The sequence below is a fragment of the Cervus canadensis genome, chromosome 26 (assembly GCF_019320065.1).
Source record: "Cervus canadensis isolate Bull #8, Minnesota chromosome 26, ASM1932006v1, whole genome shotgun sequence".
Classification (NCBI taxonomy): domain Eukaryota; kingdom Metazoa; phylum Chordata; class Mammalia; order Artiodactyla; family Cervidae; genus Cervus; species Cervus canadensis.
The window spans coordinates 21,985,560-22,118,571 of record NC_057411.1 but is presented as its reverse complement, the minus strand read 5'-3'; the positions used below and the strand labels follow the sequence as shown (position 1 = coordinate 22,118,571).

The following is a 133,012-nucleotide window of genomic DNA, read 5'->3' as shown; positions in this document are numbered from 1 at the left end:
CATTATTTCTGCTCAGAAAGTAATCATTTAAATATTCTGAGCCTTTGAAATGTTATTCGATATCTTTTGATAAAAGACCTATGTCACGTATATATTCAAATCTAAAATCCTAGAAATCAAACTTTGGGGTAGCGTGAGACTTATTTACTTATTAAATAGAGCATATTTAGAGTTATTTTATTGCCATATTATTGACCCAGTAACACACATACATGTATATATAATGTGTACTTGTTTATATTTATGTGTTTAATATTTACCAACAATGTGACACCAAGGATCTATTTTTTGTATTAACTTTAAGGATGTCCAGAAAGAGTAAGAGCGTTCAAGTATTTCCAACTGAATTTTACTTCCCCATCTCTACTCACCAAAGAATACTAGAGCCCTGGATATCTATGAAAGCACTATAACATCTCTGCAGTCAAATAATACACAAGTTCTTACACTCGGAAAAGAAAAAAAGTGATTAAGTCTATGATGGCTGTAAAGAGTCTTTAATATTCCAAGCATTTTTATAGCATTTAATTGTTTGAATTATCCATATAATTAATTTTGACAGATTAAAAAAAGATTTTCAATAACATCCCTAAGTATATAATCAATCTGATTTCGGTGTTGACCATCTGGTGATGTCCATGTGTAGAGTCTTCTCTTGTGTTGTTGGAAGAGGGTGTTTGCAATTACCGGTGTGTTCTCTTGGCAAAACTCTATTAGTCTTTGCCCTGCTTCATTCCGTACTCCAAGGACAAATTTGCCTGTTACTTCAGGTGTTTCTTGACTTCCTACTTTTACATTCCAGTTCCCTATAATGAAAAGGACATCTTTTTTGGGGTGTTAGTTCTAAAAGGTCTTGTAGGTCTTCATAGAACCATTCAACTTCAGCTTCTTCAGTGTTACTGGTTGGGGCATAGGCTTGGATTACTGTGATATTGAATGATTTGCCTTGGAAACGAACAGAGATCATTCTGTCATTCTTGAGATTGCATCCAAGTACTGCATTTCAGACTCTTTTGTTGACCATGATGGCTACTTCATTTCGTCTAAGGGATTCTTGCCCACAGTAGTAGATATAATTGTCATCTGAGTTAAATTCACCCATTCCAGTCAATTTTAGTTTGCTGATTCTTAGAATGCCTACGTTCACTCTTACCATTTCCTGTTTGACCACTTCCAATTTGCCTTGATTCGTGGACCTAACAACCAGGTTCCTATGCAACATTGCTCTTTTAGAGCATCGAACCTTGCTTCTATCACCAGTCACATCCACAACTGGGTATTGTTTTTGCTTTGGCTCCATTCCTTCATTCTTTCTGGAGTTATTTCTCCACTGATTTCCAGTAGCATATTGGGCACCTACCGACCTGGGTTATTATATTAAAAAGCAGAGACATTACTTTGCCAACAAAGGTACATCTAGTCAAGGCTATGGTTTTTCCAGTGGTCATGTATGGATGTGAGAGTTGGACTGTGAAGAAAGCTGAGCACCGAAAAATTGATGCTTTTGAACTATGGTGTTGGAGAAGACTCTTGAGAGTCCGTTAGACTGCAAGGAGATCCAACCAGTCCATCCTAAAGGAGATCAGTCCTGGGTGTTCATTGGAAGGACTGATGCTGAAGCTGAAACTCCAATACTTTGGCCACCTCATGTGAAGAGTTGACTCATTGGAAAAGACCCTAATACTGGGAGGGATTGGGGGCAGGAGGAGAAGGGGACGACAGAGGATGAGATGGCTGGATGGCATCACCGACTCGATGGACATGAGTTTGAGTAAACTCCGGGAGTTGGTGATGGACAGGGAGGCCTGGCATCCTGAGATTCATGCGGTCGCAAAGAGTAGGACGCCCTGAGCGACTAAACTGAACTGAACTGATGTATAGAAAGAAGACACTAGGTGGCGCTAGGGGTAAAGACTTTGTCTGCCAACGGAAGAGATTCAAGAACTGTAGGTTTGATCCCTGGACCAGGAAGATCCCCTGGAGTAGGAAATAACTAGCTCCAGTATTCTTGCCTAGAAAAATTCCATGGATAGAGGAACCTGGCAGGCTACAGTCCAAGAGGTTTCAAAGAGTCAGTCACGACTGAGCATAAACACACAAAATACACTAAGTCTACATGTTATATACATATAGAGTCAATGTGAATGTGCAAAGTAATGCATAAAGAGGCTGAAAACTCGTCATGAGGTCTGAGGCTCTAACAGAAAGGAACATGATGAGAGAACTTAGTAAAATTTGAACATTTTCACAATCAACCACATTTGTGTGCTGTTTTTGAGTTCATGTATATATACTACAGATAAATAACTGGAATCTCTGCAGTTCAGATCAGTTCAGTTCACTCAGTAGTGTCTGACTCTTTGCACTCCCATGGACTGCAGCACAACAGGCCTCCCTGTCCATTGCCAACATCTGGAGCTTACTCAAACTCATGTCCATTGAGTCAGTGATGCCATCCAATTGTCTCGTCCTCTGTCATCCCCTTCTCCTCCCGCCTTCAATCTTTCCCAGCATTAGGGCCTTTTCCAGTGAGTCCATTCTTTGCATCAGGTATTAGATACTTCGCCAAAGTATTAGAGTTTCAACTTCAGCATCACCCCTTCCAATGAATATTCAGGACTGATTTCCTTTAGGATGGACTGGTTTGATCTCCTTGCAGTTCAAGGGATTCTCAAGAGTATTCGTCAACACCACAGTTCAAAGGGCAACAGGACTCAGTATTTCTTTTGATTCAAAAGTCTCATTCTCAGAACTTTCTATATGCTGTTCCACTAGTTTTTATACTTTAATGTTCTGTATTCTCCATCAATAATGACTGCACTTCGATGTGGGAGAATAGCCTCCCTTCTTCATCTCCTTCACAGATCCAAGGAAATAGGTCATCTAAGTCAGCCATTAAAAAACCTAAGCCCAAACTTCTGGTCTTCTGTTTCTCAACAGAAGTTAAACTGATTAGTGTTCTCACCATTGTTCCATCTCATCATCGCACTTGTAGCCCTTGGTTGCTTGAAGCCAAGATTCCAGCATCTACCTCACTCAAGCCCTCCTTCTTGTCCATAGGGCGTTTTTTTAATATCTGGCATTCAGGGCCATGAAGATCACAGACTGAAACCATTTCCTGATACTGTTAAAGACTTGCTTCTTCTTAACACTAACACTCCAGACCAAACCTAGAGAAGGATGGAGTGGCAAGGGGAAAGATTTCTTTCTCATAGACCTGCACTTGATGTGGCTTCCTGCTACTATCATGTTCCTAATACCACCGTCAGCAAACAAGATCAAAGTTCTGTATTTTCAAACTATATATTCTTCATTCCTATTTCTGAACTGTCAAAATACTATTATTTTGGGAGAAATAATTATTTTGGGAGAAAAAATTATTATTTTCTCCCTTACCTCCAGTCATTACTAAGACTATGAAACATCCAACAAATTCTAGTTGGTAGACCACTACATCTAAAATACCTCATGAGGAAAGAAACTCTCAAATGCATTCTGCATTCTGGGCTTCCCAGGTGGTGAAAGGTTGCTGCTGAATGGTAAGATGCCGGGATTCTTGGCCTCCGGAGGAGACGAATTCAATCCAGGGCCAGACACGAGGCTGGGTCGCTCAGAGCTTTTGTGTAATAAAGTTTTATTAAAGTATAAAGGAGATAGAGAAAGCTTCTGACATAGGCATCAGAAGGGGGCAAAAGAGTACCCCCCTCCTAGTCTTTAGCTGTATGTTATATAGTCACTCACAGTCTGTTAATGAAAAGAAAGGAATGTCATAAAATTTAGAATGGCACCAGATAATTCATCCCCGGCCATAAAATGATTGACTTGAATTTTGTAGAAGGGCAGAATACCAACAAATAGTTTCATTTACATAGATTAGGGGAACAATACCTGAGTAAGTAGGTTGGGCCATTTGGCAGAACCAACTTGAAGATAGAGTCTGAGACAACATTTCCATAAGAAAAAGAAATGTATTGGTTAACTCAAGGTTTGAGAGTAGTTAGCTTCAGGTGAAACCAGGTGTCATGGCAACACAGCATTTTAAGAGAAACCTTTTAAATTTGTATAGAGAAGAAAAATATTGCTGGCTTTTTCCTCCTGCCGCTTAAGAGAGATAAAAATGTCTGGCACTTGCAGCCTCTTTCCTCTGGCCTTCCTGCCTGTTACCCTCTCAGTGGCACAGTGGTAAAATAATCTGACAGCCAATGCAGAAGATGCAGGAGGCAAGGGTTTGAATTCTGGGTCCAGAAGATTCACTGGAGAAGGAAATGGCAACCCACTCCAGTATTCTTGCTTGGAAAATTCCATGGACAGAAGAATCTGGTGGGTTACAGTCCATGGGGTTGCAAAGAGTCAGACATGCCTGAGAATGCAATCCTTGATTTTTTATGGCATAATGTATTAAGAATTATGTAATGTACTTTTAATAATATATAACAATTTTAGATATGTCTACCTAAACATACATTTAGATATATCTAGATATATAATATATTTAGATATATTGTGTTCTTAAGAAATTTTTCAAATGACTATATATTCAATCCTTAGCTATAAAGAAAATGCTATGAAGTTATCAAGAATTCACCATGATCAGCCTATGAAGCCCTTGGAATGAGTAGTCTTCTGGATTAAGTTTATCAGGCATCACAAAGGAGCCAAACACCTTCGGCCAGCCTTGCATGACCTCACCTGGTACCAGCACCATTGTTTGGATGTCATTGGTTTCCTGTTAGCATGTGTGGCAACTATTATATTTCTGGTCACTAAATGTTGCCTGTTTTGTTGCTGGAAGTTTGGTAAAACCGCAAAGAAGAAAGAGAGTAGTCTTGTTTTTGTTTTCATTTTTTTTTTTAACAATTGAGCGGGGAAACCTTGATAGAGTCCATCAACCACTGTTTTGAATAGATCCTTTTCTTACTCTCCTGGGTTCTTATTCATTCCTTAACTTATCAAGTCAAAGATCAAAGGCTTAACTCAAATATGTGACACATGATTTACAATTAAGATTTAAAATAATGTATTTATAAAGAGAGGATAAACAAATGCATGGAAGTTGTAATCATTAAAGACACTGTTTTACTTTATTCACTGTTTTCAGCTCAATGATTTGAGAGGCCATTTGAGGCTTTGGGAACATAGTGATTAACTCTATTTTCAGTACTAATCATATTGCATATTTCCTAAATATCTAACATGATTTTGGGTCCAGTAGGTAATCATTATTTCTTATTCTCTAAAGGAACTAACTACACAAGGAGTTGTGCAGAGCACTCTAGTCAGAGCTTCCCTTCGAATCAGGAAGATCAGGAAACTGTTAGGGTTTCTGGGTTTGTTTATTGGCTTAGTCGTGTCTAACTCTTTGCGACCCCATGGACTGTAGCCTGCCAAGTTCATGGAATTCTCCAGGCAAGATTACTGGAGTGGCTTGCCATTCCCTACTCAAGGGGATCATCTCTACCCAGGGATCAAACTTGGGTCTCCTGCATTGCAGGCAGATTCTTTACCATCTGAGCCACCAGATGCCATAAAGCATATTTTACACTATCAATTTCTTTTAATGACACATCAGACTTTGTCCCTCTTGTAATACAAAACATTAATTTTTGTCTTTGATTTAAAGATTGCCTTTCATTTAGATACCATAATGATAGTACTTAATTTGTATTACAAAACATGTTTTCTGAGAACTAGTTGACTCTTATGTTAGCATGGTTGATGCCATGATGAAGCAAAAGTAAATGATTGGAATTTAATAACTACTCTTTTAAAATAGCTTAATTAAAAAAATCTGCTCTACATTAATTTTGCTTACAATAAACACACTCAGAAATAAGCAAATTTCTTAGAGCCACACTGCAGATTCTTTGGAGGAAAACGCATTTCTCTGAAATACTATTTGCCATGGGAATAATTTCTCCATCTAATCAGAAACTCCATCTAATCAGAAATGATTTTTACATTTCTTCCTTTTCTTTAATCCCATCACTTCCCCTTGGTCTTCTCATAAACTCCACTGTGATCCTTATACCAGGCACAAGTACTTGGCTTCTTATTAACTAATGTCATCCTGACATCTGCAGTAAATATGAAGAGACATGTTAAATTTTAATAAAAAGATATATCTTAAAAAAAAAAAAAAAAACTAAGTCCTCCTTTTCTTACCATACAAGGGCAATTTTAGGGAGTTCTGACAATGATTTTGTTTGGAAATTCCACCAAATTCTCCATTTAAAAGAAAAAAATCTTTCATTTCCAAAAAGACTATCTTCAGTATGCTAGCCAATAATTTGCTAATGAGGTAAAAAATTATTCAATATAATATATATTAACAAAGTGTTATTCTCTCAGTCATGTCCAACTCTTTGCAACCCCATGGACTGTGGCCTGCCAAGCCCCTCTGTCCATGAGGTCTCCAGGCAAGAATACTGAGAGTGGATTGCCATTCCCTTCTCCAATATTAACCAGTCAGTAATAATTTACTATGAACTTTGATGTTTATAACTCAGGCAAGATAGACCTTAAAATTACTTTCATAGAGCAAATATAACTCTATCAAAAATATAATTATTTTAGAAAAAATATAAAACTATCTTAGGACAAATGTAAGTCTTTTGAGCATTTGTCTTTTTTTTTTTTTTTAAGCAGGAGTAGTGGCACAAGTAAGTACAAGATAAATATACATTTTTCATTAGATGGGACATTAACTATAAAGAAATCTAGCAGAAAAAATTAATTTTGTGAAATGTGAAATACTTAAATAATTATTATACTTTTAGATATAAAATAAAAAAAAAATGAAAGAACTAATGCCTTTTGTCTTAAAATCTAAATTCATGTAATCAAAGCATAATCAAACCATACTGTTAAATGCTTTATTCTAGCAATAAAATAATGTCTTTTGGTGTAATAATCTTTGCTATTCAGTTAGTAAGTCATGTCTGACTCTGTGACCCCATGGACTGCAGCATGCCAGGCTTCCCTATCCTCCCCTATTTCCAAGAGTTTGCTCAAATTCATGTCCACTGAGTCAGTGATGCTATCTAAATACCTCATCCTTTCTTCCCTCTTTGCCTTTTGCCTTCAATCTTTCCCAGAATCAGGGTCTTTTTAAATGAGTCAGTTCTTTGCATCAGATGGCCAGAGTATTGGAGTTTCAGCTTCAGCATCAGTCCTTCCAATGAATATTCAGAACTGATTTCCTTTAGGATGGACTGGTTGGATCTCCTTGCAGTCCAAGGGGCTCTCAAGTGTCTTCTCCAACACCACAGTTCAAAAACAATTCTTCGGTGCTCAGCTCTGTTTATAGTCTAATTCTCACATCCATCTATACATGACTACTGGAAAAACCAAAGCTTTGTCTATACAGACCTTTGTTGGCAAACTAATCTATACATAATCTGATAATAATTTTAGGTATGCAAAGCTAAACCTTTGTAACATGTTATATTTTTCCACTTGAAGTTATAATAAGAAGAACTTTTTTCTGGAGTTTGATGACCTCTGGCTTTCCTAATCAGTTTAAAACAGTATTTCTAAAAATATCTTATTTTTATAAACAGTGCTGCGATGAACATTGGGGTACACGTGTCTCTTTCAGATCCGGTTTCCTCAGTGTGTATGCCCAGGAGTGGGATTGCTGGGTCATATGGTAGTTCTATTTCCAGTTTTTTAAGAAATCTCCACACTGTTCTCCATAGTGGCTGTACTAGTTTGCATTCCCACCAACAGTGTAAGAGGGTTCCCTTTTCTCCACACCTTCTCCAGCATTTATTGCTTGTAGACTTTTGGATAGCAGCCATCCCTGACTGGCATGTAATGGTACCTCATTGTGGTTTTGATTTGCATTTCTCTAATAATGAGTGATGTTGAGCATCTTTCATGTGTTTGTTAGTCATCTGTATGTCTTCTTTGGAGAAATGTCTGTTTAGTCTTTGGCCCATTTTTTGACTGGGTCATTTATTTTCTGGAATTGAGCTGCAGGAGTTGCTTGTATATTTTTGAGATTAATTCTTTGTCTATTGCTTCATTTGCTATTATTTTCTCCCATTCTGAAGGCTGTCTTTTCACCCTTGCTTGTAGTTTCCTTCATTGTGCATAGCTTTTAAGTTTAATTAGGTCCCATTTGTTTATTTTTGCTTTATTTTCCAATAATCGGGGGGTGGGTCATAGAGGATCCTGCTGTGATTCATGTCGGAGAGTGTTTTGCCTATGTTCTCCTCTAGGAGTTTTATAGTTTCTGGTCTTACATTTAGATCTTTAATCCATTTTGAGTTTATTTTTGTGTATGGTGTTAGAAAATGTTCTAGTTTCATTCTTTTACAAGTGGTTGACCAGTTTTCCCAGCACCACTTGTTAAAGAGATTGTCTTTTTTCCATTGTATATTCTTGCCTCCTTTGTCAAAGATAAGGTGTCCGTAGGTATGTGGACAAAACTATGAATACTTATAATTTATATGTGGCTATGTTAGGAAATTCTGCTCAGTTTTTTTTTTTTTTTTTTCTGTATCATGACTTATTTGAAAATAATAACAGGTAGGTACAAGCATTTTCATACATGTGTACATACACATATGTGTGAACACAAATTCAAGTTCTATATGTTATAAATAAAAAGTGACTCATATGGCTTCATGATTTTGTTTTTGAACTTGCTTCCCTTTTATGTGAAGGAAATATTTGCTTCTGTAATGTTCTACCTACTTTACCAAAAATAATGATTTCACCTTCAGATTCAGATCTACCATACTCCTTAAAGTTATGGGAACATTAACTGTGGTATTTTGAATAGCAATACAGTTGGGACTTAGAAGAGTCTGCTGCCTATGGAGTAGAAAATCATCAGTTCTGCAATGCACATTGAATACCTACTGACTTTTTGCTTCTCAGTTTCGTTTCCTCCACAGTTCTTTGATTCTGAGTCTCATCCCAATTTTGCCATGGTTCTAGATGCTGGATGTAAATGTGGCCAGAGATGTGGAGATCTTAATGCTTCACTCTCAAGTCCTCCATAATTATTCCCAGAGATGATCTTTTTATATCCTCAGATGTAATCCCCTCATATATGATGTCAGTAGTCAGTATGACACCTTGCAATGCAGGCGTCTACCTTTCACCCCTAAAGCAATTGTCAGATGGTAAATTATAACACTTCCATGGAGGGAATCTTACTCACATCTTAGATCTTTTGCCTTGATTCAGTTCAGTTCAGTTCAGTTCAGTCGCTCAGTTGTGTTCGACTCTTTGCAACCCCATGAATCGCAGCACGCCAGGCCTCCTGGTCCATCACCAACTCCCAGAGTTTACTCAAACTCATGCCCATCGAGTCGGTGATGCCATCCAGCCATCTCATCCTCTGTCGTCCCCTTCTCCTCCTGCCCCCAATCCCTCCCAGCATCAGGGTCTTTTCCAATGAGTTGGCTCTTCATGTAATGTGGCCAAAGTATTGGAGTTTCAGCTTCAGCATCAGTCCATCCAAGGAACACCCAGGACTGATCTCCTTTAGGATGGATTGGCTGGAACTCTTTGCAGTCCCTTGGACTGCAGTCCCTCTCAAGAGTCTTCTCCAACACCACAGTTCAAAAGCATCAATTTTTCAGCACTCAGCTTTCTTCACAGTCCAACTCTCACTTACTCGATAACAAATAAATTCAACAAATTTGTATTCAAAATAAGCAAAAACAATTTTTTTTTGTCTTCTTCACATTACTTCTAGGGAAAAAAAATATTCACGACACTTGCTAAAGATTGTAAGGCTCACTTTATTCAAGACCATCATGATAAATGTAGTTATTATTACAGTAAGTCAGAGAGATTGGATTCAACTGAGTACATGACTGAGGGACTTCACTTTACTAGACACTCAGAAATTCATATATGGGAGAATAGTATCTGTCAATGTTTGTTACAAAGAAATGGCTTCATGACCCGATTATGCTCATTTCAGAATTATAAACGCAAACTTGATCATGGACACACCCATCATTTCTGTGTCCATACAATAATTTTATATGAAGTGATATTCATTTTTTTTTCTTCTTACTGGAAAATATGATGCAATCTGACCTGCTATTCCATGTTCTTCCTATGAGCATTTCTTAGGACATCCCTCTAGGTTGGGATGCCAGTTCAAAATGATTTTAATTCCCAGGTGAACTGGCATTAATCTCTGTAGACACCAAGCACCATAATCGTACAAAAAGATAAGTGGGAGTCAATACAGTTCAAGTGTTAAGCTGATTTACTTTTAGTTCTTACAATGAATCTACCAGGGTCATGAAATTATCTTAGGTTGGTAAGAATAAGTGAGGAAATTCAAAATTTTGATAGCTTCTTATCAGGTACATTCTAGCTTTCCCCATCAACTCATACTGTGTAGTGTATATTCCAGAAAAATAAAATAGAAAAAGAAAATTTGTAACTGTATGAATATTGTTCACTGTATACAGTTTTTCCCAGAGGATATGGGAATGAAGCTTCAGGATTCTGGAGTTCAAGATGTTCAAAACATTCAACTAGTTTTAAAATTTAGGTGAACATACAAAAAAACCAAAGATAAAAACCCAGGTATGTGAAAGGGTTACCTATCTACTAAGATAGGTATCTACTTAGATACCTATCTAAGATAACCTTACCTCTGCAGTCACTCAACCATTAACTATTCATTAGATTAATACATTTTTCATGTATTACAAACTCAAAGTAACTGATATATTTCTAGGCCAATATTTCTGTATAATTGATTAATTATACAATGAATATTACATTCTCAATGGTCATTTTCTCTTTTTCCATCTTCATATTATTCGGTTTGTATCTTTCATGATATTTGTGACATTTTTACTCCAATTTATGGCCTTTTAATATGTTATTTCTTTACTAACTGATGATCTTCACCCTCCAGGAAAGATTCAGGTGATACGGCTTCATACACAAAATGTGTCAGTTCAGAACTCACTTTGTTTCTCATGGAGAATGAAGAAATGCCTGATGGTTCATTTGAAGAGCTGAATAAGAGATAGTTTTCCAAAGATTGTAAAGATCTTCCACATTAAATACGGATGTGCCACATAAATAATTTGCATTGTTCACATGTGTCTCTATCTGGTCTCTATAGCACTCAGCCAGCTGCCAGAGAAAGAAGCAGGCTATACATTTGCTGTTGTTCAGGCACTCAGTCATGTCTGACTATTTGAGACCTCATGGACTGCAGCACGCCAGGCTTCCCTGTCCTTCACTATCTCTTGAAGTTTGCTCAAACTCATGTCCATTGATTCGGTGATGCCATCCAACCATCTCATCCTCTGTCCTCCCCTTCAGCCCCTACCCTCAATCTTTCCCAGCATCAAGGTCTTTTCCAATGAATTGGCTTTTGGCATCAGGTAGCCAAAGTATTGGAGTTTCAGCTTCAGCTTCAGTCCTTTCCATGAATATTTAGGACTGGTTTTCTTTAGGATTTAGTGGTTTGATCGCTTTGCAGTCCAAGGGACTCTCAAGAGTATTCTCCAACAGCACAGTTCAAAAGCATCAATTCTTTGATGCTCAGCTTTCTTAATGGTCCAACTCTCACATCCATACATGACTACTGGAAAAACCATAGCTTTGACTAGATGGACCTTTATTGGCAAAGTAATGTCTCTGCTTTTTAACACACTGTCTAGGTTTGTCCTAGCTTTTCTTCTAAGGAGCAAGCATTTTTTAATTTCATGGCTGCAGTCACCATCTACAGTGATTTTGGAGCCCAAGAAAAGAAAATCTGCCACTGTTTCCATTATTTCCCCATCTATTTGCCATGAAGTGATGGGACTGGATGCCATGATCTTAGTTTTTTGGATGTTGATTTCCAGTCAGCTTTTTCACTCTCCTCTTTCACTTTCATCAAGAGGCTCCTTAGTTCCTCTTCACTTTCTGCCATAAAGGTGATGTCATCTGCATATCTGAGGTTACTCATATTTCTCACACAAACTTGATTTCAGCTTGTGTTCATCCAGCCTGTTCATCATATTCATCCAACATGATATCCTCTGCATATAAGTTAAAGTAAGCAGGGTGGCAATATATAGCCTTGGAATACTCCTTTCTCAATTTTGAACCAACTCATGTCCATTACATCAAGGCTGTATATTGTCACCCTGCTTATTTAAATTATATGCAGAGTACATCATGAGAAACTCTGGGCTGGAGGAAGCACAAGCTGGAATCAAGATGGCCAGGAGAAATATCAATAACCTCAGATATGCAGATGACACCACCCTTATGGCAGAAAGCAAAGAACTAAAGAGCCTCATGATGAAAGTGAAAGAGGAGAGTGAAAAAGTTGGCTTAAAGCTCAACATTCAGAAAACTAAGGTCATGGCATCCAGTCCCATCACTTCATGGCAGATAGATGGGGAAACAATGGAAACAGTGGCTGACATTATTTTTCTGGGCTCCAAAATCACTGCAGATGGTGATTACAGCCATGAAATTAAAAGACGCTTACTCCTTGGAAGAAAAGTTATGCCCGACCTAGGCAACATATTAAAAAGCAGAGACATTACTTTGTCAACAAAGGTCCGTCTAGTCAAGGCTATGGTTTTTCCAGTGGTCATATATGGATGTGAGAGTTGGACTATAAAGAAAGCTGAGCATCGAAGAATTGATGATTTTGAACTGTGGTGTTGGAAAAGACTCTTGAGAGTCCCTTGAACTGCAAGGGGATCCAGCCAGTCCATCTTAAAGGAGATCAGTCCTGAGTGTTCATCGGAAGGGCTCATGTTGAAGCTGAAACTCCAATACTTTGCATCACAGGAGGGTGGAGGCCTTAACATAACTCCTTCCTATTGGAATAAACTGGAATAATTCCATCTAGTCCTGCTTCAGGACCCAGATACAGCTACTCTCTTTTCCCCTTCTTTCTTTCTTTTCTTTCTTTCTTTTTTTTTTTTAGCAAAATGTCTGCAACAAAACAATTATTTTGTGATGACAAAGCAGTGATTAAAGTGTGGAAGTGAATTGTATTGGTTTGAATCCTGAATCTGATGCTTATCTTGCTGACTGCTTTTTTATTTTCCCTTTCTCAGATTTTCATTGTTAAATGGAATGCATAGCAATAGTAGCTTATATGATTATCTAGAGGGATGATATATTGATTCTTAGATGCATTCCTAGTATACATCGGTGAATGTTTCCTAATATTGTTATTATTTTTCTTGTTAGCCATGTTATAATATAGAGTGTACTCAACATTTCAGTTGCAGGCTTTGGAGTTACAGCTCTTTCTACTTTCGAAACGATTATGGACTAACAGACAAGGAGGAAGGATAAATAAAGATGTACAGCTCACGGATTCTGATTCACAAAAGGGTGGTAGCATTGCACTGTAGCAATAACAAAGGAGGTAACTTCTCTTCTGTAAAAAATGGGTTGCCATTCCCTCCTCTAGGGAATCTTCCCGAATCAGGGATCAACCCAATGTTTCTTATGTTGCCTGCATTGGCAGATGGGTCTCTTTATGGCTAGCGTGATCTGGGAAACCCAAATATTCAATACGTATTAACTTAAAATTTATCTTCATTTTTAAACACCAGCTTTCAGTTAGTTCAGTTCAGTCACTCAGTCGTGTTCAGCTCTGCGACTCCATGGACTGCAGCATCCAAGGCTTCCCTGTCCATCACCAACTCCCAAAGCCTGCTCAAACTCATGTCCACTGAGTCCGTGATGCCATCCAACCATCTCATTCTCTGTCGTCCCTTCTCCTCCTGCGTTCAATCTTTCCCAGCATCTGTTTTAGATTATTGAAAATTAAAATATATATATATATAAGGATATTAGAGAAATGTACTTTTATATAAAACTACCAAGTGAAACATACTTCTTTTAAAAAGTAAGAAACAATTCTTATGGTGTTTACTTACTGTAAAATTTGTGCAAAAATTTAAAAATACCACTTTTAAAACCACATATGGGGACTATGCTATTACAACCAATATATTCTCAAGATGTTTTCTTTCCGAAGTCATTGTGAAACAAAAGGAGGAAAATATATACATCATAGCTATGATATTATTAGTAATCCATGTCTCCTGCATTGCAGACAGTGTCTGAGCCACTAGTGAAGCCCTTAACAGTAATTGGTTCAGTCGCTCAGTCATGTCCGACTTAGCAACCTCACAGACTGCAGCACGCCAAGCTTATCTATCACCAGGTGGTCAATCACCAACTCCCAAAGCTTGCTCAAACTAACGTCCATCGAGTCGGTGACGCCATCCAACCATTTCAGCCTCTGTCCTCCCCTTCTCCTCCTGCCTTCAATCTTTCCCAGCATCAGTGTCTTTTCCAATGAGTCAGTTCTTCGCATCAGGTGGCCAAAGTATTGGAGTTTCAGCATCAGCATCAGTCCTTCCGATGAATATTCAGGGCTGATTTCCTTTATAATGAACTGGTTGGATCTCCTTGCAGTCCAAGGGACTCTCAAGAGTCTTCTGTGACACAAAAGTTGAAAAGCATCAATTCTTCAATGCTCAGCTTTCTCTATTGTCCAACTCTCAGATCCATACATGACTACTGGAAAAACCATAGCTTTGACTAGATGAATTTTGTTGGCAAAGTAATGTCTCTGCTTTTTAACATGCTATTTAAGTTGGTCATAGTTTTTCTTCCAAGGAGCAAGCATCTTTCAATTTCATGGCTGTAGTCACCATCTGCAGTGATTTTGGAACTCAAGAAGAGAAAATCTGTCACCGTTTCCATTGTTTCCCCATGTATTTGCCATGAAGTGATGGGACCAGATGCCATGATCTTTGTTTCTTGAATGTTGAGTTTTAAGCCAACTATTTCACTCTCCTCTTTCACTTTCATCAAGAGGCTCTTTAATTCTTCTTCACTTTCTGCCATTAGGTTGGTGTCATCTATGTAATTGAGGTTATTGATATTTCTCCCAGCAATCTTGATTCCAGCATGTACTTAATCCAGCCCGGCATTTCACATGAAATACTCTACATAGAAGTTAAATAAACAAGATGATAATATACAGCCATGACCTACTCTTTTCCCAGTTTGGAAGTAGTCCATTGTTCCATATCCAGTTCTAACTGTTGCTTGTTGACCAGCATACAAATTTTTCAGGAGGCAAGTCAAGTGGTCAGGTATTCCCATCTCTTTAAGAATTTTCCACACTTTATTGTGATCCACACAATTGAAGGCTTTGGTGTAGTCAGATAGTAATAGTATTAACAAAATTAATTAATTTAACAGTAATAGTTATTACTTTACTGTAATAGTATTAATAAAATAAAATCATGAAGTGATTTGGAAAAAAATGCTTCTGGCTTCAGAAAATTTAGCTTTTATATAGGAATATCCCAACATGTCTCTTCAAATCAATTGCTTTAAAAAAAATTGTTGGAGTGTAGTTGATTTAGAATGCTGTGTTAATTTCAGATGTACAGCAAAGTGAATCAGTTATCACATATACATATATTCACTCTTTTTTAGATTCTTTTCCATATAAGCTATTATAAGAGTACAAGAATATTGAGTAGACTTCCCTTTGCTATACAGTATGTCCTTATTAGTCATTTATTTTATATATAATGGTGGGTATATGTCAATTCCAATCTTCCAATTTATCCCTCCTCACCCTACCATCTGATAACTATAAGTTCGTTTTGTACATCTATGACATCTGTTACTCTACTTCTGTTTTGTAAATAAACTCATTTATATTCTATTTTTAGACCCCACATATAAGCAATGTCATGTGAAATTCATCATTCCCTGTCTGACTTTACTTAGTGTGACAATCTCTAGGTCCCTCCATGCTACTCAAGTTACTTTCTGATTTTACAATTCTTCCAAATAAGGCAAAAACAAGCACCACCTAAAGAACTAAGAATGTACCCTTCATACTTAGCAAGTATTATCTACATATTTGTAATTGGGTAAATAAGAAAATTTTAGATGTTTACTTTTTATCACTAATTGGATTAAAATATTAACACAGAAAATTTGGGAAGTTTTAAATGTAATGAGTATTTGAGATGGATTTTTTTCACAGTGACTTACTAAAAATAAATCAACTTAGAAAGAATTTAAAACATTTGAGGAGTTCACACACCGAAAGAAAGTTGTAAACGTGCAGATGAGTGTTCATAGGGTTCGTGGTTTCCTGCTTTAACTTTGTTCTTATGCATGCATGCTAAGTCACTTCAGTAGGGTCTGACTCTTTTTGACCCCATGGACTGCAGTGTGCTAGGCTTCCCTGTCCTTCACCATCTCCCAGAACTTGCCCAAACTCATGTTCATTGAGTCAGTGATGACCATATTGATGAGTTTATTTAAATATGACACGCTTTGCCCTATCCTCATATTGCATAACTGATTTCACAGTAAGATGTGATATGTGTTATAACTGCTGTGAGGAACCATCATCATGACCTCACTGAGTTTCCCAGAGAACACCTGCCCCACAGTGGGAGAGGTGCCCCGGGGATCTGGTCACCTTTCACGTAGTTCACTTCAAATTTATCAGAACTCCTGGTGAAGCTGTGTTTGCCTGGAACTATTTCAGAATTATTCTATCCAGTAGTCCCAGATCCTTGCCAATTAAAAATAATGTTATTGCTACCTAGAGTAGAATAAGCCCACATTGCTCAATGTACTCTCCTACAAAAAATAATTTTCCAGTGATTGTTTCAGAATTAATTTTCCAGTGATTGTTTCAGAATTATTGTGTCTTGTAGTCCTTCACATTTCCTAATGTAACATTTTTGTTACCTTTTACACTATAATAATTCAACATTGCTCAATGTACTCTATTACCAAAATAATAATAATAATAATAATAATAATAAAGAGGCAAAAATTTTCTGATTATCTAGTCAAAACCATATTCTTACCTTTTAAATTTCTTTTTTGTTTTAAATATATTATTCTTTTCTCTCTGGAAAATAATAACCCTGCCTGTATCCCTGTATACTTTCTGATCCTACTTATTGTCATAAAACTTTTTTGAAGACTTTTTTTAAACAGAAGAAAGAAAAGAGGAATTTTCTCAAACTTTAACCTTGCAGACTACACAATATAGAGTATTCTTCAAAGTATAATTTCACCCTGATGATATCAAACTCAGTATTAAATTTACTGAACTCTCCTATGACTCACATAGTACATCCAGATATTGTGTGTATTTCCAGTTACTGAAGCAGCATTTAAAGTTACCTATCCTCAGTATTTTGGCTCATCATTTTGCTATTTAAACCTGCTTCATCTCTACTGTGGAAGACACATCCTTATCATATTATGGTAATACATCCTTTCTTTAAAAATTTTGGACATAGCAGGGGAAGGAGAGGGTAAGATGAATTGAGAGAGTAGCAAGGAAAGATATGCTTACCATGTGTAAAATGGGCTTCCCAGGTGGCGGTAGTAAAGAATTCACTCACCGGTGCAGGGGATGCAGGAGGCATGGGTTCAATCCCTGGGTTGGGGAGCTCCCCTGAAGTAGGAAATGGCAATTCACTCTGGCATTCTTTTCTGGAAAATCCTATGAACAGAGGAGACTGGTGGACTATAGTCCATGGGGTTGCAAAGAGTTGAATACAACTGAGTGACTGAGCACCAAGATCATGTGTAAAATAGATAGCTAGTGGGAAGTTTCGTATAACACACGGAGCTCAGCCTACTGCTCTGCGAGGACCTGGGGAGTGGGATGAGGGGGGAGGAAGACTAAAGGGAGAGGAAATACATGCATACTTATGGCTGATTCACACTGGTTGTATGGCAGAAATAAACATAACATTGTAAAACAATTATCTTCTGATAAAAAATTATTTATACACCACAGAAAAATTTTTATAAAATCACTGATATAAATTGGTTATTCTCATTCACTGACACCTTTATGAAAATAATTTGAGCTCATGGCAATAAAGTATGCAAAGTATGAAAAATTATAAAACTGAAATAAGATATATTCTCTATCTAGGGATCTTCTCAGTTTAAAATTCATATACTTTTTTTTTTTGAAGGATGATATATGTTTGACATAAAAAATTATTTAAGTGATATAAAGGATTGATTTGATACTTTTAAATATTGTAGTTGTTTTCTTGCTGGTTTAGTCTCTCAGTCATGTCCGACTGTTTGTGACCCCATGGCCTGTCCATGGAATTCTATAGGCAAGAATACTGGAATGGGTTGCCATTCCCTTCTCCAAAGGGTCTTCCCAACCCAGGGATCAAGCCCAGGTGTCCTGCATTGCAGGCAGATTCTTTACCATCTGAGCCACCAGGGAAGCCCTTCCATTTTAATGATAGTTTTCACCTCTCTTCTGTCACCTAATTATTATTTCTTTTTTTTTTTTTTGTGGATGGAATAACTAAGATCTAGTCTGGTATCACCCTTGATAATTATAATATAATATTTTTGTCTATACTTACTATTTTATACCTTAGCTCTTTAAGATTTCTTCACAATGACATGCAAGTTTGTATCCTTAGAAACCTCATTTATTCTCCCAGTCCTCAGATTCTGGTCACCACCATATTACTCCTTATTTTTGGAAGTTTGACTTTTTTAGATTCCACATACAAAGAATATTATACAGTATTTGTGTTTCTCTCTCTTTTCACAAAGATAAACAAAAATGGCAACCTGTAGCTAGACTAACAAAGGAAAGAAGAGGACTCATATAAACAAAATCAAAAATGAAAGAGGAGACATTACAACCAATATAATAGAAATACATAGTGTCATAAGAAACTACTGTATAGAATTATATGCCAACAAATTACACACCAAGAAGAAAAGGAAAAATTCCAAGAAACACACAACCTAACAAACTGAATCAGGAGGAATAGAAAATCTGAACAGCCATAATGAATAAAGAGACTGACTCAGTAATCAAAAATTTGCCAACACAGAAAACCCTAGGATCAGATGCCTTCACTAATGAATTCTATGAAATATTTAGAAATAATTAATGCAAGTCCTTCATAATTCCAAAAAAGTTAAAGAGAAGAGAGGGAACACTTTCAAACTCAATTTACAAGACCAATATTACTTTGACACAAAATAAATGATACTCTAAGTAAAGAAAGCTATAAGCCAATATTCAGAATGAATATAGATGCAAAAATTCTCATCCAAATATCAAGAAGCCAAATTCAAGAACGTGCTAAAAGAATTATATACAACGACCAAGTGGAATTTATCCTTGAGATGCAACATATCCAAATCAATAAATGCTGTGCATTGGTTTCCCTGGTGGCTAAGACAGTAAAGAATCCACCAGCAATGTAGGAGACCCAGATTCAGTCACTGGGATGGGAAGATCCTCTGGAGAAAGAAATGGCTACCCACACCAGTGTTCTTGCCTGGAGAACTCCATAGTCAGAGGAGCCTGGTGGACTGCTATCCATGTAGTAACAAAGAGTCAGACATGACTGAGAAAATATCACTTCTCCATTTAGGTAGTTAGACTTTTGATAGAATGAAAGACAAAATAACATGATCAAATCAATAGTTGTAGAATAACATTTGACAAGATGTTACATTCTTTCCTGATAAAAGTCCTGTACATATTGCATACAGAAGGAGCATACTTCAACATAATAAAGATTGTATATGACAAATCCAAAGTTAACATGCTCAACAGTAAAAATTTGAAGATTTTTTCTCTAAGAACAGGAAAAAGACAAGGATGCTCACTCTCACATTCATTTCAACACTGTACTAGATTTCCTAGCTAGACCAACTAGGCAAGAAAAAGAAAAGGCATCTTGGGTCAGGAAGATCCCCTGGAGTAGCAAATGGCAACCCACTCCAGTATTCTTGCCTGGAAAATCCTATGGACAGAGGAGCTTCACGGTACACAATCTGTGGGATTGCAAACAGTTGGACATAACTGAGTGACTGAGCACCAAGCATATATATATATATATGCCATACAAAAATCAACATACAGAAATGAATTGAATTTCTCTATACTACTAATAAAACATCTGAAAAATCTCATTTATGATTGCATCAAAAGTAAGAATATAATAAAAGTAAATTTAACCAATGAAGTGAAAAATTGGCATGTTATAACTGCAAGACTTTGTTGAAGGAAATAGAGGAAATCACAAATGAGAAAATATCCTGTTTTCATGGATCACAAGAATTAATGTTGCTAAAATATCCACACTAATAAAAGCAAAGCATCACACCTCCCAATTTCAAATTATACTTCAAAGTTGTGGTATTTAAAACAATATGGCATTGGCCTAAATATGGAAACATAGAATAGCAGAAGACTACGCAGGGTCCAGAATTAAAACTTTGCATTTATAGTCAAATAATAACTGACAATGAAGACAAGAACAATCAATGGGGAAATATTCATCTGTTTTTTCTCTTCGGAGAAAACTAGATAAACACAAGCAAAAATAGTAGAGACCCATATTTTACACCTTTCACAAAAATTAATTCAAAATGTATCAAAGACTTAAACATAAGATAGATAACTTAACACTCTTTTTAAAAAAAAAAAGTAGGGAAAAAGCTATTTGACATTTGTCTTGAAAACAATTTTCTTGGATATAACACCAAAATCATAACAAGGGAAACATCAACAGTAGGATTACATCAAACTTTAGAGCTTCTGCACAGCAAAAGAAGCCTTCAACAAGATGAAAACACAACCAACAGAATGGGAGACATGTTTGCAAGTCACATATTGAATGGGAAGTCGATATACAAAATACTGACATATTTTGTCAAATGTCTTAATTCTTTAAAAAGTACTGAAATTTTCTGAGAGCCTACTAATTAATAGAAAAGTTAATGGTTTGAAACAGTGAAATCTTCACAGTCATTGACTTGGATTCAAATCTTGTTTTGCAATGTAATAACAATAGCTACTACTATTATAGTTACAAATTATTATGATTATGCTATTATTCATTTTTCCTTGTCATTCTCTCTTTCCTCCAAACCTCTCCTTCTACTAATACCATTACTTTCCTGAAATGAGAATGGTGAAATTTTTCAAAATATAGAATTAGCACAGAATTTTTGCTAATCTTATTTCAGCCTTTGGACAGTGTGAAAATTACCAGAGATAACCCAAACAATTTGCAATCCAATGAGATATTTAATTTTACTCTTGAAAAAGATGTCAGCTTCATTTTTCCACAAATAAGGAGGAGATAAAATTATCTTCTAGAGATCACAAAATACTTTGTTAAAGATTGTTTGCTTCCTATTTATGTCTTACCTGAATTAAAAGCAGATCATAACAATTTAAAACAGATTATATTCTTGCTTTCACTCATAAGGAATAATACCCTGTAAACTGAAGAGGATTCTTTATAATTTTAAGCTATGAGTGGTTTTCAGATTCAAGTGGTTCAAATTATTTGTTCAAATGGGCATTCAAGAAAACCAGAGAAGAAGATCTGACTCCCCTAAAAAAATTAGTCTGAAGTGAATATTCATCACATGATAATGGAATTTTTAAAATATTACCTAGAGATTATTATGGATTTGTCTTTAAACTTCTTTCTTTTGATATCCTCTAAAATAAATTTGAAAACTCTCATTCTTTTTCTAACTTATTTTATTGACTTAACTCTTTCTTCTCTTCAAAAGTTACATTGCATTTTAATCTTTTTCCCTTTTAAATTTTTTTTTAAATTTTTTTATTGCCCTGTGGTTGATTTGTCAAAGTTCAGCCCAACCTACTAAAAATTGATTGGGAAGGTCAAGGACAGATCATTGGATTGTGAATGTAATGCACTTGGCTTAGGCCCAGATTTTCTTTGAGCAAGAGAGTTAATCATGAAGGTTGCAAATGGCTTCTGTGTTCTTTTCATGCTGCATCTGTGGTTCTTTGACTCTGGAAGGACTGGGAAGGTACTTGTATGGCCTGTGGATTTTAGTCACTGGATTAATTTAGAAGTTATTCTGGAAGAACTCCATCTTCGTGGGCATGAGATAACCATCCTGGTACCCACACCAAGCTTTCTGCTGGATCATATAAAGATTCCCTTTAATGTGGAGATCCTCCAACTTTCAGTAACTAAGAAGCTTTCACAGAAGAGCTTGAATATGGTCTCTATACATTTGCTTTTGAAGTGCCAAAACTTCCATGGTGGGACTTCCAAGAAAAACTAACAAAAGTGATCAGCAGTTTATTAATATCAGACAAAAGAGCATGTGCCAATGCTGTCACAAATAAGGAGTTACTCAGCAGGCTGCGGACAACCAAGTTTGGTATCTGTATTGCTTACCCTTTAAGCTTCTGAGGAGAAATTGTGGCTGAACTCAATATCCCATGTATATACTCACACTGGTTCTCCTATAGGAATGTTATTGAAAGATTGTGTGCTGGCCTTCCTACTTCTTCTTCATAAGTTCCTGGCACCACATCAGGACTGACAGACAGCATGACTTTTATGCAGAAGCTGGAGAATCGGTTTTTATATGCAATGAGTGAAACGATGTATTCATATTATTTATTTCTGGAATGGGATGAGTATTACAGCAAGGTTTTAGGTAAGAGAAATGTGCATGCAATAAAAATACTCATTTCATATGTAAAGTGTAAATATCTGACTATGAAAACTTATAAAAAAGTACTTTTAAGAGAGAACACAAGCTCCTGTTGCTTAAATGTACTGAATGAAAAAATAATTTTATTTCTTCTCTCTTTTATTTGTTTTTTTTTTATGATTGAGTCCTGACAACGTATCAAAAAAGGAATATTCTGTATATTTATACATAAATTTTGCCTGATGCCAGTAAGTTTTTTTTTTTTTTTAAGAATTGGAAAACCCAAATCTGACAGTGTTCTTAATTTCTATAACCTCAGACTTCTCTCTTGTTTACTTCTTGTATGCAGTCAGTTGTTGCTTGTTTGTTTGTTTTTTTGATTAACCTGCTGTTTCTCAGGCTTCCTGTCTGCATAATATCAAGGTTCGGTTGGTTGACTTGGTTGCAGGGTTTGGTGTGTGGTGAGCAAGAAACTATACAATAAATGTAACTTTATTTCACCTGATCTTGTCTTCCAAAGAGGAAAAAAGGGAGATTTTTCTCTAAAGGACTTTTAAACTTGTTATTGTCTTGTTGTTCTATTCATAATTGCATTAGAGGTCAGCTAGTGAGTTTTGACCCTGACAGTTTTTTCTTCGTAACAAGTCTATTTACTTTCTTGGTTTGTTTTTTTTTTCCATGATTGATTTTTTTCTATTTAAAAAGGACCTACTTAATTGTGAAATGGATGACTTCATATTATCTATCTTTGAGGAAGCTGTACCCTACTTACTTTATTTAGTTAGATTTTTTAGATATAATTAACATGTAACATTGTATTAATTTCATGGATCTAGAAAAATTAATCAGTAATCAAACTACAAAAAAAAAAAAAAGGAAAATTTTATTTGAGCCAAAGTGAGGATTATAATCCGGGAGACTATCTTCCATAAAGGCAATCTTCCATTATCTTCTCTGATAAATTTTCTCTACATTAGAAGTCAAAATACAGTTGTGTAAGTTTTGAGACAAGGGGTTATATTAATACATCAAAGGGTTATATATCAAAGTAAGATACTGACAGTTTACATAGGCCAAGAAAGCAAGTAGTGGGTCATTGTGTGCCCCTAAGGAATTAAGGAAGGAATTTTATCTCCTGAGAGTTAACTGGTGGGCACCAGGAGGAAATTGTTTTTGTTGTGTTGGTGACTGAGTAGGCACACCTATGTCTTCTACTGTGTCTATTTAATCTGCAGTGCAGACACGCAATGCACACTAAAGGGTGGGTGGGATGTGACCCAAATGGCAGAGAAAATTTTATGCTAAATTTTTCTTGTCCTGCTTCAAAATAATTTACTTTTGTTTCAGGTGTATAGCACAATTATTTTATTTTATTTTATTTTAATTTTTTTCATTTATTTTTATTAGTTGGAGGCTAATTACTTTACAATGTTGTAGTGGTTTTTGCCATACATTGACATGAATCAGCCAGGGATAGGATGGGGAGGGAGGCGGGAGCGGGGATCCGGATGGGGAACACATGTAAATCCATAGCATAATGATTTTAAATTTGTACATACTGTAAATGAATATCACAAGAACTCTAGTTAACACTCATCACCATGCATAGTTACAAATTTTCTTATTTTGAAGTGAGAACTTTTACAATCTACTCTTTTATCACATTTGGTATACATAATACAGTCTTGTTAGCTATAGTCACCACAATGTATATCACATCCCCAGGACTTATTTTAGAACTATAAGTTGTATCTTTTCACCACTTTGACCTACCCATTGTGCCCACTTTCCAAACCTGGCATCTGGCAACCACCAACCTGTTCTCTGTTTCTATGAGTTCATTTTATTTATTTATTAGATTTCACTTTTTTTTTCTTTTTTCCATTTATTTTTATTAGTTGGAGGCTAATTAGTTTACAATATTGTAGTGGTTTTTGTCATACATTGACATGAATCAGCCATGGATTTACAAGTGATATCAAATAGTGATCATTTTTCTCTGTCTGACTTCACTTATCATGATTTCCTCAAGTTCTACTTATGTTGAGGCAAATCACAGGTCGTCCTTTTTCCTTGTAAAATAATAATATTCCATGGTATATGTATTCATAATTTTCTTATCCACTCACCCACTGAATAAAGTTTAGATTGTTTCCATATTTTGGCTACTGTAAATAATGCTACAAAGCTGAAATGAACATGGGAGTACTGTAGTGCTTTTATTTTTAAGGTTTTGAGGAATCCCCATACTGTTTTCTACAGTTTTGCACCGATTTACATTCCCACCAACAGTGCACAAGGGCTCCCCTTTCTCCATATCCTCTCCAGCGTTTGTTATCTCTTGCCTTTTTATCATAGTCGAACTAACAGCTGTGAGGTGATAGCTCACTGTATTTTTAATTTGCATTTCCTGATGAATATGAATGGTGAGCACTTGTTATGTACTTACCCATTTGAATATCTTCTTTGGAAAAATGTCTGTTCAGGTCTATAGAATATCTATGCTTTTGCTCAATGCCTAATTGAATTGTCATTTTTTGTACTAAATTGTATTAAGTTCCTTAGAGATTTTGGATGACAATCCTGCATGCAATATGTGGTTTGCAAATATTGTCCCTTGTTTCATAGGCTGCTTTCTCATTTTGTTGCTCATTTCTGTTGCTGTGTTAGTCTTTTTAGTTTGAAGTAGTCTCATTTGCTTATTGTTAATTTTATTGTTTATGCTTTTAGTGTGATATTTTAAAAATCCCAGATTCTAGAAACTTTATGGTTTCAGGTCTTATATTCATGTCTCTAATCCATTTCCAGTTAATTTTTTGGAGTAAGACTGGAGTCTAGTTTCATTCTTTTGTATGTGAATATCCATTTTTTTTAAGCAAAAATTATTTAAAACTGCCTTTTTCCACTGAGTATTTTTGACTCCGTTGTGAAATATTAGTTGATCACATGTGTATGGGTTTATTTCTGGGCTCTTGAATCTGCTCTATTGGTCCATGTGTCTGTTTTCAGAGCTATACCTTTTGTTTTGATTACAATATCTTTATAATATTGTTTGAAATGAGAAAGTGTTGTGCCTGTGGGGTGGTCTCTTTTCTGTGGCTATTTGGGGTTTTTTTCAGTTTCACATGAATTTTATTTTATCTTATTTATTTTATTTTTTTTTTTATATTGCTAATTCAAATATGGCTTCTTTTTTTCTTTACATTTATTTTTATTAGTTGGAGGCTAATTGCTTTACAATATTGTAGTGGTTTTTATCATACATTGACATGAATGAATTTAAAATTTTTTTTCTTTATTAGTATTTTTGATAGAAACATCTCTAATACCATATCATTACTACAAATTTAGTTTATTCCTAAAAAATTAATTTTCCATCACGGTTATGATCTCTTGTTTTATAGCTTCTCCCCTTTTCCTTTGTTATTTTTTTAAGTATCTATTTTAAATAAATGCAGAATTTGGGGGGAATTAATGATTTTCTAAATCTAATAGTGGTAATAATTTTACAACTTTATAAATATACCAAACACCACACTGTCATTTATTTAAAAGGAATTGATGGTATTTAAAATGTATCTTAATAAAACTGTCACAAAATGGTGTTAGAGCAACTGTCACAAAAATAACAAGATTATACTCATGGCTGACACCAATAAGGTAGTGAAATGAGATGCACATGAAGCAAGACACTGGATTTTCACTACCTTTGGCATTACCAGAATCAAACACCTAAATTACTGAGATTTGCTGATGATCTCTTATGCAGATAGATATTCCAGGCAGTTCAAAAATCCCTTATATTTTCTAATCAAACTTTGGCACCCATAGAACATCAAGGAAAATATTTTTAAAAAGCCATGTGGTGAGAAACCAGATCACTATGGTTTTCTAATATCAGTGATATTACCTACATATTTCAAAAGGACACCAAAACTCTGGCTAAGGTTCCCTATTACACAGTAATTGAACAGAATTTCAGAAATGAATCTCTGGTTTCAAATTAAGATAATAATTTAATTCAGTTCAATTCAGTCACTCGTTGTGTCCGACTCTTTGCGACCCCATGAACCACAGCATGCCAGGCCTCCCTGTCCATCACCAGTTCCCGGAGTTTAACCAAACCCATGTCCATTGAGTCGGTGATGCCATGCAACCATCTCATCCTCTGTTGTCCCCTTCTCCTCCTGCCCTCAATCTTTCCCACCATCAGGGTCTTTTCAAATGAGTCAGCTCTTCGCATGAGGTGGCCAAAGTATTGCAGTTTCAGCTTCAACATCAGTCCTTCCAGTGAATACCCAGAACTGATCTCCCTCAGGATGGACTGGTTGGATCTCCTTGCAGTCCAAGGGACTCTCAAGAGTCTTCTCCAACACCACAGTTCAAAAGCATCAATTCTTCGGCGCTCAGTTTTCTTTATAGTCCAACTCTCACATCCATACATGACTAGTGGAAAAACCATAGCCTTGACCAGACTACATGCTTCCATGTAATCTAACCTTATTTTGTTGTGCTTAAAGTTTGTTTGTTTGTTTTTAAATCTGAGGCATATACACAAATTACAGCTATCATGATGGAGAATAAGGGACTAGATATTCAAAAATATAACTTTGATTCACAGGATGCTTTGGCATTCTATTTCCTTATAATTAATGGATTTGGAAGATGCCTTGTCTAAGCCTGAAACTGAAAGCTCAGATTCTTGGAATACTTTTAAATAGTGATTCTTCTATTTAATATATAAACAGTTAAAAATCATAATAATGCAGTATAAGATTTATGTATTTCACTCTATACTATTCCCATAAATTATCATTTTTATTGATAATATTCTAGGTTGTAACTGAGTGTTGTTTTTTAAATTGTCAGGGACACCATTTTTTCTTTACCTTTAGTTACATATGATTTTCAATTCAGTCAGTTCAGTTCAGTCTCTCAGTCGTGTCTGACTCTTTGCGACCCCATGGACTGCAGCAAGCCAGGCCTCCTGGCCCATCACTGACTCCTGGAGTTTGCTCAAACTCATGTTCATAGAGTTGGTGATACCATCAAACCATTTCATCCTCTCTTGACCCCTTCTCCTCCTGCCTTCAATCTTGCCCAGCATCAGGGTCTTTTCTAATGAGTCAGTTCTTTGTATTGGAGTTTCAAAGTATTGGAGTTTCAGCTTCAGCATCAGTCTTTCCAATATATATTAAGGACTGATTTCCTTTAGAATGGACTGGTTTGATCTCCTTGAAGTCCAAGGAACTCCTAAGAGTCTTCTCCAACACCATAGTTCAAAAGCATCAATTCTTTGGTGCTCAGCTTTCTTTATAGTTCGAATCTCACATCCATGTGTGACTACTGGAACAACCATAGCTTCGACTAGATGGACAAAGTTGGCGAAGTAATGTCTCTGCTTTTTAATATGCTGTCTAAGTTGGTCATAACTTTTCTTCCAAGGAGCAAGAGTCTCTTTATTTCATGGCTGCAGTCACCATCTGCACTGATTTTGGAGCCTCACTAAAAAGTCTCTCACTGTTTCCATTGTTTCCCCATCTATTTGCCATGAAGTGATGGGACCAGATGCCATGATCTTAGTTTTCTGAATGTTGAGTTTTAAGCAAATCTTCATAATAATTCTTGAATTTCTAACAAAGTTACTTTAAAAATGTTTTATATAAGCAGTGGTCATTTAAATGATCCAGCAGATGTTGACAATCTGATCTCTGGTTCCTCTGCCTTTTCTAAAACCAGCTTGAATATCTGGAAGTTCATGGTTCATGTATTGCTGAAGTCTGATTTGGAGAATTTTGAGCATTACTTTACTAGAGTGTGAGAGGAGTGCAATTGTGTGGTAGTTTGAGCATTCTTTGGCATTGCCTTTCTTTGGGATTGGAATGAAAACTGGCCTTTTCCAGTCTTGTGGTCACTGCTGAGTTTTCCAAATTTGCTGGTGTATTGAGTGCAGCACTTTCACAGCATCATCTTTTAGGATTTGAAATAGCTCTACTGGAATTCCATCACCTCCACTAGCTTTGTTTGTAGTCATGCTTCCTAAGGCCCATGTGACTTCACATTCCAGGATGTCTGGCTCTAGGTGAGTGATCACACCGTCATGATTCTGGGTCATGAACATCTTTTCTGTACAATTCTTCTGTGTATACTTGCCACCTCTTCTTAATATCTTCTGCTTATGTTAGGTCCGTACCATTTCTGCCCTTCAATGAGCCCATCTTTTCATGAAATGTTCCCTTGGCATCTCTAATTTTCTTGAAGAGATCTCTAGTCTTTCCCACTCTATTATTTTCCTCAGTTTATTTTCACTGATTGCTGAGGAAAGCTTTCTTATCTCTCCTTGCTATTCTTTGGAACTCTGAATTCAAATGGTTATATCTTTCCTTTTCTCCTCTGCTTTTTGTGTCTCTTCTTTTCACAGCTATTTGTAAGGCCTCCTCAGACAGCCATTTTGCCTTTTTGCATTTCCTTTTCTTGGGGATGGTCTTGATCCCTGTCTCCTGTACAATGTCATGTACCTCTGTCCATAGTTCATCAGGCACTCTGTCTATCAGATCTAGTCCCTTAAATCTATTTCTCACTTCCACTGTATAATCATAAGGGATTTTATTTAGGTCATACCTGAATGGTCTAGTGGTTTTTCCTTCTTTCTTCAATTTCAGTCTGAATTTGGCAATAAGTAGTTCATGATCTGAGCCACAGTCAGCTCCTGGTCTTGTTTTTGCTGACTGTATAGAGCTTCTCCATCTTTGGCTGCAAAGGATATAATCAATCTGATTTCAGTGTTGGCGATCTGGTGATGTTAATGTGTAGAGTCTTCTCTTGTGTTGTTGGAAGAGGGTGTTTGCTATGACCAGTGTGCTCTCTTCACAATGCTCTATTAGCCTTCGCTCTGCTCCATTCCATACTCCAAGGCCAAATTTGCCTGTTACTCCAGGTGTTTCTTGACTTTCTACTTTTGCATTCCAGTCCCCTATACTGAAAAGGACATCTTTTTTTTGGGTGTTAGTTCTAAAAGTTCTTGTAGGGCTTCACAGAACCGTTCAACTTCAGCTTCTTCAGCATTACTGATCAGGGCATAGACTTGTATTACCATTGTAGTGAATCGTTTGCCTTGGAAACAAACAGGGATCATTCTGTCATTTTTCAGATAGCATTCAAGTACTGCATTTCAGACTCTTTTGTTGACTATGATGGCTAATCCATTTCCTCTACTAGGGCTAATAACCAAGCTTAATAACAGTGCAGAATACAAGATTAACATACAAAAACCAGCTTTGCTTATGGAACACTCTGAATGCAAAATTAAAAAAAAAAAAAAAAAAACTCGGTTTATGAGAACAATAAAGCAAATTAAACACTGAAGAATAAATCTAAATTAAGAAGTAAAATACTTGCCTGCTGAAAATCACAAAGCATTATTGCTTCAAGAAATTAAAAAATACTTAAATGCATGGGAGTCCATAGAGTCAAAGCTATGGCTTTTCCAGTAGTCATGTATGGATATGAGAGTTGGACCATAAAGAAGGCTGAGCACCTTCAGAATCAGAGTCAGGGAAAGTACATTCACATCAGCCACCCATTAACATTTTTATAGAATATTGAGCACCCTCCTAGCTTTCTGTATCCATTTTCTCCCACCTCTCTTCACTTTTCCTGCAGTAACTCGTTGGAAAAAAAAAATATCTGATAAGCCATTTCACTTTATATACTTTTATAAATGTTCCAAATTACTTATAATCAATTCAGAACCTCTGTTTTTTAAACAGAGTATTTCATAAGTTTGTCCTAGTTGATCTTTCTAGCCTGTTATGCCAGCCTTCTCACACTGAAACCCTGCACATATCACCACCCCTTTTTGCCCATCCCAAGAAGCATTTGTTTAAATGTTTGTCTTAAATCCTTCCATTCCTTTTATTCAAGTATTCTCATTGCAACAACTAGTCCAATGACAAGTACTCTCCATTACTTAACTGCACAAACTTTTTAGAGGTTTGTGGAAAGACTTAATTGTTAGAATTACTAATTGATGCTTGCTGTTGTTTAGTCACTAAGTTGTGTCTGACACTTTTGTGATCCCATGGTCTGTAGCCTTCCAGACTCCTCTCTCCATAGCATTTCCCAGGCAAGAATACTGGAGTGGGTTTCTATTTCCTTCTCCAGGGGATCTTCCTGACCCAGAGGTCAAATCCATGTCTGGTGCATTGGCAGACATATTGTTTACCATTGATCCACCTGGGAATCCAATGCTGCTTACCCTGGAATAATCAATTGATGTTTGCCTTAGAGTCAATAAGAATTTATGGATGGCCTCATAGCCTAGAACTATGTAGAATGTGATATCTAATCAAATTAATGATTTATAAGCATGTCATGATTATCTATATCTAATTACAACTTAGAATATTTATATGTATACACACACACACACACACACACACACACATAATTTTAGGTCATCTCCAAACCAGAGCTTTTGTCACTCACTGTGGAACCAATGGGCTCTATGAAGGTATTTATCATGGGATCGCTATGGTGGGAATTCCCCTGTTTGGTGGTCAGTATGTCAGTATAATAATACTGTTCGTGTAAAAGCCAAAGGGGCAGCTGTCAATTTAGACCTGCACAAAATGCCAAGTTCTGATCTCTTTAATGCTTTGAAGGCAGTTATTACAGACCCTTCTTGAGTATAGAATATGTTCTTTTTAAATTAGCATCAGTATTTTAAAGGGAGTTAATTGTTTCATTTAATGAAATTGGTAACTTTTACTTAATCACCTGGACACAGCTAACATCAAATACAATTATCTTATACATCTGAAACTCTGTGAAACCATTTAGATTCACTTACTGTTACTGGTAAATATATTTCAACTTCAAAGAAATATTAAATTTATTTAAAGAAGCTAAGCTGTTATTAAAGAGACACAAACATTTTTATTAATAACACCTTATTTTCTTAAAATGTGATATTAACACCATAAACACCATAATGAATTTAGTTCAGTTCAGTTCGGTTCAGTCAGTCAGTCGTGTCTGACTCTTTGCAACCCCATGGACTGCAGCAAGCCAGGCTTCCCTGTTCATCACCAACTCCTGGAGCTTACAAAAGCTCATGTCCATCAAGTAGGTGATGCCATCCAACCATCTCATCCTCTACTGTCCCCTTCTCTTCCTGCCTTCAATCTTTCCCACCATCAGGGTCTTTTCCAACAAGTCAGTTCTTTGCATCAAGTGGCCAAAGTATTGGAGTTTCAGCTTCAGTATCAGTCCTTCCAATTAGTCAGGACTAATTTCCTATAGGATTGATTAGTTTGATCTTCATTCAGTCCAAGCGACTCTCAAGAGTCTTCTTCAACACCACATTTCAAAAGCATCAGTTCTTTGACACTCAGCTTTCTTGATGGTCCAACTCTCACATCCATACATGACTAATGGAAAAACCATAGCTTTGACTAGACACGACTTTGTCAGAAAAGTAATATCTCTGCTTTTTAATATGCTGTCTAGGTTGGTCATAACTTTTCTTCCTAGGAGTAAGTGTCTGTTAATTTCATGGCTGCAATCACCATCTGCAGTGATTCTTCAGTCGAATAAAACAAATCTGTCACTGTTTCCATTGTTTCCCCATCTATTTGCCATGAAGTGATGGGACTGGATGCCAAGATATTAGTTTTCTGAATGTTAAGTTTTAAGTCAACTTTTCTCTCCCCTCTTTCACTTTCATCAAGAAGCTCTTTAGTTCTTCACTTTCTGCCTTAAGGGTGGTGTCATCTGCATATATGAGGTTGTTGTTATTTCTCCCAGCAGTCTTGATTCCAGCTTGTGCTTCATCCAGCCCAGCATTTTGCATGATGTACTCTGCATATAAGTTAAATAAACAGGGTGACAATATACAGCCTTGATGTACTCCTTTCCCGATTTGGAACCAGTCTGTTGTTCCATGTCCAGTTCTAACTGTTGTTTCTTGAACTACATACAGAGTTCTCAGTAGGCAGGTCAGGTAGTTTGGTCTTCCCATCTCTTGAAGAATTTTCTACAGTTTGTGGTGATACACATAGTCAAAGGCTTTGGTGTAGTCAATAAAGAGAAATATTTGTTTTTCTGCAACTCTCTTGCTTTTTTGATGATCTAATAGATGTGAGCGATTTGATCTCTGGTTCCTCTGCCTTTTCTAAATCCAGCTTGAACATCTGGAAGTTCACGGTTCACACGCTGTTGAAGCCTGGCTTGGAGAATTTTGAGCATTACTTTGCTAGCATGTGAGATGAGTGCAGTTGTGCTCTAGTTTAAACATTCTTTGACATTGCCTTTCTTTGGGATTGGAATGAAAATTGACCTTTTCCAGTTCTGTGGCCTCTGCTTTAGACAATAAAGCAAAAGCATAGAGAAATAGTAAAAAAAAAAAAAAAAAAAAAAAAATCACTTCATTCTCTACAGGTAGCTATGACCAACTCTCAGTAAAGAAGCATTATTTCAGATATTTATTTGCACTAATTTAAAAAAATAAAAAAATAAAAATGGAATCATTTTACTTGTTAATTAAAAACATCCTATTATGGTATATTTTAATTGAAAAATTTGAAAAAAAACGGGTGAAGTAAGGAGAGTGAAACAGTGAGATCCAAATGGAGACATAGAAGACACAGCCAGACACAGCCTCCTGTCACCTGACAAAGATCAATGATTAATCACTATTCATAAATAAAAAAAAATCTCCAGGAGAGCTCTGAAGTCCACTTAAGGAATTTTAGCAACACTGTGGACAAGAACAACAACAAAAGAGCTTGAGAATAACCACTTAGGAATAGAATGAAGACAGTTTCATTTTACTCACATGATTGCCTTTCCAAGTCAGCATTACTCAGCACCAAGAGAGAGCTTCACAGCTATAAAGAGTTTCTCATTAAGAAAGGAAAAGTGAGTTGAGTGACCAGCTTCTAAAATCTTTGGAGGCACAGAGATAGAAGAACCAATTTCAAATTGTAGCTACTAGGAGAGTTAACTAAGGCAGGTTGATAAGGAGTCCAAGCCTAAGACCCCTTTAAGGAGGACGTGAATATTCTTTCTTTTTCACATTCTTTTGCTTTATACAAGACTTCCCTGGTGGCTCAGACAGTAAAGCGTCTGCCTATAATGCGGGAGACCCAGGTTCAATCCCTGGGTAGGGAAGATCTAGAGAAGGAAATGGTAACCTACTCCATTATTCTTGCCTGGAAAATCCCATAGATGGAGAAGCCTGGTAGGCTACAGGCCATGGGGTTGCAAAGACTCGGACACGATTGAGCAACTTCACTTTCACTTTTCTTTGCTTTAGACATGTAGACCTCATAGACAACAGTATGTCTTCTTCAAGGACATGCTTTCTTTGAGCTCAGAATGTACATTATGGGAGAAGGTATAGGTAAAATTTCCACAGCCTTGAGTTCTGGGTTAACACGTTCCTTCTGGCTAATCTTGTGCTGATACCAACCTAGAATGTAAGTTATGGGAAAGGGTCTGGGCAAAATTTTCACAGCTTTGAGGTATTTTATACTATTCTCAGTAGCTAGCAGAAAAGTATATAATGCCTTGCTTAAACTAGGAAGGCAGGTAAACTTCCTACCACCTTCTGATGTCTATGTCAGAGCTTTTTTTGGTCACTATCACTTTAATAACACAAAACTCTAAGTGTCTGAGACTGCCTTTGGTCCCAGACTTAAATCTTCTCCTTCGTAGACCATGAACCCAGCAGAACTCCATAAGCTTTCATCAATCACAACTATAAAACAAGAGTTCTTTTAAAAGTATGGTCAGTTCAGTTCAGTCACTCAGTCATATCCGAATTTGTGACTCCATGGACTATAGCACCACAGGCCTCTCTGTCCATCACCAACTTCTGGAGCTTGCTCAAACTCATGTCCATCGAGTTGGTGATGCCATACAACCATCTTATCCTCTTCATCCTCTTCTCTTCCTGCCTTCAATCTCGCCCAACATCAGGGTCTTTTTGAATAAGTCAATTCTTCGCAACAGGTGGCCAGAGTATTGGAGTTTCAGCTTCAGCATCAATCCTTCCAATGAATATTCAGGACTGATTTCCTTGAGGATGGACTGGTTTAATCTCCTTGTAGACCAAGGGACTCTCAAGAGTCTTCTCCAACACCACAGTTCAAAAGCATCAATTCTTCAGTGCACAGCTTTCTTTATAGTCCAACTCTCACATCCATACATGACTACTGGAAAAACCATAGCTTTGACTAAATGGACCTTTGTCAGCAAAGTAATATCTCTGCTTTTTAATATGCTGTCTAGGTTGGTCATGACTTTTCTTGCAAGGAGCAAGTGTCTTTTGATTTCAAGGCTGCAGTCACCATCTGCAGTGATTCCCAGTTCAGTTCAGTCTCTCAGTCATGTCCGATTCTTTGCGACCCCATGATCCACAGCATGCCAGGCCTTCCTGTCCATCACCAACTCCCAGAGTCCACCCAAACCCATGTCCATTGAGTCAGTGATGCCATGCAACCATCTCATCCTCTGTTGTCCTTTTCTCCTTCTGCCTTCAATCTTTCCCACCATCAGGGTCTTTTCAAATGAGTCAGCTCTTCGCATGAGGTGGCCAAAGTATTGCAGTTTCAGCTTCAACATCAGTCCTTCCAATGAACACCCAGGACTGATCTCCTTTAGGATGGACTGGTTGGATCTCCTTGCAGTCCAAGGGACTCTCAAGAGTCTTCTCCAACACCACAGTTCAAAAGCATCAATTCTTCAGTGCTCAGTTTTCTTTATAGTCCAACTCTCACATCCATACATGACCACTGGAAAAACCACAGCCTTGACTAGACTACATGCTTCCATGTAATCTAACCTTATTTTGTTGTGCTTAAAGTTTGTTCGTTTCTTTTTTAAATATGAGGCATATGTACAAGCTATGCCTGTGCTTCATGATGGAGAATAAGAGACTAGATATTCAAAAATATAACTTTGATTCTCAGAATCCTTTGGTATTCTATTTCCTTATAATTAGTGGATTTGGATGATGCTACCTGACTACTGGAAAAACCATAGCCTTGACTAGATGGACCTTTGTTGGCAAAGTAATGTCTCTGCTTTTTAATATGCTGTCTAGGTAGGTAATAACTTTCCTTCCAAGGAGTAAGTGTCTTTTAATTTCATGGCTGCAATCACCATCTGTAGTGATTTTGGAGCGCAGAAAGATAAAGTCAGACACTTTTTTCCCATCTATTTGCCATGAAGTAATGGGACCAGATGCCATGATCTTAGTTTTCTGAATGTTGTTTTAAGCTCTTTTTCTTTCACTTTCATCAAGACGTTCTTTAGTTCTTCTTTGCTTTCTGCCATAAGCGTGGTGTCATCTGCACATCTGAGGCTATTGATATTTCTCCTGGCAATCTTGATTGAAACTTGTGCTTCATGATATCTGCATATCTGAGGCTATTGATATTTTTCCTGGCAATCTTGATTCCAACCTGTGCTTCAGGACAAAACATGGTCCACTGGAGAAGGCAATGGCAAACCACTTCAATACTCTTGCCTTGAGAACTCCAAGAGCAGTATGAAAAGGCAAAAAGTATGGTACTGGCCAAAAATAGACACATAGACCAATGGATAGGTTTGAAATCTACTGAAACTAACTCTTACTTACAAAATAAACTCTCTTATATAAGGTTAAATAATATTTGACAAAAGAGCCAAGAACACTTGATAAGAAAATGGTAGTCCCTTCAATAAACGGTGCTGAGAAACCTAAACAAGTTTATACAGATGAGAATGACCCCTATTTTACATCATTTATTAAAATTAACTAGAAATGTATCTAAAACATAAACATAAGACCTGAAACCATACAACTTCTAGAAGAAAGCATAGGAGGAAAACCTCCTTCAGAAGGGTCTTGCTAACAACTTCTTGGATGTGACACCAACAATACAAGGAATAAATGCAAAAATCAATAAGTGGGCTACCTCAAACTCAGAAGCTTCTGAACAGTAAAATAAATGGTCTACAAAATGAAAGACAACCTACAAAACTGGAGAAAATATTTGCAATTTAAATACCTGATAAAGTTAATACACAAAATATGTTTTTAAATAACTCATATAACTCGTGTAAAATAAAGTTAAATGAGCGGAGTTACCAAAAAGATTTTTTCCAAAGAAGACTTACAAATAGCCAACAGATATATGAAAGGGGGCTTGACAACATTAAGGATCAGGAAATGCAGATGAGATATCACCTCACACCTGTTAGAATGGCCATCTTCAAAACAAAAGGTATAACAGAGTTGGTGAGCATGTGAAGAAAGGGAGTTGGTGGGAATGTACATTTCTATCACCAATGTAGAAAACAGTAGGGAGGTTACTTCAAAAATTTAAAATAGAACAACTATATATCCATCAATCCCACATTGGGGTACACATCTGAAGGAAATGAAAAAAGAATATGGAAGATACATCTTGCACGCCCATGTTCACTATAGCATTATTCACAACAGCAAATATATGAAAACATCCTACGTGTCTATCAATGAATGAAAAGAAAAAGAGGATATGGTATGTGTATGTAAAGGAATTCAGCAAAGAGAAAGAATGAAATTTTGCCATTTGCATCAACATGGAATTGTGCTAAATGAAATAAGTCAACTAGAAAAAAGGGTTTCTTTCTCATAGACCTGCCCGTCAATGCTGCTTCCTGTCACTATCATGTTCCCAATACAACACTCAACAAAAGATAAATTCAGTATACTCAATCTACATATTCTGCATTTCTATTTCTAAACTATAAAAATACTATTTCCAAGTATAAGTTGCTTTCTCCCAGGCCTCCAATCATTACTGAGATTATGAAACATCCAATGGATTCTAGCTGATAGACTATCATATCTAAAATATCTCAAGAGGAAACAAGCTTTCAAATGCATTCTGCTCTTGGTGATATATTTGTGACATAAGATATTGATCATTATGCAATATAATTTTATAATATATAATAGTACTAGGCATATTGCATCCTTAACAAATTGTTCAAGTTGGTATTTATATATTCAATTTTAGTTATAAAGAAAATGCTATGAAATTATCAAGAATTTACCATGATCAGCCTTTGAAGCCCCTGGACTGAACAGTTTTCTGGATTGAGTTTGTCATGTACCACAAAGGAGCCAAACATGTTTGAACAGTCATCCATGACCTCACCTGGTACCAGTACCACTCTCTGGATGTGACTGTCTTTCTGCTATCATGTGTGGCAACTATTATATTCATGGTCATGATCACTAAATGTTTACTGTTTTGTTGCAGAAGTTTGGTAAAACTGCAAAGAAAAAGAGAGTAGTCTTCTTCTTTTTTTTTGAAGGCTGGGCTAGAACTCTCGATAGGGTCCATCTGAATAAATCCAGCTGCCGATTTGAAAAAATTTCTCTCCTGTTCTGTTCTTTCTCTCCTGGTTCTTGTCCATTCCTCAATAAATCAAGTCAAAGATCAAAGACTCACTCCAAAAATGTGCCACATGATTCAGAATTAAAGTTTAAAGTAATCTATTCTTTAAAAAGAGAAGATATATATGCACATGGAAATTGTTACCATTAAAGACATAATGCTTTACTTTTTTCATTGCTTTAAGTTCAACCAGTTGAGATGCTGCTTGAGGCCTTAGGAATATAATGACTAATTCTATTTCCATAGTGATGAGGTTGAATATTTCATAAATATCTAACAAAATTTTGCATTCAATATGTAATAGCTATTTCATATTTTTTAAAGAAACTAGACAAGAAGTAATGCAGAACACACTCTAGCCAGAGCTTCTTTGCCAGTCAAGAATATCAGAATTCTATTAGGGTTTCTATTCTGTTGTAAAGCACATTTTAAACCATCAATTTCCTTTCACATCACACATTAGACTTTGTCCCCCTTGGGATACAAAACACTATTTTTTTGTCTTTCATTTGAAGATTATCCTCCATTTGAATATTAGTGATGAAAGAAGACTCTCGAGAGTCCCTTGGACTGCAAGGAGATCAAACCAGTCAATCCTAAAGGAAATCAATCCTAAATATTCATTGGAGGGACTGAGGCTGAGGCTGAGGCTGGATCACCCATCTTGAAGATGTTCAAACTGGATTTAGAAAAGGCAGAGGAACCAATGAGAGATCAAATTGTCAACATCAGTTGGATCCTAGGAAAAGGGAGAGAATTCCAGAAAAACATCTACTTCTGCTTCATTGACTATGATAAAGTCTTTGACAGTGTGGATCACAACAAGCTGTGGAAAACAATTCGAGAGATGGGAACACTAGAACATGTTACTTACCTCCTGAGAAACCTTTATGCTGGTCAAGAAGCAACAGTTAGGACCAGACATGGAACAATGGCTGGTTCCAAATTGGGAATGGAATAGGTCAAGGCTGTATGTTGTTATCCTGCTTATTTAACTTATATGTAGAGTACATCATGCAAAATGCCAGGATGGATAAAGCACAAGTAGGAATCAAGATTGTTGGCAGAAATATCAATAACCTCAGATATGCAGATGACACCACCCTTATGGCAGAAAGTGAAGAGGAACTGAAGAGCCTCTTGATGAAAGTGAAAGAAGAGAGTAAAAAAGCTGGCTTAAAATTCGACATTTAAAAAATGAAGATCATGGCATTGGGTCCCGTCACATCATGGAAATAGATGGGAAAACAATGGAAACAGTGAGAGACTTTATTTTCTTGGGCTCCAAAACCAGTGCAGGCGGGGACAGCAGCCATGAAATTGAAAGACCCTTACTCCTTGGAAGTAAAGCTATGACCAATCTAGACAGCATATTAAAAAGCAGAGACATTACTTTAGCAACTAAGGTCCATATAGTCAAAGCTATTTTTTTTCCAGTAGTTATGTATGGGTGCAAGAGTTGGACCATAAAGAAGGCTGAGCATAGAAGAATTGATTCTTTTGAACTGTGGTGTTGAAGAAGACCCTTGAGACTCCCTTGGACTACAAGGATATCAAACCAGTCAATCCTGAAGGAAATCCAATCCTGAATATTCATTGGAGCTGATTGAATCCAAATCTTTGGCCGAAGCTCCAAATCTTTGGCCACCTGATGCATAGAGCTGACTCATTGGAAAAAATCCTGACACTGGGAAAAATTGAAGGCAGAAGAAGGGGAAGACAGAGGGTGAGATGGTTGGATGACATCTTCGACTCAATGGACATGAGTTTGAGAACTCTGGGAGATGGTGAAGGACAGGGAAGCCTGGCATGCTTCCGTCCATGGAGTTGCAAAGAGTTGGACACAACTGAATGACTGAACAGTAATACCCAGTAACTTGGAGTTGCACCTCAAGGAATCTCATGAAGAAAATCTGCCAGCTTGAAACACTTCTCAGGTCCAGAAAGCACCAATGCTAAACCCTCACCATAACAACCAAGAAATTATATGTCTGGAGGCAGAGGAGCACTGTTGCTACATGAGCAAAGAGGGGAGCTGAATCCCCGCTCTTTTTATACTGCATGTGGTAATAAGCTTAAGTTCAGAGAGAAGGCATGTTTTAATTTTAGATGTAGTTTGATTATAAATGAGACGATATGTTACTGAACTAAATCTCTTCTTATTATTGGAAATTTATATAACAATTTTTACTATGTGAGAACAGAAAGAAAAGCCATTGACTCTGCCCTGGGTCAGTGATACCCCTTTAATGGCAGAAGGTAAAGAGGAACTACAGAGCCTCTTGATGAAGGTGGAAGAAGAGAGGAAAAATACTCGCTTGAAACTCAGCATTCAAAAAACTAAGATCATGGCATTCAGTGGCATCACTTCATGGCAAATAGAAGGGGAAAAAGTGGAAACAGTGGCAGATTTATCTTCTTGTCCTCCAACATCATTGCAAATGGTGATTGTAGCTATGAAATTAGAAGATGCTTACTCCTTGGAAGAAAAGAAGCAAACCTAGACAATGTATTATAAAGTAGAGATATCACTTTACTGACAAAGGTCTATATAGTCAAAGTTATGGTTTTTCCAGTAGTCTTGTATGGATGTGAAAGTTGGATTGTAAAGAAGGTCCAGCACTGAAGAACTGATGCTTTCTAATCGTGCTACTGAAGATCAACCAGTCAATCCTAAAGGAAATCAAACCTGAATAACCACTGGAACAACTGATGTTGCAGTTGAATCTCCAATATTTTGGCCACCTGATGAGAAGAGCCAATTCATTGGAAAAGACCATGATGCTGGGAAAGAATGAGGACAAAAGGAGAAGGGGGCGGCAGAGAATGATATGGTTAGAGAGCATCATTGACTCAATGGACATAAATTTGAGCTAACTCTGAGAAATAGTGAAGAATAGAGGAGCCTGACATGCTGCAATCCATGGGGTCACAGAGTCAGACATGGACAATAGCAAAAACATTTACTTAATTTTATCCTACTTTAATTTTACTTACAATAGAAATATTTACAAAGAAGAAGCAAACTGTTTAGAGTTGCACTGCAGATACTTTGGATGGAAAATGCACTTCCCATAAAAGCTATTTTCTATGGGGATGATTTCTCCATCAGAAACTCAAGAAGTTTGTTTACTTTGTTCTTTTCCTTTGTCTCAATATTCCTCCTGATCCTTTCATGAACTGTACTGTGACCACTATACTAAGCTCAAGTACTGGTTTCTTATTAACTAGCATCAGCCTGAAACCTGCAGCAAATATGAAGACATAAGTTGAATTTTAATAAAAATAAAGATGTCTCTAAAAACAGAATATTCCTTTTCTTTCCTTCTTCTCTAACCCTACAGGTGAATTTGGGGGAATCTGGCCATGCTTTTGTTTTGAAATTCCACCAAATCCTTCATTTAAAAAATATTTCTTTATTTCTTTTCTAAAAAGCCTATCTTCAACATACTTGCCAATAATTTGCCCTTGATGTAAAAAAAAATTATTCAGTCTAACTCAGATGATGTGTATTAACCAAGTTCAGTAAATGATTCACCATGGACTTTGATATTTATAACCCAATTAACATGACCTAAAATGACTATGTAAAAACAAATGCAAGTCAATCTAATATAAAAATAGAACAAACATAAAACCATCTTAGGATAAACATAAATGACTTGGGAAAACATCTGTCTGTTTACAGGTATAAGAACAAGGTAACTATAATTTATTATTAGTTGGGGAAATTAACTATAAAGAAATATAGGTTTTAAAAATATATTTTCTCAATTTTATGAAGCTTTGAGTAACTAAATAATTGTAATATTTTAAGGAATAGAGCTTAAAAATATAAGCACTAATGTTACTGCTTAAACATCTAATGCATGTAAATAAAGCAACATTACACCATAATCCTAAATCATGCGTTGCTGCTGTTGCTGCTAATTTGTTTCAGTCGTGTCCGACTCTGTGCGACCCCATAGATAGCAGCCCACCAGGCTCCTCTGTCCACAGGATTGCCTAGGCAAGAATACTGGAGTGGGTTGCCATTTCCTTCTCTGAAAAATCATACATTACCAATATGATAATGTCCTTTCCTATAATAATCTTTAAATCACAGTTTAATCTTTGGTCATTTTATGCCAAACTCAAGATACCTGTTCTGTTTTTTATTAATATAAAATGATGTTAACATAAAGGAATTTAAGTAAACTTAGGATTTCAATATCTTGTTTCTGAATTTTCTGAATTTATTCAAAAGAATTACTCTGATAAGTAAATACATATCCTAAAGCTTTTCTTAAACAAAAATATTTACCTATATGTATCATCTGTACATCATTATGAGGCTTCCCAGGTGTTGCTAGTAGTAAAGAACCTGCTTGCCAATGCAGGAGATATAAAAGTCATGGGTTTGATCCCTGGGTCAGGAAGATTCCCTGGAGGAGAGCATGGCAACCCACTCCAGGATTCTTGCCTGGAGAATCCCATAGACTGTGGAGCCTGGCTGGCTACAGTGCATAGGGTAGCAAAGAGTCAGACATGACTTAAGTGACTTATCACACACATGCATCATTCTATTCATTATATGAGTAATCTGGTAATAATTTTAGGTATGCAAAGGCTAAACCTTTCAACATGTTATATTTTTCCAGTTTAAGGGCTAATAAAAACTATTTTTTTTTTTTGGAGTTTGATGACCTCTGGCTCTCATAGTCAGTTAATATATTTTAAAATACCTTTAAACTACTTAATTCATATATGACTATATTATGAAATCCTGCTCAAGTTTTTATGCATCATGATAATCTAAAATGCTAATAGGTAGATGCAGTACCTTTGTTCATGTGTGTACATTCATATATACAAAATCAAGTTCTATATGTTATAAACAAAAAGTTATTCATGCAGTGATATGCTTTGATTATTAAACTTACTTGCCTTTTATGATAAGGGAAGTATTTGTTTCTAGTATGTTCTACATATTTTAACAAAGATAATAATTTACCTGCAGACTCAGATCTACCATATTGCCTAAATTAAGTATAAACCATGATATTTTAAATGGTAATAGAGTTGGGATTTAGAAGGGCCTGGCATCTTTGGAGCAAAAAACAAGTTCTGCAGTGTACATGAATTGCTACCTACCATTTTGTGCTTTTCAATTTTATTTTCTCCCCAGGTTCTTTGCTTCTGCATCTCATTCCAGCTCTACCATGGTTCTATATATTCTTGCTCTAAACTTTGCCAAATAGGCTGAGATCCTAATTCTCATTGCCAGTTCCTGCCATTCATTTCCCCCCAAATCAGTTCTTCATATATTTAGATGTAATTCCCTCATATATGATATCAACAGTCTATATGACACCATGAAATTCAGACATCTACCTTTCACACTTACTGCAATTGTCAGATGTAAGCCATGATTCTTCATGTAGGGAAACCACTCCAGGTATGTAAGAGCTCTCTGTAATGATGTCAGTCTTACCAGGAATCAACAAGTCTTCCCGTCCATATGGAAAAGATTCATTTCATGTGTGTAATATTTTATATATATAAAAAAAAGGTTATTTCCACAAGCTCTCTATAATGGTTGAGAAATTTTGATATAGAAGCTATAAATACTTCCATTTCCTCACTACTCTAAACAAAATATAAAATCTTTTACTTCAAATTCATAATGGCAAAAAGCAAAGAGAAAGTAAAGAGCCTCTTGATGAAGGTGGAAGAGGAGAGTGGAAGGGCTGACTTAAAACTTAACATTAAAAAAACTAGGACCATGGCATCTGGTCCCACCACTTCTTGGCAAATAGGTGGGGAAAAAGTGGAAACAGTGACAGACTTTATTTTCTTGGGCTCCAAAATCACTGTGGATCATCACTGCAGCAACAAATTAAATGACACTTTCTCCTTGAGTGGAAAGCTATGACAAACCTAGACAGTGTATTAAAAACTGGAGATGGGGGGTGGTTGTAAGATGGCAGAGGAATAGGACAGGGAGATCACTTTCTCCCTCACAAATTCCTCAAAAGATCAGTTGAACACTGAGAAAATTCCACAAAACACCTTCTGAACACTGGCAGACGACACCAGGCACCTAGACAGGCAGCCCATTCTCTTCAGAAGGAGGTAGGACAAAATATAAAAGATAAAAAGAGAGACAAAAGAGTTAGGGACAGAGACCCATTCCATGGAGGAAGTCGTGAAAGAGGAGAAGTTTCCAAACACCAGGAAATCCTCTCACCAGTGGGTCTGTGGGGAGTTTTGGAATCTCAGAGGGCAACATAACCAGGAGGATTAAAAAAAAAAAAAAAAAAAAACCCCACAGAATACGTGCCTAACCACAACTCCCAGCAGAAAAGTAGACCAGACACTCCAGCCTGCCAGCAGTGAGCGGGGGCTGAAGAGGGAGGCACGGGCCGCATGCCTAGGGTAAGGACCGGGTCTGAATGCCCTGAGGACAATCTGGGGGAGCTAACGTGAGATAGCAACCTAAACTGTGGGATAGCCAGAGAGAGAGAGAGAGAAAAAAAAAAGAGAAAGAACTTTCTCACAAAAAGCTCTAAACTAAGGCACTGCCAGGCCTGCTCACAGAACAAAGGACTGAGCAAATACCAAAGGAGAGCTAGCTGGCTGCGGACGGGCCCCTGCCCCCGCCGGAGGCAGAGAGGCAGGCAGGTGGCAGCCAGAGTCGGAAGGCGAGGGCCAATCTTGGTCTCAGACATGGCGCCCTTTACCAAACTACCAGCAGGCTCCCAGTTGCTGACCAAGTCTTCCTGAGATCCTGGATGGTTGACACACACCAGGAGGGCCTCAGTCAGAGATCAGCTCCCCAGAGGAGACACTCGGCACACCTAAGACCATGCTCTCGCGGCGCACCCAGGAAACTGAGCACCTGGGACCTGGGAGGTGATAAGATGCACCACACACCTAGGAGACTGTGCTTGCCAAGCACCTGGTCACCTGAGCTGCCCGGACCTGGGAAGGGCACAAAATGCAGACCCAACTGAGTCTGTGCCATTGTGGAATACCCGAGAACCTGAACCTGAGAGGCCTAGACTTGGGAAGTGCACACAACCCAGGGCCCACTTTAGATAGTTCCCCTGCAGAGCAACCTGGAGCCTGAGCAGTGTAGACTAGGAAAGGTCACACACGCTGTGAGCAGGGGCCAACCCAGTTGTGTCCCAGACACTGTGAACACTCCCCACACACACCAGTGATATTTGTTTGCAGTGTTTCTCGCACCCTCCCCCCCCCAGCACAACTGAACAAGTGAGCCTAAATGAGTGACCACCTTCGCTCCCTTGTGTCAGGGTGGAAATTAGACACTGAAGAGACTTGCAAACAGAGGAAGCCAAAATAAACAAAAAAGAGGGAACCACTTTGGAAGTAACAGGTGCAACAGATTAAAACCCTGTGGTTAGCACCGACTACATTGGAAGGTGCTTATAGATCTTAAAAAGAAGTATAAATTGGAACAAGGAACTATCTGAAACTGAACTGACCCCACACTGCCCTCAACAGCTCCAGAGAAATTCCTAGATTTAATTATTTTCATTTAATTTTTTTTAATTTTTAAGTTCTTTATTACCCCTTTAATTTTAATTTTTATAGCCCATTTCTATAACCCGTTTTTATAACCCACTATTACCTTGCAAAAAAAAAAAAGACCCTATTTTTAAAGCAAATTTCATATATATATTTAATAACTTTTGTGATTTTGCTTTGTTTTTTTAATGTTGTATTTTCCTTTTTTTTTTCTTTTTTCATTTATTTTTATTAGTTGGAGGCTAATTACTTTACAATATTGTAGTGGTTTTTGTCATACATTGACATGAATCAGCCATGGATTTACATGTATTCCCCATCCTGATCCCCCCTCCCACGTCCCTCTCTACCCGATTCCTCTGAGTCTTCCCAGTGCACCAGGCCCGAGCACTTGTCTCATGCATCCAACCTGGGCTGGTGATTTGTTTCACCATAGATAATATACATGTTTCGATGCTGTTCTCTCGAAACATCCCACCCTCACCTTCTCCCACAGAGTCCAAAAGTCTGTTCTGTACATCTGTGTCTCTTTTTCTGTTTTGCATATAGGGTTATCATTACCATCCTTTTAAATTCCATATATATGTGTTAGTATGCTGTAATGTTCTTTATCTTTCTGGCTTACTTCACTCTGCATAATGGGCTCCAGTTTCATCCATCTTATTAGAACTGATTCAAATGTGTTATTTTTAATGGTTGAGTAATATTCCATGGTGTATATGTACCACAGCTTCCTTATCCATTTCTCTGCTGATGGGCATCTAGGTTGCTTCCATGTCCTGGCTATTATAAACAGTGCTGCGATGAACATTGGGGTGCACATGTCTCTTTCAGATCTGGTTTCCTCGGTGTGTATGCCCAGAGTGGGATTGCTGGGTCATATGGCAGTTCTATTTCCAGTTTTTTAAGAAATCTCCACACTGTTCTCCATAGCGGCTGTACTAGTTTGCATTCCCACCAACAGTGTAAGAGGGTTCCCTTTTCTCCACACCCTCTCCAGCATTTATTGTTTGTTGACTTTTGGATAGCAGCCATCCTGACTGGCGTGTAATGGTACCTTATTGTGGTTTTGATTTGCATTTCTCTGATAATGAGTGATTTGAGCATCTTTTCATGTGTTTGTTAGCCATCTGTATGTCTTCTTTGGAGAAATGTCTGTTTAGTTCGTTGGCCCATTTTTTGATTGTGTCTTAATGTTGTATTTTTGAGAGTCTAACCTCTACTCTAGATTTTTAGTCTTTGCTTTTTGGTATTTGTTATCGTTTTGGGCCTTTACCAATCCAGTCTTCAGTACCCACTTTTACTTAGGAGTGTGGTTACTGTCTTGATTGCTCTCTACTCTTTTGACTCCTTTCTCTCCCCCAGGTCACCTCTATCTTCTCTCTCTCCCTTCTCTTTTCTACCTAACTCCATGAATCTCTTTGGGTGTTCCAGGCTGTGGAGAACACTTAGGGAACTGATTACTGGCTAGATTGGTCTCTCTGCTTTTGACTTCCCCTCCTCTCCTCCTGGTCACCTCTATCTCCCTCCTCCCTCTTCTCTTCTCTATGTAACTCTGTGAACCTCTTTGAGTGTCCCTCACTGTGGAGAATCTTTTCACCATTAACCTAGATGTTTTATCATCAGTGTTGTATGGATGGAGAAGTCTTGAGGCTATTGTAAGAATAAAACTAAAAGCCAGAGGCAGGAGGCTTAAATCCAAAACTTGAGAACACCAGAAAACTCCTGACTCCAGGGAACATTAATCAACAAGAGCTCATCCAAAAGCCTCCATACCTACACTGAAACCAAGCTCCACCCAAGAGCCAACAAGTTTCAGAGCAAGACATACCAAGCTACTTCTCCAACAAAGCAGGAACATAACCCTGAGCATTAAACTGTAGGCAGCAGAAGTCACACCAAACCTATAGACACATCAAAGCTCACTACTGGACACTTCATTGCACTCCAGAGAGACAAGATCCAGCTCCACCCATAGAAAACTAATACAAACTACCCTAACCAGGAAACATTGACAAGCCACTCATCCAACCCTACCCACAGGGAGGAATCTCCACAATAAAGAGGAACCACAAGCTTCCAGCATACAGAAAGGTCACCCCAAAGACAGCAATCTAAGCAAGATGAAAAGGCAGAGAAATATTCAGCAGGTAAAGGAATGTGACAAATGCCCACCAAACCAAACAAAAGAGGAGGCGATAGGGAGTCTACCCAAAAAGGAATTCAGAATAATGGTAGTAAAAATGATCCAAAATCTTGAAAATAAAATGGAGTTAAAGGTAAATAGTCTGGAGACAAGGATTGAGAAGATGCAAGAAATGTTTAACAAAGACCTAGAAGAAATAAAAAACAGTTGATCAATAATGAATAATGCAATAACTGAGAATAAAAGCACTCTGGAGGGAACCAACAGTAGAATAACTGAGGCAGAAGATAGGATAAGTGAGGTGGAAGTTAGAATGGTGGAAATAAATTAAGCAAAGAGGAAAAAGGAAAAAGAACTAAAATAAATGAGGACAACCTCAGAGACCTCTGGGACAATGTTAAATGCCCCAACATTCGAATCATAGGAGTCCTGGAAGAAGAAGACAAAAAGAAAGGCCATGAGAAAATACTTGAGGAGATAATAGTTGAAAACTTTCCTAAAATGGGGAAGGAAATAGCCAACCAAGTCCAAGAAACCCAGGGAGTCCCACACCCAGAGAGTCCCAAACCCAGAGAGTCCCAAACAGTTTCACCCAAGATGAAACTCCCCAAGACACATGTTAATCAAATTAACAAGGATCAAACACAAAGTACAAATATTAAAAGCAGCAAGGGAAAAACAATAACACACAAGGGGATTCCCATAAGGATAACAGCTGATCTTTCAATAGAAACTCTTCAGACCAGAAGGGAACGGCAGGACATACTTAAAATGATGAAAGAGAAAAACTTATAACCCAGATTACTGTACCCAACAAGGATCTCATTCAAATATGAAGGAGAAATCAAAAGTTTTATAGACAAGCAAAAGCTGAGAGAATTCAGCACCACTAAACCAGCTCTTCAACAAACGCTGAAGAATCTTCTCTAGACAGGAAACAGAGCAAACGTTATAAACTCAAACACAAAACAACAAAATAAATGGAAGCAATATCATACTTATCAATAATTACCTTAAATGTAAATGGGTTGAATACCCCAAACAAAAGACAAAGACTGGCTGGTGGTATACAAAAACAAGACCCCTATGTATGTTGTCTACAAGAGACACACCTCAAAACAAAGGACACATACAGACCGAAAGTGAAGAGCTGGAAAAAGATATTTCATGTAAATGGAGACCAAAAGTTAGCAGGAGTAGCAATACTCATATCAGATAAAATAGACTTTGAAATAAAGACCATGAAAAAAGACAAAGGACCCTACATAATGAACAAAGAATCAATCCAAGAAGAAGATATAACAATTATAAATATATATGTACCCAACACAGGAGCACCGAATATCTAAGGCAAATGCTAACAAGTATGAAAGGGGAAATTAACAATAACACAATAATAGTGGGAGACTTTAATACACCACTCACACCTATGGATAGATCAACTAAACAGAAAATTAGCAAGGAAACACAAACTTTAAATGATACAATGGATCAGTTAGACTTAACTGATATCTATAGGACATCTCACCCCCAAACAATGAATTTCACCTTTTTCTCAAGTGCACACGGAACCTTCTTCAGGATAGATTACATCGTGGGCCATAAATCTAACCTTGGTAAATTCAAAAAAATTGAAATCATCTCAAGCATCTTTTCTGATCACAATGCAGTAAGATTAGATGTCAACTACAAGAAAAAAAAAACTATAAAAAATGCAAACATATGCAGGTTAATCAACACACATCTGAATGACCAACAAATCACAGAAGAAATAAAAAAGAAATCAAAATATGCATAGAAATGAATGAAAATGAAAACAGAATAACCCAAAACCTATGGGATTCAGTAAAAGCAGTGCTAAGGAGAAGGTTTGCAGCAATAAAAGCTTACCTCAAAAAATAAGAGAAAAATGAAATAAATAACCTAATTCTACACCTAAAGCAACTAGAAAAAAGAAGAAATGAAGAACCCCAGGGTTAGTAGAAGGAAAGAAATAATAAAAACTAGGGCAGAAATAAATGAAAAAGAAGCAAAGGAGACCATAGCCAAAAGCAACAAAACTAAAAGCTGGTTCTTTCAGAAGATAAATAAAATAGACAAACCATTAGCCAGACTCATCAAAAAAAAAAAAGAAAAAAAAAAGGAGAAGAATCAAACCAACAAAATTAGAAATGAAAATGGAGAAATCACAACAGATAACACAGAAATACAAAGGATAATAGGCTACTATCAGCAACTATGTGCCAATAACATGGACAACTTGGAAGAAATGGACAAATTCTTAGAAAAGTATAACTTTCCAAAACTGAGCCAGGAAGAAATAGAAAATAACAGCCCCATCACAAGCACAGAAATCAAAACTATAATTAGAAAACTTCCAACAAACAAAAGCCCAGGACCAGATGGCTTCACAGCTGAATTTTACCAAAAATTTAGAGAAGAACTAACACCTAACTTTCTCAAACTCTTCCAGAAAATTGCAGAGGAAGGTAAACTTCCATACTCATTCTATGAGGCCACTATCACCCTAATACCAAAACCATAAAGATGCCACACAAAAAGAAAACTATACAAAAAGATGCCACACAAAAAGAAAACTACAGGCCAATATCACTGATGAACATAGATGCAAAAATTCTTAACAAAATTCTAGCAAACAGAATCCAGCAACATATTATAAAGATCATACATCATGACCAAGTGCTCTTTATCCCAAGGATATAAGGATTTTTCAGTATTCACAAGCCAATCAATGTGATACACCACATTAACAAATTGAAAGATAAAAATCATTTGATTATCTCAATAGATGCAGAGAAAGTCTTTGACAAAATTCAGTATCCATTTATGATAAAAACCCTTTAGAAAGCAAGCATAGAAGGAACGTACCTCAGCATAATAAAAGCTATATATGATAAACCCACAGCAAACATTATCCTCAATGGTGAAAACTTGAAATAATTTCTCCTAAAACCAGGAACAAGACAAGGGTACCCACTCTAACCACTATTATTCAACATAGTTTTAGAAGTTTCAGCCACAGCAATCAGAGAAGAAAAAGAAATAAAAGGAATCCAGATTGGAAAAGAAGAAGTAAAATGTTCACTGTTTGCAGATGACATGATCCTCTACATAGAAAACCCTAAAGACTCTACCAGAAAACTACTAGAGCTAATCAATGTATATAGTAAATTTTCAGGATATAAAATTAACACACAGAAATCTCTTGCATTCCTGTACACTAACAATCAGAAAACAGAAAGAGAAATTAAGGAAACAATTCCATTCACCTTTGCAATGAAAAGAATAAAATACTTAAGAATAAATCTACCTAATGAGACAAAAGACCTATATATAGAAAACTATAAAACACTGATGAAAGAAATTAAAGATGACACAAATAGATGAACAAATATACCATGTTCATGGATCAGAGGACTCAATATAGTGAAAATGACTATACTATCCAAAGAAATCTATAGATTCAATGCAATCCCTATCAAGCTACCAACAGTATTCTTCAGAGAACTAGAACAAATAATTTCACAATTTGTGTGGAAATACAAAAAACCTCAAATAGCCAAAACAATCATGAGAAAGAAGAATGGAACTGGAGGAATCAACCTGCCTGACTTCAGATTGTACTACAAAGCTACAGTCAAGACAGTATGGTACTGACACAAAGACAGAAATATAGATCAATGGAACAAAATCGAAAGCCCAGAGATAAATGCACACACTTATGGACACCTTATCTTTGACAAAAGAGGCAAGAATATACAATGAAGAAAAGACAACCTCTTTAACAAGTGGTGCTGGGAAAGCTGGTCAAACTTGTAAAAGAATGAAACTAGAACACTTTCTAACACCATACACAAAAATAAATTCAAAATGGATTAAAGTTTTAAATATAAAACCAAAAACTATAAAACTCTAGAGGAAAACAGGTAAAACACTCCCTGACATAAATCACAGCAGGATCCTCTATGACCCACCTCCCAGAGTAATGGAAATAAAAGCAAAAATAAACAAATGAGACCTAATTAAACTTAAAAGCTTTTGCACAATGAAGGAAACTATAAGCAAGGTGAAAAAGCCTTCAGAATTGGAGAAAATAATAGCAAACGAAGCAACTGACAAAGAATTAATCTCAAAAATGCACAAACAACTCCTACAGCTCAGTTCCACAAAAATAAGCAGCCCAATCAAAAACTGGGCCAAAGAACTAAACAGAGATTTCTCCAGAGAAGACACTCAGATGGCTAGCAAACACATGAAAAGATATTCAACATCGCTCATTATCAGAGAAATGCAAATCAAAACCACAATGAGGTACCACCTCACGTTGGTCAGAATGGCTACTATCTAAATGTCTACAAATAATAAATGCTGGAGAGGGTGCAGAGAAAAGAGAACCCTCTTACACTATTGGTGGGAATGCAAAGGAGTGAAGCCACTATGGACAGCAGAGTGGAGATTCCTTAAAAAACTTGTAATAGAACCGCCACATGACCCAGCAATCCCATTGCTGGGCATACACACCAAGGAAACCACAATTGAAAGAGATATGTGTACCCCAATGTTCATTACAGCACTGTTTACAATAGCTAGGACATGGAAGCAACCTAGATGTCCATCTGCAGATGAGTGGGTAAGAAAGCTGTGGTACATATACACAATAGAAAATTCAGTTCAGTTCAGTTCAGTCGCTCAGTCATGTCTGACTCTTTGCAACCCCATGAACCACAGCACGCCAGGCCTCCCTGTCCATCACCAGGTGGGAGGAGAAGGGGACAACAGAGGATGAGATGATTGCATGGCATCACTGACTCAACTGTCATGAGTTTGAGAAAAGTCTGGGAGGTGGTGATGGACAGGGAGGCCTGGCATGCTGCAGTCCATTGGGTTGCAAAGAGTTGGACACAACTGAGCGACTGAACTGAACTGAACTGACTGAAGGCTTTATATTTGTATCCTATGAAGGAATGGTTAGTTGATGGCCAGGTTTGCAATGTGGTGAGAATGAAACTAGAAAGCAAGTAATGTGGTTTGGTTTCATCTGCTCTTGTCATCTAAAGTGTGAAAAAAAAGTTTTTTTTTTTTAAGGACCTTGTTTCTTTATTTTCTAACTCACCTCAGTGTTTTGTTCTTGTTGTTCTATGGTCAACTTTTGAACCCAAACACAAAGTTTTTCTCTATTGTGGCAAGTCCATTTACCCCTTCTATTTTCCTTTTGAATAATTTATTTTTTAAATTATGTTTATGTGTTAAGTAAATTTTGCATAAGAGGTAAATTACGTTTGAAAAGTAGTACTTTTCTTGCATTATTTAGTTAGATAGATTTTTTGAGGTATTCTTAACATGTAATAATGCATTAGTTTCAGATGGTGACAAAAATTTAATCAATAGCCAACCTAGGGGAAAAAAAATGGAAAATTTTATCAGTGCCAATCTGAGGATTATAACCCTGGAGAAAATCTGACAGGAAACTCTGAAGAATGGTCTGCCCATTAGAAGTTAAAGAACTGTCATATAAGTTTTTGAGGGAAAGGGTTATACATGAGCAGGTTATATATCAGAACATTATATTGCCAGTTTATGTAGTCCTAAAAAATGATAAGCTTCCGTAAGCCTCTTATCCTTATTCATCAGAGGGCAAGTGAAAGTGAAAGTCACTCAGTCCTGTCTGACTCTTTGTGATCCCATAGACTATACAATCCATGGAATTCTCCAGGACAGAACACTGGAGTGGGTAGCCTTTTGCTTCTCCAGGGGATCATCCAACACAGGGATCAAACTCAGTTCTCCTGCACTGCAGGCAGATTCTTACCAGCTGAGCCACAAGGGAAGCTGATATGAAGTGAAACTCACTCAGTTGTGTCTTACTCTGCGATCCCATGGCCTATATAGTCCATGTAATTCTCCAGGCAAGAATACCGGAGTGGGTAGCTTTTCCCTTCTCCATGGTATCTTCCAACCCAGAGATCAAACCCAGGTCTCCCTCATTGCAGGCAGATTATTTACCAGCTGAGCCACCAGGGAAGCCCAATCATTGGACAGACAGAATGAAAACTACAGTCACAGAAAACTAACCAAAGTGATCATAAGGACCACATCCTTTTGTAACTCAATGAAACTATGAGCCGTGCCATATAGGGACACCCAAGATGGATGAGTCATGGTGGAGTGTTCTGACAAAACATGGTCCACTGGAGAAGGGAATGGAAAACCACTTTAGTACTCTTGCCTTGGGAACCCCATGAACAGTATGAAAAGGCAAAAAGATATGACACTGAAAGATACAGTCCCCAAGTTGATATGCGCCCAATATGCTACTGGAGAAGAGTAGAGGAATAACTCCAGAAAGAATGAAGAGATGGAGCCAAAGCAAAAACATCGCCCAGCTGTGGATATGACTGGTGATGGAAGTCAACTGTGATGCTAAAAAGAACAATATTACAGTAAGGAACAATATTGCAAGGAACCTGGAATGTTAGGTCCATAAATTAAGGCAAATTGGAAGTGATCAAACAGGAGATGGCAAGATGAACATTGACATTTTTGAAATCTGTGAACTAAATGGACTAGAATAGGAGATTTTGACTCAGAAGACCATTATATATACTATTGCGGGTAACAATCACTTAGAAAAAAATGGAATATCCCTCGTTGTCAGCAAAATAGTCTGAAATGCAATACTTGGGTGCAATCTCAAACATGACAGAATGATCTCTGTTCGTTTCCAAGGAAAACCATTCAATATCACAGTAATCCAAGTCTATGCCCCAACCACTAACGCCAAAGAAGCTGAAGTTGAATAGTTCTGTGAAGACCTACAAGACCTTCTAGAACTAACACCAAATACACACACATACACACACACACACACACACACACACACACACACACATATGTATGTGTATATATACATATCCTTTTCATCATAGGGGGTTGGAATGCAAAGTAGGAAGTCAAGAGATACCTGGAGTAACAGACAAGTTTAGCCTTGGGGTACAAAATTAAGCAGGGCAAAGCCTAGCAGAGTTTTGCAAGAGAACGCACTGGTCATAGCATACACACTCTTCCAACAACACAAGAGGCAATGCTACACATGGACATCACTAGATCGTCAGTACCAAAATCAGATTGATTACATTTTTTTCCTGCAGATGATTGTGAAGCTCTATAGAGTCAGCACAAAGAAGACTGGAAGCTGATTGTGGCTCAGATCACCAACTCCTTATTGCCAAATTCAGACTTAAATTGAAGAAAGGAAGGAAAACCACTACACCATTCAGGTATGACCTAAAACAAATCCTTTACTATTACACAGTGGAAGTGACAAATAGATTCATGGGATTAGATCTGATAAACAGAGTGTCTGGAGAACTTTAGATGGAGGTTCATGAAATTGTACAGGAGACAGTGATCAAGATCATCCCCAAGAAAAGGAAATGCAAAAAAGCAAAATGGTTTTCTGAGGAGACCTTACAAATAGCTGAGAAAAAAAGAGAATTGACAGGCAAAGGAGAAAAGGAAAGATATATCTAACTGAATGCAGAATTCTAAAGAATAGCAAGGAAAGAAAAGAAAGCTTTCCTTCCTAGGTGAACAATGCAAAGAAATAGAGGAAAACAACAGAAGAGGAAAGACTAGAGACCTCTTCAAGAAAATTAGAGATACCAAAGGAATATTTCATGCAAAGATGGGCACAATAAAGGGCACAAATTGTATGGACCTAACAGAAGCAGAAGATATTAAGAAAAAGTGGTAAGAATACACAGAAGAACTGTACAAAAAAAAAAAAAAATCTGAATGACTCAAATAACCTTAATGGTGTGATCACTCACCTAGAGCCAGACAACCTGGAGTGTGAAGTCAAGTGGGCCTTGGGAAGCATCACTATGAACAAAGCTAGTGAAGGTGATAGAATTCCAGTTGAGCTACTTCAAATTCTAAAAGATGATGCTGTTAATGTGCGGCACTCAATATGCCAGCAAATATGGAAAACTTAGCAGTGGTCACCAGACTGGAAAAGGTCAGTTTTCATTCCAATCCCAAAGAAAGGCAATGCCATAGAAAGTACAATCCATCACACAACTGCACTCAGCTCACAAGCTTGCAAAGTATTGCTCAACATTCTCTGAGTGAGGCTTCAATAGTACGCGAAATGAGAGCTTCCTGATGTCCAAGATGAATTTAGAAAACACAGAGGAACCAGAGGTCAAATTGCTCACATCCATTGGATCATAGAAAAGGCAGGACAGTTCCCAAAAAACATCTGCTTTACTGACTACCCCAAAGCCTTTGACTTTGTGCATCACAAGAAACTGTGGAAAACACCAGACCATCTTACCACCTTACTGGCCTCCTGAGAAATCTGTATGCAGGTCAAGAAGTAACAGTTACAGCCAGACATGGAACAATGGACTGACTCCAAACTGGGAAAGGAGCACATGAAGATTATATATTGTCATCCTGCTTATTTAACTTATATGCAGAGTACATCATGTGAAATGCCAGGCTGGAAGAAGCACAAGATGAAATCAAGATTTCTGGGAGAAATATTAATAACCACAGATATGCAGATGACACCACCTTTATGGCCAAAAGCGAAGAGCAACTGAAGAGCCTCTTGATGAAAGTGAAAGAGGAGAGTGAAAAGTTGGATTAAAACTCAACATTCAAAAATCAAAGATCATGGCATCCTGTCCCATCACTTCATGGCAAATAGATGGGGAGACAATGGAAACAGTGACAGACCATTTTTCTGGGCTCCACGATCACTGCATTTGGTGACTGCAGCCATGGAACCAAAAGATGTTTACTCCTTGGAAGAAAAGCTATGACCAACCTAGAGAGCATATTAAAAAACAGAGGCATTACTTTGCCAACATAGGTTCATCTAGTCAAAGCTATGGGTTTTCCAGTAGTCATATATGGGTGTGAGAACTGGACTATAAAAAAAAGCTGAACATGAAGAAGTGATGCTTTTGACTGCGGGGTTGAGTTTATAGAGGTGTGTGTTTTTTTTTTTTTTTCCCATCAAAGAAGTTGTTTTTCATTTTAATCCATAATACAAAGTACACAAGTCAAAGTTCAGCCCAACCTACTATGGACTGATTGAGAAAGTTAAGGAGAGATCTTTGGATTGTGAGTTTCACGCACTTGATTTAAACCCAGATTTAATTCAGGCAAGAGGTAACCATGAAGACTGTGAAAGGCTTCTGCATCCTTTTCCTGCTGCATCTATGTCTCCTTGACTCTGGAAGGACAGGCAAAGTTCTTGTATGGCCTGCGGATTTTAGTCATTGGATTAATTTACAAGTTATTCTAGAAGAACTTCACCATCATGGGCATGAGATAACTGTCCTGGTACCTTCACAAAGTGTTCTGATTGATCATACCAAGATTCCCTATAATGTGGAGATCCTCCAGCTTTCGGTAACTAAAGAAACTTTCATGGAAGAGCTCAATACCCTTCTCTATGAAGCTTCTTTTGACGTGTCAAAATTCTCATGGTGGGAAATGCAAATAAAACTGGCAAACATAGGCAGAAAATTTCTTTTAACTTTCAAAAGAGTGTGTGACAGTGCTGTCACAAACAAGGAGTTACTCAGCAGACTACAGGCAGCCAAGTTCGATGTATGTATTGCTGACCCTTTAATATTTTGTGGGGAATTGGTGGCTGAACTCCTGAATATTCCATTTATATACACTTTTCGGTTTTCCTATGGGAATGTCATTGAAAGACTGTGTGCTGGGCTTCCTATGCCATCTTCATATATTCCTGGTATCACATCAAGACTGACAGACAACATGACTTTTATACAGAGGCTGAAGAACTGGTTACTGTATACAGTGAGTGACATGATATATTCATATTATGTATTTCCAGAATGGGATGAATATTACAGCAAAGTTTTAGGTAAGACAAATGTGTATATAGTTATTATTCTTATATACTCTGAAAAAGGTAGTTATTTATCTGACTGTATGAAAACTCACAAAAGGTATTTTAGGTGAAGAAGATCCAAGCTTCTGTGGCTACACTGTTTTGAATTTAAAAAAATAATAACACTCCTTTTTATGGCTTTGTGTTATATGATTAAATACTGATAATATATCCAAGAAGGAATATTCTCTATACTCATACATAATATTTTGGAGTGTCTGGAGAACCCAAATCGGACAGGATGCTTGATTTCTCTAATCTTGCATTAGTTTTCTGATTTTCACTTCTGCTCTTATGCAGACTGCTTTCTTTCTGATTAACTTGCACCTTCTGAGGCTTTATATTTATGTTTTGTGAAGGAATGGTTACTTGGTCCCAGGTTTGCAATGTTGTAAGCATGAAAATAGGAAATAAATAATGTAGCTTGGTTTCATTTTCTCTTATCTTCTAAAGTGTGAGATCCATCCTAAAGGAGTCCATCCTAAAGTCCATCCTAAAGGAGATTAGACCCGGGTGTTCATTGGAGGGAATGATGTTGAAGCTGAAACTCCAATACTTTGGCCACTTGATGTGGAGACCTTACTCATTTGAAAAGACCCTGATGCTGGGAAAGATTGAGGGCAGGAGGAGAAGGAGATGACAGAGGATCAGATGGTTGGATGGCATCACCAACACAAAAGACAAGGGTTTGGGTGCACTCTGGGAGCTGGTGATGGACAGGGAGGCCTGGCGTGCTGCGGTTCATGGGGTGACAAAGAGTCAGACACAATTGAGTGACTGAACTGAACTGAACGAACTGAACCGAAAGTGTTAAAATAGGAAGTTTCCTTTTCTTTTTTTTTTTCTGAAGGATCATATTTCTAATTTTTTTTAAACTCACCTCAGTGTTTTGTTCTTGTTGTTCTATTTAAAATTGCATTAGAGGTCAACTAGTACTTTTGGAGAAGGAAATGGCAACCCACTCCAGTGTTCTTGCCTGGAGAATCCCAGGGACAGGGGAGCCTGGTGGGCTGCCATCTCTGGGGTCGCACAGAGTCGGACACTACTGAAGCAACTTAGCAGCAGCAGCAGCAGTGACTTTTGACCCTAAGCACAAAATTTTTCTCTATTTTATCAAGTCCATTTACCCCTTCTATTTTCCTTTCAAATAATTTATTTTTTATTATGTTAAGGTGATTATGTAATTATGTTAAGAAAGTTTTTCATAAGGCTAAATTACCCTTGAGAAAGCAGAATCTTTCTTATATTCTTTAGCTAGATCTTTTTAGATCCCCTGGAGAAGGGACAGGATACCCACTCCAGTATTCTGGCCTGGAGAATTCCATGGACTGTATAGTCCATGGGGTCGCAAAGATTTGGACACGACTGAGAGACTTTCACTTTCAGATAGATTTTTTTAAGGTATTATTAGCATGTAACATTGTATTAGTTGCAGTTGGTGACAAAAATGTTAATCAATAGTCAACCTATGAAAGAAATGAACAATTTTATTTGAGCCAACCTGAGGATTATAACCCTGGAGAAAATCTGTCAGGAATCTCTGAGGAATGTTCTGCCCATTAGAAGTTAAAGAACTGTCATATAAGTTTTTGAGAGAAAGGGTTATACATCACAACATTTGATCACCAGTTTATGTAGTCCTAAAAAATGAGTAGTGGGTCATTGTGACCACTGAAGAGGTTAAGGAAGGAATGTTACCTCCTAAGGAGTTACCTTGCTAGTGCAAGGAGGAAAATTTTTCTTTTTTGTAAGCAAGCTTTCCTGTGTCTTCTAAGGGGGTCTAGTTAATGTTTAACGCAGAAGCACATTGCAGACTAAAATGGGGACTACCTCAACTGGCAGAGAAATTTTTATGCAAAAATTTTCTGTCCTGCCTTAAAATAATTTTGTTTCAACAGAGGTATACAACAAAATGATTAGACGTTTGTACATATTGTGAAACAATCACAATAACTCTAGATAATATCCATCACTACACATAAATACAAATGGTTTTTACTTGAGAACTCTTAATAGCTACTTTCTTAGTACCTTTCAAACATAATACGGTATTAGTGACTAGAGTCACCAGCCTGTAAATTACACTCCCTAATTACTTACTTTAGAACTGGAACTTTGTACCATTTGACCATCTACCTGTTGTGACCATGCTCCAACCCTAGCATCTGGCAATCACCAATCTTCTCAGTGTCTGTAGCTTGTTTTAGTTTTTGTTTTGTTTTCTCTTTAGATTCCACATATAAGTGATCTATTTCCCTGTCTTACTTCACTTAACATAATATCCTCAAGGTCCATCCATGTTGAGGCAAATGGCAAGTTTTCCTTGTTACTCATGACTTAATAATATTCTACTCCATCTCTCATCATGTTTTCTTTTTCCATTCACCTATTTATAAACACCTAATTTGTTTCCATGTTTTTGGCTATTGTAAATTTGTAAATAATGCTTCAATGAGCCTGAGAGTGCAGTGATTTGTTTTTGTTTGTTTGTTTGATTGTTTGTTTTGCTTTATTCTTTTTTAATGTTATATCCAGAAGTGGAAATTTTGGATCATATGCTAGCTTTATTTTTAAATTTTGAGGAATCACCATCACATTTTCCATATTGGCTATACTGATTTACATTTGCATTAACAGTGTAAAGTTGTCTCTTTCCATTACCTACTCACCAACATTTGTTGTCTCTTATCATCTTGATGATCGTCATCATAACAGGTACACGATGTTACTTCCTTGTAGTTTTGCTTTGAATTTTCTTGGTAACTAGTAACGTTGAGCATCATTTCATATTCTTATTAACTATTTGAATCTTTTCCTTAAAAAATGCTTATTCAGGTCTTCAGCTAATTTTTTAAGGAATTATTTGTTTTTGTGTTATTGAATTTTGTGAGTTCTCCCTATATTTTAGATGATAACACCTAAGTGAGAAAAGAAAAGCAAAAGGCAAAGGAGAAAATGAAAGATATACCTATCTGAATACAGAGTTCTAAGGAATATAAGTGAGAGATAAGAAACTCCTACTAAGTGATCTATACAAAGAAATAGAGGAAAACAATAGAATGGGAATGGCTAGAGATCTCTTCAAGAAAATTAGAGATACCAAGGGAATGTTTCATGCAAAGATGGGCACAAAAAAGGACAGAAATTGTATGGACCTAACAGTAGCAGAAGATATTAGGAAGAGGTGGCAAAGATACACAAAGGAACTATACAAAAAAGATCTTCATGACCTAGATAACCTCTATGGTGTGATCACTCACCGACAGCCAGACATACTGGAATGAAAAGTCAAGTAGGCCTTAGGAAGCATCACTGTTGGCAAAGCTAGTGGAGGTGATGGAATTCCAGTTGAGCTAGTTTAAACTCTAAAAGATGATGCAGTGAAAGTGCTGTACTCAATATGCCTGCAAATTTGGAAAACTCAGCAGTGGCCACAGGACTGGAAACAGTCAGTTTTCATTCAAAATCCAAAGAAAGGCAATGCCAAAGAATGTTCAAACTACTGCTCATTTCCACTCATTTCACAGGCTAATACAGTAATGCTGAAAATTCTCCAAGCTAGACTTCAACAGTACATGAACCAATAACTTCCAGATGTTCAAGCTGGATTTAGAAAAGGAAGAGGAACCAGAGATCCAGCAGAAATTGTTAAAATCTGCTAGATCCTAGAATAGTAAGAGAATTCCAGAAAAACATTTACATCTGTTTTATTGACTACACCACAGCCTTTGACTGTGTGGATCACAACAAATTGGAAAATTCTTCAAGAAAGTGAACACTAGCCCACCTTACCTACCTCCTTAGATCTTGTATGCAGGTCAAGAAGCAACAGTTAGAACTGGACATGGAACAACAGACTGGTTCCAAATTGGGAAAGGAGTCCGTCAAGGCTGTATATTGTCACCTTGCTTAATTAACTTATATGCAGAGTACATCATGTGAAATGACAGTCTGGATGAAATACAAGCTGGAATCAAGACTTCTGGGAGAAATATCAATAATCTCAGAAATGCAGATGACAACACAGTTATGGCAGAAATCAAAGAGGAACTAAAGAGTCACTTGCTGAAGGTGAGAGAGGAGAATCAAAAGACTGGCTTAAAACAACATTCAAAAACAAAGATCATGGCATTTGGTCCCATCACTTCATGGAAATAGATGGGCAAAAAATGAAAACAGTAAGAGACCATATTTTCTTGGGCTCCAAAATCACTGCAGATGGTGACAGCAGCCATGAAATTAAAAGAAAAGCTATGACCAACCTAGACAGCATATTAAAAAGCAGAGACATTGTTTTGGCAACAAAGGTCCATATAGTCAAATTTATGGTTTTTCCAATAGTTATGTATGGATGCAAGAGTTGGACCATAAAGGAGGCTGAGTGCTGAAGAATTGATGCTTTTGAACTGTGGTGTTGGAGAAGACTCTTGAGAGTCCCTTAGACTGCAAGAAGATTCAACCCATCAATCCTAAAGGAAATCAATCCTGAATATTCATTGAAAAGACTGATGCTGAAACTGAAGTTCCAATGATTTGGCCACCTAAATGTGAAGAGCCAACTCCTTAGAAAAGACCCTGATGCTGGGAAAGATTGAAGGCAGAAGGAAATGTGAACCACAGGAGATGAGATGGTTGGATGGCATCACCAACCAAATTCAGTGGACATGAGTTTGAGTCAGTTCCGGGAGATGGTGAAGGACTGGGAAGCCTGGTGTGCTGCAGTTGATGGTGTCACCAAGAGCCATACATGAGTGAGTGACTGAACAACAAATACACAAACTTATGCTTTACAAAATTTTTCTTTATTCATACACTGCCTTCTTCTTTTGTTGATCATTTTTCTTTTTTTCTGTGCAGTGTGCAGTAACTTCTAGTTGTAAGTAGTTCCACTTGTTCATTTATAATTTTGTTGCTTCTACTTTAGGTGTCATATTTAAATTCACTGCCATGATGAATGTCAAGAATTATTTCCCATTGTTTTCTTTGAGGAATTTTATGGTTTTAGGTCTTATATTTAAGCCTGATCCATTTTAATATAATTTTGTAGTGGAGTAAGTTCATTGAATATTTTTGGCTTCCTTGTGAAATACTAGTTGACTAAATATGCATGAATTTATCTTTGGGCTTTTGCTTCTGTTCCAACGGACCTGGTGACTGTTTTTAAACCTATGTATTATTTTGATTACTATGCCTTTATAATATTCTTTAAAATTAAAGTGTGTGATGCCTACAGTTTTGTTTTTCTTTCTCAGGAATGATTTGTCCACTTGGAACTTTTTCTTTTTCATATGAACTTTTATTATTTTCCTTGTTACTAATTTTAACAGATGTATCTCTAATACCCTATCATTACTAAAAATTGTGTTTATTCATAAAAATGTCAAAAAATTATAGCTATAATCTCTTATTTTATATAGTCACTTCCTTTTTTGAGTATCTATTCAATATTTCCTCTGAGAAATAATTCAACATCTCACAAACAACATGAGTGCTTCTAATGAACTCTGCTGCCTGGCAATATGCAATATGTTAAAAAAAATTCATATGACCTAGTAAAGGTCGACATGTTGCACTGAAACTTCTTCTGGGCATTTTGTGACAGAAACAGGTGCTTATATCTCTAGACATGGCCCTATAAGATGTGGGCAGAAACCATCACACATCCATGTTGAGAGTTCAAGCTACAAAAGGCAACACTAAGAAAAAAATAACTTAAAATCTCATCTAGGTTACATTTTCTGATCATGGATTAAGCCTTGATTGATCTACGACTTGGTTGAATTTGTTTGTTTACTTCTGGTCTCAGCTGTCTGACACTCAGTTTGGGTACATCTTTTTGAGTGAAGCCTTAGTGATAGGGTATTACTCTGTCCCTTATTCTTCCATAGTTATTAGCAACTTAGAATATTTTTTGGTGGAATATATCAATAATCTGAGAAGAAGAGTAAAAACTTGGTAAATAGAAGAAACACATTTCTTTTACTCTCATAAATGTTAAAATGCTCTAAGATATAGATATAATTTAGCTATTCAGAATTTAAAATCTTCATTATGTTATGTATTGCAAGTATGTTTTTCAAATTTCAAAAATATAACATAATTTATAAAATTATTCATTAAAACATGTCATAGATATGTTCAAATAATTGATGAGAAAAAAAAAGAAAGCCAGCATTCATTACAAAAAATTGAGAAGCTCTTTATAAATCTTATAAAAAGGGGGTAAAGGAATTTTAGAATAAAACTCCTAGGTTAGACAAAACAATGGTCAAAAAATATCCTATAGAGCAATAAAATTGAAATTTGGGAGATGATATTTTCTACTAGACAGAAATATTCCCAGTTAACAATTAACTTCAATGTATTTTAGCTCAAAAGTAAATAAAAAAAATAAATGATAAAGTAAAACCTATGTACATTTTCCTAAAGATATGTGCTGAGTATGAAAGTGGATATTACCATTACCAGAATAAAACCTCTCATTTACTGAGATTTGCCTTGATCTCTTATGCAGGTGCATCTTCCTAGGAGTTCAAATCCCTTATATTTTCTAATCAAAACTTTAGCACACTTAGAACATCAAGGAGAATATTCAAAAAGTCATGTGGTGAGAAACCAGATAGCTATGGTTTCCTCCTATCAGTGACATGGAGCACATATTTCAAAAAGACACCAAAAGCTGGGTAAGCTTCATTATAAAATAGAAACTATTTAACCACCAGATTATTTTGCAGTGCAATATCTTCACCAATGAGGATAAAATCTTGTAAAATAAGAACTTTCATTAATGATAGCAAAGGAGACAGTCACTTTAAGAATTGCATTGAAAGTACTCAGGAGGTAATTAGTTGTAATAGCACACTTGAAAACAGTAGAAAAGACATGGGTAAAGCACAAGTTGTTTTTCAACATAATCAGAGACTTTTGGAGCAATGATGAGATGAATTGGAATTCCAGAAAAGAAGGTGTGACTCTACCATAGAAGGCTGAGGATTGCTGCCTGTTTCTTGTACTTAGTAGAAGTACATGAGTGGCTTAGCTCAAGATGAAAGACTCCATTGACAGAGAGAAAGCAACAGGCTTTTGGTTTTATTCCATACTTAAATCTGTGCTTACTTTTTCATATTCTGACTATGTGTATTCTTCAGGGTAAAAGGCCAATTGATTTAACCTGGGTTGCATAGGCTCAGTATTGGTCTTTAAGAATTTACTTAGAAAATTAGGTGAAGATACATCTCTCTTTTAACATATCAGATTCCTTTCCATTATCCTTCATTTTTATTCAGGAAAACCTACCACACTATGTGAGATAATGGGGAAAGCTGACATGTGGTTGTTTCGAAGTTACTGGGATTTTGAATTTCCTCAACCTTACTTACCTAATACTGAGTTTGTTGGAGGACTGCACTGCAAGCCTGCAAAACCCCTACCTAAGGTAATTAAATGTGCTTATTATTTTCCTACATGAATGAAGTGTGAAGTATTAGTCACTCAGTTGTATCTGACTCTTTGCGACCCCGTGAACTGTAACCCACCAGGGTCTTCTGTCCATGGAATTTTCCAGGCAAGAATACTGGAGTGGAATTGCCATTCCCTTCTCCATGGGATCTTTCTGACCCAGCTATGAGTATTTATCTCTTAAAATGATTTCTGGTTTATGGTTAACAATATTTGATCCCCAAATGGGGAAAACAGACATAGAATTCAATGGTCATTATTTTCTTAGACTATACACTACAGTAAGAAGGTGAGTAGCCTTTATTTTGGATTATGTATTACCATCTGATTAAAGTAGTCCTCGATATTTTCTTTTCTTGTTCAAAGACTATTCATTACACATGAAAATGTATTATATAAAATATTTCCTAGCATCTTATGAATATTATGCTTTTTTTTTTTTTCCTAAGTTGCTTCAGTCGTGTCCGACTCTGTGCAACCCCGTGACAGCAGCCCACCAACCTCCCCTGTCCAAGGGATTCTCTAGGCAAGAATACTGGAACGGGTTGCCATTTCCTTCTCCAATACTATGCTATAATTGAACATAAAGATAACATTATATCTTAAGTCAAATCATCTGTAAACATAGTGTAATGGTTAATTCTATCTGTTAACCTGCCTGGCTAGGTACCCAGCTACTTAGACAAACATTTTTCTAGAAGTTACTGAGAAGCTCTTTTTAGATGAAATCAACTTTTGAGTATGTGGACCCTAAGTAAACAAATTATTCTTCATTATGTGGGTAAGCCTCATACAATTAGTTGAAGATGTGACTAGAACAAAAGATTGAATTCTACCTGTAGGCCGCCTTCAGACTTAAACTATAGCAGTGGCTCTTCTCTGAGTCTCCAGCCTAATGTGCTGTTCTGCAGATTAAACTTGCCAGCTTCCATAACCATGTGAGAAATCCCTTAATATAAATTTCTTTCCTGTCTTTCCATTTCAAACCTCACACATTTTTTTCTTATCTTATTTAATTGGCTTAGTTTTGCTAGCATTTCAACACAGGATGAAAAGACTTATTTTTATTTTAGTGTGATTGAGTATACTGTTTTTATTTTTAATTCAAAATTATATATTTCTAGTATATTCCTATAATTCTCACACTATGCTTTATAGGTATTTTGGCATTACTTGTCTGGTCAGATGTTACATGGCTACCTCATTCTTAATTGTGTATGTGGAAACTTATATGAAAAAAAAATATATATATATATACATATATAATTAAAATAAAAGATAATAGAAATTTAGAAAACAGAGAAAAGTAAATATACCAAAATTGTATCATTGTACTGACTGTGATTCATCAGAAAAGTGAAAGATAATCTTATTAGCATCTAAGGCTAAATATACAGCACATCACCTTAACTATTTAACTTAAAAGTAGAAATTTGCTCTGCCAGCTACTGCTGTGTAGACTTGTACAAATTACTTAACTTTACTGAGATAGAATTTCCCATCTGTAAATGTATACATATCTCATAAAATCACCATATATCTAAGTTAACTGATACATGTAAAGAGCTCAGCAAATGGCAAAAGATAACAGGCAGTCAATAATTTGTAAACACAAACGCACAAGCACAAAGATACACACATACCTCAAATATGCTTTACTAAATGAGCCTTTAGTAAAAATAATTTTAATTCACCCAATAAGGATTTCAGGTCATCTATTATACACTGGGACTTCCCTCATGGCTCAGAGGTTAAAGCATCTGCCTGCAATGTGGGAGACCTGGGTTCGATCCCTGGGTCGGGAAGATCACTTGGAGAAGGAAATGGCAACCCACTCCAGTATTCTTGCCTGGAGAATCCCATGGACGGAGGAGCCTGGTGGGCTACATGAGTCCATGGGGTCGCAAAGAGTCGGACACGACTGAGAGACTTCACTTTCTTTCTTTCTATTATACATTGAAATGGTTAACATAATGAAAATACATAATTGTTCTAATAATTCAGACACATTGAAAAAAGGGTGTAACGTCTATTATAACTGTGAATTTTTATATTTCAAAGACTGTTTTCTTCACAGGAGCTCGAAGAGTTTGTTCAAAGCTCTGGAAAAGATGGAGTCGTGGTGTTTACTCTGGGGTCAATGCTCAAAAACCTCTCAGAAGAAAAGTCTAATATGATCGCATCAGCCCTCGCCCAGATTCCACAGAAGGTCAGATAATATTTATTTCAGGGATATTATTTTAAAATCCATGATCACTGTAAAGTTTACTTTTAAAATGCAGGAAAGGCTATTGATAGTGTTAGTTTCAACTTAAGTGAGCTCTAAAGAAAAAGTACAAATGATAAAAGGGGGTATTTAATTGCCATCTTGCTTTAAACCTGGCATTATTAACAGAAAATCCTATTGCAGTGTTTTCTTTAAATAATGAACTAAAATTAATCATATGCTACTGTTAAAGCATCAGTCAGCTTTTAGCCTAGGTTTTAAGTCATTCGTGTAATTTAACACTTTTTGCTGTTCTTATATATGTATTTTAAATCTGAAGCATATAAACAAGTTACAAATAACATGACAGAGAATAAAGGAAAAGATATTCAAAATAATAGGTTTGATTCACAGCATGTCTTGGGACTATATTTTCTTATAATTAATGATTTTGAACATTGTCTTAATTAAACCTGGAAATAAGAGTGTATATTCTAATATTAAACCTAAATAATGTTCCTTCTAATAATCCTAAATAATTAATCCTAAAAATAACCCTAAATGAAATCCTAAATAATGATTCTTAACAGTTAAAGCTTTAATAATCCAGTAAAAGATTTAGGAGTATACTTTACAATGTTCCAGCAAACTAATTTTTTTATTGACATCATTCTAGGTTATAACTGAGTGACACCTTTTCCCTAGCTTTAGATAAAATAGACCATTAAAGCAATTGTGTTTCAAATAATTATGACAATTCTTATATTTATATCCAAATTACTTTCACAAATTGCTTTGTAGAAGTAATACCCATTAAACATTTAATCTAAAAAAATCTTCATAAAATTATTTCATTTTTAATTGCATTAAAATACAATACTTAGGAGTGGCATCGAGGAAGGGCTAGAGACACCAAGAACTCTCTCTCCAAAACTATGTTGAATAAGAGTGGCAAGAGGGAACATCCTTTTCGTGTTTCTGGTCTTAGAAGAAATGCTTTGTTTTTCATCATTGAGAATAATGTTTGCTACAAGTTAGTCATATATGGCCTTTATTTTGTTGAGATAACTTTCCTCTAGGCACACTTTCTACAGAGTTTTTTTTTTTTTTTAATCATAAATGTATGTTGAATTTTGGCAAAAGATTTTCCTGGATCAATTGAGATGATCATATGGCTTTACTACTGTGTTTGTTAATGTATTTCCCTGATGGCTCAGTTGGTAAAGAAACCAACTGCAATGCAGGAGACCCCAATTCAAGTACTAGGTCGGGAAGATCCGCTGGAGAAGGGATAGGCTACCCACTCCAGTATTCTTGGGCTTCCTTTGTGGCTCAGCTAGTAAAGAATCCAGTTGCAATGCAGGAAACCTGGGTTCTATCCCTGGGTTGGGAAGATCCCCTGGATAAGGGAAAGCCTAACCACTCCAGAATTCTGTCCTGGAGAATTCCATGAACTGTAGAGTCAATGGAGTCACAAAGAGTCAGACACGACTGAAAGACTTTCACTTTGCTAATGTCGTGTATCATATCGATTGATTTGTGTATATTGGACAATCCTTGCATCTCTGGAATAAATCCCACTTTATTGTAGTGTACAGTCCTTTTTATGTATTGTTGGGTTCAGATTGCTGGTGTTTTGTTGAAGATTTTGGCATCTATGTTTATCAGTGATATTGGCCTGTAATATTCTTTTTTTGTGATATCTTTGTCTGATTTTGGTATCAGGGTGATGGTCGTCTCATATAATGAGTTTCAGAATATTCTTTTCTCTGCAATTTTCGGAAGAGTTTCAGAAAGATAGATGTTAATTTTTAAATTTTGATAGAATTTGCCTGTGAAGTCACCAGGTTCTGGACTTTTGTTTGTTGGAGGATTTTTAATCACAGTTTCAATTTCAGTACTTGTGATTGGTTTGTTTATATTTTCTATTTTTTTTCCTGATTCAGTCTTGGGAGATTGTACATTTCTAAGACTTTGTCCATTTCTTCCATGTCATGCAATTGTCTTTTATTGATGAACAGTTGCTTTTAGTACTCTCTTAGTTTCTTTTGTATTTCTGTATTGTGCATTGTAACTTCTTTCTCATTTCTCATTTTATTGATTTGAGCCTTCTCCCTTTTTCGTTTGATGAGTTTGGCTAAAGTTTTGCTAATTTTGCTTATTTTCTCAAAGAACCAGATATTAGTTTCATTGAACTTTGCTTTTTCTTTGTCTCTGTTTCATTTATTACTGTTTTGATCATTATGACTTCATTCTGCTAACTTTGGTTTTGTTTATTCTTCTTTCTCTAGTTACTTCAGGTTAAGGTTAGGATATTTACTTGAGATTTTTCTTATTTTTTGAGGTAAGATTGTATTCCTAAAACTTCCCTTCTTAGAACTGTTTTTACTGTGTCCTATATGTTTGTGATATTGTACATTTGCTGTCATTAATCCTTAGATTTTTAAAAATTCCATCAGTGACCCACTGTTTGTTTAGTAACATACTGTTTAGCCTCCATATGTTTGTGTTTTCTTACATTACCCCCCCTCCCCAGCTGATTTCTAATCTCATAGATGCTTGATACAATTTCAATTATCTTAAATTTACTAAAACTTGCTTTGTGACCCAAGATGTGATTTATCTTGGAGAATGTTCTGTGTCCACTTGAGGAGAAACTGTATTCTGCTGCTTTCAGATGGAATGTCCTATAAATATCAATGAAGTCTATTTGATCTAATGTATTATTTAACACTTGTGTTTCCTTATTGATTTTCTGTCTGGATGATCTGCCCATTAGTGTAAGTGCCCCACTATTATTGTATTACTGTTGAATTCTCTTTTTATAAAAAGCTGTTAGCAACAAAAAAAAAAAGCTGTTAGCACTTGTCTCCTATGTTGGGTGCATATACATTTACAACTACTATTACTTCTTCTTACACTTATCCATTGATTATTATGCAGTGCCCTTTATTTTCTATTGTAACAGTCCTTGAAGTAAAGTCTATTTTGTGTGATACAAGTACCACTACTTCAACTTTCTTTCACTTTCCGTTTGCATGGAATATCTTTTTCCATCTCCTCACTTTCAGTCAGTATGTGTCCCTAGGTCTAAAGTAAGTTTCTTGTAGACAGCATATATATGAATGTGGTTTTCTTTATCAATTATCAGTTTATGTCTTTTGGTTAGAGCTTTTAATCTATTTATATTTAAGGTAATTATCGATGTGTATGTTCCTGTTGCCATTTTCTTAATTGTTTGGAGTTTGTTTCCATAGGTCTTTTTCTTCCCTTCTTTTTTCCCCCCTCTTCTATTGTGGTTGAATGACTGTCTTTTGTGTTGTGCTTGGATTGCTTTTTCTTTTTTACATGTGTATCTATTGTAGATTTTGCTTTGCATTTCCCATAAGGTTTTGATACAGCATCTATCTATCTATCTATCTATCTATATATGGTTGTTTTAAGTTGCTCATCTTTTAATTTCAAAAATACATTTCCAATATCTGTAATCTCCACTTGTCACCATTGCTGGTTTTGACATCATATTTGTGTGTGGATGTTATCCTGTCTTTACTGTATGTTTGCCTTTTGTATGCTTAGTCACTCAGTCATGTCCAACTCTTTGCGAACCCATGGACTGTAGCCCATCAGGATCCTCTGTCCATAGGGATTCTCCAGGCAAGAAGAAAACAATAAAGAGAATAAAATGAAGTAGGAAGTAAGTAAACTACTGATAAAGGGGGAAAATTAAAGAACCAAAAAAAAAAAAAAATCTGGAGCTAAAAAATTACAATAACTGAAATGAAAAATTCACATCATGGGTTCCAGATCAGACATGACTATGCAGAAGTATGAGCAAACTTGAAGAAAGGATCATCAAAACTACCAAATTGGAGGAACAGAAAGAAAAAATAAATGTAGAAAAATGAACCCTAAGGCACTTGTGGGACACTACCTTTTGAATAATCATAGAGACTGTAGGACTTCTCAAAAAAGAGAAATGGACAGAAAGGATATTAAAGAAATAATGGCATGAAATATTCCAGATTTAATGAGATACTTCATGAATATGCAAGTTTAAGAAGCTTAGAGAACTTGAAATAGGATAAAATCAAAAAGATCTATAGAAAGACATATTAAACTCAAGCTGTTGAAAGCCAAAGACAATGAAAAATTACTGAAAGGAGCTGCTGCTGCTGCTAAGTCACTTCAGTCGGGTCCGACTCTGTGCAACCCCTTAGACGGCAGCCCACCAGGCTCCGCCTTCCCTGGGATTCTCCAGGCAAGAACACTGAAGACTGAAAGGAGCTAGACAGAAGTAATTCATCACATAAAAGATATCTTCACTAAGATGATCAGCAAATTTCTCATCAGAAATTCTGAAAGCCAGAAGGCAGTAGATTGATAAATTCTAAGTGCTGAAAGAAAAAAAAAAAGTTAATTGACAATTTCGTCAGACAAAATTTCCTTCAAAGATGAGGTAGAAATTAAGACGTTAACAGAAAAACAAAAGCTGAGGTACATCATTACCATTAGACTTGGCCTATAAAAACAATACAAAAGGGACTCTTTTGGGATGAAATGAAAAGCTGCTAGATATTAAAGCAAACCACATGGAGAAATAAATGGCTTCAGTAAAGGTAAGATCAAAAGTAATTTTAAAAGCTGATCTCATTCTAAATTTGGTTGTAACTCCAATTTATTTTATTTTCTCAATTAAAATAAAATACATAAAGCAATTACAATTTATGCAATTAAGAACATTGATTAAATATGCAATTTATGACATCAATTACAGAAAGAGTTGAATGGAGATATTACAGAGCAGAGTTTTTGTATGCTTTGATGTTAACAAGAAATACATCAAAGAATAAGTTCTAAGAAAAATTAAAAATAGGTTTTAAATAAATGAAAACACAAGAGATTAAAGCAAGAGACTCAGAGGAAGAAGGGATCAGAGGGAACTTTATACCTGTCTGTGCCTACGTTTAAAATGAAGAAAGATCTAAAATCAATAATCTAGTATTATACCTTAAAGAAATATAAAATGAAGGCAAACTACACCCAGAGCTTGTAGAAGGAAACAAATAATGAAGATTAGAGCAAAGATTAAAAGAAGATAAAAAAATAGAAAATCAGTAAACCCAAAAGCTAGTTGATTGAAATATTATCAAAATATTAGCTAAACTGGCAAAAAGAAAAAAAAAATAGATGCAAATAAAGTCAGAAATGAACCTACAGAGATTACTAATGGTGTCATACATATAAAAAGGATTACAGGAAACTAGGACAGAAGTGTAGCCAAAATAGCAGAGTAGGAAGATGCTAAATTCACTTCTTCCCTCTGGCATACCAAAAGAGCAAAAATTTATAGAGCAACTATTAATGAGAAAAACCAGAAGACTAGCAGAAAAGACATTGATGCCCACATACAAAGGAAGAAAATTGGACTCTCACCTTATAACACATACAAAAAATCAACTCAAAATCTATCAGGGACTTAAATTTTGAAGTAAAAATATAACATTTTTACAAGAAAATCCTGAGAGAATACTTCATCACAGTGGATTTTGCTATGATTTATTTCATAGGTAAGACAACAAATGCAAAAGCAGAAAGAATATATATAAATTAGACTTCTTCAAATGAAGACCCTTGTGCATCAAAACATACTATCAAGAAAGTGAGATAAAACGTACAGATTGTGAGAAAATCTTTTCAAATTATGTATCTGGTAAGGAATTAATGTGCACAATACATAAAAAAACTGCTACAGCTCAACAAGAACAACAACAACAAAACCTAATTGAAAAATGGAAAAGTACTTGAATAGATTTCTTCACAGAATATACAAATGGTCAAAAAACATATGAAAAGAAGCTCAAGATTCATCATTATAGAAATGAAAATCAAAAGCATGTAAAATTAACACTTCAATAGGATATCTATTATCAGAGAAAGAAGGGGAAAAAAGGAAAATAACATGTTGGTGAGAATGTAGAGAAATAAGAATTGGTGGACTGCTACTAGGAGTTAAAATGCTGCATCTGCTGTGAAAAACATTTTTATGGTTTCTTGGAAAGTTAAACATAGGATCATATGAACTAGACATTCTGTCTTGGCTATATATTGAAAGGAATTGAAATCAGTGATTAAAACACATATTTGTACATTAATAGGCATAATAACTTAATGACTCAGATAATCATGACGTTGTGATCACTCATCTAGAGCCAGACATCTTGGAGCATGAAGTCAAGTGACCCTTAAGAAACATCACAATGAACAAAGCTAGTGCAGGTGATGGAATTCCAGCTGACCTATTTTTAATCCTAAAATATGATGCTGTTAAAGTGCTGCACTCAATATGCCAGCAAATGTGGTAAACTCATCACTGGACACAAGAATGGAAAAGGTCAGTTTTCATTCCAATCCCAAAGAAAAGCAATGCCAAAGAAGCTACCACACAATTGCACTCATTTCACATGATAGCAAGGTCATGCTCAAAATCTCCAAGATAGGCTTAAACAGTATATAAACCAAGAACTTCCAGATGTTCAAGCTGGATTTAGAAAAGGAAGAGGAACCAGAGATCAAAGTGACAACATCCATTGGACCCTAGAAAAAGCAAAATAATTCCAGAAAAACATCTACTTCTGCTTTATCGACTATGCTAAAAGCTTTGTGTGGATTACAACAAACTTGGAAAACTCTTCAAGAGATGGGAATACCAGACCATTTTATCTGCCTCCTGTGAAACCTGTATGCAAGTCAAGAGGCAACTGTTAGAACCAGGCCTGGACCAATTGACTGATTCAAAATTGGGAAAGAAGTACGTCAAGGCTATATATTGTCACCCTGCTTATTTAAATTATACACAGAGTACATCATGTGAAAACCTGGGCTGGAAGAAGCACAAGCTGAAATCAAGACTACTGGGAGAATTATCAATAACCTCAGATATACAGATGACAACACCTTTATGGCAGAGGGCAAAGAGGAACTAAAGAGCCTCTTGATGAAGGTGAAAGAGGATAGTGAAAAAGCTGGCTTAAAACTCAACATTCAAAAAACTATGGTCATGGCATCCAGTCCCATTGCTTCATGGCAAACAGACTGGGAAAAAATGGAAACAGTGACAGACCTTATTTTCTTGGGCTCCAAAATCACTGCTGATATTGACCACAGCCATGAAATTAAAAGATTCCTGCTTCTTGGAGGAAAAGCTATAACAAACAAAGACAGCATATTAAAAAGAAGAGACATTACTTTGCCAACAAAGGTCCCTATAGTCAAAACTATGGTGTTTCCAGGGGTCATGTATGGATGTCAGAGTTGGACCATAAAGAAAGCTGAGCATTGAAGAACTGATGCTTTGGAACTGTGGTGTTGGAGAAGATGCTTAAGAGTCCCTTGGACTGCAAGGAGATCAAACCAGTCAATCCTAAAGGAAATCAGTGCTGAATATTCATTGTAAGGATGATACTGAAGCTGACATTCCAATATCTTGGCCATCTGATGTGAAGAGCTGACTCATTAGAAAAGACCCTGATGTTGGAAAAGATTGAAGGCAGGATGAGACGGGGGAAACAGAGAATGCATATTAGTTTTAGCAAGCTCTGGGATATGGTGAAGGACAGAAAGCATGGTATGATGCAATCCATGTGGTTGCAAAGAGTCGGACACAACTGAGCAACTGAACAAGTCAGAGCCACAGGTCAGAAAAATGATGGATAAAGAATTTGCTTTGTTTTTTTATTTTTTGGAGGGTTAATAGTTTTTATTTATTTTTAGTTCTGTTTTAGTACAGTTACTTTATAATGTTGTATTAGTTTCTACTATACAGCAAAGTGAATCAGCTATATGTATACATATATCGCTTTTTGGTGGATTTCCTTCACATATAGATCACCCCAGAGCGTTGAGTAGAGTTCTCTATACTTTACATCAGGTTCTTATTAGTTACCTACTTTAAACATAGTATCAGTTGTGTATATATGTCGATCCCGATTTCCCATTTCATCCCATCTGCCTTCCCCCTTGGTATCCATACATCTGTTCTCTACACCTGTTCCTCTATTTGTGCTTTGCAATTTATTTACCTATATATATATATGTATACATATGTGTATAAAAAGAAATATTATTCAACCTTAAAAAGAAAGGAAGTTATGGTATGTTGAAACAAGTGTGAACCCTGAAATAAAATAATGCTAAATCCGAAGAACACAAATACTATATGATTTATGTATACAAATAATGTATGATTCCACTTGTACCTGTTACCTGTATGTGTGTGTGTTAATCGCTCAGTCGTGCCTGACTCTTTGTGACCCCATGGTCTGTAGCCTACCAGGCTCCTCTGTCCATGAGATTTCCTAGGCAAGGATACTGAGATACAAGGATACAAGGGTTGTCATTTCCTTCTCCAGGGGATCTTCCCAACCCAGGGATTGAACCCGGGTCTCCTGCACTGCAGGCAGATTCTTTTACCAATGAAGCTACAAGGGAAGCCCACCTGTTACCTAGCATAATCCAATTTTATAAAGATGGCAAGTAGGGCAGACATTATCAGGGGATAAGGAATGAGAGCTATAGGGAGTTATTTAGTGATACAGAGTTGATGTTATAGATGATGAAAATATTTGAGGTAAATGTAGAGCTGATTGGACTTCCCTGGTGGCTTAGTTGGTAAATAATCTACGTGCAATGTGGGAGACCTGGGTCCTATCCAATGGGTCAGGAAGATCCCCTGGAGGAAGGCATGGCAACCCACTCTAGTAATCTTACCTGGAGACTCCCCATGGACAGAGGAGCCTGGCAGGCTGCAGTCCATGGGGTCACAAAGAGTCGGACACGACTGTGTGACTGGATGCCATGCCATATAGCTGATGGTTACACAACGTTGTAAATGTTTTAATGTCACCAAACTCTAGACTTACAATATTTTCAAATGATAAATATAATTATGAATATTTTACTTTATGAGTCTATGTTACTGGTAAGTATGTAAAAAAATAAGTTCAAAAGAGGTAAATAAACATCCATCCCCTTTGCCTCTGAAATCTTTGTCTCAAAAATCCCCTTTACCAGAGTGCCCTACTAACACCAGTATGTAGTTCTTTCAGATGCAGATTGTCGTTTTTCTTCATCTACATCTTCATTATTTTTCTTCATCAGGTTAAGTTAGAATTAACCTGAAGATGAAAGGCTATTGATTAGGATTACTGCAAGCCTTTGAAAACACGGTTGTAGTGTTAATGGTTTTTAAACACTCATTACCTAGTCACTTGGGGACTCAGTTTGCTTGTGTATTACCTGGAGGCATCAAATCTGATTAATCACAGGTTGACTTCTGACAGGATGTGATTCTAAAAATTTTCTAATAAAGACATTCATCTTAATAGGTTCTGTGGAGATACACAGGAAAGAAACCAGAAACACTAGGAGCCAATACCCGGCTATATAAATGGATTCCACAAAATGATCTTCTTGGTAAGACCAAAGAGAAGAAAGATAAACAGAGCTGAATGAAGTATAATCTGAATGATTACTCAATAACAGATATCCTACAAATTTATATTTAAAATAAGAAAAAAGAAACTTTAATGTGTTCTTCACATTTCTTCAGGAGTTTGTGTTAAAAAGGATTATTCATGACACTTTTTTTTTTAATTTTTTTATTAGTTGGAGGCTAATTACTTCACAACATTTCAGTGGGTTTTGTCATACATTGATATGACACTTTTTAAAGACTAAGGCACACTTTATTCAAGACCATCATGATAAGTATAGTTAGTAGTGCAGTGGACTTTTAGAATAAGACAGAGAGTCTGGACACAACTCTGTATGCAGAAGGGAAAAGTGGAGAATTTTTCACAAAAGAACATAGTGGAAGTTCATTGGATGGAAAACTACAGAGTTCAACTGACCTAGTAGAATGCTTGCTAACATTGGGTAATGCAGAGATAGTGGAGCCACAAAATCAAATTCTAGTTGAGAAGAGTTCAGAGGAACCTGACTAGACCCTGGTCAAGGATCTTTGTCAAACTCTAACATAAATATCAAGTTTATAACTCTTGCATTTATGATATAATCTCTCCTTCCTCAGGATCAATGTCAGAGAAAGTACTTTTAGATCAGGCTCTCATTAACTTTTGCATAGAATATTGTAACACACTCCTGATGTTTTTCATCCATTTTTTCCTACCTCTCTTCTCTACAGGAAAAAAAAAAAATCTGGCAAGCCATTTCACCTGTATTTCATGTAAAATATAAATGGCTGCATATTAGTATAAAGTCAAGTGCAAATCCTATTTTCTTAAACAGAGTACATCATGAACTTGATGTAACCTATCTTTCTAGCATTTTATGCCCACATTCTCATATTGAAATCCTGCACATCTCACCTCCCTTTTCCCATCTTCAAAAATATTTGGTTTCTACAGTCCCTCCCTTCGTTTTTATTGGTATATTCTTCCTGCAATAATTTGTCAAATGGCAAGTACTATCCATCATATATTTTGCAGGAAACTTCTTAGCTGTCGGGGGAATGACCTAATTGCTGGAATCACAAGTTTTACTTAGCTCAGAGTAATTAATTGCTGCTTTCTTCAGAGCCTATAAGAATTTATATGTGTTCTCATGGCACAGAATTATATAGAAGATGTTACCTAATAGAATTTGGCTTATGTAGGTGTCATGATTTTGTTTCTGACACTCTTACAATTTAGAATAATATTTTTTTTTTTTTTTAATTTTTAGGACATCCCAAAACCAGAGCTTTTATCACTCACTGTGGAACCAACGGGATCTATGAAGCTATTTACCATGGGGTCCCTATGGTTGGAATTCCTATATTTGGTGATCAGCATGATAATGTTGTTCGTATGAAAGCCGAAGGGGCAGCTGTTGAAGTAGACTTGCACAGAATGACAAGTGCAGATCTGCTTAATGCATTGAAAGCAGTTATTAACAACCCTTTGTGAGTAGAGAATATATACTTTTGTAAGAAGTCTCGTTTTTTGAAGGAATAATCAGTTTTATACAATTATAAATTGATAACTTTTACATAATTAGCAGTGCATAGCTAATATCAAATAAGATTATTTTATACTTCCTAAATTTCGTGAAATTATTTTGTCACCTACAACTACTGTGTGATAGATTACAACATCAAAGAAATACTACATTTATTTAAAGAAAATTATCTATTGTTAAAAAGATATAAGCTCCTTAATTAACAATAGTACTTTTTATTTCTTAAAAATTGCAGATATTATCACTATAAAGAATTTATGAAATATAACAAAATCATAAAAACATAACCACTCAGCTTTCCTCATGTAGTTATAACCATCAACAGTTTAGAAGCTTCTGCTATTTGCTTGTGCTAACTTATAAATAGAAAGTAATAGAAAGATATTTATAAAAATAGAGTTATATTTGTTAATTTAAAATATTTTATATTGGTATATTTTAAATTAAAACTAGAGAAAGAGAATGAAGCAAAATTGAGAGATCCAAATGGAGGCAGAGAAGACCCTAGCCTCCTTGTTCCCTGGCAGAAAATAACAATTAGACACTATCTATGAACAAAATCATCTCTGGGAATGCTCTAAAGTCCATGTATGAAGTTTAAGCAACACAGTAGAACAACAACCAAAAAAAAAAAAAACAAAACCTGAGATAAATCACACAAGAACAAAATGATGACAGCTTTATTTTACCAGAATCATCCTCAAGCCAGTCTTACTCAACACCAAGAGAGAACTCTCAGCTGGAAAGAATTCCTTGGTAGAAAAAGGAGAATGGATTGAGTGACCAATTTCTAAGGCCTTCTGGGATACAGAAATAGAAAAATAAATTCTAAATTTGTATGAAGACTCAAGAGATCTCAAACAGCCAAAGCAGTCCCAAGAAATAATTGGGAGGCATTGGCGGCATCCCACTTCTTATTTCAAACTGTACTACAAAACTATAGTAATTTTAAACAGATGATATTGTCATAAAAATAGACATACAGATGAATGGACAGGATTGAGAGCCCTGAAACAAACCCTCATATATAAAGCTGAATAATAGTTTTCAAAAAGTGAAGAATAATCAATAGGGAAAGTGTTATCCCTTCAATAAGTAGTACTAGGGAAACTGGATAATTATATGCAGGAGAATGAAATTTGGAGCTGTATATTACATTACTTACAAAAGTTGACTAGAAACGGACTAAAGATTTAAACATAAGACCTAAAACCATAGAACTCCTATGATCAAACAGGAGGAAAAGTTTCTCGACAAGGGTATTTGCAACAAAATTTGGGATATGACACCAACAATACAAAGAACCAATGCAAAGCAAAAGGTGGGTCTATATCAAGCTCAAAAGCTTCTGGACAGCAAAAGAAATGACCTACAAAATGAAAGGCAACATGCAAAATTGGAGAACATTTTGAAAATAACACATCTGATAAGAAACTAACATACAAAAGATATAAGTAACTCATATTACTCAATAACAAAATTTTTAAAAAAATGAATGGGCTTACTGAATACATATTTGCCCATAAAAGATGTATAAATGGCCAACAGGTACATGAAAATGGGCTTGACATTACTAAGCATCATAAAATGCAAATCAAAATCCCACCTCACACCTATTAGAATTGTTGTTGATGTTATTTAGTCACTAAGTTATGGCCGACTCTGTGACCCCATTGACTACAGCATGCCAGGCTACGCTGTCCTCAACTATCTCCTGGAGTTTGCTCAAATACATGTCCATTGAGGCAGTGATGCTATCTAACCATCTCATCCTCCACTGCCCAATTTTTTTTTTCCCTTGAGTCTGACTCAGCATCAGGTTCTTTTGCAGTGAGTCAGCTCTTCTCATCAGGTGGCGAAAGTATTGGAGCTTCAGCTTTAGCATCAGTCTTTCCATGAAATTCAGGGTTGATTTCCTTTAGGATTGGCTGGTTTGATCTTGCTGTCCAAGGAACTCTCAAGATACTTCTCCAGCGCCAGAATTAGAAAGCATCAATTCTTCGATGCTCAGCCTTCCTTATGGTCCAACTCTCGTATCTATACATGACTGCTGGAAAAACCATAGCTTTGACTATAGGGACCTTTGTCAGCAAAGTAATGTCTCTGCTTTTTAATATGTTGTCTGTGTTTGTCATAATTTTTCTTCCAAGGAGCAAGAGCCTTTTAATTTCATGACTGCGGTTACTCTCCAGAGTGATTTTGGAACCCAAGAAAATAAAGTCTGTCACTGTTTCCATTGTTTCCCTATCTATTTGCCACAAAGTGATGGGACAGGATACCATATTCTTAGTGTTTTTCAATGTTGAGTTTCAAGCCAGCTTTTTCACTCTCTTTCACCTTCATCAAGAGGCTCTTTAGTTCCTCCTTGCTTTCTTTCATAAGGGCAGTGTCATCTGCATATCTGAGGCTCTTGATATTTCTCCTGGCAATCTTGATTCCACCTTTAACTTCATCCAGCCTGGCATTTCTCATGATGTACTCCTTTCCTAATTTGGAACCAGTCCAATGTACCATGTTTGCTTCTTACTGTTGCTTCTTAACCTGCACACAGGTAGTTCTTGACCTGCAAGGTGGTCTGGTATTCCCATCTCTTGAAGAATTTTCCACACTTTGTTGCAATCCATGAAGTACAGGCTTTAGCATAGTCAATGAAGCAGAAGTAGATGTTTTTCTGGAACTCCTTTCTTTTTCTAGAATCCAATGGATGTTGACATTTTGATCTCTGGTTCTTCTGCCTTTTCTAAATCCAGTTTAAATAACTGAAAGTTCTTGTTCATGTAGTACTGCAGCCGAGCTTGGAGAATTTTGAGCATTACTTTGCTAGCATGTAAAATGAGTGCAATTGTGCAGTAGTTTGAACATTCTTTGCCATTGCCTTTCTTTTGGATTGGAATGAAAGCTGACCTTTTTGAGTCCTGTGGCAACTGCCGACTTTTCCAAATTTGCTGGCATATTGAGTGCAGCACTTTTACAGCATCATCTTTTGGGTTTTGAAATAGCTCAACTGGAATTTCATCACCTCCACTAGCTTTGTTCATAGTGATGCTTCCTAAGGTCCACTTGACTTCACACTCCAAGATTTCTGGCTCTAGGTGAGTGATCACACCATGGAGTAGGCAATGGCAACCCACTCTAGTATTCTTGCTTGAAAAATCTTCCCCTGGAGTAGGAAATGACAACCCACTCCATTACTCTTGCTTAGTGAATCCCATGTACAGAGGAGCCTGGACTACTTTAGTCTGTGAAGTTGCAATGAGCAGGAACAACTGAGCATACAAGCATGAAATAATATTCAGACATGACTATTAGAAAATCATAGCTTTGACTATATGGACCATTGTCAGCACAGCGCTAGCTCTGCTTCTTAATATGCTTTTTAGGTTTATCAGAGCGTTCCTTCCAAGGAGCAAGTGTCTTTTAACTCCATGGCTGCAATCACTGTCTGAAGTGATTTTGTGGCCCAGAAAATAAAATGTATCACTGCTTTCACTTTTCCCCCTTCTATTTGCCATGGAGTGATGGGACCAGATGCACGGTCTTAGTTTTTTGTATGTTGAGTTTTAAGCCAGCTTAGAACTTTTAGAAAGGCTATCATCAAAAGACAAGGTCTGAGAGGTATTGGTGAGGATGTAGAAAAAGAACTGCAGTGCACTCCAATGAAAATTGGTCCAGCCACTTGGAAAACAGTATGGAAGCTTGTCAAAATATCAACAAAAACAACAAAATGACTTATTATCCAGCAATCTCACTGCTGGATATATAACCAAAGGAAATGAAAACAGAATATGGAAGAGATATCTTCACCCCAGTGCTAATTGCTGTATTATTCACAAAAACCAAAATATGAATAAAACTTAAGTGTCTGTCAATGAATGGATAGGTTGAGAAGATGTGGTATAGGTATATAAAGGAGTATTACTTAGCAAAGAAGACAAAGGAAATACTGCCATTTGTGAAAACATGGAATTGTGCTGAGGGAAGTAACTCAGAGAGTGAATGACAGACATTAGTTAAGATTACTTATATGTATAACCTAAAAGTTCAAACTCATAGAAGCAGAGAGTAGAGTGGTGTTTTCCAGGGCTTAGGAGTTGGGAGAGTGGAAAGACAAGCTTTGAGTAATAGGGATCAGGCTTTGAGTAATAAAATAAATAAGTTCTGGGGAAGTTTGTACAGCATGGTGGTTAGCTGTGATCATAAACAAATAAATAAATGCACAGTAGTGAAGGATTACATTTGTTATGTAATTATATTTCATATAAATCAAATATATCTTTGGAAAAAAGAAACTAATTAAAAGATTTGCCAGGGTTGAATATATGTCTCTATATATCAGATAAATTCTTACTAGAAATTTTATATAGATCTATAAATGAGCATTGACATGAGAGATTAAAATTATTTCTTAGACATTTTAATTTTTTAAATATTGAATGATTTTTCACTATGAAGTCACTTAAATTCATATCAGTGTCTCTCTTTTTTGTTTAACTTATTTTCAATTGGGGGGTAACTGATTTACAATGTTATATTCTTTTATATCGTGCAACAGCATTTTGTTGCTGTTAAGTAGCTCAGTCATGTCCGACTCCTTGTGACCCCATGGACTACAACAGGAGTCAGCTTCAGCATCTGTCCGTCCAATGAATGTTCAGTACTGATTTCCTTTAGGATTGACTGGTTTGATCTCCTTGCCGTCTGAGGGACTCTCAAGAGTCTTTTCCAACACCACAGTTCAAAGGCATCAATTCTTCGGCACTCAGCTTTCTTTATAGTCCAACTCTCACATCCATACATGACTACTGGGAAAACCATATTTTTGACTAGACGGACTTTTGTGAGCAAAGTAATTTCTCTGCTTTTTAATATGCTGTCTGGGTGAGTTATAGGTTTTCTTCCAAGGAGCAAGTGTCTTTTAACACCATGGCTTCAGTCACCATCTGTAGTGATTTTGAGCCCCCAAAATAAACTCTCTCATTGTTTCCACTGTTTCCCCATCTACTTGTCATGAAGTGATTGGTCCGATGCCATGATCTTAGTATACTGAATGCTGTGTTTTAAGCCAATTTGTTCACTCTCCTCTTTCACTATCATCAAGAGGCTCTTTAGTTCTTTGCTTTCTGTCATGAGGGTGGTGTCATCTTTGTATCTGAGCTTATTGATATTTCTCCCAGCAATATTGATTCCAGATTGTGCTTCATCCAGCCTGACATCTCCCATGATGTACTCTAAATAAAAGTTAAATAAACAGGATGACGATATACAGCCTTGACGTACTCATTTCCCAATTTGGAACCTGCGTGTTATTCCATGTCCAGTTCTAACTGTTGTTTCTTGACCTGCATACAGATATCTCAGGAGGCAGGTCTGAGGTATAATATCCCATCAGATATAATATCCTACAGATATAATATCCCATGTGTTGAAGAATCTTCCACAGTTTGTTGTAATCCACATGGTCAAATGCTTGTGGTGTAGTCAATAAAGAAGTAGACATTTATTTGGAACTCTCTTGCTTTTTCGATGATCCAATGGATGTTGGCATGTTGATCTCTGGTTCCTCTGCCTTTTCTAAATCCAGCTTGAACATCTGGATGTTATTAGTTTGTGTAGTGTTGAAACAGAGCTTGGAGAATTTTGAGCATTACTTTGCTAGCATGTGAGATGAGTGCAATTGTGAGGTAGTTTGAACATTCTTTGGCATTGCCTTTCTTTGGGATTGGAATGAAAACTGACCTTTTTCAGTCCTGTGGCCAATGATGAGCTTTCCAAATTTGGTGGCATATTAAGTGCAAAACTTCAATAGTATCATCTTTTGTGCTGTGCTTCATCCTTCAGCCATGTCTGACTCTTTGTGACCCCATGGATTGTAGCCCACCAGGATTGCCAGGATTAGACATACCTTAGTTGGAATTTCATGACATCCACTAGCTTTGTTCATAGTGATGCTTTCTAAGGCCCTTTTGACTGCACACTGTAGGATGTCTGGCTCTAGGTGAGTGACCACACCATCGTGGTTGTCTGGGTCATGATCTTTTTTGTATGTTCCCCAAAATCACTGCAGACGGTGACTGCAGCCATGAAATTAAAAGACACTTGTTCCTTCAAAGAAAAGCTATGACCAACCTAGACAACATATCAAAAAAACAGAGACATTACTTTTCCAACAAAGGTCCATCTCGTCAAAGCTATGGTTTTGCCAATAGTCATGGATGTGAGAGCTGGACCATCAAGAAAGCTGAGCACTGAAGAACTGATGCTTTTGAACTGTGGTGTTGGAGAAGACTCTTGACAGCTCCTTGGACTGCAAGGAGATCCACCCAGTCCATCCTAAAGGAAATAAATCCTGAATATCCATTGGAAGGACTAATGTTGAAGTTGAAACCCCAATCCAATGCAAAGAACTGACTAATTGGAAAAGATCCTGATGCTGAGCAAGATGGAAGGTGGGAGGAGAAGTGGATGACAGAGGATGAGATGGTTCGATGGCATCACCAACTTGATGGACAGGAGTTTGAGCAAGCTCTGGAGATTGGTGATCTACAGGGAACCTGGTGTGCTGCAGTCCATGAGCAAAGAGTCAGACATGAGTGAGCAACTGAAATGAACTGAACTCTTTATATTCTTGCCACCTCTTCTTAATATCTTCTGCTTCTGTTAGGTCCATACCATTTCTGTCCTTTATTGTGCTCATCTTTTCTTGAAATATTTCCTTTGTATCTCTAGTTTTCTTGAAATCTCAAATCTTTCCCTTTCTATTGCTTTCCTCTATTTCTTTGCATTGACCACATAGGAAGGCTATCTTATCTTTCCTTGCTATTCTTTGAAACTTTGCATTGAGATAGATATTTGTTTCCTTTTCTCCTTTGCATTTTGCTTCTCTTCTTTTCTCAGCTATTTGTAAGGCTTTCTCAGGCAACCATTTTCCCTTCTACAGTTATTTTTCTTGGGGTTGGTTCTGATCACGGCCTCCTGTACAATGTTATAAACCTCTATCCATAGTTCTTCATGCACTCTGTCTATCTGATCTAATCCCTTGAATTCATTTGCCACTTCCACTGTATAATTGTAAGGAATTTGATTTAGGTCATATCTGAATGGTCTACTGTTTTTCCCTCCTTATTTAATGTAAATCTGAATTTGGCAATAAGGAGTTAATGATCACAGTCAGCTCCTGGTCTTGTTTTTGCTGACTGTATAGAGTTTCTTCATCCTCAACTTCAAATAATATAATCAATCCGATTTTGGGATTGACTATCTCTACACATTGACCACGTATAGAGTCATTTCTTGTGTTGTTGGAGGAGGGTGGTGTTTGCTACGACCAGTGCATGTTCTTGACAAAACTCTGTTAGCCTTTGCCATGCTTCATTTTGTACCCCAAGGCCAAAATTATCTGTTACTCTAGGTGTTTCTTCTTCCTATTTTTGCATTCTAGTCCCCTATGATGAAAAGGACATCTTTCTTTGGTGTTAGTCCTAGAAAGTCTTGTAGGTTTTCATAGAGCTGTTCAACTTCAGTTTCTTCAGCATTAGTAGCTGGTGCAAAGATTTGGATTGCTGTGATATCAAATCGTTTGCTTTGGAAATGAATAAAGGTCATTCTGTCATTTTTGCAATTGTTTCCAAGTACTGCATTTTGGATTCTTTTGCTGATTGTGAGGGCTACTCCATTTCTTCTAAGGGATTCTTGCCCATAGTATTAGATGCAATGGTCATCTGAACTAAATTCGCACATTCTGGTCCATTTTAGTTCACTGATTCCTAAAATGTTGATGTTCACTCTTGCCATCTCCTGTTTGACCACTTCCAATATGTCTTGATTCATGGACCCAACATTCCAGGTTCCTATGCAATATTGCTCTTTATAGCAACAGACTTTACTTTCACTACCAGAGGCATCCAAAAATGGGTGTCATTTCTGCTTTGGGTCAGACTCTTCATTCCTTCTGGGACTATTTCTCTGCTCTTCTCCAGTAACATTTTGGACACCTACTGACATGGAGGGTGCATCTTTTGGTGTCATATCTTTTTGCCTTTTCATACTATTTATGAGATTCTCAAGGCAAAATGCTGAAGTGGTTTGCCATCCCCTTCTCCAGTACAATAATGTGAATCCCCCATATGTATGTATATATATATATATATATATATATATATATATAAAATCCCCTCCTTCTTGAGCCTTCCTCCGACTGCCACCCCATCCCACAATTTTGTGTTTTGTGGCAATCTCTTGGGTATATTCAAGTCTTTTCGACCCCATGGACTGCAGCCTGCTAGGCTCCTCTGTTGATAGGACTTTCCAGGGAATAATACTGGCATGGATTGCCGTTTCCTTCTCCAGAGGATCTCACTGACCCAGGGATTGAATGTGCATCTCCTGCTCTCCTGAATTGGCAGGGAGATTCTTTAGCACTGAGCCACCTAGGAAGCCCCAAAGTACTAGGCTGAGCTCTCTGTGTTATACGGCAAATTCTACTGGCTATCTACTCTACACATGATAGTATATATAAGTTAGTGCTACTTCTTCCATTTGTCCAACTGTGTCCCATCCCTTGCTGTGTACACAAGCCTGTCCTCTACAGCTGCATTTCTATTCCTACCTTACAAATGGGGTTATAAATGCAATTTTTTCCCTAGGTTACAATATTAATAAACGATATTTATTTCTATCCTTGTGACTCACTTCACTCTGTAAAACAGGCTGTGGGTTCTATCAGATTTCTTTGCTATATTATCAGTACAATGCTATCAAAGCTTACAACCTAAACATCTTGCCCATGACCACAATTTCCAATATCATTGAGCATTAATTTCATATTTATATGGATTTAATGAACCAATTTGTGTTTCAATAGAGTATTTTATTGACTTTTTATCTGATAAATATTTTCTTTCTGTATCTGTCTTGGAATTTCTGCTGCTATTGTTTGTTTTCCTGAGATGTATTCAGAAGTACTTATTCCTTAAATTCTTGTGTATTAAAAAAGGCCTGCTTTGGTTGTTTAAACTAAGGGGCAACAGGGCTTTGTTTACTTTTTTCTGGTTTACAGTTCCCGCCCTCAAAACTTTTTGCATGCTTTCCCATGATTTTCTACTATTTAATGTTCTGTATTCTTTATCAGTGATGATTGCACTTTGGTGTGGGTGAATAACCTCCCTCCTTCACAAACCCAAGGAAATCTTGCTTCTAAGTCAGCCATTCAAAGCCTTCGACCAAAACCCTGGTGTGGTCTTCTGTTCCTTGACAGAAGTTAGAAGGGTTAGTATTCTAGGTATCGGCATCCTTCCATCTCATCACTGCAGGTACAGCCCTCTGTTGTTGTAGTACAGGTGTTCAGTGTGTCTACTCTTTGTGACTTGTGTCTACTGTTTGTGTCTACTCTTTGCATGAAATGCAGCACACCAGTCCTCCCTGTTCCTCACCATCTCCCAGAGTTTGCCCAAGTTCATGCTCATTTTCAGTGATGCCATCCAACTGTCTCATCCTCTGATGCCCTCTTCTCTTTCTTCCCTCAATATTTCCCAGCACTGTGGACTTTCCCAGTGAGTTGTCTATTCTCATCAGATGACCAAAATACTGGAGTTTCAGCATCAACATCAGTCCTTCCAGTGAATATTCAGGGTTGATCTCCCTTAAGATTGACTGGTTTGATCTCCTTGCTATCCAAGGGACTTTCAGGAGTCTTCTCCAGAACCACAGTTGAAGGCATCAGTTATTTGGCAATCTGACTTCTTTATGGTTCAACTCTCAAAATGGTATGGGACCACTAGGAAAACCATATCCTTGACTATTCAGACCTTTGTTGTCAGAGTAATGTTTCAGCTTTTCAACACACAGCCCTCTTTAGCGTGAGGCAAAAATGCCAGCATCTATTCAGTCTCAGGCCCTATTTCTTGCCTAGAGGATCACATGAAGCTTTCTTGCTTTCATCCGAAATGTCAGGACCATGAAGATCACATACTGAAATCATTTCCTGTTACTGCTGATGTCTCATTAATACTGACACTCCAGATCAAACCTGGGGAAGAGTGAAGGGGTGAGGAAAGGATTCCTTTTTCATTGACCTTCCCCTCCATGCTGCTTCCTACACTATCATGTTCCCACTACCACACTCAGCAAGTTAGACCAAAATTCTGTATTCTCAAGCTACATATACTATTAATCCATTCCTATTTCTGTACTTTAAGAATGCTATTTTCAATTGAAAATTATTTTCTCTCCTACCTCCAATAATTGCTGAGACTCTAAAGCATCCAAGAGATTCCAGCCAGTGGACCATCATATCTAGAAATATCTCAAGAGGAAACAAAATCTCATATGCTTTTCATATTCTTGGTGATATAAATTATGATACAACTTATCATATAATTAATTATGCAATATATTTTTATAATATATAACTGTTTCAGGTATACCATGTCCTTAACAAACTTTACAGGTTGTTATTTATATATTCAATTTTAGCTATAAAGAGAACGCTATGAAGTTATCAAGAATTCACCATGATCAGCCTGTGAAACCCCTGGACCGAGCAGTCTTCTGGGTTGAGTTTGTCATGCGTCACAAAGGAGCCAAGCACCTTCGCCCAGCCTTCCATGACCTCACCTGGTACCAGCACCACTCTTTGGATGTGATTGGCTTCCTGCTAGCTTGTGTGGCAACTGTTGCATTCCTGGTCACTAAATGTTGCCTGTTTTGTTGCTGGAAGTTTGGTAAGACCGTAAAGAAGAAAAAGAGAGAGTAGTTTTCTTCTGCCTTATTTTTTTATTTTTTTTAAACAGTTGGGCTAGAAACCTTGACAGAGTCCATCTGAATAATCCAGCCACTGATTTGAAAAGATTTCTCTCCTTTTCTTCTGGGTTCTTGTCCAATCTTCAACTTATCAAGACAAAAATCAAAGACTCACTCCAGAAATAAGCCACATGATTCAGTATTAATGTTTAAAGTAATCTATTCTTTAAAAAGATATGATAAATGAATAAACACATGGAAATTGTTACCATTAAAGACTTAGTGCTTTCCTTTATTCATTGCTTTTAGTTCAACCAGTTGAGTGCTGATGAGGCCTCAGGAATATAATGATTAATTCTATTTCCATATTGATCAGGATGAATATTTATTAAATATCTGACATAATTTTGGGTTCAATACTCAATAATTATTTCATGTTCTCTAAAAGAACTATACAAAAACTAATGCAGAACACACTCTATCCAGAGCTTCCTTGCCAGTCAGGAATATCAGAAGCCTGATAAAATTTCTACTCTGCTGTAAATCACATTTTACACGGTCAATTTCCTTCCATATCACACATTAGACTTTGTGCCCCTTGGAATACAAAACACTGTTTTTTTGTTTTTCAAAGACTATCCTTCATTTGGATATTAATAATGATAATACTTCATTTGTATTGTAAGACTCCTTGGCTTCAGAGAACTAGCTGATTATTGTACATTTTCATGGTTATTGGTATGATGGAGCAAAGTAAATGACTGGGATTTAATGCCCACTCTTTTAAACTAACTTAAGTACAATAAGGCTGTATATTGTCATTCTGCTTATTTAACTATATGCAGAGTGCATCATCTGAAATGCTGGCCTGGATGAATCACAAGCAGGAATCAAGATTGCCACAGAAATATCAACCTCAGGTGATACCAGATGATACCTCTCTAATGACAGAAAGTAAAAAGGAACTAAAGGGCCTTCTGATGAGGGTAAAACAGGGAAAAGCTGGCTTAAAGCTGAGCATTAAAAAAAAAAAAAAAGAAAGAAAGAAAGAAAATCATGGCATCTGGTCCCATCATTTCATGGCAAATAGAAAGAGGAAAAGTGGAAACAGTGCTTTCTTGTCCTCCAAAATCACTGTGGATGGTGACTGTAGCCATGAAATTAAAAGACACTTGCTCCTCAGAAGAAAAGCTATGACAAACCTAGACAGTGTGTTAAAAAACAGAGATACCACTTTACAGACAAAGCTCCATGTACTCAAATTTATCCCTTTTCCTGTATATTTGTGATAGCTGGACCATAAAGAAAGCCCAGCAGTGAAGAATTGATGCCTTAAAATTGTAGTGCTGGAGAAGACTCTTGAGGGTCCCTTCGACTGCAAAGAGATGAAACCAGTCAATACTAAAGGAAATCAACTGTGAATATTCACTGGAAGGACTGATGCTGCCTATGAATCTCCAATACTTTGGCCACCTTATGAGAAGAGCTGATTCATTGGGGAAGACTCTACTTTTGAGAAAGATGGAGGGCAAAAGAAGAAGGAAGTGGCAGAGGATGAGACGGTTAGATAGCATCACTGACTCATGGACATAAATTTGAGAAAACGCTGGGAGATAATGAGGGCTTCCCTAGTGGCTTACTGGTAAAGAATCTGCCTACCAATGCAGAAGGCACTCATTTGATCCCTGGCCCAGGAAGATCCCCCAGAGGAAGAAATGGCAACCCAGTCCAGTATTCTTGCCTGGGAAATCCAATAGACAGAGGAGCCTGACAGGATACAGTCCAGGGGATCGCAAAGAGTTGGACATGACTTAGCAACTAAACAACAACTGGGAGACAGTGAAGGACAGAAGAGACTGGTGTGCTGTGGTCCATGGTGTTACACAGAGTCAGATGCCAACAACTACATAAAAAATTTACTTAATTGAATCCTACATTAATTGTACTTACAATATAAATATTTGCAAAGAATAAAAAAAAAAACTATTTAGAGTTGCACTGCAGATACTTTGGACAGAAAATGCACTCCTCATAAAAGCTGTTTTCTTTGGGGATGATTTCTTCTTCAGAAATTCAGGAGTTAATCCATTTCTTTCTTTTACTTTGTCTCAATATTTCTCCTGATCCTCTCATGAGCTGTACTGTGACTACTATACTAAGCACAAGCAACTAGGCGTCTTACTAACTAGCTTCTGCCTAAAATCTGCTGCATATATGAAGACATAAATTGAATTTTAATAAAAATAAACATGTCTCTAAAAAGAGAATATTCTTTTTTTCCTTTCTCCTCTAATCCTATAGGTGAATATCGGGAGTTCTAACCATGATTTTGTCTTGAAATTCCACCAAATTCTCCATTAAAAAAAAAAAAAAAAAGAAAACAGAACTCTTCCTTTCTTTTCTAAAAGTCTATCTCCAATATGCTTGCCAATAATTTGCCCTTAATGTCAAAAAAGTTATTCAGTCTAACTCAGATGATGTTATGTGTTAACCAAGTTCAGTAAATGATTCACCATAAACTTTGACATCTATAAATCAAGTTAAATAGACCTAAAATAACTAAATACAAATGCAAGTCTATCAAATATAAAAACAGAACAAATATAACACTATCAGAATAAACATAAATGATTTGGGCAATTATCTGTCTTTTACAGATATGAGAACAAGGTAATCATAATTTATTATTAGTTGGAGAATTAACTGTAAAGAAATATAGAAGCTGAAAATATATTTTCTGAATTTTATGAGGCTTTGTATAATTAAATAATTATATTATTTTAAGGAATAGAACTTAAAAATGCAAGCAGTGATGTTACTGGTTTAAAGATATAATGCATGTAATTAAAGCAATAATACACCATAAACCTAAATCATATATTAGCAATATGATAATGTCCTTTCCTATACTAGTCTTTAAATCATAGTTTAATCTTTGGTCAATTTATGCCAAACTCAAGATATATTTTCACTTTTTATCAATATGCAATGATGTTAACATGAAGGAGTTTAAGTAACTCAGGATTTAGATACCTTATTTCTGAGTTTCCTGAGTTTATTTAAAATGATTACTCTGACAACTAAATGCATATATTCTATCTTGTAGAGACCAAAGCTTTCTTAAACCATAATATTTACCTATTTGTATCATCTATATATCATTATGGGGCTTCCCAGGTGGTGTCAGTGGTAAAGAACTTGTCTGCCAATGCAGGAGACATAAAAGACATGGGTATGATCCCTGGGACAGGAAGATTCCCTAGAGGAGGGCCTGGCAATCCACTGCAGTATTTTTGCCTGGAGAATCCCATGGACTGGGGAGCCTGGCTGGCTACAGTCCATAAGGGTGCAAAGACTCAGATATAACTGAAGAGACTTAGCACATCTATACATGATTAAAATCATTTTATTAAAAATCTTATAATAATGTTAAGTATGCAAAGGCTAAAGCATTGTTACATGTTACATTTTCCCAGTTTAAGTGCTAATAAACATTTCTTTTGGAGTTTGATGACCTCTGCCTCTCATAGTTGAAATAACTTATTTAAAATATCTTTTAAACTACTTAACAATTCATATGTGATTATATTATGAAATCCTGCTCAAGTTTTTCTGGATCATGATAATCTAAAATACTAGTAGGTAGATGCAAGTTTTTCTTGTTCATGTGTGTACATTCATATATATATGAACACAGAGTCAGGTTCTATATGTTATAAACAAAATATTATTCATGCAGTGTTATGCTTTGATTATTAAATTTACTTGCCTTTATGACAAGGGAAGGGTTTGTTTCTATTATGTTCTATATATTTTACCAAAGATAATAAGGTACCTGCCTACTGAAATCTAACATATTGCCTAAATTAATGGGAGTATTAATGGTAATATTCTAAATGGTAATAGAGTTGGGATTTAGAAGGATCTGCTGCCTATGGAGCAGAAAACATAAGTTCTGCAGTGTACATGAATTGCTATCTACCATTTTCTGCTTGTCAATTTTATTTTTTCCCCAGGTTCTTTGCCTCTGAATCTCATTCCAGCTCTACCATGGTTCGATATTCTTGCTCTAAACTGCCATATAGACAGAAATTCTAATTCTCATTGTCAGTTACTGCAACTCAATTTCTTTCCAAAAAATAGTCCTTCATATATTTAGATGTAATTCCGTCATATATGATATCAACAATCCATATGACACCATGAAATTCAAACATCTGCCTTTCACAGTTAATGCAATATTCAGATGTAAACCATTATTCTTCACGGAGGGAAGCCACCCCAGCCATGTAAGAGCCCTCCATAATGATGCACATCTCAGCAAGAATCAACAAGTCTTCCTTCCCATCCATAGTGAAAAGTTTAATTCCATGTGTATAATATTTCATAAAAAAAGGTTATTTCTACAAGCTATCTATAGTGGTTGAGAAATTTTGTTTTAGGAGCTATAAATACTTCCATTTCCTCAGTACTCAACAAAATATAAAATCTGTTTAAATCTGAACTCATAATGACAGATAGTGAAGAGGACGTAAAGAGCCTCTTAATGAAGGTGGAAGAGTGAAAAAGGCAGCTTAAAACTCAACATTCAAAAAAATCTAGGATCATGGCATCCAGTCCCAACACTTCATGGCAAATAGATGGGGAAAAAGTGGAAACAGTGACATATTTCATTTTCTTGGGCTGGAAAATCACTGCAGACCATGACTGCAGCCACGAAGTTAAATGATGATTGTTCCTTGAGAGGAAAGCTATGACATATCTGATGGTAGTTGTGGTTTAGGTACTAAGTTGTGTCTGTCTCTTGCAACCCCATGCCAGGCTCCTCTGTCCATGGAATTCTCCAAGTGAGTTTACAGGAGTGGGTTGCTAGTCCTTCTCCAGGGTGTCTTCCTGACACAGGGATTGAACCTAGGTCTCCTGCATTGCAGGCAGATTGTTTACCAACTGCACCATGAAGGAGGCCCATGACAAACCTAAACAGAACATTAAAAAGTGGAGACATCACTTTGCTGACAAAGGTCTCTATAGTCAAGGTTATGGTTTTTCCAGCAGTCATGTATGAATGTGATATTTGGAACATAAAGAAGGCTGAATGCTGAAGAATAAATGCTTTCTAACTGTAGTGCTGGTGAAGATTCTTGAGAATCCATTGGACAGCAAAGAGATCATATCAATCAATCCTAAAGGAAATCAACCCTGAATATTCATTGGAAGGATTGATGCAGAAGCTGAACCTCAAATACTTTGGCCACCTGATGTGAAGAGCTGACTCTTTGGAAAGTTTGAAGGCAAGAGGAGTATGGAGTGAAAGAAGATGAGATGGTTGATTGGCATCACTGAATCAGTGGACATGAGTTTGAGCAAAGTCCATGAGATAGTGAACAACAGTGATGCCTGGCATGGTGCAATTCATGGGGTTGCAAGGAGTCAGACACACTGCTTGACTGGAAAACAATGTCACTTCACACCATTCAGAATGGCTATCATCAAAAAATCTACAAGCAATAAAAGCTGGAGAGAGAATGAAGAAAAGGGAGCCTTCTTGTACTGTTGGTTTGAATGCAAATTGGTATAGCCACCATGGAGAACCATAAAGATGTTTTTTTAAATACTAAAAATAGAACTACCATAAGATTAGCAATTCCAAACTGGCCATGTACTCTAAGAAAACCATATGTGAAAAAGATATGTGCACCTCAAATGTCATTGCAGCACTATTCAATACAATAGCCAAAAAATGAAAGCAACATAAATGTCCATCAGCAGATGAATGGATAAAGAAGGTGTGGCACATAAATACAATGGAATATTACTCAACCATAAAAAGACATGAAATTGGATCATTTGTAGAGATGTGGATGGACCTGGAGCATGTCATACAGAGTTAACTAAGTCATAAAGAGAAAAAATGAATAACATATATTAATGCATACATGTGGAATCTAAAAAAAAGGTACAGATTAATCTATTTTCAGGGCAAGGGTAGAGATGCAGACATAGAGTACAGACATGTGGTCTTGGGAGGGGGGATGAGCTGGGAGATTGGGTTTGACGTATATACCCTACCATGTGCAAAATAGATAAATGGTAGGAACCTGCTGTATAGTGTAGGGAGCCCTGCCTGGTGCTCTTTGATGACTCAGATGGTGGGATGGGGTTTCACAAAGAGGTCCAAGAGGGAGGGTACATATGTATACATACAGCTGATCACTTTGTTGTACAACAGAAACTAACACAACAATGTAAAGCAACAATACACCAATAAAAGATCTGGAAAAACAACAAAACTATCACTGTTTATGGAAAACATGATACTATACATAGAAAATCCTAAAGATGATGTGCAAAATTACTAGATATCATGAATGAATTTGATAAGTAAACAGGATACAAAATTAATACGGAAATTTGTTGCATTTCTATACACCAGCAATGAATGAACAGAAAGAAAAAAAAATCCCCATTACCATTTCATCAAAAAGAATAAAATATCTAGGAGTAATCCTACCAAGGAAGCAAAAGATCTGTGCTCTGAACAGGATAAGACCCTGATGAAATAAATCAAAGATGACACAATCAGATGGAAAGATATACCATAGTCTTGAATTGGAAGAATCAATATTATCAAAATTTCTACAGTACTCAAGGCAATCTACAGATTCAATGTAATCCCTATGAAATTACCAAGGTTATTTTTTATAAACTAACACAATTTTAAGAAAAATTTTAGAGACACAAAGACCCTGAATGGTGAAAGCAATTTTGAGAAAGAAAAAGAGAGGTGGAGAAATAAGGTCTCCCAGACTACCCCACAAAGCTATAGTCATCAAGACAGTATGGTACTGGCACAAAACAGATTTTGATCACTGGAACAGTATAGAAAGTCAAGAAATAAACCCACAGACCTATCATCAATTAAACTCTAACTGTGGAGAAAAAACAGGATCTTCAACAGGAGGTGCTGGGAAAACTAGAAAGACATACGTAAAGGAATGAAAGTAGAACATAATTTAACATCATACACAAAAATTAACTCAAAATGGATTAAAGACCTAAATGTAAGACCAAACATCAAAACATTCTTTGATTAAATTACAATGATATCCTTTCTGATGCATTTCCAAGAGCGTTGGAAATGAAAACAAAACTAACAAATGGGATCAAATTAAACTCAAAAGCTGTTGCACAGCAAAGCAGAACATAAGCAAAATAGGAAGGCAGCACTCAGAGTGGGAAAAAAATATTTACAGATGAAGAAATTGACAAGGGATTAATCTCCAAAATATTGCATCAACACAGATAGACCTGGAAGTTATCATACTAACTGAATAAGGAATATAGAGAAAGATAACTATCATTGCCTCTATGTGCAATCTAAAAAAAATTAAAAAAGAAATTATTTACAAAACAAAAACAGACACACACTAAAAACAAACTTATGGTTACAAAATGGGCGAGGTAGGGGGAGCAATAAATTGGGAGTTTGGATTAGCAGATATAGACTACTATATTTAAAATAGTTGAATCAAGGACTTACTATACTTACTATAAAGCACAGGAAATTCTGCTCAATACTCTACAGCAACATAAATGTGAAAAGAATTTTGAAAAGAGAAGATTATATATATATATATATCTTATATATTATATATATATATATAACTGAATAACTTTGCTGTACGCCTGAAACTAAAGCATTGTTAATCAACTGTAATGCAATATAAAGTTAAAATTAAAAATGAAATATATCTCTTTGCCTTAGCATCTCTTAAAAGGTATGTATTTCTGGCCTTAAGTGATGATCTCTTCTGTACCTAAAATATTTAGAAGAGTTATCAGTAAAAGAAACACTACAGAGATCTTCCTGTTCAAATGATCATAAAAATAAAGTCAGAAAAAAAATTCCAAAAAATCTAGCCCTAATAGAATATGCAATCACATAATGTCGGATTTTCAAATATTATTTAGAAATTATTATGGATTTGTGTTTAAGCCTGAGTATATATTTCCTAACTCAGTGTATTGTGTTATATCAAGGTGTTTTTTTTTTCCCCCCATCAAAGGAGTTGCTTTTCATTTTAATCCATAATACAAAGTACACAAGTCAAAGTTCAGCCCAACCTACTATGAACTGATTGCGAAAGTTAAGGAGAGATCTTTGGACTGTGAGTTTCATGCATTCGGTTTAAGATTTAATTCAAGCAGGAACTAACCATGAAGACCGTGAAAGGCTTCTGCATGCTTTTCTTGCTGCATCTATGTCTCCTTGACTCTGGAAGGACGGGCAAAGTTCTTGTATGGCCTGTGGATTTTAGTCACTGGATTAATTTAAAAGTGATTCTAGAAGAACTTCACCTTCGTGGGCATAAGATAACTCTTCTGGTACCTTCACAAAATCTTTTGATTGATCATACCAAGATTCCCTATAATGTGGAGATCCTCCAGCTTTCAGTAACTAAAGAAGCTTTCATAGAAGAGCTCAGTACCCTGCTCTATAAAGAAACTTTTGAACTGCCAAAACTCTCATGGTGGGTAAGGCAAATAAAACTGGCAAACTTAGTCAGACAATTTTTATTAACAAACAAAAGAGCGTGTGAAAGTGTTTTCACAAACAAGGAGTTACTCAGCAGGCTACAGGCAGCCAAGTTTGATGTCTGTATTGCTGACCCTTTAAGTTTTGGTGGGGAATTGGTGGCTGAACTCCTGAATATTCCATTTATACTCACTTTTCGATTTTTCTATGGGAATGTCATTGAAAGACTGTGTGCTGGGCTTCCTATGCCTTCTTCATATGTTCCTGGAATCACATCAAAACTTACAGACAACATGACTTTTATACAGAGGCTGGAGAACTGGTTACTGTATACAGTGAGTGACATGATATATACATATTATGTATTTCCAGAATGGGATGAATACTACAGCAAGGTTTTAGGTAAGAATAATGTGTATATAATAAATATTCTTATATCCTATAAATAATGTAAACATTTATCTGACTGTATGAAAACTTACAATGGTATTTTAGGGTGGCTACACTGTTTTGAATGTAAAAATTAACACACACTCTCTTTTTTTTTTTTGGTTTTGTGTTATATGACTGAATAATGATAACATTCCGTCTTGGGGATCTTCCCAACCCAGAGATCGAACCCAGGTCTCCTGCATTGCAGGCTGATTCTTTACCATCTGAGCCACCAGGGTAACCCTGATATATATCCAGGAAGGAATATTCTCTATATTTAAGCTTAAGTTTTTGGAGTGTCTGGAAAACCCAAATCTGATAGTGTGTTTAATTTCCATAACCTTGCACTACTCTGCGTTCCACTTCTCCTCATTCACAGCCTGATTTCTTTCTGATTAACCTGCTCTTCTTAAGCCTTTATATTTGTGTTCTATGAAGGAATGGTTAATAGATGACCAGGTTTGCTATGTTGTGAGCATGAAACTAGAAAATAAATAATGTAGTTTGGTTTCATTTGTTCTTGTCTTCAAAAGTGTAAAAACAAAAAAAGACTTTTTTCCTATAGCGCCATGCTTCTAGACTTTTAACTCACTTCAGTGTTTTGTTCTTGTTGTTTTATTTAAGGTTAGAGGTCATTAGAGATCAACTAATGTCTTTTGACCCTGAGCACAGATTTTTCGTCTATTTTAGCAAGCCCATGTACCCCTTCTATTTTGCTTTTGAATAATTTATTTTTTATTATGTTTATGTGATTATGGTAAGGAAATTTTGCATAAGAGGTAACTAACCTTTGAGAAAGCAGTACCTTTCATATATTAGTTAGATTTTTTGAAGTATTATTAACATGCAACACTGTATTAGTTTCAGATGGTGACAAAAAACTAGTCAATAGTCAACCTGGGAAAGTATGGAAGATTTCATTCGAGCCAATCTGAGGATTATAACCCTGGAGAAAATCTGTCAGGAAGCTCTGAGGAATGCCCTGCCCACTAGAAGTTAAAGAACTGTTACATAAGATTTTGAGGGAAGGGGTTATACCTGAAAGATATACATCAGAACACGATGTTGCCAGTTTATGTAGTCATAAACATTGAGTAGTGGGTCACTGTGACCCTTTAAAAGATTAAGGAAAGAATGTTAGCTTATAATGAGCTACCCTGCTGGTGCCAGGAGGAAATTACTTTTTTTGTAGAGTAAACGTCCCCGTGTCTTCTGAGGGCATCTAGTTAATGTATAATGCAGACACATTGCACACTGAAACGGGGAGTGCCGGGCAGTGGCTCAACTGGTAGAGAAATTTTTATGCAATATTTTGCTTGCCCAGACTTGAAATAATTTTGTTTCAACACAGGTATACAACAAAATGATTAGATATTTGCACCTATTGTGAAATAATCACCAAATTACTCTAGATAATACCCATCACTACACATAAACACACTTGGTATTTATTTGAAAACTTTTAGTTTCTACTTCTGTTATTTTTGAGACTGGACCCAAATACTGCATTTCACACTCTTTTCTTGACTATGAGGGACATTCCCATTTCTTCTAAGTGATTCTTGCCCATGGTAGTAGATACAATGGTCATCTGAATTAAATTCACCCATTCCAGTTCATTTTAGTTCACTGTTTCCTAAAATGTCTATGTTCACTCTTGCTATCTCCTTTTTGATCACTTTCAATTGATGTTGATTTGTGGGCCAAACATTCCAGGTTCCTATGCAATATTCTTATAGCATCGGCCTTTACTTCCATTTCCAGCTACATCTAAACCTGGACATTATTTTTGCTTTCGCTCCATCTCTTCAATGTATCTGGAGTTATTTCTCCACTCTTCTCCAGTAGCATATTGGGCATCTACTGACCTAGGGAGTTCATTTTTCAGTGTCATATCTTTTCACCTTTTCATACTGTTCATGGGGTTCTCAAGGCAAGAATACTGAAGTGATTTTCCATTCTCTTCTTCAGTGTACCAGGTTTTGTCAGAACTTTCTGCTGTGACCCATTCATCTTGGGCAGCTCTACATGGCATGGCTCACAGTTTCATTGAGTTAGACAAGGCTGTGGTCCATGTGAACAGTTTGGTTAGTTTTCTATGTTTTTCATTGTGGTTTTCATTTTGTCTGCCCTCTGATGAAAAGGATAAGAGGCTTATGGACGTTTTCTGAAGGGAGAGACTGTCTGTGGGGAAAACTGGATTTTGTTCTGATGGGAAGGGCCATGCTCAGTGAATCTTTAATCCAGTGAATCTTTAATCTGCTGATGGGTGGGGCTGAGTTCCATCCTTATTGTTTGGCCTGAGGCCAAACTTTCAACCCATGCCTCCGCCAGAGATTCCTGGACACTCAAAGACAAGTCTGGCTCAATCTCCCACTGGCCTCGAAAAATCAAATTCCCTGGGGCTTCTCAGTTACCAGATTTCCAGGTTGGAAAATCTGTTCTAAGAAAATCTGAACTTTCTTATGAATGTGAGAAAATCTTTGGTATAATTGTTCTGCAGTTTGTGGGTCATCTGCTCAGTGGCTCTATGGTGGGGCTAATAGTGACCTCCATTATGAGGCTCAGGCCACACATCAGATAATCCAGGCCTGCTGCAGTTAGAATCCCTGTCTCCACAGCAGGCCACTGCTGACCCATACCTCTGCAGGAGACACACAAACCATCCAAGGTAGGTCTGGTTCAGTCTCTGTGGGATGTCTGGCTCTTGGTGTGTGCAAGAATTTGAGTCCTCCAAGCATCTCTGGTGAGTATGGGGTTTGATTCTAAAAAAAAAAAAAAAAAAAAAAAATTCCCTCCTACCATCTTAGTGGGGATTCTCCTTTGCACTTGGAATTGGGATAGCTTTTATTTATTTATTTATTTATTTTTGGTGGAATCCAACATTCTGTCTATGGTTGCATAGCAGCTAGCTGCAACTTTGGAATTCACACAGGTGATTAGCACATGACCTTTTACTCTGCCATCTTGTTTGTTGATGTCCTTTTCATCATAGGGGACTGGAAGGCAAAAGCAGGAAGTCAAGAGACAGCTGGAGTCATAGGCAAATTTGCCTTGGAGTTGAGAATGAAGTGGGGCATAGGCTAGCAGAGTTTGGTCAAGACAAGGCAATGGTCATAGCAAACACCCTCTTCAACAGCACAAGAGGAGACTCTAGACATGGACATCACAAGATGGTCAACACCAAAATCAGATTGATTATATTCCTTGGAGTCAAAGATGGAGAAGAACTATACAGTCAGCAAAAACAAGACTGTCAGCTGATTCTGGCTCAGATCATGAACTCCTTAATACCCACTTCAGACTTTAGCTGAAAGTAGGGGAAACCACTGGATCATTCAGGTATGACCTAAATCAAATCCAGTGTGATTGTACAGTAGAAATGACAAATAGATTTAAGGGGTGAGATCTGATAGACAGAGTGCCTGAAACTAAGGATGGAGGTTCATGACATTGTACAGGAGGCAGTGATCAAGACTATCTCCAAGAAAAAGAAATGCAAAAGGTAAAATGCCTGAGGAGTCCTCATAATTAGCTGACAAAAGAAGAGAAGCTAAAGGGAAAGGAAAAAAGGAAAGACATATCCATCTGGATGCAGAGTTCCAAAGAATAGCAAGGAGAGATAAGAAAACCTTCCTAAGTGATCAGTGCAAAGAAATAGAGAAAGACAATACAATAGGAAACACTAGAGATCTTCAAGAAAATTAGAGATACCAAGGCAATAGTTCATGCAAAGATGGACACAATAAAGGACAGAAACGGTATGGACCTAATAGAAGCAGAAGATATTAAGAAGTGGTGGCAAGAATACACAGAAGAACTGTATAAAAAAGATCCTCATGACCCAGATAACCACGATGGTGTGATCACTCACATAGAGCCAGACATCCTGGAGTCTGAAGTTAAGTGGGCCTTAGGAAGAATCCCTATGAACAAAGCTAGTGGGTTTGAAGACATTCCAGCTGAGGTATTTCAAGTCCTAAAAGATGATGCTGTGAAAGTGCTGGGAGTTGTTTTTATTTTGGTCCATCACTTCATTCTTTCTGGAGCTATTTCTCTACTCTTCTCCAGTAGCACTTTGGGCACCTACTAGCCTGAGGTATTCAACTTTCAGTTTCGTATCTTTTTGACTTTTCATATTGCTCGTGGCATTCTCAAGGAAAGAATGTTGTTGATGTGGTTTGCAATTCCCTTTTCAGTGGACTACGTTTTGTCAGAACTTTCCATCATGACTTCTCCATGTGTGCGACGCTAAATGGCATGGCTCACAGTTTTATTGAGTTAGACGAGGCTGTGGTCCATGTGATCACTTTTATTAGTTCTGTATGATTGTGGCTTTCACTCTACCTGCCCTCTGATGAATAAGGATAAGAGGCTTATGAACCTTCCTGATGGGAGAGACTTGGATTACCATGATATTGAATGATTTGCCTTGGAAATGAACAGAGATCATTCTGACACTTTTGAGATTGCATCAGTCTCCAATTGATGGTTGGATGGCATCACCAACTCAATGGACATGGGATTGGGTGGACTCTGGGAATTGGTGATGGACAGGGAGGCCTGGCGTGCTGCGTGTCATGGGGTCCCAATGAGTCCGACACGACTGAGCGACTAAACTGAACTGAACTGGTGGGAGAGACTCAGTCAGTCAGTCAGTTCAGTCTCTCACTCATGTCCAACTCTTTGCGACCCCATGAATCGCAGCATGCCAGGCCTCCCTGTCCATCACCAACTCCCGGAGTTTACTCAAACTCATGCCCATCGAGTCCGTGATGCCATCCAGCAATCTCATCCTCCGTCGTCCCCTCCTCCTGCTGCCCCCAATCCCTCCCGGCATCAGGGTCCCTTCCAATGAGTTAACTCTTCACATCAAGTGGCCAAAGTATTGGAGTTTCAGCTTCAGCATCAGTCCTTCCAATGAACACCCAGGACTGATCTCTTTCAGGATGGACTGGTTGGATATCGTTGCAGTCCAAGGAACTCTCAAGAGTCTTCTCCAACACCATAGTTCAAAAGCATCAATTTTTCGGTGCTCAGCTTTCTTCACAGTCCAACTCTCACATCCATACATGACCACTGGAAAAACCTTATCCTTGACCAGACGGACCTTTGATGGCAAAGTAATGTCTCTACTTTTTAATATGTTATCTAGGTTGGCCATAACTTTCCTTCCAATTAGTAAGTGTCTTTTAATTTCATGGCTGCAGTCACCATCTGCAGTAATTTTGGAGCCCCCCAAAATTAAAGTCTGACACTGTTTCCACTGTCTCCCCATCTATTTCCCATGAGGTGATGGGAACAGATGCCATGATCTTAGTTTTCTGAATGTTGAGCTTTTAAGCCAAGTTTTTCACTCTCCACTTTCACTTTCATCAAGAGGCTTTTTAGTTCCTCTTCCCTTTCTGCCATAAGGGTGGTGTCATCTGCATATCTGAGAGTATTGATATTTCTCCCAGCAATCTTAATTTCAATTTGTGCTTCTTCCAGCCCAGCATTTCTCATGATGTACTCTCTGTATAAATTAAATAAGCAGAGTGACAATATACAGCCTTGACGTACTCCTTTTCCTATTTGGAACCAGTCTGTTGGTCCATGTCCAGTTCTAACTGTTGCTTCCTGACCTGCATACAGGTTTCTCAAGAGGCAGGTCAGGTGGTCTGGTATTTCCATCGCCTTTAGAATTTTCCACAGTTTATTTTGATCCACACAGTCGAAGGTTTTGGCATAGTCAATAAAGCAGAAATAGATGTTTCTCTGGAACTCTCTTGCTTTTACGATGAGCCAGCAGATATTGGCAATTTGATCTCTGGTTCCTCTGCCTTTTCTAAAACCAGCTTGAACATCTGGAAGTTTTCGATTCACGTATTGCTGAAAGCTGGCTTGGAGAATTTTGAGTATATCTTTACTAGCGTGTGAGATGAGTGCAATTGTGTGGTAGTTTGAGCATTCTTTGGGATTGCCTTTCTTTGGGATTGGAATGAAAATGGACCTTTTCCAGCCCTGTGTCCACTCCTGAGTTTTCCAAATTTGCTGGCTTATTGAGTGCAGCACTTTCACAGCATCATCTTTCAAGATTTGAAATAGCTCAACTGGAATTCCATCACATCCACTAGCTTTTTTCGTAGTGATGGTTTCTAAGGCCTACTTGATTTCACATTCCAGGATGTTAGCTCTAGGTGAGTGATCACACCATCGTGATTATCCGGGTCATGGAAATCTTTTTTGTATAGTTCTTCTGTGTATTCTTGCCACCTCTTCTTAATATCTTCTGCCTCTGTTAGATCCATACCATTTCTGTCCTTTATTGAGCCCATTTTTGCATGAAATGTTCCCTTGGTATCTCTAATTTTCTTGAAGAGGTATCTTGTCTTTCCCATTCTGTTGTTTTCCTCTATTTCTTCACATTGATTGCTGAGGAAGGCTTTCTTATCTCTCCTGACTATTCTTTGGAACTCTGCATTCAAATGGGAATATCTTTCTTTTTCTCCTTTGCTTTTCAATTCTCTTATTTTCACAGCTATTTGTAAGGCCTCCTTAGACAACCATTTTGCCTTTTTGCATTTCTTTTCCATGGGGATGATCTTGATCCCTGTCTCCTGTACATTGTCATGAACCTCTGTCCATAGTTCATCAGCTCTCTGTCTATCAGATCTAGTCCCTTAAATCTATTTCTCACTTCCACTGTATATTCATAAGGGATTTGATTTAGGTCATACTTGTATGGTCTAATCATTTTCTCCACATTCTTCAATTTCAGTCTGAATTTGGCAATAAGGAGTTCATAATCTGAGCCAGTCAGCTCCAGGTCTTGTTTTTGCTGACTATAGAGCTTCTCCATCTTTGGCTGCAAAGAATATAATCAATCTGATTTCGGTGTTGACCATCTGGTGATGTCCACGTGTGTAGAGTCTTCTCTTGTGTTGTTGGAAGACGGTGTTGGCTATGACCAGTGTGTTCTCTTGGCAAAACTCTTTTAGCCTTTGCCCTGCTTCATTTCATACTCCAAGGCCAAATTTGCCTGTTACTCCAGGTGTTTCTTGACTTCCTACTTTTGCATTCCAGTCCCCTATAATGAAAAGGACATCTTTTTTGGGTATTAGTTCTAAAAGGTCTTGTAGGTCTTCATAGAACTGTTCAACTTCAGCTTCTTCAGCATTACTGGTTCAGCCATAGGCTTGGATTACCGTGATATTGAATGGCTTGGCATGGAAACGAACAGAGATCATTCTGTCATTTTTGAGATTGCATCCAAGTACTGCATTTTGGACTCTTTTGTTGACTATGATGGCTACTCCATTTCTTCTAAGGGATTCCTGCCCACAGTAGTAGATAAAATGGTCATCTGAGTTAAATTCACCCATTCCAGTCCATTTTTAGTTTGCTGATTCCTAGAATGTCGACATTTACTCTTGCCATCTCCTGTTTGACCACTTCCAATTTGCCTTGATTCATGGACCTAACATTCCAGGTTCCTATGCAATATTGCTCTTTACAGCATCAGACCTTGCTTCTATCACCAGTCACATCCACAACTGGCTATTGTTTTTGCTTTGGCTCCATCCCTTCATTCTTTCTGGAGTTATTTCTCCACTGATCTCCAGTAGCATATTGGGCACCTACCGACCTGGGGAGTTCCTCCTTCAGTATCCTATCATTTTGCCTTCTCATACTGTTCATGGGTTTCTCAAGGCAAGAATACTGAAGGGGTTTGCCATTCCCTTCTCCAGGTGACCACATTCTGTCAGACCTCTCCACCATGACCGACTGTCTTGGGTGACCCCACACGACATGGCTTAGTTTCATTTAGTTAGACAAGACTGTGGGCCTGTGATCAAGTTGGCTAGTTTTCTGTGATTATGATTTTAGTGTGTCTGCACTCTGATGCCCTCTTGCAACACCTACCGTCTTACTTGGGTTTCTCTTACCTTGGACGTGGGGTATCTCTTTACGGCTGCTCCAGCAAAGCGCAGCTGCTGCTCCTTGCCTTGGATGAGGGGTATCTTCTCACTGCCACCCCTCATGACCTTCAACGTGGAGTAGCTCCTCTTGGCCCTCCTGCGCACGCACAGCAGTCGTTCCTTGGCGGTGGGTTAGCTCCTCTCGGTTGCCACCCCTGACCTCGGGCGTGGGGAAGATCCTCTCGGCCGCCACTCCTGTGCTGTCGCAGCCTGGCACTCTCAGGCGCTACCCCTGCCCTTGGGCGAGGGGTAGCTCCTCATGGCTGCGCTTCTGTGGGGTCCGTCGCAGCCGACAGTGCCGGAATAGGACCCTGTTTTTTCCGGAAATAATGGCTTCCTGCCTATACCCTCTCTTGACTTTGTAGATTAGTAAGAGAGTCTTGATTTAAATGGCCACCTCCTCCAGGATGGGCTTTCCTTGTGTCTCAGCTGGTAAAGAATCCACCTGCATTGCAGGAGACCCAGGTTTGATCCCTTGGTTGGGAAGATCCCACGGAGAAGGGAAAGGCTACCCACTCCAGTATTCTGGCCTGGAGAACTCCTTGGACTGTATAGGACGATGGGAGAGAGGAACTGTGGGGAAATCTGGGACTTGTTTTAATGGGCAGGGCCATGCTCAGTCAATCTTTAATCTAATTTTCTGCTGATGGAGCTGTATTACCCCCCTGCTGTTTCAGTTCAGTTCACTTCAGTTCGTTGGCTCAGTCATGTCGGACATTTGCAACCCCATGGACTGTAACATGCCAGGACTCCCTGTCCATCACAGCCTTCTGGAGTTTACTCAAGCTCATGTCCATTGAATCTGTGATGTCATCCAACCATCTCATTCTCTGTCATCCCTTTCTCCTCCTGCCTTCAACCTTTCCCAGCATCAGGGTCTTTTCAAATGAGCCGATTTTCATGTCATGTGACCAAAGTATTGGAGTTTCAACTTCAGCATCAGTCTTTCCAGTGAATATTTGCTACTGATTTCCTTTAGGATGGACTGGTTGGATGTCCTTGCTGTCCAAGGGAATCTCGAGCATCTTCTCCAACACCACAGTTCAAAATTATCAGTTCTTCACTCAACTTTCTTTATCGTCCAACTCTCACATCCATGCATGACTACTGGAAAAACCATAGCCTTGACTAGATGGCTCTTTGTTGGCAAAGACATGTCTCTGCTTTTTAATATGCTGTCTAGCTTGGTCATAACTTTTCTTCCAAGGAGCAAGTGTCTTTTAATTTCAAGGCATCAGTCACAATCTGCAATGATTTTGGAGCCCCAAAAATTGAATCTCTCACTGTTTCCACTGTTTCCCTATCTATTTACCATGAAGTGATGGAACCAGATGCCATGAACTTAGTTTTCTGAATGTTGAGCTTTAAGCCAACTTTTCAGTCTTCTCTTTCACTTTCATCACGAGGCTGTTTAGTTCTTCTTCACTGTCTGACATAAGGGTGGTGTCATCTGCATATCTGAGGCTATTGATATTTCTCGTGGCAATCTTGAGTCCAGCTTGTGCTTCATTCAGTCCAGCATTTCTCATGATGTACTCTGCATATAAGTTAAATAAGTGTGTGACATATACAACCTTGACATACTCCTTTTCCTATTTGGAACCAGTCTGTTTTTCCGTGTCCAGTTCTAACTGCTGCTTCTTGATCTGCATACAGAGTTCTCAAGAGGCATGTCAGGTGATCTCCTATTCCCATTTGTTTAAGAATATTCCACACTTTGTTGTGATCCACACAATCACAGGCGTTAGCATAGTCAATAAAGGAGAAATAGATGTTTTTCTGGAACTCTCTTGCTTTTTCAATGATCCAGTGGATATTGGCAATTTGATCTCTGGTTCCTCTGCCTTTTCTAAAACCAGCTTGAACATCTGGAAGTTCATGGTTCACATATTGCTGAAGCCTGGCTTTGGGAATTTTGAGCATTACTTTGCTAGAGTGTGAGATGAATGCAACTGTGTGGTAGTTTGAACATTCTTTGGCATTGCCTTTCTTTGTGATTGGAATGAAAATGGACCTTTTCCAGTCCTGTGTCCACTCCTGAGTTTTCCAAATTTGCTGGCATATTGAGTGCAGCACTTTCACAGCATCATCTTTCAGGATTTGAAATAGCTCAACTGGATTTCCATCACCTCCACTAGCTTTGTTTTGTAGCTATACTTTCTAAGGCCCACTTGACTTCACATTACAGAATATCTGGCTCTACATGAGTGATCACACCATCATGATTATCTTGTCGTGAAGATCTTTTTTGTACACTTCTTCTGCATATTCTTGCCACCTCTTCTTAATATCTTCTGCTTCTTTTAGGTTTATACATTTTTTTTTTGTTTGTTTTTATTGAGCCCATATTTACCTGAAATATTCCCTTGGTATCTCTAGTTTTCTTGAAGAGATCTCTAGTCTTTCCCTTTATATTGTTTTCCTTTATTTATTTTCACTGATCCATGAGGAAGGCTTTCTCATCTCTACTTGCTATTCTTTGGAACTCTGCATTCAGATGGATATAGCTTTCCTTTCCTCCCCCCCCCCCCGCCCTTTTTTCTTTTGCTTCTCTTCTTTACACAGCTATTTGTAAGGCCTCCTCAGACTACCATTTTGCTTTTTTGAATTTTTATTCTTGGTGATGGTCTTGATCTCTGTCTCTTATACAATGTTTGGAACCTCCAAGTATGGTTCATCAGGCACTCTATCAGATTTAATCCCTTCAATCTATTTCTCACTTCCACTGTATGATTGTAAGGGATTTGATTTAGGTCATACCTGAGTGGTCTAGTGGCTTTCCCTACTTTCTTCAATTTAAGTCTGAATTTGACCAACAGGAGTTTATGAACTGAGCCATACTCAGCTCCCAGTATTGGTTTTGCTGACTGTATAGAGCTTCTTCATCTTTCACTGCAGAGAATATAACAAATCTGATTTTGGTTTGACCATCTGGTGTTAAGGATGTGTAGAGTCTTTTTTTGTGTTGTTGGAAGAGGGTGTTTGCTATAAACAGTGCTTTCTCTTGACAAAACTCTATTAGCCCTTGCCCACTTCATTCTGTACTCCAATGCCAAACTTGCCGGTTACTACAGGTATTTCTTGATTTCCTACTTTTGCATTCCAGTCCCCTATAATGAAAAGGACATCTTTTGGAGGTGTTAGTTCTAGAAGTTTTTGTAGGTCTTCAATAGAGCCATTCAAATTAATCTTCCTCAGCATTGTCAGTCAGTCAGTTCAGTCGCTCAGTCGTGTCAGTCCCTGTGAACCCATGGCCAGCAGCATGCCATGCCTCCCTGTCCATCATCAAGTCCCGGAGTTACTCAAACTCATGGCCATTGAGTTGGTGATGTCATCCAACCATCTCATTCTCTGTCGTCCCCTTCTCCTCTCACGTGCAATCTTTCCTGGCATCAGGGTCTTTTCAAATGAGTCAGCTCTTCATATCAGGTGGCCAAAATCTTCAGCATTACTGGTCGTTAAGCCCATGCCTCCCCTGGAGACTCCTCAACACTCATAGGCAAGTCTGACTCAGTCTCTTGTGGAGACACTACTCATTTCTCCTGGCTGCTGTTGTGTGCAAGATTGTTTTCTGTGCTCTCCAAGTGTCTGTTTCTCCAATCCTGTGGAAGAACATTATAGAAAGTGTTATAATGACGTCCCACTAGTTTCCAAAATCATATTCCCTTGGGGTTCTCATCTGCTCACCAGCTCTATGGTGGGGCTAATGGTGACCTCCTCCAAGAGGGCTGATGCCACATGGTGCATGACACAGGTCTGCTGCAGTCATAGCCTCTGCCACTGCAGCAGGCCACTGCTGACCTGTACCTCTGCAGGAGACAAGCAAACAATCAAGGGCAGTTCTGGCTCAGTTTCATTGGGACGTCTGGGTCTTGGTGTGCACAAAATTTTGTTTGAGCCTCCAAGCATCTCTGGCAAGTATGGAGTTTGATACTAACTGCAATTTCCCCTCCTCCTACTGTCTTGTTTGGGCTTCTCATTTGCCCTTGGACCTGGGGTATCTTCTTTTGGGGGAAATCCAACCTTCTTCTCTCTATGGTTTTTTAGCAGCTAGTTGCAATTTTGGAGTTTGCACAGGAGATGATGAGTGCACATCCTTCTACTCCATCATCTTAATATCAAGATACAGTCCATGGAATTCTTCAGGCCAGAATATTGGAGTGGGTAGCCTTTCCATCCTCCAGAGGATATTCCTATCCCAGGGATCAAACTCAGGTCTCCCACATTGTAGGCGGATTCTTTACCAGCTGAGCCATCAGGTAGCCCACATATACTTTGGTATCATATCTAAATTCACTGCTACTATGAATGTCAAAAATTATTTTCGTTTATTTTCTTTGAGTAATTTTATGGTCTTAGTTCTTGTATTTAAGCCTCTTATCCATTTTAATATAATTTTGTAGTGGAGTAGGATCAGAGTCTAGTTTTATTCTTTCCTATGTGACTATCCTTTTAATTTTTCCAGTAAGAATTATTTAAAAGACTATCTTCTTTCATTGAGTATTTTTGGCTTCCTTATGAAATATTTGTAGACTACATATGCATGAGCTTATCGTTGGACTTTTGCTTCTGTTCTAATGGACCATGTGACTGTTTTTAAAACTGCACGTATTGTTTTGAGTAATATAATTTTACAATATTTCTTATAATCAGAGTGTGTGATGCCTACAGCTTTGTTTTTCTTTCTCAGGATTGATTTGTCTATTTAGAACTTTTTCATTTTAATATGATATTTTATTTTTGTCCTTGTTAGTAATTTTAACAGATGTATCTCTACTACCCTATCATTACTAAACGTTGTGTTTATTCCTAAAAAAAAAAAAAAAAAAGGATATAGTTGTGATCTGTTATTTTATATAGCCACTTCATTTTTCCTTTTTTTAAGTGAAGTGCATAGTTCATTTGGTAAAGAATTCACCTGCAATGTAGGAGATCCCAGTTCGATTCCTGGGTCGGGAAGATCTGCTGGGGAAGGGAGAAGCTACCCGCTCCAGTATTCTTGGGCTTCCTTTGTGACTTGTCTGGTAAAGAATCCGCCTAAAATGTGGGAGACCTGGGTTCGATCCCTCGGTTGGGAAGATCCCTTGGAGAACGAAAAGGCTACCCACTCCACTATTTTTACCTGGAGAATTCCATGGACTGAATGGAATCTCTGAGTCGCTAATCATGGGATCGCTAAGAGTCGCACACAACTGAACAACTTTCACTTCACTTGAAAAAAGGGAGTGACAATAGGTCTATTCAATATTTCCTCTTCGAAATAACTCAACAACTCACAAACAACAAGAGTCTGTCTAACGAACTCTGCTGTCCGGCAATATGTAATATGTTAAAAAAAGGCATATGACTTAATCAAGGTCGATGCGTTGCATTGAAACTTCTGGGCATTTTGTGATGGAAACAGGTGCTTATATTTCTAGAAATGGCGTTATAAAATGTGGGCAGAAACTATCACACATCCATGTTGAGAGTTCAAGCTACAAAAGGCAACACTGAGAAAAGATAACTTAAAATTTCATGAAAGCGCCATTTGCTGAGTCATGGATTAAGCTTTGAATGATCTACAATTGGATTGAAGCTGTTTGTTTACTTCTTATCCCAGTAGTCTGACACTCAGTTTAGGAACATCTTTTCTAGTGATAGGGTATTGCTGTGTCCCTGATTCTTCTGTAATTCTCAGCAACATAGACTATTCTTTGGTGGAATATACCAATAATCTGAGAGGAAGAGTAAAACTTGGTAAATAGAAGAAACACATTTCTTTTTATTCTCATCGATATTAAAATGCTATAAGTTATGGATATAATTTGGCTATTCAGAATTTAAAATCTTCATTATATTATGTATTACAAATATGTTTTTCAAATTTTAAAAATATAATGCATAATTTAGAAAATTTTATCTATAAAATTATAAATATATTTTATTAATATACATTCATACATATTATAAAATATATAAACATATAATAAATATATGCACAAACATACATTTATGTATAAAATATAAATTAATAAATGATTTATAAAACTATTCGTTAAAGCATGTCATAGTATGTTCAAATAACTGATGAGAAAATAACCAAGAAAGACAGCATTCATTTCAAAAACTTGAGAAACTCTTTATAAAACTTTCAGGAGATAAAGGAATTTTAGGATAGGAATAGTAGTCTAGACAAAACAATGGTTAAAAAATACCTTATAGAGCAATAGAATCATGATTTGGGAGATGTTATTTTCCACCATACAGAAATATAACAGTTTACAATTAACTTCAAAGTATATTATCTCAAAAGTTCAGAGTAAATTAAAAAATAAATGACAAAGTAAAACCTATGTACATTTTTCTAAAGATATGTGCTGAATATGAAAGTGGATATTGCCATTACCAGAATAAAACCCCTCATTGACTGAGATTTGCCTTGATCTGTTATGCAGATACATCTTCCTAGGAGTTCAAAACCCCTTATATTTTCTAGTCAAACCTTTAGCACACTTAGAACATCAAGGAAAATATTCAAAAAGCCATGTGGTGAGAAACCAGATGGCTATGGTTTCCTCCTCTCAGTGACATGGAGCACATATTTCAAAAGGACACCACAACTCTGGGTAATATTTGCTACAAAATAGAAATTATTTCACCTCCAGATTGCTATGCATTGCAATATTTTCACCAAGAGGATAAAATCTTGTAAAATAGGAAATTTCATTTACTATAGCAAAGGAGACAATCATTTTAAGAAAGGTATTAAAAGTATTCAGGATGTAATTAGCTGTGGCAACACACTTGAAAATAATAGAAAAAAAAGATGGGTAAAATGCAAGCTGGTTTTCAACATAATCAGAGGCTTTTGGAGCAATGAGGATGAGATAAATTGGAATTCCAGAAAAGAAGGTGCGACTCTACCACAGAAGACTGAGAATCGCTTCCCAACTTTCTTGTACTTAATAGAAGCACCTGAGTGGGCTCAGATTTAGATCAAGATGAAAGACTCCACTAACAGAGAGAAAGCAACAGGATTTTGGCCTTGCTCCATACTTAAATCTGTGTTTGAAAGTGAAAGTGAAAGTTGCTCAGTCTTGTGGGGTTCTTTGCGACCCCTTGGACTTTAGAAGTCCATGGAATTCTCCAGGCCAGAACACTGGAGTGGGTAGCCTTTTCCTTCTCAAGGGGATGTTCCCAACTCAGGGATCGAACCCAGGTCTTTGGCATTTCAGGCAGATTCTTTACCAGCTGAATCAAAAGGGAAGCCCAAATCTGTGTTTACTTATTCATAATCTGACTATGTGTATTCTTCAGGGTAAAAGGCCAATTGATTTAACCTGGGTTGCATAGGCTCAGTATTGGTCTTTAAGAATTTACTTAGAAAATTAGGTGAAGATATATCTCTCATTTAACATATCAGATTCCTTTCCCTCTATTATACTTCATTGTTATTCAGGAAAACCTACCACACTATGTGAGATTATGGGGAAAGCTGACATGTGGTTGTTTCGAAGTTACTGGGATTTTGAATTTCCTCAACCTTACTTACCTAATACTGAATTTGTTGGAGGACTGCACTGCAAGCCTGCAAAACCCCTACCTAAGGTAATTAAATGTGCTTATTATTTTCCTACATGAATGAAGTGTGAAGTGTTAGTCATTCAGTCTTATCCGACTCTTTGCGACCCCATAGACTGTAGCCTGCCACGGTCTTCTGTCCATGGAATTTTCCAGGTAAGAATACTTGAGTGGAATTGCCATTGCTTTCTCCAGGGGATCTTCCCAACCCGGCTATGAGTATTTATCTCTTAAAATGATTTCTGGTTTATTGTTAACAATATTTGATCCCCAAACAGGGAAAATAGACATAGAATTTAATGATCATTATTTTCTTAGTCTATACACTACAGTAAGAAGGTGAGCCTTTATTTTGGATTTTGGATTATGTATTATTATCTAATAGGTAGTCCTCAATATTTTATTTTCTTGTTCAAAGTATATTAACTATTCATGAAAATGTGTTTTATATAAATTTTAAAATATTTCCTAGTATCTTATGAATACTATGTGATAATTGAACATAAAGATATCATTATATCTTAAGTCAAATGATCTCTAAACAGTGTAATGGTTAACTTTAAGTGTTAACTTGCCTGACCAGGTAACCAGGTATTTAGACAAATATTTTTCTAGAACTTACTGAGAGGCTATTTTTAGATGAAATCAACTTTTAAAGATGTGGACCTTGATTAAACCATTGACTCTCCATTTTGTGGGTAAGCCTCATTCCATTAATTGAAGATGTGGATAGAACAAAAGACTGAGTTCCACCAGTAGGCAGCCTTCATACTTGAACTACGGCAGTGGCTCGTTGAGTCTCCAGCCTAACGTACTGTTCTGCAGATTAGATTTGACATCCTCCATAACCATGTGTGTGAGTGCTAAGTCACTTCCGTGTTGTCTGAATCTTTGCAACCCCATAGACTACAATCTGGCAGACTTCTCTGTTCATGGCATCCTCCAGGCAAGACTGTTGGAATTGGTTGCCATTTTCTTCTCCAATAACCATGTGAGAAGTCCCTTAATATAAATATCTTCCTTGTCTTTCCATTTCATGCCTCACACACATTCTTTTTTTTTTGTCATAGTTAACTGGCTTAGTTTTGCTAGTATTTAAAAAGAGGATGGAAAGATTTATTTCAATATGATTATACATGTTGTTTTTTGTTTTCAATTCAAAGCTATATATTTCTAGTATATCCCTATAATCCTCAGAGTATGCTTTATAGGTATTTCTGCATTACTTGTCTGGTCAGGAGCTACATGGCTACCTCATTGCTAATTGTATATGTGGAAGCTTATACAAAAATGTATATATAATCAAAGTAAAAGAAAATAGAAATTTAGAAAACAGAGAAAAGTAAATATACCAAAATTGTGTCGTTTTCCTGACCATGATTCCACAGAAAAAAATGAAAAAACCTTATTAGCATCTAAGGCTAAATTGCAGCACCAGAGCTATTTAATTTAAATGTAGCAATTTGCTCTGCCAGCCTCTGCTGTGTAGACTTGAACAAATTACTTAACCTTACGGAGATAGATTTCCCACCTGTAAATGTATAGATATCTCATAAAATCACCATATATCTAAGTTAAATGACACATGTAAAGAGCTCAGCAAATGGCAAAAGATAACAGTCAGTCAATAATTTGTAAACACAAATGGACAAGCACAAAGACACACACATACCTCAATTATGCTTTACTAAATGAGTCTTTAATAACAATAATTTTTAATTTGCCATCTATTATACACTGAAATCATTAACATATGAAAGTATAGAACTGTTCTAATAATTCAGACACATTGAGAAGAGTGTGACATCTATTATAACGGTAAGCTTTTATATTACAAAGACTGTTTTCTTCATAGGAGCTCGAAGAGTTTGTTCAAAGCTCTGGAAAAGATGGAGTCGTGGTGTTTACTCTGGGGTCAATGATCAGAAACCTCTCAGAAGAAAAATCTAATGTGATTGCATCAGCCCTTGCCCAGATTCCACAGAAGGTCAGATAATACTTTTTTTTCCCCAGAGACAGCTGTTTTAAATCCAATAAGTTCATAATAAAAGTATACTTGTAAAATGTAGGAAAGGGTATTGATATTGTTAGTCTCAACTTAAGTGAGCTCTAATGAAAGTGTATAAATGATAAAAGGGGATATTTGATCGCTATCTTGCTTTAAACCTGGCATTATTAGGGAAATTCTATTGCAGTATTTTCTTTAAATAGTAAACTAAAATTAATCGTTTTCTACTGTTAAACCATCAGTCAGCTTTGTGCATTAGGTTTTAAGGCATCCATGTAACCTAACACTTTTTGATGTTCTTATATTTCTTTAAATCTGAAGCATATAAACAAGTTACAAATAACATGACAGAAATTAAAGGAAAAGATATTCAAAATAATAGGTTTGATTCTCAGAAGGTCTTGGGACTATATTTTCTAGTAATTACTGATTTTGAGCATTGTCATAATTGAGCCTGGAAATAAGAGTTTAGATTCTAAAAATAATTCTAAATAATTATTCTTCTAATAATCCTAAATAATGAATCTTAAAAATAATCCTAAATGAAATCCTAAATAATGATTCTTTAACATTTCTTTAACAATACAGTAAAAAGATATAGGAGTATACTTTACAATGTTCCAGTAAACTATAATTTTTATTGGTACCATTCTAGGTTTTAACTGAGAGACATCTTTTTCTCAGTTCACTACAGTCGCTCAGTCATGTCCAACTCTTTGTGACTCCATGGACTGCAGCACGCTAAGCCTCCCTGTCCATCACCAACTCCAATGGGTCAGGAAGATCCCCTGGAGGAGGGCATGGCAACCCACTCCAGTAATCTTATCTGGAGACTCCCCATGGACAGAGGAGCCTGGCAAGCTGCAGTCCATAGGGTCACAAAGAATCGGACATGACTGTGCGACTGGATGTCATGCCATATGGCTGATGGTTACACAATGTGGATGTTTCTAATGCCGCCAAACTCTAGACTTAGAATACTTTAAAAAGATAAATATGATTATGAATATTTTACTGTATGAGTCTACATTACTGGTAAGTATGTAAACAGTAGTTCAAAAGAGGTAATTAACATCCTTCCACTTGCCTCTGAAATCTGTTTCAAAAATCCCCTTTACCAGAGTGGCCTAGTAACACCAGTATGTAGTTCTTTCAGATTCAGATTGTCATTCTTCATCTACATCTTCATCATTTTTCTTCATTGGGTTAAGTTAGAATTAACCAGAAGATGAAAGGCTATTGACTAGGATTATTGCAAGCATTTGAAAATATGGTTGTAGTGTTGATGGTTTAAAAATATTCATTACCTAATCACATAGGGACTCAGTTTGCTTGTCCATTACCTGGAGGCATCAAATTTGATTGAAGTGAAGTCACTCAGTCGTGTCTGACTCTTCTCAACACCATGGACTATTGCCTGCCAGGTTCCTCCATCCATGGAGTATTCCAGGCAAGGATACTAGAGTGTGTTGCCATTTCCTTCTTCAGGGGATCTTCCTGATCCAGGAATCAAACCCTGGTCTTCAGTATTGTGGGCAAATTCTTTACCATCTGAGTCATCAGGGTACGTTAACTTCTTCTGACAGGATATGATTCTAAAATCTTCTAGTAAAGACATTTATCTTTATAGGTTCTGTGGCGATACACAGGAAAGAAACCAGAAACACTAGGAGCCAATACCCGGCTATATAAATGGATTCCACAGAATGATCTTCTTGGTAAGACCAAAGAGAAGAAAGATAAACAGAGCTGAATGAGGTATAATCTGAATGATTATTCAATAACAGATATCAACAAATTTGTATTTAAAATAAGAGAAAAAAATTTAATAAATCTTCACATTGCTTCACGAGTTTTGAAAGGATTGTTCATGACACTTGTTAAAGAGTGTAAAGCACATTTATTCAAGACCATCACCATAAGTACAGTTATTAGGGCAATAAAACAGAGAGACTGGAAACAATTTGTACGCAGAAATAAAAATGGGGAATTTATCACAAAAGAACATAGTGAAATTTGATTGGATGGAAAATTGCAGAGTTCAGCTGACCTAGTAGAATGCTTGCTAAAATTTGGCAATACAGAGATAGTGGAACCACAAAATCAAATTCTAATTGAGAAGAGTTCAGCTGAACCTGACTAGACCTTGGTCAAGGATCCTTGTCAAACTCTAACATAAATATCAAATTTATGGCTCTCTCATTTATGATATAATCTCTCCCTCCTCAGGATCAAGATCAGAGAAAGTACCTTTAGATCAGGCTTTCATTAACTTTTGTATAGAATACTGCATCACACTCCTATTTCTCTTCACCAATTTTCTCACACCTCTCTTCTCTATGGAAAAAATAAAATCTAGCAACCATTTCACCTATATTTTGTGTAGAATATAAATGGCTGCATATTAGTATAAAGTCAAGTGCAAATCCTACTTTCTTAAACAGAGTACACCATGAACTAATGTAGCCTATATTTCTAGCTTGTTATGCCAACATTCTGATATTGAAACCCTGCCCATCTCACCTCCCCTTTCCCATCGACAAAAATATTAGTTTCTTCAGTCCCTCCCTTCTTTTTTATTAATATATTCTTCCTGCAACAACTTGTCAAATGACAAGTACTCTCCACCATATATTCTGCAGGAACCTTCTTAGTTGTCTGTGGAATGACTTAATTTCTGGAATCACTAATTATACCTAGCCTGGACTAATTAATTGCTGCTTTCTTCAGAGCCGATAAGAATTTATATGTGTTCTCATGGCACAGAATTATATAGAAGATGTTACCTAATAGAATTTGGCTTATGTAGGTATCATGATTTTCTGTTTCTGACACTCTCACAACTCAAATTAATTTATATATATATATATATAATATATATACATTTATATAATTAATACATATATATTTTTTATTTTTAGGTCATCCTAAAACCAGAGCTTTTGTCACTCACTGTGGAACCAATGGGATCTATGAAGCTATTTACCATGGGGTCCCTATAGTTGGAATTCCTATGTTTGGTGATCAGCATGATAATATTGCTCATATGAAAGCCAAAGGGGCAGGTGTTGCAGTAGACTTGCAAAGAATGACAAGTGCAGATCTGCTTAATGCATTGAAAGCAGTTATTAACAACCCTTTGTGAGTAGAGAATATATTCTTTTCTAAGAATCATTTTGCTTTTGAAGGAATAATCAGTTTTATATAATTTTAAATTGGCAAGTTTTGCATAATTTAGAGCACACCTAATATCAAATAAGATTATTTTATACTTCCTAAATTTTGTGAAGGTATTTTGTCACCTACCACTACTTGATGATAAATTATAACCTCAAAGAGATGCTATGTTTATTTAAAGAAAATGATCTGTTGTTAAAAATATATGAATTTTTATTTTTTTATTTATTATTTATTTCTTTATTTTTTGATTGTGGAGTGCAGTTTATTACACTGGTGGGCCCAAAGCAGTCTCCTGTTAGTCAAGGACCCTAACCAGTTTTTGTGAAAACCTTATATAGCCTAACTGTCTGTGCCCAAACCCACCTCTCCAAATTCCCTGAAACTAGTCTGAACAAAGGAAAAGAAAGATACAATCTTTGATTGTACCTTAAGTTAACTTAAGGTATTCATATGCCTTAAGCCTATGTAGTTAACAGAGGACATGAATTTTTAAATTAACAATGGTACTTATTATTTCTTAAAAATTCCAGATATTACCACTATAAAGAATCTAGGGAATACAATAAAATCATGAAACTGAAAAACCACTCAGCTTCCCTCATGTCAGTTCAGTCCAGTTCAGTTGCTCAGTCATGTCTGACTCTGCGACCCCGTGGACTGCAGCACGCCAGGCTTCCCTGTCCAACATCAACTCTCGGAGTTTACTCAAACTCATGTCCCCTGAGTCAGTGATGCCATATTCTGTTGTCCCCTTCTCCTCCTGCCCTCAATCTTTCCAGCATCAGGGTCTTTTCCAATGAGTCAGTTCTTCGCATCAGGTGGCCAAAGTATTAGAGTTTCAGCTTCAGCATCAATCCTTCCAGTGAATTTTCAGGACTGATTTCTTTTAGGATGGATTGGTTGGATCTCCTTGCAGTCCAAGGGACTCTCAAGAGTTTTCTCCAACACCACAGTTCAAAATCATCAATTCTTCATCGCTCAGCTTTCTTTATAGTCCAACTGTTACATCTATACATTACCACTGGAAAAACCATAGCCTTCACTAGACAGACGTTTGTTGACAAAGTGATGTCTCTGCTTTTTAATATGCTGTCTAGGTTGGTCGTAACTTTTCTTCCAAGGCACAAGTGCCTTTTAATTTTATGGCTGCAGTGACGATCTGCAGAGTTATAACCAATACCAGTTTAGAAACTTACTTCTGCTAATTTATAAATAGAAAGAAGAACCCAGATTCCTCGTTCCCTGAAAGAGAATAAAAGCTGAACACTATCTATGAGCAAAACCATCTCTGGGAGTGTCCTAAAGGCCATGAAGGAAATTTTAGCAATACAGTAGAACAAAAAAACCTGAGATAAATCATGCAAGAACAGAATGATGGCAGCTTTATTCCACCAGCATCTTCCCAAAGCCAGCATTACTCATCACCAAGAGAGAATTTTAATCTAGAAAGAGTTCCTTGGCAGAAAAAGAAGAATGGATTGAATGGCCAATTTCTAAGTCCTTCTGGGGCATAGAAATTGAAAAACAAATTCTAAATTTGTGTGAAGTCACAAGAGATCTCAAACAGCCAAAGCAGTCCCAAGACATAATGACATTGGAGACATCCCACTTCTTATTTAAAGCTGTACTACAAAGTTATAGCAATTTTAAAAAGATTATATTGTCATAAAAATAGACATAACAGGCCAATGGACAGGATTGAGAGCCCTGATACAAACCCTTCTATGTAAAGTTGAATAACATTTGACAAAAAGTGAAGAATATGCAATAGGAAAAGTGTTATCTCTTCAATAAGTAGTACTAGGGAAACTAAATAATTATATGCAGGAGAATAAAATTTGGACCCTTATGTTACATTACTTCCCTCATAGCTCAGTTGGTAAAGATCTGTTTTCAATTCAGGAGACTCTGGTTCAATTCTGGGGCCAGGAAGAGCTCCTGGAGAAGGAATTAGCAACCCACTCCAGTATTCTTTCCTGGAGAATCCCATCGACAGAGGAGCCTGGCTGGATACTGTCCATGGTGTCACAAGAGACAGACACGACTTAGCGACTAAACCACCGCATTGCATTTCTTACAAAACTTGACTAGAAATGGACTAGAGACTTGAACATAAAACCTGAAACCATAAAACTTTTATTATAAAACAGGAGGAAAAGTTTCTTGACAAAGCTATTGGCAAGAAATTTTGGGATATGATACCAACAATACAAGGAACCAATGCAAAACAAAAGGTGGGGCTATATCAAGCTCAAAAGCTTCTACACAGCAAAATAAATGATTTACAAAATGAAGGGCAATGTACAAAATTGGAGAATATTTTGAAAATTACACATCTGATATAGACTGATATACAAAAGAAATAAGTAACACATATTACTCAATAGCATTTTTTTTTTTTTTTAATGAATGGAGTTACCTATTTGCCCAAAGAAGACATATAAATGGTCAACAGGTACTTGAAAAGGGGATTGATGTTACTAAGCATCATGAAATGCAAGTCAAAATCCCTCCTCACACCTATTAGAATTGTTGTTGATGTTCAGTCACCAAGTTGTGTCCGACGCTGTGACCCCATTGACCACAGCATGACAAGGTCCTCCATTCTCCACTATCTCCTAGAGTTTGCTCAAATACATGCCTAACCACCTCATCCTCTGCCGACCCCTTCTCCTTTTCCCTTCAATCTGCTCCAGCATCAGGTTTTTTGCAGTGAGTCAGTTCTTCACATGAGGTGGCCAAAGTATTAGAGTTTCAGCTACAGCATCACTCCTTCCATGAATATTCAGAGTTGATTTCCTTTAGGATTGACTGCTTTGATCTCCTTGCTCTCCAAGGGACTCTCAGGAGTCTTCTCCAGCACCACAATCAGAAAGCATCAAACCTTTGGTGCTCAGCCTTCTTTACAGTTCAGTGGTAAAGAAACCACTTGTCAATGCAGTTGCTGCAGGAGATGCAGGTTCGATCCCTGAGTCAGATCTCATGGCATTTTTCAGTCACTCAGTTGCATCCGACTCTGTGACCCCATGGACTGCAGCAGGCCAGGCGTTCCTACCCATCACCATCTCCTGAGCTTGCTCAAGTTCATGTCATCGAGACAGGGATGCCATCTTAGCATCTAGTCCTCTTCAGCCCTTCTCCTCCTGCCTTCAATCTTTCCCATAATCAGGGTCTTTTCTAATGAGTCAGCACTTCACATCAGTTGGCCAAAATATTGGAGCTTCACCTTCAGCATCAGTCCTTCCAGTGAATACTCAGGATTGATTTCCTTTAGGATTGACCAGTTGATCTTTTTGCAGACCAAGGAACTCCCAAAAGTCTTGTTCAACAGCACAGCACAAAAGCATCAATTCTTTGATGCTTGGCCTTCTTTATGGTCCAACTCTCACATCCATACCTGACTACTGGAAAAGCCATAGTTCGACTATATAGACCTTTGTCAGCGAATTAATTTCTGTGCTTTTTAATACACTCTCTATGTTTGTCATAGCTTTTCTCCCAAGAACAAGATTCTTTTAATTTCATGGCTGCACTCACTGTCCACTGTGATTTTGGAGCGCAAGAAATAAAGTCTGTCACTGTTTCCCCATCTATTTGCCATGAAGTGATGAGATTAGATGGCATGATATTCATTTTTTGAAAGTTGAGCTTTAAGCCAGCTTTTTCTCTCTCCTCTTTCACCTTCATCAAGAGACTATTTCCTCTTTACTTTCTGCCATTTGGTGATGTAATCTGCATATCTAAGGTTATAGATATTTCTCCTGGCAATCTTGTTTCCAGGTTGTGCTTCATCCAGCCCAGCGTTTTGCATGATGCATAAAAGTTAAATAAGCAGGTTTATAATATACATCCTTGAAGTACTCTTTTCCCAGCTTGGAACCAGTCCATTTTTCCATGTCCAGTTCTTACTGTTGCTTTTTGACCTGCATATAGGTTTTGCAGGATGCAGGAAGGTGGTCTGGTACTCCCATCTCTTGAAGAATTTTCCATAATTTGATTTGATCCACACAGTCAAAGGCTTTAGCATAGTCAATGAAGCAGAAGTAGATTTATTTTTTTTTTTCTGGAATTCTCCTGTTTTTCTAGCATCCAGTGGATTTTGGCAATTTCATCTCTCATTCGTCTGCCTTTTTTAAATCCAGCTTGAACGTCTGGAAATTCTGTTTGTATACTGTTGAAGACAAGCTTGGAGAACTTTGAGCATTACTTTGCTAATGTGTGAAATGAGTGCAATTGTGCAGTAGTAGTTTGAACATTCTTTGCCATTACCTTTCTTTGGGATTGGAATGAAAACTGACCTTTTCAAGTCTTGTGGCCACTGCTGACTTTTCCAAATTTGCTGGCATATTGAGTGCGGCACTTTTACAGCATCATCTTTTAGTTTTTGAAGTAACTCACCTGGCATTCCATCACCTCCACTAGCTTTGTTCATAGTGATGCTTCCTAAGGCCCACTTGACTTCACACTCCATGATGTCTGGCCCAAGGTGAGTGATCAAACCATGGAGTAGGAAATGGGAACCCGTTTCAGCATTCTTGCTTGGAAAACCTTCCCCTGGTTGGAGAATGGAAACCCCCTCTAGTATTCTTGCTTGGAAAATTCCATGTACGGAGGAGTCTGGACTACTTTAGTCTGTGGAGTCCCAAAGAGCAGGACACAACTGAGCCTGCATGTATGAAATAACACTCAAACATGATTACTGCAGAACCATATCTTTGTCTACAAGGACCATGGTCAGCAAGCTGATATCCTTGCTTTTTAATGTGCTGTATAGGTTTATCATAGTTTTCCTTGCAATGAGCAAGTGTCTTTTAATTTCACAGCTGCAATCACAATCTGCAGTGATTTTGGACCCAAGAAAATAAAATCTATCACTGCTTCCAATTTTTCCCCTTCTATTTGCCTTGGAGTGATGGGAAAAGATACAATGGATTCAGTTTTTTGAGTGTTGAGTTGCAAGCCAGCTTGGAACTTTTAGGATGGCCATCATTAAAAGATATGGTCTAAGAGGTGAGGATTTAGAAAAAGAAAAATTCCACTGCACACCAGGTGAGAATGTAAATTGGTGCAGCTGCTATGGAAAACAGTATGGAAACTTTTCAAAAGATCAACAATAGAACTACTCCACTATCCAGTGATCTCACTTCCTGCTATATATCTAAAGAAATGAAAACAGAATATGTAGAGACATCTTCAGTTCAGTTCAGTTCAGTCATTCAGTCGTGTGAGACTCTCTGCAACTTCATGCACTGCAGTACCACAGGCCTCCCTGTCCATTGTCAACTCCTGGAGTTTACTCAAACTCATGTTCACTGAGTCGGTGAAGCCATGCAGCCATCTCATCCTCTGTAGTCCCCTTCTCCTCCTTCCTTCAATCTTGCCCAGCAACAAGGTCTTTTCCAATGAGTCAGTTCTTCGCATCAGGTGGCCAAAGTAATGGAGTGTCAGCTTCAGCATCAGTTCTTCCAATGAATATTCAGGACTGATTTCCTTTAGGATGATTTGGTTGGATCTCCGTGCAGTCCAAGGGTCTCTCAAGAGTCTTCTCCAACACCACAGTTCAAAAGCATCAATTCTTCAGCGCTCAGCTTTCTTTATATTCCAGCTCTCACATCCATACATGAATACTGGAAAAATCATAGCTTTGACTAGATTGGCTTTGTTGGCAAAGTAATGTCTGCTTTTTAATAGGCTGTCTAGTTTAGTCATAACTTTTCTTCCAAGGCACAAGTGTCTTTTAATTTCATGGCTGCAGTCTTCATCAGCAATGATTTTGGAGCCCCCAAAAGTAGTCTGTCACTGTTTTCACTGGTTCCCCATCTATTTGCCATGAAGTGATGCAATTGGATGTCATGATCTTAATTTTCTGAATGTTGAGCTATAAAAAGCCAACTTTTTCACTCTCTTGTTTCATTTTCATCAAAAGCCTCTTTAGTTCTTCATTTTCTGCCATAAGGGTGGTGTTATCTGCATATCTGAGGTTATTGATATTTCTCCTGGCAATCTTGATTCCAGCTTGTGTTTCATCCAGCTCAGGATTTCTCATGATGTTCTCAGCATATATGTTAAATAAGTTAAAGAAGAGTGACAATAAAGAGCCTTGATGTATTCCTTTTTTATTTGGAACCAGTTTGTTGTTCCATGTCCAGTTTTAACCATTGCTTCCTGATCTGCATACAGATTTCTAAAGAGACAGGTCAGCTGGTCTGGTTTTCCCATCTCTTTAAGAATTTTCCAGAGTTTGTTGTGGTCCACACAGTCAAAGGCTTTGGCATAGTCAATAAAAGAGAAGTAGATGATTTTCTGTAACTCTCTTGCATGTTCGATGATCCAACAGATGGTGGCAATTTGATAGTTTCACCCCAGTGCTAATTGCTCTATTATTCAGAAAAACCGAGGTATGAATTAAACCTCAGTGTGTTTCAATGAATGAATAGATAAAGAGAATGTGGTGTATGTATGTGAAGGAATATCATTTAGCAAAAAAGACAAAAGAAATACTTCCATATTTGAAAGCATGTTATTGTGCTAGGTGATATAAGTCAGTAAATGACAAATATTATTTAGCATCACTTATTTATGCAGCCTAATAATTCAAATTCGTAGAAGTAGAGAGTAGAGTGGTGTTTTCCAGGTCTAGGAGTTGAAAGACTGGAGAGACAAGCTTTGAGTAATAGGGAACAGGCTTTGAGTAATAAAATATGTAATTTCTGGGGAACTTTGTACAACATGGTAGTTAGCTGTGATCATAGACAAATAAATAAATTCTCAATAACGAAGGATTGCATTTATTATGTTAACTATATTTCACATAAATAAAACAAATATATTCTTTGGAAACAAGAAACTATATTAAAATTAAAAGGTTTGCCAGAGTTGGACAATTGTTTTTATCTATCAGATAAATTCTTACTAGAAATTTTGTATAAATCTATAAACATGCTTTGACATCAGAGATTAAAAATTTTTATAAGCATTTAAAATTTTAAAATATTGAATGACTTTTCACCATCAAGTTATTTATCAGTGTCTCTCTTTTTTGTTTAACTTATGTTTAATTGGGAGATAACATTTAAAATGTTGCATTAGTTTCCACCATGCAACAATGTGTTGTTAAGTCGCTCAGTCGTGTCCGACTCTGCAGTCCTATGGACTGCAGCACACCAGGCATCCCCATCCTAAACTATCTCCAGGCTTTCGGTCTCATGTTCAGTGAATCAGTGATACCCTCCAACCATCTCATCCACTGTCACTCACTTCTCCTCCTGCCTTCAGTCTTTCTCAGAATCTGAGTCTTTTCAGATGAGTTGACTCCTCAATCAGGTGACCAAAGTACTGGAGCTTCAGCTTCAGCATCAATGCTTCCAAAGAATATTCAGGATTGATTTTCTTTAGGATTGACTGATTTGATCTCCTTGCAGTTCAAGGGACTCTCAAGAGTATTCTCCAATGCTACAGATGAAAAATATCATTTTTTTTACTTCTCAGCTTTCATTATGGTCCACCTCTCACATCTGTATGTGATTACTGGAAAAAACTTAGCTTTGATTAGATGGGCCTTTGTTGGCAAAGTGATATCTCTGATTTTTAATATGCTACCTAATTCTGTCATAGATTTTCTTCCAGGGAGCAATCGTCTTTTAATTTCATGGCTGCATTCAGAGCCACAGTGATTTTGGAGCCCCCCAAAATAAAGTATGTCACTGTTTCCATTGTTTCCCCATCTATTTGCCATGGTCCTTCTACTGAAAGCTATGGTTTTTCCAGTAGGCTTGTATGGTTGGAAGAGTTGGACCATCAAGAGAGCTGAGCACTGAAGAGTTGATGCTTTTGAACTGTAGAGTTGGAGAAGACTGGTGAGAGTCCCTTGGACTGCAAGGAGATCCAACCATTCCATCTTAAGGAGATCAACCCTGAATTTCCATTGGAAGGACTGATGCTGAAGCTGAAGGTCCAGTACTTTGGCCACCTGTTGCTCAGAGTCACTTCACTTTTATTTATGTCTTGCCATGTAGAAAGTATAGGTTGTGCAATGGTAAAATCAGCCTCCTGTGTCCCCAGTCACATCTCTCATTTCATTGATTACTTTGAACTATCTTTGTTATGTTCTTGTACAAGGAATATCCCCAGCTGGAGGTCTTAGACCCGAATATGCCCTGGGAACACATCTTGGTGTGTGTACAAGCAGCATTCTGAACTTGCAGCACACCAGGCCTCCCTGTCTATCACTATCTCCCAGAGTCCACAAAACCCATATCCATTGAGTCAGTGATGCCATCCAACCATCTCAACCTCTGTCTTCCCCTTCTTCTCCCGCCTTCAATCTTTCCCTGCATCAGGGTATTTTCTAATGAGTGAGCTCTTCGCATCAGGTGCCCCAAAGTATTGGAGTTTCAGCTTTAACATCAGTCTTTCCAATGAACACCCAGGACTAATCTCCTTTAGGATGGACTGGTTGGATCTCCTTGCAGTCCAAGGGACTCTCAAGAGTCATCTGCAGCACCACATTCAGAAGCATCGATTCTTCAGCACTCAGCTTTCTTCACAAGCTAACTCTCACATGCATACATGACCACTGGAAAAACCATAGCCTTGACTAGACGGACCTTTGTTGAACAGTAACATCTCTGCTTTTCAATACGCTCTCTAGGTTGGTCATAACTTTCCTTCCAAGGAGTAAGCGTCTTGTAATATCATGGCTGCAATCACCATCTGCAGTGATTTTGGGGCCCAGAAAAACAGTCCGTCACTGTTTTCAGTGTTTCCCCATCTATTTGCAATGAAGTGATGGGACTGGACACCATGATCTTAGTTTTCTGAATGCTGAGCTTTAAGCCAACTTTCTCACTCTCCTCTTTCACTTTCATCAAGAGGCTCTTTAGTTCTTCTTCACTTTCTGCCATAAGGGTGGTTCATCTCCATATCTGAGGTTATTGATATTTCTCCTAGCAATCTTGATTCCAGCTTGTGCTTCATCCAGCCCAGCGTTTCTCATGAAGTACTCTGCATATAGATAGGGTGACAATATACAGCCTTGACATACTCCCTTTCACCACCAGAGACATCCACAAATAGCTGTCATTTCCACTTTGGGTCAGCCTCTTCATTCCTTTTGGGGCTGTTTCTCTGTCTTCTCCAGTAGCATATTGGACACCTACTGACCTGGGGGGGTTCATCTTTCAGTGTCATATTGTTTTGCCTTTTCGTACTGTTTATGGGTTTCTCAAGGCAGAATACTGAAGTGTTTTGCCATTCCCTTCTCAAGTATAAAGTGAATCATGCTAAGTACTTATATATATATATAATCCCTCCCTCGTGAGCCTGTCTCCGACCTCCATCCCATCCCTCCCCTCTGTGATTTTGTGGCAATCTCTGAGGTGTCCAAATCTTTTTGACCCCATCAACTGTTACCTGCTAACAGGCTCCTCTGTTAGTAGTATTTTCCAGTTCAGAATACTGGAGTGGTTTGCTATTTCTTCCTCCAGAGGATCTCCCTGACCCAGGGATCAAACGTGTGTCTCCTGCTTCTCCTGCAGATTCCTTACCCACTGTGCCACCTAGGAAGCCTCAGAGCACCAGGCTGAGCTTCCTGTGGTGTACAGCAGCTTCTAACACACTGTCTACATTACACATGATACTGTATATATGTTAGTGCTACTCGCTCAATCGTCCAACCGTGTGCTACTCCTGCTATGTCCACAAATCTGTTCTGTATATCTGTATTTCTACTCCTACCCTACAAACAGGGTTATCAGTACTATTTTTTTCTAGGTTACAATATTAATATATGATTTTTGTTTTTCTCTTTCTGACTTACTTTACTCTTATAACAAGCACCAGGTTCCATCAGTGTCTCTTAAACACCACATCTTATTTCTTTGCTATATTATCAGTGCAATATTATCAAAGCTTGCAACGTACTTATCTTGTCCATGACCACAATTTCCAATATCATTTAGCATTAGTTTCATATTTGTATGTACTTAATGATGCACTTTATGTTTTAATGGAGTATATCTATCTATTTTATTGGCTTTTTATTTGATAAATATTTTCTTTCTGCATCTGTCTTGGAACTTCTGTCACTATTACTTGTTTTCCTGAGATGTATTCAGAGGTACTTATTCCTTAAGTTCTTTGGTATTAGGAAAGGCCTGCCTTTGCTTTTTTAAATGAAAGGGTGATAAGGCTTTATCTTTTTAAGGTGTATAGTTCTTTTCCTAAAAATTTTACATGCTTTCCCATGATTTTCTACAGTTTAAAATTCTGTATTCTCTATCAATGATGATTGCACTTTGCTGTGGGTGAATAACTTCCCGCCTTCACAAACCCAAGCAAATCTTGCTTATAAGTCAGCCATCAGAGCCTTCAGCCAAAGCCCTGGCGTGGTCTCCTGTTCCTTGACCGAACTTGGAAGGGTTTCTATTCTAGGTCTTGGCAGGCTTCCGTCTCACCCCTGCAGGCGCAGCCCTCTGTTATTGTTGTTGTTGCTCAGTCGCCCCATTGTGTCTACCCCTTACAACCCCATGAACTGCATCATGCCAGGGCTCTCTGCTCCTCACCGTCTCCCAGAGTTTGCCCAAGGTCATGTTCATTTTCAGTGTTGCCATCCAACCGTCTCATCCTCTGAGGCCCTCTTCACCTTCTGCCCTCAATCTTTCCCAGTATCGTAGACTGTTCCAATGAGTTTTCTGTTCTCATCAGATGACCAAAATACTGGAGCTTCAGCTTCAATATCAGTCCTTCCAGTGAATATTCAGGGTTGATCTCCCTTATGATTGACTGGTTTGATCTCCTTGCTATCTGAGGGACTTTCAGGAGTCTTCTCCAGCACCACAGTTGAAGGCATCAATTATTTAGCCTTCTGATTTCTTTATGGTCCAACTCTTACAATGGTATGGGATCACTAGGAAGACCATAGCCTTGACTATTCAGACCTTTGTTGTCAGAGTAATGTTTCTGCTTTTCAACAGATAACCCTCTTTAGCCTGAAGCAAAAATGCCAGCATCTATTCAGTCTCAGGCCCTACTTCTTGCCTAGAGGGTCACATGAAACTTTCTTGCTTTCATCTGAAATGTCAGGACTATGAAGATCACAGACTGAATCCATTTCATGTTACTGCTGAAGTCTTGCTAACATTGGCACTCCAGACCAAACCTGGGGAAGGGTGAAGGGGTAGGAAAGGGTTCCTTTTTCATAGACCTCCCCCTCCATGCTGCTTCCTACACTATCATGTTCCCTATACCACACTCAACAAGTTAGATCAAAATTCTATATTCTAAAGCTACATATTCTATTAATCCATTCCTATTTCTGTACTTAGAGAATGCCATTTTCAATTGGAAGTTATTTTCTCTCCTACCTCCAATAATTGCCGAGACTCTAAAGCATCCAACAGATTCCAGCCAATGGACCATCATATCTAGAAATATCTCAAGAGGAAACAAATTTTCATGTGCTTTTCATATCCTTGGTGATATAAATTATGACACAACTGATCATATAATTGATTATGCAATATATTTTTATAATATATAACTGTTTCAGGTATATCATGTCTTTCATAATCTTTACAGGTTGCTATTGATATATTCAATTTTAGCTATAAAGAGAATGCTATGAAATTATCAAGAATTCACCATGATCAGCCTGTGAAACCCCTGGACCGAGCAGTCTTCTGGGTTGAGTTTGTCATGCGCCACAAAGGAGCCAAGCACCTTCGCCCAGCCTTCCATGACCTCACCTGGTACCAGCACCACTCTTTGGATGTGATTGGCTTCCTGCTAGCCTGTGTGGCAACTGTTGCATTCCTGGTCACTAAATGTTGCCTGTTTTGTTGCTGGAAGTTTGGTAAGACCGTAAAGAAGAAAAAGAGAGAGTAGTCTTTCTCTGCCTTTTTTGTTTGTTTGTTTGTTTGTTTTTTACCAGTTGTACTAGAAACCTTGACAGAGTCCATGTGATTAAATCCAGCCACTGATTTGAAAAGATTTCTCTCCTTTTCTTCTGGGTTCTTGTCCAAGCTTCACTCCAAAAATATGCTACATGATTCAGAATTAAGGTTTAAAATAATCTATTCTTTAAAAAGATATGATAAATGAATAAACACATGGAAATTATTACCATTATAGACTTGGTGCTTTCCTTTATTCATTGCTTTTAGTTCAACCAGTTGAGATGCTGGTGAGGCCTCAGGAGCATAATGATTAATTCTATTTCCACACTGATCAAGTTGAATATTTCTTAAATATCTAGTGTAATTTAGAGTTCAATAATCAATATTATATCATATTATTTAAAAGAACTACACAAGGACTAATGCAGAACACACTCTAGACAGAGCTTCTTTGACAGTCAGGAATATCAAAAGCCTGATAAAATTTCTACTCTGCTGTAAAGCGTATTTTACACTGTCAATTTCCTTCCATATCATATAATAGACTTGGTTCCCTTTGGAATACAAAACACTGTTTTTCAGTTTTTCATTTGAAGATTATCCTTCATTTGGATAGTGCCGGGGTCCAGCCTCGGCAGGATCCAGGGGGCACCCTCAGGATGAACGGCGTCAGCAAGAGAGAGAGAAGATATGTGAGAACCGCCTTGATAGGGCCAAGTCTGCGAGGGAGAGAGAGAGAGAGAGAGAGAGAGAGAATGACCAGACAGGGGTGTTTGCAGGGTCTGGCAGAGTCTGGCAATGCTTTATTTTTTACCATACCTTTTATACCCTAAGTTAGTACATTTCTAAGGGGAAGATAGCTTAACATTATGTCAACTTGTCCTTCACAAAACCAGGGTGTTTTCTGCATACTTCTTTGTTTATGAGGGTCTTGTACATTATCTTCTGGCCTTGGGGCCTATTAACATTTTATGCAGGTCAGGTGAATGTAAACCTATTTTCTATTTCTATGGTGACCTTAACTGAAAGGTAGCAGTCTCATAGGGCAACAGTACAGAGTGGAAGTATAAACTTGTTAACACAAAAATTGATCCTTCTGCAGAAATTGTCAGTTATGTTTATCTAAGAAGTTTACCCCACACTGACTCTGTGACTTTGGTGAGGCAGCTTCTGCCTAGCACTCCTGGCTGACAATTAACAACCATCTCATTGTTACCACACTAGGGTGGTATTTCTCTAGGCTCTTATTTCTCTAGATCTTTAGCTATATTAACAATGGTTTCTGTAACACAACCTTAGCACTTTAAAAGCAAAAACACAGTAAGCAAAACACAGCAAGCAAACGTCAACCCAATAACCACCTTTAGAATAATGTTTCTTATGTTTTCTAATAGGACTTCCTCACTCCCCGAAGGGCTCTATGTCTACTAGGGCCTTTATATGATCAGGTTCTTTATGCTATTTTATGATTAGGGTATTAATATAAGCAATTATGCATATTAGTACCAAGGGCATAAATGCATTTGCCAAACAAACTAAAATACCAGCAAAGGAGTTTAAATTAAAACACTCCTTTCATCCTGGATAATCTCATAAAATACCACCACCTGGGAAACTTATTGATTAAAGTTCTAAATTGATGCTTATTTGGGAAGAGATGGGGGAAGGCCTTCTGCCTGTGTCACAGAAATTAGGGAGTAGTCTATTGGGGCAGGCATCAGAAAGACAGATATCATCTTTAAGGTGAGCACCGGGGGCAGCCTTTCGAAATCCCTGAAAACCTGAGCCACCTTGCCTGTCAGATTTTCTCCTCATGACCTTGTCATGGGTGGGATCTCGTGTGCCAGCTCCTGGCAGGATAGTAATAATGATAGTACTTCATTTGTATTGTAACACTTCTTGGCTTCAGAGAAATAGCTGATTCTTGTATGTTTGTGTTGTTATTGATATGATAGACCAAAGTAAATGACTGGAATTTAATACCCACTCTTTTAAACTAACTTAAGTACAATAAGGCTGTACATTGTCATTCTGCTTATTTAACTATATCCAGAGTGCATCATATGAAATGCTGGTCTGGATGAATCACAGGCAGGAATCGAGATTGCTGCAGAAAGATCAACCTCAGGTGATACACAGGTGATACCCCTCTAATGACAGAATGTAAAAAGGAACTAAAGAGCCTTTTGATGAGGGTAAAACAGGGAAAAGCTGGCTTAAAGCTGAGTGTTGAAAAAAAAAATGAAAATGAAAATCAAAGCATCTGGTTCCATCATTTCATGGCAAATAGAAGGGGGAAAAGTGGAAACAGTGCTTTCCTGTCCTCCAAAACCACTGTGGATGCTGACAGTAGCCATGAAATTAAAAGACGCTTGCTCCTCAGAAGAAAAGCTATAACAAACCTAGACAGTGTGTTAAAAAGCAGAGATACCACT

General features: G+C 37.2%; 2 protein-coding genes, 1 non-coding gene and 2 pseudogenes across 5 annotated transcripts; all 5 read left to right on the top strand.

The window, feature by feature from the left end:
- The first annotated feature begins 21,798 nt into the window (after nucleotides 1-21,798).
- On the top strand, nucleotides 21,799-54,848 carry LOC122428262 (annotated as a pseudogene).
- LOC122427980 lies at nucleotides 30,964-37,845 on the top strand (annotated as a pseudogene).
- TRNAY-AUA lies at nucleotides 33,613-33,684 on the top strand. Its single transcript has one exon. It is a non-coding gene; the product is annotated as a tRNA-Tyr (tRNA).
- Nucleotides 54,849-56,753: 1,905 nt separating the features above from the next.
- On the top strand, nucleotides 56,754-89,279 carry LOC122428258 (UDP-glucuronosyltransferase 2C1-like). Of its 2 annotated transcripts, none has more exons than XM_043448162.1 (6): nucleotides 56,754-57,556; nucleotides 64,870-65,018; nucleotides 67,119-67,250; nucleotides 76,634-76,721; nucleotides 77,991-78,233; nucleotides 88,737-88,872. In XM_043448162.1, exons 1-5 carry the CDS (start codon nucleotides 56,836-56,838, stop codon nucleotides 78,212-78,214), a joined length of 1,314 nt encoding a protein of 437 aa, XP_043304097.1. In that variant the 5' UTR covers nucleotides 56,754-56,835; the 3' UTR covers nucleotides 78,215-78,233; nucleotides 88,737-88,872. The 2 variants fall into 2 exon arrangements, with proteins under 2 accessions (XP_043304097.1, XP_043304096.1); XM_043448161.1 differs by having other exon boundaries at nucleotides 56,756-57,556; nucleotides 77,991-78,210; nucleotides 88,737-89,279.
- Nucleotides 89,280-97,168: 7,889 nt separating this feature from the next.
- Nucleotides 97,169-130,809, top strand: LOC122428259 (UDP-glucuronosyltransferase 2C1-like). Of its 2 annotated transcripts, none has more exons than XM_043448164.1 (6): nucleotides 97,169-97,941; nucleotides 113,374-113,522; nucleotides 115,351-115,482; nucleotides 117,134-117,221; nucleotides 118,425-118,644; nucleotides 130,261-130,445. In XM_043448164.1, the coding sequence occupies exons 1-6, from the start codon at nucleotides 97,221-97,223 to the stop codon at nucleotides 130,304-130,306; spliced, it is 1,356 nt and encodes a 451-aa protein (XP_043304099.1). In that variant the 5' UTR covers nucleotides 97,169-97,220; the 3' UTR covers nucleotides 130,307-130,445. The 2 variants fall into 2 exon arrangements, with proteins under 2 accessions (XP_043304099.1, XP_043304098.1); XM_043448163.1 differs by having other exon boundaries at nucleotides 97,174-97,941; nucleotides 130,287-130,809.
- The last annotated feature ends 2,203 nt before the right edge of the window (nucleotides 130,810-133,012 follow it).

What these genes read in the sequence shown, in the direction of transcription:
- LOC122428258 (XM_043448161.1), top strand. Translation starts at nt 56,836, where the DNA reads ATGAAGACTGTGAAAGGCTTCTGCATCCTTTTCCTGCTGCATCTATGT. An exon ending in TCCACAAAATGATCTTCTTG is followed by an intron (nt 76,722 to 77,990) that starts GTAAGACCAAAG and finishes TTTAATTTTTAG; the next exon opens with GACATCCCAAAACCAGAGCT. An exon ending in GCAGTTATTAACAACCCTTT is followed by an intron (nt 78,211 to 88,736) that starts GTGAGTAGAGAA and finishes ATTCAATTTTAG; the next exon opens with CTATAAAGAGAACGCTATGA.
- LOC122428259 (XM_043448163.1), top strand. Translation starts at nt 97,221, where the DNA reads ATGAAGACCGTGAAAGGCTTCTGCATGCTTTTCTTGCTGCATCTATGT. An exon ending in TTGCCCAGATTCCACAGAAG is followed by an intron (nt 115,483 to 117,133) that starts GTCAGATAATAC and finishes TTATCTTTATAG; the next exon opens with GTTCTGTGGCGATACACAGG. An exon ending in TCCACAGAATGATCTTCTTG is followed by an intron (nt 117,222 to 118,424) that starts GTAAGACCAAAG and finishes TTTTATTTTTAG; the next exon opens with GTCATCCTAAAACCAGAGCT.